The sequence below is a fragment of the Castor canadensis genome, chromosome 16 (assembly GCF_047511655.1).
Source record: "Castor canadensis chromosome 16, mCasCan1.hap1v2, whole genome shotgun sequence".
Lineage (NCBI taxonomy): Eukaryota > Metazoa > Chordata > Mammalia > Rodentia > Castoridae > Castor > Castor canadensis.
In genome coordinates, this window is record NC_133401.1 from 26,297,959 (window position 1) to 26,442,137 (window position 144,179).

At 41.6% G+C, this 144,179-nt stretch overlaps 5 pseudogenes; all 5 read right to left on the bottom strand.

Annotated features, from left to right (window-relative positions):
* Positions 1-7,886: 7,886 nt before the first annotated feature.
* LOC141410447 (leukocyte immunoglobulin-like receptor subfamily A member 5) lies at positions 7,887-71,847 on the bottom strand (annotated as a pseudogene).
* Positions 71,848-89,351: 17,504 nt separating this feature from the next.
* On the bottom strand, positions 89,352-95,346 carry LOC109703374 (leukocyte immunoglobulin-like receptor subfamily A member 5; annotated as a pseudogene).
* Positions 95,347-103,958: 8,612 nt separating this feature from the next.
* Positions 103,959-106,914, bottom strand: LOC109703375 (leukocyte immunoglobulin-like receptor subfamily A member 5; annotated as a pseudogene).
* A 30,132-nt stretch (positions 106,915-137,046) lies between these two features.
* LOC141418296 (U6 spliceosomal RNA) lies at positions 137,047-137,147 on the bottom strand (annotated as a pseudogene).
* Positions 137,148-143,253: 6,106 nt separating this feature from the next.
* LOC109703376 (leukocyte immunoglobulin-like receptor subfamily A member 6) overlaps positions 143,254-144,179 on the bottom strand; it is a 6,095-nt pseudogene continuing 5,169 nt past the window's right edge.

Genomic DNA, 144,179 nt, shown 5'->3' on the forward strand with positions numbered 1-144,179 from the left:
GCCACTGCTTGCTGGCCCACCAGACCTCTGCTCCATGGAAATGCCAGCCCACCACAGCAGGGCTCTGACACCACCAGACACCGGCTCCAAACCTGCCTTGGAGATGCATACAGACAGGACTGGATGCTAAAGGAGTAAGACCAGGACTACTAAGACTGAAATTCCACTATTCCTGAATCAGGAATTTTTCTTCTTTTTTCTTTTTTTTCTCTTTTATGTAAGTGTTTGTTTGTCTTGTTCACTGTCTGATTGTCTACCATATCTCCTTGTTGATTTCTTTGGTTCTCCACTCTTTTTTCTTTTTTTCCCTCCTTTTTTCTTGGTTTTTTTAGTTCTACTCTTGTATGTTAGCTAATACTAATTACACATAGACCAGGGACAGAAACAGTACCAAGCATAATCATGGGAACATGAAAAAGGGATGGAAACCATTCTCCCCCAAAAAATACATGAGTATAGGATTCAGAGGGAAATGAAGAAAATGGATACCTAGATACACACCCCAACAAACAAAGATAAACTATACCAAGGAATTCAACCAGGCCCACAGAAAAATCTGAAAGAAGAAATCCTGTAAATAATCAACAAGAATTTCATACAGATAATACTAGACATGGTCATCAAAACGCACTCAAGAAATTCAAAGACAGCAAAATTAAAGAATAAAAGAAGGTACAGAAACAAATGAAATCATAGGAGCCCTAAATAATTATCAAAGTGAAACAGAGAACACCATAAATAGAGAGATAAATTAATTAATTAATTAAGAGGAAGTGACCCATGATATGGAAGATCTCATAAAAAAGAATGAAACAGAAATAGAAAACACCACAGAAGGTCGCTCCAGCAGACTAGAACAAGAAGACAGAATCTCAGAACTTGAAGATAAAATGTTAATTAAAGGAAAAACTGAAAAACTCTTCGTCAGTCAACTCAACCTGTGAAAGGAATATGCAAGAAATCAGCGACTCCATAAAAAGACCAAACCTGAGAATCATAGACATTGAAGAACAAGAGGAGTTTGTAATAAATTCAACAAAATAATAACAGAAAATTTCTCCAATCTAGAGAAAACTATGCCCATTCAGGTAAAGGAAGTCTCCAGGACACCAATGAGGCTTGACCAAAATAGAACTATCCCACAACATATTATCATTAAAACAACAAGCACAGAAAATAAAGAATATTGAAGGCTGTAAGGAGAAAAAACAAATAACAAGCAAATGTAAATAGATCAAAATCAGCAGATTTCTCAACAGAAACCTTTAAGTAAGAAGAGAATGGACTGAGGTTTTCCAGGCACTAAATGAAAATAACTGCAACCCTAGGATACTCTACCCAGCAAAACTATCATTCAAAACAGGTGGAGTAATAAAAGTCTTCCATGGTAAGCAGAAACTAAAAAATATATGACCACCAAGCCACCACTACAAAAGATTCTTCAAGGGATCCTGCATACAGAAAGTGAAAGCAAACAAAACCATGAAAGGGTAGGTAATACCAAATCACAGGAGAAGAAAAGGCAAGGAAGTAGAGAGTAACACTGATTCAGCTGCACAGAATCAAACACTTAAACAACAAAGACAATAAAATGACATGAATCAGCACATACCTATCAATAATAACACTGAATGTTAATGGACTTAACTATCCCATCAAAAGACATTGTTTGGCAAACTGTATTAAAAAGAAAGATCCAACAATCTGCTGCCTACAGGAGACCAATCTTCTCAACAGAAACAAGTACTGACTGAGGGTGAAAGGCTGGAAGAAGATTTACTAAGCAAATGACCCACAAAAACAGGCAGGGGTAGCAATACTCACCTAGAATTCAAATGTACATTGATCAAATGAGATAAACAAGGACACTCCATACTAATAAAAGGGGAAATATATCAAAAGGAAATAACAGTTATCATATACAAGCTCCCAATGTCAATGCACGCAATTTTATCAAACATACTCTGAAGAACCTAAAAACATATATAGACTCCAGCACAGTGGTAGTGGGAGAATTTAATATCCACCTGTCACCAACATATAAGTCATCCAAACAAAAAATCAATAAAGAATTTCTAAAACAAAATCATACTGTAGATCAAATAGACCTAGCTGATATCTACAGAATATTTCATCCAACTTCTGCACAATACACATTCTTCTCAGCAGCTCATGGGACCTACTCCAAAACTGATCATATCTTAGAACACAAAGCAAAACTCAGAAAAGATATGAAAATAGAAATAATTCCATGCATTCTATCTAATCACAATGCATTGAAACTAGAAATCAACAACAAAAACAAGAGTAAAAAACCTGCAAACAATTGGAAGATGAACAACACATTGATCAATGATCAGTGGCTTATGGATGAAATAAAAGAGGAAATTAAAAGGTTCCCAGAAGTTAATGAAAATGAAAACACGATGTACTGGAACCTATGGGACACAGCAAAGGTAGTCCAGATAGGAAATTTTATAGCCATGAGTGCATGTATTATACGGTCAGAAAGATCTCAAATCAATGACCTAATGCTACATCTCAAACACTTAGAAAATCAAGAAGAAACAAATACCAAAACAAGCAGAAGGAGAGAAATAATAAAAATAAGGGCTAAAATCCATGAACCAGAAATAATAAAAAGCCATACAAAGAACCAATGATACAAAAACTGTTTCTTTGAAAAAATAAATAAGATCGGCAGACCCCTGGCAAACCTGACTAAAATGAATGGAGAAAAAACCCAAATCGGTAAAATCAGAAATTCAAAACAGGAGATAACAACAAACCCACGGAAATCCCAGAAATCATCAGAGACTACTTTGAGAATCTATATTCTAATAAATTTGAAAATCTTGAAGAAATTGACAGATTTCTAGACACTTATGACTAGATACTTGGTTTCAAAACTGAACCAAGAGAATATTAATCACCCTCAATAAATCTATAACATTAAATGAAATTGAAGCAACAATAGTCTCCCAATAAAGAAAATTCCAGAACCTGATAGATTCTGTGCTGAATTCTACAAGGGCTTTAAAAAAGAACTAATACCAACCCTCCTTAAACTGTTCTATGAAATTGAAAGGGAAGGAACACTGCCTAATTCACTTTATGAAGCCAATATTACTTTCATCCAAAACCCAGACAAAGACACTTCCAAATGGAGAACTATAGGTCAATTTCCTTAATGAACATCAATGTAAAAATACTCAACAAAATAGTGGCAAACCGAATCCAACAACACATCAGAAAGATCATACACCATGACCAAGTCGGCTTCATCCCAGGGATGCAGGGGTGGTTCAAAATACACGAATCAATAAATGTACTACAGCATATTAATAGAAGCAAAGACAAAAACCACTTGATCATCTCAATAGATGCAGAGAAAACCTTTGACAAGATCCAACAACACTTCATGATAAAAGCTCTAAGAAAACTAGGACTAGAAGGAATGTACCTCGACCTTGTAAGGGTATATTATGACAAACCTACAGCCAATATCATACTTAATGGTGAAAAACTGAAACCATTTCCCCTAATATCAGGAATGAGACAAGGGTGCCCCCTATCCCCACTCCTATTCAACATAGTGCTGGAATTCCTAACCAGTGCAATTAGGCAAGAAGAAGAAATAAAAGGAATACAAATAGATAAATAAACTGTCAAAATATCCCTATTTGCAGACGATATAATCCTATACCTTAAAGACCCAAAAAACTCTACCCTAAAACTCCTAGACACCATAAACAGCTACAGCAAGGTGCCAGGATACAAAATCAAGTTACAAAAATCATTAGCTTATCTATATGTCAATAATGAACAAACTGAGAAAGAATATATTAGAACAATTCCATTTACAATAGCTTCAAAGAAATCAAATATCTAGGAGTAAACAGAACAAAGGATGTGAATGACCTCTACAAGGAGAATTACAAACCCCTGAAGAAAGAGATGGAGGAAGACTACAAAAGATGGAAAGATCTCCCATGGTCATGGATTGTTAGACTCAATATAGTAAAAATGGCTACACTATCAAAAGCAATCTACATGTTTAGTGCAATGCCCATCAAAATCCCCATGACTTTCATCACAGAGATTGAAAAATCTACCCTAAAGTTCATTGGGAAACATGAGAGGCCACGAATAGCCAAGGCAATACTCAGCAAAAAGCAATGCTTAAGGTATCATAACACCTGGCTTCAAAATATATTACAAAGCAATAGCAATAAAAACAGCATGGTTCTGGCTCAAAATCAGACATGAAGAGCAGTGGAACAGAATAGAGAACCCAGATATGAGTCCACGTAACTATACCCACCTTATTTTTGAGAAAGGTGCCAAAAATATATGATGGAGAAAGACAGCTTCTTCAACAAATGTTGCTGGGAAAAGTGGTTACCTGTCTGCAAGAAATTGAATCTAGATCCATGTTTATCACCCTGTACTAGTATCAACTGAAAATGGATCAAACACCTTAATATCAGACTTGAAATTCTGAAGTTAGTACAAGAAGGAGTAGGAAACACTCTGGAACTAATAGGTATAGGCAAGGACTTCCTCAATAGAACCCCAGCAGCCAGCACATAAGAGAACGAATGGACAAATGGGACTTCATAAAATTAAAAGGCTTCTGCACAACAGAAGCAATTATCTCTAAACTGAAGAGAACACCCACAGAGTGGGAGAAAATATTTACCAGCTATACATCAGACAAAGGACTGATAACCAGAATATACAGAGAACTCAAAAAACTAAACTCTCCCAAAATCAATGGATGAATAAAGAAATGGGCCACTGAACTAAACAGAACATTCTCAAAACAAGAAATTCAAATGGCCTAAAAACACATGAAAAAATTCTCACCATCTCTGTCCATAAAGGAAATACAAATTAAAACCACACTAAGATTCCACCTCACCCTGTTAGAATAACCATCATCAAAAACACCACCACCACCAGCTGTTGGCTAGGATGTGGGGAAAAAGGAACCTTTGTATACTGCTGCTGGGAACACAAGCTAGTGCAGCCACTCTGTAAAAAATTTGGAGGCATCTTAAAAATCTCAACATAGATCTGCCATATGATCCAGCAATCCCATTCCTGGGTATACACCCAAAGAAGTGAAAAACAAGCTACTCCAAAGGCACCTACACAGTCATGTTTATTGCTGTAATATTCACAATAGCCAAGTTATGGAAACAGCCATGATGCCCCACTACTGATGAATGAATTAAGAAATGGTGGCATTTATACACAATGGAATTTTGCTCACCCATGAAGAAGAATGAAATCCTATCATTTGTAAGAAAATGGATGGAACTAGAGAACAGTATTCTGAGCAAGGACAGCCAGGCTAGAAGACAAAAAATTGTATGTATTCCCTCATATGTGGACTTTAGATCTAGGGCAAATGCAGTAATGTTTTTGTACTTGGGTCACATGACAAGGGGAGGTATGGGAATAGGGAAGTTCAAAACATGAAAGCATTTGATGTCCGCACTCCAGAGGAGCTATACAGAATCCTTAAAGTGACAGAGGTCAACACGAGAAGGGGATCAGGAACCAGTGCAAAGATCCGTTAGAAATGAATCAACTTGGGTTGTAACACATTTGTACATGGATGCAATGCTAGGAATCTCTCTGTATATCTACTCTTAACCATCAAACACTTTGTCCTTCTTATTATGCTTATGTCTTCTCTTCAACAAAATTAGAGATAAGGGCAGAACAGGTTCTGCCTGGAAGTGAGGGGGGTTGTGGAGGACAGGAAGGGGGTGGGGGACAGGGTGGAGAAATGACCCAAACAATGTATGCACATGTGAGTAAATGAACAAAAAAAGAACTAATATCCAGAATATACAAAGAGCTCAAAGAGTTAAACAGCAAAAGAACAAATAACCCAATTAATAAATGGGCAGATGAATTAAACATTGCTCAGATGAAGTACACATGGCTGACAAACACATGAAGTGATTTAACATCCTTAGCAATTAAGGAAATGCAAATCAAAACACATAGAGATTCCATGTCAGCCTAGGCGTAATGGCTGCCATCAAGACAACACACAGCAACAAAGCCTGGCAAGAATGCAGGGGAACAGGATCCCTCATGCTGTTGGTGGCATTGTGACCTACTGCAACCCCAATGGAATTAGTGTGAGATTCATCAGAGAACTATAAGTACACCTACCTTATGAACATGCTATATGAGTTTTGAGCATATTTATATGTAACGAGTGTAAATCAACATACAGGAGAGACACCTGCACACTTGTGTTCACCACAGTACTGTTGATGAATGGATACGGAAAATATGGGGCATATACACAATGGAGTATTATTCAGTCAGGAGGAAGTCCAAAACTGTATTATTATTTTCAGGAAAATGGAAGGAGCTGGTCTCATCATACTGAGAAAAATAAGCCAAGGTCAAAAAGTCAAATGTCACACATCTTTATTATATGCAGAATCTAGGTTTAAAATGATAATGATGATGTTGATAATGCTGAAAATAATAATTATTAAAATATTGGAACATGAATATAAAAGAGACTGTCTGGGGAAATCAGAGGTAAGAGGGAGAGGAAAGGAGAGGGTACTTGGGGGGTGAAGAGGTTCAATGTATAATCTCTCTCTCTCTCTCTCTGTATATATATGAATATACCATGGTGAATCTTAACAAATTTTGTTTGATAACAGGGGAGGAGGGAAGGAGTTATGGGAATATTAAAGAGGGGTGAATTTGTTCAATGAACACTGTTTGCATCAATGAAAATTTCAGGAGTTCCAATGTGTACATATACTAACAAACATTATTGTTGCTATGGTTAATGGATTTTGACCTTTGTCCTGTTGGTGATGTGAGCAACATTCCTATTGATGTTTCTGTGGTTGTTTCTCTGAGTGCAGATGTACACAATCTTCTCTAGGTTATGCAGTTAGGAGCAATACCATTGTTTCTCTTCCTTTAATCACATTGTTCCAATCCACTCCCCTAAGTATCAATCTGTACTCCTACAAATAGTGCAGGATCATTCTATGTGCTAAGTACTGTCTCCCAGCATGACTCTACTGATTTATTTTTTGTCTATCATCCATATGACAGGATTTTAAAATATCACTATTTCATTGAAATTGTTGCACCACACTGGGACATAAATTATGATCAAACAGAAGGAACACACACACACATTCAGAGGGAAATTGCTTGCCTGGGAAAGACAATTCTGCACCTCACTTCCCAACTCCACATCTAGTGACATCACACTCGGTCCTGGAATCAGGTGGACAGAGGACACACACCACATAAATCAGAAAATACCACAAACCTGTACATTTATAAAAACTGATTTTCTCAGATGTGGTTTGTGCCTCTTCATTGGGCTGTACCTATAAACACAAGTGTGTTGATCCTAAAGGGTTCCAGGAGAAACTACACAGGATCACATGAAGAGGGGAGGGTGGGCATCATTTTGGATGCAGCCATGTCAGGTTGGAGTCTGACTTAGGCTCATTTATTTTGTTCTTTTCACCAGATTCCGTGTTTGAGCTGAAGATGTAGAAAAGCAATAGCATACATCAGGGAATGTGGTTTGCTGGGAGCACTATGTGAAAGTGTGAGAGGAAAGTGGTGTCTGCACAGGCGCATAGGGTTGAGAAAAGAACAAACCAGTCAGTGAAAGTGATAAACTTGTGAAGGAAACTATCACAGTTTAATGGAGGAGATTTCTCCAAAGACATCCCAGACATTCTCTACACCCAGATCAGGTCACTCCCCTGATGATTCCAAGAGTACAGTTTAGCAGTTTATACCACAGATTTTCTTCCAGAACCATCTCCCAGGCTCCACATGTCTGAGCAGTACACTGCTTTCTCTCCTGTTCACCTGATGGCTGCTTCTTGGGTCCTTTTCTGGCTATGCTGAGCCTCAGATAGCAGAATCCCAAGGACCACGAGGAAAAGGCCAAACATGCCCAGGCGGATGAGATTCTCCACTGTGTAATCCTGGGAATGGGAGGCTGGGGATTGTGGATAAAGGGGTCACAGGGTTCAGGGAAGAAAAAAATTTTACCCCATATCCCTAGACATCCACACAGGGACCTGTCTCCTCTGGACAGGACTTCTCCCTGTGTGTCCAGGACCAGATCTCAGAATTCTCCTTACTGACTTCTGTTGGTGTCTGACTAGTTTTATTGTAGGATGAAAGCCTTAATATCTTCTTTGTTGGTAACAATGGGGTTTGCACTCAAGGCCTCATGCTTGCTAGTCAAGTGCTCTTATAAACTGGGCCACTTTGTCAGTAGACTTAGCATCTTATGAGAACCAAAAAGGAGGATTTTGATGAGACTTTGAAGGGGACTGAGGTTTTCTCTGGGTTCCAAATTATTATGTCTTATTCTCATGAAGTAACAGTGCTTGCTCGAAATGGTTCAGTGGCTCCTCCTCATCAATCAGCCTCAGGATCTTCCCTGTGTCCAAGTCTGGCCTGGATACCATGTTCTGTTGACTTGGGCTCTTCTACTGTCTCTATTCCTCACAGAGCCCCTGGGACAGAATGGGGGTGTGGGGATCATGTAGGTTTGTGTATAGTAGTGTGTATTAGCAGAAAACCTCAACAATCATGCATGACTCACAAAAGGGATGGACTCTAAACATGTGGGATTTTGTAAATCTCAGCAATTTCTATAATACCATGGCTTCTTATTAAGGTTATCACTCGCAAATACGGATGAAATCTTTGTGCCTAACCACCTCCCTCAGCTTTTTCTTCTTCACAAGTCACAGTTATTGAGAGAAGCAGAACAAGACAGAGAAGGCTGGAGACTGGAGTAGTCCTAGGATACTCCCATCCAGATGCCCCTGAGGTCAGAAATAAAAGGTCCCTATAGTTCAGGTCCAGAGAGCTCCCCTTGTTGAAAAGGGAAGCACAGAGTAGGAAGGAGAGCACTTTCTCAGAATGTCACCTTTCCAGGACAGGCTGAGCCAGAGCAGACTCAGAACACCTCTCAGGGTTCCCTGCCATGCCTGGTTCCTGAATTCATTGTCCTCCTGTTCTTCTACAGTCTGTCCTGGTCCTGACAATCCAGTGAGCAGAGGGGCTCCTGGAATACTGCTCAGGGAGGGCTGGACAGGTACAGCTCTCCCACCTTATCAACTCACATATCTCCTTCCTACCTGGATCTCAACACCCCCACTCCTGTGAAATACAGATGAGCACCTGCTCCAACCTAGGAGACCAAGAAAATCACCTGACACTCATTTAATGTGTACCTCTCACTGCTATTTGGGACATAGATATTGAACATTAGAAATAGGGTTGAGAGTAGTCTAGAAGATTCTTTTGAGAAGGTAAAGGTCTTTCTGCCACCCATGGGGTCAGGAGCTGTTGGTGAGATGTGGGATACCTGAAGAAGTTTATTCTGAGATAGAGATATGGTGAGGTAGGCGTTCAGACCACTGTCAGTCAACCTTTCACTAAGCCTGTTTCCTGTGAGCATCACCCCATCTCATTCCATCACTTCTACCATTTAACTCTGTCTGAGTATCAGGGGTCAGGAACCCAGATGAGGGAGGTTTTTTCTTTTCAACCCTTTCATGGAGAAGACCCTCCCTGTGTGTCCTCCCCTTCACCTCATGAGTTGTTATGTTACCACAGCTGTGCCTCGGTGGGAGGCACAAGGCCCTATGTGAAGCTTTGTGCTCAGAGTAGACAGTGTCAGGAGTTCCTCACCTGGGACCAAAAGCTCCATTGGGTCACCATGGAGTGACAACAGGTAAGGGGATGAACTTCAAAACCCATAGCACCTGTAGATCCCACCAAGGGCTAAGGTCACAGCAGTCATGGAGAATGCAGCCTGTGCTGCTGAGCTTGGGACTTTGATCTGAGACACAGGGTGGGGGGCTGGTTGCCCCCTCTTTGGACAGAAGGAAAGTATCTATCAGGCTCTGTGGCTGACAGAACAGGGTCACATCTTCTCCTGAGGACACTGTAGTGCCTGACAACACCAAGAGCAAAGGTCTGTCAGGAAGTGTCCTAGGGAGAAGAAGGATGATGAGGTGTTGCTCCATCTTGTTCTGATTGAGACTTTGTCAGATTTATGTCCGACAACCTCAGTTTCTCTGTATGTTGATGTTTTCTCTGACTATGCTTTCCACAACCCTCCCCTATTTCTCTTTCTGTCTCCTTTCCTGATATCTCACCCTTCATCCTGCCCATTAACCCCTGGGTTCCTCCTACAGGACCTGTGTAGAGGCTGGGTTCTTGACTGACACTGCTGGCTCCACACCTGCTATCAGGATGTCTAGCAGGGTTCCTGGGGGCCTACAACTTAGAGGAAAGACTGAGTTTTCCATAGTATGATGACCATGATACAGTTGGATGGGGGCTGATTTGTATTTCATGCCTGCTCTCCACACACTGCCTGGACCATCTTGAGGATGGACACCCCATCTGTGAGCCATACCTTCCTCCTTTGAATTCCGCACTTCTCTCCTCAGAGTGGTCATGGGTCAGTGGTGTCTGGGACATGGAGTGGCCTTGCCATCATTCAATTCTAAAGCAGGATGGAATGTGGGCTTTGAACATGACAGGTTCTTGGTGTTGTGGAATTTAGGTATCCACTAATGGGTGCTTATCTGATCTGAGCCCTTGAAATGTTCCATATAATATACCTAAAATCTGCATATCATAACAGTCATCAGCAGAAAAGGAGAAAGGAAAGTTCCCCAAATGGAGAAGAATCCACATCTAAGACAGAGGCCAGAGGTAAGAGCCACTTGATTCTAGGGTCAGCCAGGGGTAACTAAGGGCAGATGTCCTTCTCCACATGGAGGTGGAGTCAGGGCTTCAGGTGAGGGTTGCAGCTGTGTTTGCAGATGGCACTGGGCTTTCTCTCCTCACTGTTCAGGACCCATCTGTTTGTATAAATCAGATTCATTGCAGTGCTGTCATCCACACATGAGTGTGAGGGTCACATTGGACCCATCCCTACTTGCCACAACTCTGAGAAAGTGCTAAGATGATATGAGTGGACTACACAGAACAGATGAACAAACCACTTAATGAGGCCAGATTCCTGCATCAGCCCTGGAAGGAGTGCTCTGAGAGATCACGAGCAGGACTGTGATGGTAGGTTGTTTATTTTAAATTAAAAAAATTTTAATATTATAAGTATTTATTACTACAAACTTTCCTCTTCTAACTTCTTTTGCATCACTCATTAAGGGTTTATTTTACTCTTTTTCATTTTTGGTGCTGAGATTTGTACCCTGGACCTGTAGCATGCTAAGCATGTGCTCGGCCACCTAGCTCCAACCTCACCTTATCCATAACGTTCCATATATGCTGTTCTCAATTTAGTTTGACTTGCAATAGTTTCCAATTTCCCTATTGATTTCTTTGACCCTATGGTTGTTTAAAAATGTGTTTTTAAATTTCCATGCAGTTATGAGGTTTGCTACTTGTCTTTGTGGTCTGAAAAGATACTTGGTGTGATTTCAGTCTTCTGAAATTCATTCAGACTTGTCTTATGACCACCCCTGCTCTTTCCTGGAGAATGTACTGACCTGTGCAGGGGGACATGTGCTCTGCTGCTGCTGGCTGGGTGTTCTCACTTGTCTGTTAAGTCCATTGGGTCTGTAGTGTTGCTCGTGTCACTTGTTTCCTTATTGTTTCTCAGTATGGATACTGTATCTATATCAATGTTTGACACTGAAATAGAATAGAAGATTCAGAAATAAAAGGACACAGTTTTAGCCATCTGATATTTGACAAAGGGCAAAAAACATATACCACTGAAAAGACAGCCTGTTCTCAAAATGGTGTTGGGAAAATTGTATCTCCACATGCAGAAAGATAAACATAGGTCCCTATCTCTCACCCTGTAGAAAAATCAATTCAAGTAGATCAATGATCCACTGTAATTCCTACAATTTTGAAAGTACCACAGGAAAACAGGGAAGACACTAGAAGATACAAACACAGGCAACAACTTTGTGAATGGAATCCAGCTGTTCAGGATATAAGTAAGAATTGATAAATGGGATTCATCAAATTTAAAATCTTCTACATGGGAAAGAAATAATTGACAGAATGAAGATGGAACCTGAGACCTCAAGAACATCCATGCTATCTATTCACTGGACAATATCCAGAACAGATAAAGTGCTACAGGGCTGGCAGTGTGGCTCAAGTTGTGGACTGCCTGCCTAGCAAGCATGAGGCCCTGAGTTCAAACCCCAGTACCACCAAAAGAGAGAAATCTCTGTAAAGAGCCAAAAAATTATCCCTAACAAATAAAATGAATCCAATTAATGAGTGGCCAAATTCATTGAACAGACTGTTCTCAAAAAAGATGCAAAATGGCATGTGAATACATGAATAAATGGTCAACATCTTCTGTCATAAAGGAAATGCAAATCAAAATGACACTGTGATTCCAATTCACCCTTGTCAGGATATAGTTATCATTAAAGAAACATGAGAAAGGAGCCAGTGGCTCACACATGCAATCTTACCTACTCAGGAGGCAGAGATCAGGAGGATTGTGGTTTGAAGCCAGGCCAGGCAAATAGTTGTCAAGACCTTATCTCAAAAAAACCCATCACAAAGAAAGGGCTGGTGGAGTGGCTCTAGGTGTAGGCCCTGAATTCAAACTCCAGTACTGTGCAAACAACAAATAAAACAAAGAATATTGAATGTTGCTGAGGATGTGAATAAAAGAATCTGTTGGTTGGAATGTAAATTAGTACAGCAACTATGGAAATCAGTATAAAAGAAGTTCCTCAAAAACTTCAAATTAGAAGTTCCATATGCTCCTTCCACACCATTCTGGGCTATATATATGAATGAATCAAAGTCAATGTGCAATAGACATCTGCACATACATATTTACACAGCAGCACTATTCACAATAGCCAAGCTATGGAATCAGCCCAGGCACCTGCCAATTGATGAATCAATAAAGAAAATGTGAGGTAAATGATTCATATTCATCATATATCATGTAATATACTATATATATATATATATATATATATATATATATATATATATATTATTCATCCACAAAAAATGAAATTACATCTTTTGCAGGAAAATATGTGGAATTGGAGATCACTATATTAAGTGAAATAATTCAAACTCAGAGAGCCAAATAATGCATGCTTCCTTTCAGATTTCAGAATAAGTGACCTGAGTATAAAAGGGAAATATTTGAAGAAAATTAACCAGTGGGAGTGGGAGGGGAAGGTAAATGTGACTGAAGTCCTTTTACATGGATATGTGAAAATAGAATAGAGAGACTCACTAACAATTATTATTTTGAAAAACAGTGAGGGGATGAGGGATAAGAAAGAGCAAGAGGAGAGAATAAAGATCAAAGTACACTATATCCACATATGGAAATACAAGAATGAAACCTCTTTGTGCCTCAGATGCAGGACGTGGACCTCAGTGTGTAGTGTTTGCCCTGCTGGGTTTCGGTCTTGCTTAGGTCTGATCCTTCCTTGCTATTTTTCCAGTCTTCCTTTCAAATTTTCAATATATTCTGGTTGTATAAGGGGTATATTTTGATGTTTACATAAGTGCTTAGAATAAATACTAATTAGATGCATCCCTCAATGTTTCTCTTTCTCCTCCCCTTCATAGAACAATTTCTGCAGGTTTAATTGTTCTATTTTCATACATGAGTATAAAATATTTCCACCATATTTGCCCTTCTTAACGCTTTCCTTATACCCTCTTGATACACACCCACAGATGTGGGTTCCTGTTCTTCATTTTTAAAAAACACATTTTGTTAGTTGATAATAGTTATACTGAGAGTTTCATTGTGATATTTCCAAATAGCCATATATTATTTCCTGATTTAATTCATCTTGTCCCTTATTCTCCTGCTTACTCCATTCTCCTTATGGTGACCTGAACAGGTTACAATGCTCCATATACAGGAAGTATGTAATAATTCTTTTGAATTTTTTACAGGGACTCACAGCTGAGTTTCACTTAATTTTTGGAGGGGACATTGGAATTAGAATTTCTGCAGTGCTGGTGGCATTAAAACTTTGGGGACCCTTTTTTAATTATTGTACTGGGTGGGGGTACAATGTGGCATTTATAAAAGTCCTTACACCTCCAGAACACCAAACAGACCAGATCAAAATAGAACTATCCCATGATATATCAGTATTAAAACCATAAGTTCAGAAACTAGGGAAAGGATATTGAAGGCTGTAAGAGAGAAAAAACAAATAACACACAAAGGTAAACCCATCAAAATCACAGCAGAGTTCTCAACAGAAACATTAAAAGCAAGAAGAGCATGGGGTGAGATCTTCTGGACACTGAATGAAAATAACTTCAACCCCAGGATATTCTACCCAGCAAAATTATCAATCAAAATAGATGTAGCAATTAAAGTCTTCCATGATAATCAGAAACTAAAACAATATGTTACCACAAACCCACCACTACAAAAGATTCTTCAAGGGATTCTGCACACAGAAAGTGAAACCTAACATAACAATGAATGGGCAGGCAGCACCAATCCACAAGAAAAGAAAGTAGAGAGTAACCTCAACTTAGGTACACACAATCAAACCTCAAACAACTAAGACAACTAAATGACAGGAATCACTACATACCTATCAGTACTAACACTTAATTTTAATAGACTTAATTCACCCATCAAAAGGCATCATTTGATGAAATGGATTAAAAAGGAGGATCCAACAATTTGTTGCTTAGAGGAGACCCATCTCACCAACAGAAATAAGCATAGGCTTAGGATGAAAGGCTGGAAGAAGATTTACCAAGCCAATGGCCTCCCAAAACAATAGCAATAATAATAATAAGTAGCAATACTTATCTCTGACAAAGTAGACTTCAAACCTACATTGATCAAATGAGATAAAGAAGGACATTCCATACTAATAAAAGGGGAAATAGACCAAAAGGAAATAATAATTATCAACCTATATGCACTTAATGTTAATGCGCACAATTTCATCAAACATACCCTGAAAGACCTAAAAGCATATATTAACTCCAACACAGTGGTGTGGGAGACTTTACACCCCATTATCATCAGTAGATAGATCATCCAAACACAAAATCAATAAAGAAATCCTACATCTAAAATATACAGTAGATCAAATGGTCTTACTTGATGTCTACAGAACATTTCATCCAACTTCTACACAATATACATTCTTTGCAACAGCCCATGGAACCTTCTCCAAAACAGATCATATCCTAGGGCACAAAGCAAGCATCAGCAAATATAAGAAAATAGAAATTATACCATGCGTACTATCTGATCACAATGCAGTAAAAGTAGAACTCAACAACAAAAGTAAAGACAAAAAACATGCATACAAGTGGAAACTAAATAACTGATTACTTAATGAACAATGGGTCATTGATGAAATAAAAGAGGAAATTAAAAAGTTCCTGGAAGTCAATGAAAATGAAAACACAACCTACCAGAACCTATGGGACACAGCTAAGGCAGTCCTGAGAGGAAAGTTTATAGCCATGAGTGCATATATTAAAAAGACTGAAAGATCCCAAATCAATGACCTAATGATATATCTAAAACTCCTAGAAAAACAAGAACAAGCAAATCCCAAAACAAATAGAAGGAGAGAAATAATAAAAATAAGAGCCAAAATCAATGAAATAGAAATAAAAAAAGAAATACAAAGAATTAATGAAACAAAAAGTTGGTTCTTGGGAAAAGTAAACAAGATCGATAGACCCCTGGCAAACCTGACTAAAATCAGGACAGAAAAAATCCAAATTAGTAGAATCAGGAATGCAAAAGGGAAGCGATAACAACAAACACCATGGAAGTCCAGGAATTCATCAGAGACTACTTTGAGAACATATATTCAAATAAATTTGAAAATCTTACAGAAATGGACAGATTTCTAGATACATATGATCTTCCAAAACTGAACCAAGAGGAAATTAATCACCTGTATCAATCTATAACACAAAATGAAATTTGAGCATCAATGAAGAGTCTCCCCAAAAAGAAAAGTCCAGGACCTGATGTATTCTCTGCTGAATTCTATCAGACCTTTAAAGAAGAACTGATACCAGCACTCCTTAGACTGTTCCATGAAATAGAAAGGGAACGAAAACTGCCCAACACATTTTATGAAGCCAGTATTACACTTATCCCAAAACTAGGCAAAGACACCTCAAAAAAGGAGAACTATAGGCCAATCTCTTTAATGAACATTGATGCAAAAATCCTCAACAAAATAATCGCAAAGTGAATTCAACAACACATCAAAAAGATTATTTACCAAGACCAAGTAGGCTTCATCCCAGGAATGCAGGGGTTGTTCAACATACGAAAATCAATAAACGTAATAAACCACATTAACAGAAGCAAAGACAAAAACCACTAGATCATCTCAATAGATGCAGAAAAAGCCTTTGATAAGATCCAACACCATTTCATGATAAAAGCTTTAAGAAAACTAGGAATAAAAGGAAAGTATCTCAACATTATAAAAGCTATATATAACAAACCTACAGCCAGCATTACACTTAATGGAGAAAACCTGAAACTATTCCCTCTAAAATCAGAAACTAGACAAGAAAGCCCACTATCTCCACTCCTATTCAACATAGTAATGGAATTCCTAGCCAGAGCAATTAGGCAAGAAGAAGGAATAAAAGGAATGCAAATAGGTAAAGAAACTGTCAATATATCCCTATTTGCAGAAATATATATGATTATATACCTTAAAGACACAAAAACCTCTGCTCAAAAGCTCCTAGACACCATCAATAGCTACAGCAAGGTACCAGGATATAAAATCAACATAGAAAAGTCATTAGCATTTCTATACACTAATAATGAACAAACTGAAAAAGAATATATGAAAACAATTCCATTGACAATAGCTTCAAAAAAAATCAAATACCTAAGTGTAAAGCTAACAAAAGATGTGAACGACCTCTACAAGGAAAATTATAAACTTCTGAAGAAATAGATTGAGGAAGACTATAGAAAGTGGAGAGATTTCCCATGCTCATGGATTGGTAGAATCAACATAGTAAAAATGTCATACTCCCAAAAGTAATCTACATGTTTAATGCCATTCACATCAAAATTCTAATGATATTCATTAAAGAGATTGAAATATCTACTGTTAAATTTATATGGAAACACAAGAGGTCATGAATAGCCAAGGTAATACTCAGTCAAAAGAACAATGCTGGAGGTATCACAATACCTGACTTCAAACAATATTACAAAGCAATAACAATAAAAACAGCATGATACTGGCATAAAAACAGACATGAGGACCAGTGGAACAGAATAGAGGTCACAAATATGAAGCCACACAACTATAACCAACTTGTCTTTGACAAAGGCGCTAAAAATATACGATGGAGAAAAAGCAGCCTCTTCAACAAAAACTGCTGGGAAAACTGGTTAGCAGTCTGCAAAAAAATGAAACTAGATCCATGTATATCACCTTATACCAATATTAACTCAAAATGGATTACAGATCTTAATATCAGACTACAAACTCTAAAGTTGATACAGGAAAGAGTAGGAGATGCTCTGGAGTTAGTAGATATAGGTAAGAACTTTCTCAATGGAACCCCAGTAGCTAGCAACTAAGAAATAGCATAGATAAATGGGACTTCATAAAACTAAAAAGCTTCTGTCCATCAAAAGAAATGGTCTCTAAACTGAAGAGAACACAAACAGAGTGGGAGAAAATACTTGCCAGCAACACATCAGACAAAGGACTGATAACCAGAATATATAGGGAACTTAAAAAACTAAATTCTCCCAAAACTAATGAACCAATAAAGAAATGGGCAAGTGAACTAAACAGAACTTTCTCAATAGAAGAAATTCAAATGGCCAAAAAACACATGAAAAAATGCTCACCATCTCTAACAATAAAGGAAATGCAAATTAAAACCACACTAAGATTCCACCTCACCCCTGTTAGAATAGCCATCATCATCAAAACCACCAACAACAGGTGTTGGCCAGGATGCGGGGAAAAAGGAGTCCTCTTACACTGTTCGTGTCAATGTAAACTAGTACAACCACTCTAGAAAAATATTTGGAGGCTACTTAAAAAGCTAAACATTGGTGTACCATTTGATCCAGCAATACCACTCTTGGGGATATACCCAAAATTCTGTGACACAGGTTACTCCAGAGACACCTGCACACCCATGTTTATTGCAGCACTATTCACAATAGTCAAGTTACGGAAACAGCCAAGATGCCCCGCTACTGACGAATGGATCAAGAAAATGTGGTATTTATATACAATGGAATTTTATGCAGCCATGAAGAAGAACGAAATGTTATGATTCGCTGGTAAATGGATGGAATTGGAGAACATCATTCTGAGTGAGTTTAGCCTCTCCCAAAAGTCCAAAAATTGTATGTTTTCCCTCATATGCGGAAATTAAATCAAGAGCAAACACAAGAGGTTTGGACTTTGAGCACATGATAAAGCGAGAGCACACAAGGAAAGTGTGAGGATAGGTAAGACACCTCAAAAATTAGCTAGCATTTGTTGCTATCAACGCAGAGAAAGTAAAGCAGATACATTAAAAGTAACCGAGGCCAATAGGAGAAGGGGACCTGGAACTAGAGGAAAGATTAGATCAAAAAGAATTAACCTAGAAGGTAACACCCATGCACAGGAAATTAATGTGAGTCAACTCCCTGTATAACTATCCTTATCTCAACTAGCAAAAACCTTTGTTCCTTCCTATAATTGCTTATACACTCTCTTCAACAAAATTAGAGATAAGGGCAAAATAGTTTCTGCTGGGTATTGAGGGGGTGGAGGGGAGAGGGAGGGGGTGAAGTGGGTGGTTAAGGAGGGGGTGTGGTCAGGGGGGAGATGACCCAAGCATTTTATGCAAATATGAATAATAAAACAATAAAACTTTAAAAATTAAAATTAAAATAATTAAAAATAAATTAAATAAAAGTCCTTACAACATATGAAATATATCATACTTAAATTCACTTCTCCACCATTTTCCTTCATCCTCCCTTCCCTCCAATTCCTGGAATAATTTCAACAGATATCATTTTTTCATTTAAACGCATGTGTATCCAGTATTTGCACCATATTCACACTCCTTCACTGTTTCCCCTCTCCTACTGGTACCCTCTGCAGGCAGGACAAGTTCTGCCATATGTTCTCCAAATTTGTATAACAAAAGAAGAAGAAAAATATCACATTTTTGGTTGTTTAAGATAGCTATGCAGTGAAGCATCAGTGGCTCATGCCTGTAATCCTAGCTACTCAGGTGGAAGAGATCAGGAGGATCACAACTGAAAGCCAGCCTCGGGTAAATAGTTCTGTGAAAAACTATCTTGAAAAACCCTTCACAAAAGCAGGGCTGATGGAGTGGCTCAAGATGAAGGCTCTGAGTTCCAGTCCCAGTATCACACAAAAAGATAGCTACACAGGGAGTTTTATTGTGAAACTTCCATGTTTATATGTGTTATTGATTGATTTGGTTCATCTCCTCTATTTTTCGTCTTTCTACCTTAGTCCCTTCTTATGATGGTTTTAAGACAGTAAAAATTCTACATTCATATTTCTACAGAGAGTACATAAACCATAGTTACCTTCTCAACTTCCTTCATTTACCCTCCCCGCCTTATATGTAACCTCACTTAATGTGACCTGTTTTTCATAGAATTGCTGTACTTGTATTAGGTCTATATTCCACATGAGAGAAAACATGCAACTTTTCAACTTCTACAACCTAGCCAACTTCACTTAAGATGATGTTCTCCAGTTCCATCCATTTACTTGCAAATGACAAAAGTTCATTCTTTCTGGCTGAATAAAATTCCATTGTATATCAATACCACATTTTCTTGTTCTGTACATCTTGGCATCTTGGCTGTTTCCATAGCCTAGTTATTATGAATGATGCTGCAATTATTGTATATGTTACATTTTTTTGTAACCTGACTTACATTCTTTAGGGTATAGCCCTAGTGTGGAGAGTGAATTATGAGAAACCTATGAGAACTTGAAGAGAGCAAGAGGCGAGATGCAGCACAGCTTCTTTTCTTAAGTTGTTTAAGTTCAGAGAAGTAGAAATGCAGGTTTCTCTTGTAACAGTGTCAAACACCTCCTTGAGAACTTTTGCTCCACCTCCTTGTTTACCAGTGGATACAAAAGACTCCCTGAAGGAGTCTAAGATTTTTTTTGATGGGTTTTTTGATTGGCTGGCTGTGGGCTGCTTGGGAGGCTGCTGTGAGAATGACACTGCTGTTACTGCAGCTGACTAATAAAGATTAAAGTGAACATAGGACAGAGCACCTTTCTGCACCCAGAATTTTATACATAGGCTGTAGAGAAGCTAAGCTAAAGAACAGCTAAAGAGAACTTGAGTCTGCAAGTCTAAGGACCAAGACTTTAAGAGTTATGCTAATGCAGTTTTTAGATGTGGTTGCTGTTGTTTGTCTGCAAGTCTAAGGGCCAAGACTTAAAGAGAGATTATGCTAAGAAAAGCTAAGAGAAAACATGGGACATAGTGAGTCAAAGGAAAGAGACTTTAAAGAATAGAAAAAGAAGAATTCAGAAGTAAGGTTTTAAAGAATGGTAAAGGAGTAAGGACTTAAAGAATAGAGAAGAGAATAATAGAGAGAACAAGCAATGAGGCTGTTGTGCATCTCCATCTGTTCACCCAACAAACCCATCCACAGTTTTGTCATCTATTGTCTGTCATTTCTGCATCTCCCCTCACCCCTGATTTGGTTCAATAGTGACGGGAGCAAGAAAATGATTGCTCCACCCTAAGAGTGGAATTGCTGGGTCACATGGGAGTTATATTTTTATGTTTATACCACTTTCCATAGTGGAAAGCAGGGTGTGAAGGTTCTTTTTCCCCATATTCTTGCCAACATTTGTTGTGGGTGGTATTCTTGATGGTAGCCATTCTAATGGATTGAGGTGGACTCTTAATGTGGTTTTAATTTGCATTTCCTTTTTGGCCAGGAATATTGAGCATTTTTTCATGTGTGTGTTGGCCATTTGAAGTTCTTCCTTTGAGAAAGCTCTGTTCAGCTCATTTGTCAAATTTTTTATTTCATCATTAATTTTGGGAGAGTTTAGTTTTTTGAGCTCCCTCTATATTCTGATTATCAATCCCTTGTCTGATGTATAGCTGGCAAAACACTACAGAGGAACTAATGAAGATACCTTAAAGCTCCAGAGGTCAATATGAGAAGGGTATCAGGAACAAGTGAAAAGATAGAGATGAATCAACTTGGTTTGTAACACATTTGTATATGGAAGCAATGCTAAGAATCTCTCTGTATAGGAATCCTTAACTCAACTAACAAAACCTCTTTGTCTTTCTCATTATTGCTTATGTCTTGTCTTCCAAAAATTAGAGATAAGGGCAGAACAAGTTCTGTCTGGAAGCGAGGGGGCTTGGGGCAGGGAGAGAGAGGGTGTAAGGCAGGGGGCAGCAATGGCCCAAACAATGTATGCACATGTGAATAAATGAATGAAAAGAAGATGTTTTCCCATTTTTTGGGTGGTCTATTTAGATTACAGTCCATTTCTTTTGTTGTGGAGAAGTTTGTAATTTCATGTAGTCCCATTTGTCAATACTTTCCCTTGGTTGCTGACCTTCTGAGTTCTATTGAGGAAGTCATTGCCAATGCCTATTAATTCCAGTGTATTTACTGCTCTTTCTTGCACTAGCTTCAAAGTTTAGGATCTCATATTAAGGGCTGTAATCCACTTTGACTTGATACTTGTACACGGATCTAGTTTCAGTATTGTTCAGGCAGATAACCACTTTATCCCACCAAAATTTGTTGAAGAGGCTATTTTTTCTCCAATGTATGTTTTTTGGCACCTGTTTCAAAAGTCAGGAGGGTGCAGCTGCATGGATTCATATCTGAGTCTTCGTTCCACTAGTCTTCATACCTGTTTTTGTGCCACTAACATACTGTTTTATTGCTATTGCTCTGTAGTATTGTGATAGCTCCAATTTTTATCTTTTTCTCAGTATTGCCTTGGCTATTCACAGTCTTTTGTGTTTCCAATTGAACTTTAGGATTGATTTTCCCATCTCTGTGATGAATGTCATTGGAATTTTGATGGTGATTTCATTGAACATGTAGATTGCTTTTGGTAGTATAGCCATTTTCACTATGTTGATCCTACCAATCCATTTTCATGGGAGATCTTTCCACATTCCGTAGTCTTCTTTGATTTCTTTCTCCAATGGTTTATAATTTTTCTTGTAGACATTTTTCACATCCTTTTTTGAGTTTATTCTAAAGTATTTTGTTTTTTGTGGATATTATATATGGAATCATTTTCCTATATTCTTTTTCTATGTGTTTGTTGTTGGTGTATGGAAGGCTACTGGATTTTGTAAATTGATCTGGTATCCTACTTTGCCAAGGATATTTATGGTATCTAGGAGGTTTTTGCTGGAGATTTTGGGTCTTTTAGGCATAAGATCATGTCGTCTCCAAATAGGGATAATTTGACTACTTCCTTTCCTATCCTATTCCTTCCATTTCTTCTTCCTTTTTTATTGCTCTGGTTAGGAATTCCAAGACTATGGTTTAATAGAACTGGAGAGATTTTGCACCCTTTGGGGGTGCCTGACTTTGGGGGAATAGTTTCAGTTTTTCCCCATTTAGTATGATGTTGGCTGTAGGTTTGTCATACATACTGTTTATAATGTTGACATAAATTCCTTCTATTCTTAGTTTCATCTGAGCTTTATCATGAAGAGATGTTGAATTTTATCGCAGGCATTTTCTGCATCTATTGAGATCGTCAAGTGATTTTTGTCTTTGCTTCTGTTTATGTGCTGTATTAATGATTTGCATATATCAAACCATCCCTGCATCCTTGGGAAGAAATTCACTTCATCATGGTGCATGATCTTTTTGATATGCTGTTGATTTCACTTTGCCAGTATTTTATTGAGGGTTTTTGCATCGATGTTTGCTAAAGAGATTGGCCTACAATTCTCATTTTTTTTTGTTGTGTCCTTATACAGTTTTGGGATGACTGTAAGGCTGCTTCATAGAATGAGTTAGGCAATGTTCCTTCCTATTCTATTTTGTGGAAATGTTTGAAGTGTGTTGGTGTTAGTTCTTCTTTCAAAGTCTTGTAGTGGTGAATCCATCAGGTCTTGTACTTTTCTTTATTGGGAGACTTTCTTATTGCTTCAATTTCCCTGCATCTGTTTAGGTGACTAATATCTTCTTGGTTCAATTTTGGATGGTCATATGTGTCTAGAAATTTGTCCATTTCTTCTAGATTTTCCAATTTATTTGTATATAGGTTTGTGAAGTAGTCCCAGATGATTCCCTCGATTTCCTTGATGTTTGTTGTTATCTCCCCTTTTTCATTTTTAATTTTGTTATTTTGGGTCTTCCCCTTCTTATTTTAGTCAGATTTTCCAGGTGTTTATTGATCTTGTTTATCTTATCAAAGAACCAGCTATTTGTTTCATTGTTTTTCTACAGTCTTTTTGGTCTTTATTTCATTGATTTCAGCACTTATTTTTTATTATTTCTCAACTTCTGCTACTTTTGAGTTTAACTTGTTCTTATTTTTCTAGGAGTTTGTGATGCAGCATTCAGTCATTTATTTGAGATTTTTCTGTGGTTTTAACATTTGCACTCATGGCTATAAACTTTCCTCTTAGGACCTCTTTTGCTGTGTCCCTTAGGTTCTGATAAGTTATGCTTTCATTCTCAGTGAATTCTAAGAGCATTTTTCTTTCTTCCCTTGCTTCTTCAATGACCCACCGAAATGGAATAACATGTTGTTGATCTTCCAGTTGTTTAACTATTTTCTGCTGTTTATTTGTGTTGTTTAATTCTAGTTTTATTGCATTGTGGTCAGACAATAAGCAAGGGATAATTTCAATTCTCTTACATGTGTTAAGACTTGCTTTGTGACCTAAAATGTGATCTGTTTTGGAGAAAGTTCCATTGCCTGTTGAGAAGAATGCATATTGTCTGATGCAGGATGAAATGGAAATCTGTAGATGTCTGTCATTTCCATTAGATCTGTGATGTCATTCAATTGTAGAGTTTCTTTGTTTGGTTTTATTGTCTGGGTGACCCATCTATTGGTGATAGGGGAGTATTGACATCTCTCACCATCACTGTGTTTGGTCTGAGTTCTTACATCCAAAAGAGTATGTTTAATGAAGTTGGGTGTACAGACACTGAGTGCATATATGTTAACAATTGTTATTTCCATCCTGTATTGATCCTTTTATTAGTATGTAGTGACCTTTGTCTCTTCTAACTAATTTGGATATGAACTCTACTTTTTCTGATATAACTACTGCTATTCCTGCCTGTTTTGGGAGACTATTTAGCTCATTACATTTTCTTCCACTCTTTTACCCTAAGGCAAAGTTTGTTTTTGTCTATAAGGTGGATCTCTTGTAAACAAAAGTTGTTTCATCTTCTTTTTAATCTGGTTTGCCAGACAGTGTCTTTGGATGGGAGAGATGGGTCTGTTATCATTTGGTGTTAATATTGAGAGGTATTTGGTGATTTCCTGCCCTTTAGTTGTTTTTGTTGCTTAGGGGTTTATGTGCTTGCATTCTGTGCTTCTTTCTGATTACTTTCTGCTTTTCCCTTGAGGTTCAATAATTCCCATCCTATAATGGCTATGTTTGTTTTCATCTTCCCTGTGTACAACTCCTTTCAAAATCTTCTTTAGTGGTCGCTTAGTAGTTATGTATTTTTTTAGTTTCTGTTTATCCTGGAAGATTTTTATTCCTTCTTCAATTTTGAATGAGAACTTTGCTGGGTAAAGTATCCTAGTACTGAAATTGTTTTTGTTTTAGTGCTCATTAAAAGTATCTTACTCCGTGTCCTTTTGCTTTTTAAATTTCTGTTGAAAAATCTGCTGTTATTTGTTATATGTTATTTGATTTTTCTCTCTTACAGCCTTCAATACTCTTTCCTTGTTCTCTGTGCTATTTATTTAACTATATATGCCGTGGGGTGTATCTGTTTTGGTGAAGTCTGTTTGGTGTCCTTGAGGCTTCGTGTACCTGAATGGGCATCTTTTTCATGAGATTTGGGAAATTTTCCATTATTATTTTGCTGAATATATTACATACACATCTGGCTTACACCTGTCCTTCTTTGATGCCCATGACTCACAAGTTTGATCCTTTGATGGACTCACATATTTCTCATGTATTTGCTTCATAATGCTTGAGTCCTTTTTTCTAAGAATTCTTTTCTAAGATTCTTTCTAAGAATCCTTTAATATTTATTTTGTCTTTGATCCCTGAAATTCTGTCTTCCACTTGTTCCAGTCTGCTGGAGTGGTTATCATTTGTATTTTTTATTTGAATTAGAGACTTATTTGAATTAGAAACAGAAATCAATCAGATTCCTGTTTGATACTTTTTCATTAGACTTTCCATATCTTTGTTACACTACTCTTTCATATCTTGTGCTGACTTCTTTATTCATATATATTTTTTTATACTTTCCTTAGTTTCATTTTGGAGTTTGTTGAAATCCTCTAGAGTTAGTTTAGGTGTTTTTGTGTCTTCCTGAGTAGTTTTTTTTTTTTAATCTCTGTTCTCTTGCTATTCATTGAATTTTTTTGTGTGTTTTCTTGAACTCATTGAACATTCTTATCATCATTCTTCTGAGGTCAGATACTGGGGATTCATCATCTTGAATTTCAACCAAATCCTCTATTTTGTTATTGTTAGTCTTTTGAGGAGTCCATTCCTGTCTCCATGTTTCAATTTTTTGCTTTGTTTGTATGCTGTTGATTCATTCGTTGGGGTTTTAATCACCTTTTGTCTCTTCTTTGACTTACTCTCTATGTTCTTCCCAGCTTAGTTGTGAGCTAGGTTGTTGTAATATTTCTGTCACTTGACCTGAAGGTATCACTTAGCAATAATAAGTTCACAAACTCAATATAATATATATGTAGCAATATTATCTATGAACAGCAGGTATTGGGGAAAAAACGGTTGTTTGGATAGAAGTAGTTATTTAGTTAATTAAAAAGATGTCACTAGAACAGGGGGCAGGGAGGGAGGAATGGGCAAGGAGAGAAGAGGTGTGAGGTGGGGGGCTGTAGAGTAATAAGGCCCAAATGTGTGTAAAGGTGTAGTTCTGACATTGGGATGGAAGGTGCTATCATCAGGGATTGCAGAGAGATAGTAAGCATGGAGTTAACATGTAAACTTGGCACGATATACTATTTAGTGTGTGGTGAGTATGGAGGAGGTAGTGGCAAAGACAGGAAAGGGAAAGGGAGGGAAGAAAGGAAAGGAGTAGAGAGGAAGAGAAGAAAGAAGAAAAGGAAAGTAAAATAAAGTTTAAAATGAGGGAAAGAAAGGAAAGTGGAGCAAGGGAGGGATAACAAGTTGACATTTGTAAGAGGGAGATAGGTAACAATAAGTTGAAAAAGAAAAACAAAAAAATGAGAAGAATAAATTTTTTTTAAAAAGTAAAAATACTAAATTAAAAAAAGTACAATGAATATTCTGGAGTCTTTCTTCTGATTTCAAATTCAGGCTGGGCCTTTGTCTATGTCTCTGTCCCTTCTTAAGGCTGGTGTCCTGAGCTGTGTGACAGTGGATGTTGTCTCTCCCTGCCTGCTGACTTTGGAGGGGATCTTCTCAGGGTGTTTGTGCCCAGGATTTCCTTGGTGGGATGGGCCAACTCATGCAGGCAGGTTCTCCAAAGTGATCTCAAGAGGAGCTGGTATTTGAGCAGTCACCAGTTGCTACTGCCCGCAGGTCAAGACTAGGTGCTATAATTGAACTTTATGGTTCACCACTTTTTTCATGGAAGTTTGTGAGTTCGAGCTCCCTACCAGTTTCTCCAAGATGGTAGAATATTTTGTTTTCACCAAACAGCAGCCATGGTGCCCTAGCCCCACTCAGGCTGGGCACATCAGCATTCTGCCTCACCATCACCAGGTAGGGGTGAAATATTCCCTCCCTTTATCTGGCCACCACTTTTGTCCAGGGGAGGTGCCCTCGTCCCACCAGCTGTGTTGTCCTGTGTGGTTCTCTCCAGAGCAGTTGATGTGCCACACTCACGTGGCGGAGTTGCAGTCAAACTCAGATGGGGAGCAGCAGGGGCAGGTGCAGTAGGTAGGTTCCATGTCCATGAATTATGGCACAGCCAGGATGTCCCAGATGCTTGGAGGACTTGTTATGCAGTTCTCTGCATTGAGTTTATGTTTTACAGTTCCAAGACAGGAGAAAAGAAGCCAGAAAAGAAAAAAACAGAGAAGAGGGTTTCCAATAAGCAAACCAGCACCTGATGCTGGTCCCAGCCTGGGTTTCCCTGGTTACCATGTACTATGAAAAGGTAATTTAAACATCTGTTGTTGAACATTATGTGAACCATATCTGTTGGTGGAATCTTGTTTGTCAAAATAGCAGGGTTGCTCAATTCTTTCTACTATGAACCTGAAGTATTTTTCTGAAACTATGGAGCATAGAGTCCCATTGTACCTTAGCTATCTGTCGCCTTGCTTGCTTTCTCTTTGCAGATTTTTTTCTAGAGACAGTTTTGCTTTTGAAATGGTGATAAAATAACTTCTAGAAAATGTATGTAATCATATAAATTAACCACACAACCAAATAAATGTCAAAGAAATAGTATTAGAAAATGAAGAATATAAAATCAAATCTGAAGAAATGCAGAGAAACCACCATCTTGCAGAATGCTTCAATATTTTAAATAATTTTCTAACAAAATATGTGTGTATAAGCAGTGTATTTTATAATCAAATTGCAACATTCTGAAACCTTCTGCTCTGATATAAAAGAACTCAGAGAAATGAAAATGGTCATAATAGGACAAACAGCTTTACCCAGTATTTTAGAAACACAAATAGAACTTGGATACAGTGAAGGAAGAATGTAGAATAGACCATCAAGAAAAAAATGAGAAGTATTTGGTAAGAACATGGGTAGAACAATAGATACAGAAGTAGAAAATTTATTAGATTTGTGAATATATCAACACAGAGGTTGATATATATATGTGTGTGTGTGTGTGTGTGTGTGTGTGTGTGTGTGTGTGTGTGTGTGTATGGGAACCTCAGGATATGAGCGAAAATGAACAAAAAGTCACTTGAAAGAAAATTGACTAAATTTATGGCATTAAATATTTTTGAACTTAGTTTAAGATGATTGATTTCTTTTGGATGTCATTTGTGCAAATAAACATTTATACACAGGCAGACAAACACAGAAGGTAATATAAAGGCGATTAACACATAAGAACAATGTGTATTTTTTAAACAAGAGCTGAATGAGATACTTAATGAGTAAGGAAATTTTGAGCCACACAATGCTTAATATATTAAAGTGTTTATGATAATAAAACTTACATGAGATTACAGACAAAATAATATGAAACTCAGAATATTAGAATGTATTTCATGTAGCAAATAAAAAGTTTGGCTAACATTCAATACTCATTCTAAAGAGTTAAACAAGAGATCATGTATTATCCAAGCAAAAAATTATGTAATGAAGCATACCTTGCAAAGAAATTTCCACAAATTCTACTTCCTTAGGAATTATTCAGAAAATGCAAAAGTTAAGTATAAAAGACATTTGTTTTTATTTCAAATCAATTTATTTGCTATATGTTTAATTTAGGATCACAATTTTACTTTGCATAGTGATTCTTATTGAACAACTTATTTTCATTGTGTATGTGAAATAAAATGAATCAACATGGTTTGCCAGTTTTGAATTACATAAGGTAAGATGGGATTAGAAGCCTTCTCCATTACATGATGCTAACAGTTAAAAGATGAAGTTTCTTCTATTGAAACATAAGTTGATACAAACTTTTATTATCACCTGAAATTTACATATTTTCTATGGAATTCTTCAAAACTAGAACCATCCTTATGTTTGTAATACTACTTGACTTCTTTACTCTATTAATAACTTATTTAATTGCAATAAGCGATTTAAGTGGCACTAAAATTTAAGAAATGTTAGAATCTTGGTAATGTGCAGAAACAGTTAAGGAAAATGGTTGCTTTAGGAAATCAAATTCATTTCTGGAAGGATCTCCAAACATCAGTCACAGTGTGAGCCAGTGTCACGGAAGACGATAAAATTGAAAAGAGAGGAAAGAGAATACATTTCACACACATGCACCTGAATATGCTTGATCAACTATGAGAAGAAATTGTGTTAGGACAAACAAGGAAAAATATTCTCAAATTAACTAATATAAATATATATATATATATATATATATATATATATTTATGACCAGTACACATAAGAGGCAGGGAGCAGCTCATGCAAGCACAGCGGAATCACAAGAAAGAATTTAATTTATGATACTAAGTTGGTTCATTTATGTTACTAAGAACAGGACAGAGAGCCACAAAATTATGGTAAATGATGGACAACAGAAAAGACCAGTGAATCCCAGACCTGCTGTGATTCTGGGTTCCCTGTGCTCATTAAGAAATGCAATCATCAATGAAATAGTAAGACCTGTCTCCACTCTTCTATCACAATGATATTAGAGGTATAATTAGAGAATCAAAAGCCCTTGTTAATTCCTGAGTTGGAGACAAGGAACTGTCCACTTAAGCCCTTCTGCCTGGGAGCTCAACGTCAAAACACAGCAAATGATTGCTGACCAGGCTGAGTGAAGCAACTGCTTTAGAAATCTTTAGCTTAAATTCAAGTGGTTCTGAGCAGGTGAAAAGGTGTGGGAATCATGAAAGGACCTTTTATTGTAGTCAAGTGTCAGAGTTGCATTTAGACATCAATCCAAGTATAGTCCTGGTTATTCCTGCACCATGAGCCTTGATCCTGCTCGATTGGTTTTTGTAAAAAAGAAAAGGATTTGTATCTCTCTGAAAGGTAGGTAGGTCTTACCTTCTTCACACAGATCCCAGAAACCGTACATGGACATGAAATTATCAGTGTAATGCAGTGCCTCCTGCTCTCCAGAGCCCATAAGAATGATGTGCAGTGGAATGCTTTTGCAAACCTCATAGAAAGTTTGCAGAGACAGACTGCCATGATCACCCAATGTAGAACATGTCACCCTCACACTTTTCTCTTTGGGTCCTAAGTAGCCAGTACCACTAGATGACAGGTGTGCATGTAGGACCCAGGAGAAAATCAAACTCTTAAACCTATACAAGAAGGAGAGCCAAGTCTGCGAGATCAGTGTACTCATAGGAGCCACGACAGGGAAGGCAGACATAAAATGTCAGTTCAAATCCCCAGTTCAGAAATTGACCTGAGGCTTCTCTGTCTTCCCTGAAGAGACTCTCATATTCTGAATGCAGAGCCAAGTTTGCTGAAAACCAAACCCACTATCTCATCCTTCAAGTGCCAGAATTACATTGCAAATTGATCCCCGCTTTCATAGGGTGTCTGTGTTTAAGTGACGGCACTGACAGGGACAGAGTAGGATGTTGAATGTTGAATGGGAACATGCAGGAAGACCCTGATGAAGCTGAGGTCATTGAGTGCTTAAATTCTGAAGAGAATTTGTCACCAGTAGAATTAGCTTGTCCCTCCCCAGAGGAGAAGGTTAACCCTGCATATTCCAAGGAATCTATATTGAACTGCTACCTGACAGTTGCCATGCAAACTGTCCTGGTTCTCCAAAATCCCACCACACCACCTATCTTTGCTTCTAGACCCATAACTACATTTATGCTCTTTAATACCCCTAAAGGTGAGTTACAGAGTGAGACCCATCAGGCTGAGTGCTACACTCCAAAGTATTTACTTGATTTTACTAAGTTATTCCCACAGAAACTTGAGGACCCCATATATGTTGTAATTGATATAATAGTGAGACATAATGTTAGAAAGAATAAAAGTCAAATCATGGCAAAGTGTTTGATATGGACCCACTAAACAGAAGTACTGCTTGAGTCACACCTCCAGCAAATTTTTCTCTGTTTATTTTGGAGAAGGAGTCTTGCAAACTATTTGCAGGGGTTGGTTTTGAACTGAAATACTCCTACTCTCAGGCTCCTAAGTAGCTAGGATTACAGGCGTGAGCCACTGGCACCCTGAGAGATATCCCATTTTATGTTGCAGCTCATGAAAGCAAAAATGGTTCTGGCATCTTTTTTTTGTTGGTGGAGTAAATGGTGATCTCAGCAAATGAACTCAAAATCCAGATCTGCCTTGGTTTCTACAAAGGAATGGATTTATATAGTTAGAGGAGAGAGGAATGTTAGTGGGATTTATCATTAAGTTTACTCATCCACATTGAAACAGTTCAGTCCTGTGAGGAACTTGTGATGGCATCACTGATATTCTGCAAAGCTCTGTGACTGCTCTTCTCTGCAGGTCAGAACTTGCAGTAGGAATGGCTCTGCTGAATTGGGAACCTGAATGTAACAGGATTGTTTAGGTCATGGAGTGGAAGGTTCAAGTGATGGTATTCAGCCACCAAATGCAAGGTAGCTTTGGGTACCAGAGAGGACAGCAGATTCCTATCAGCATTAGGGGCTGAAGGTGTGCTCACATGGTAGAGCACTTGTCTAGCAAGCATAACGCCCTAGATTCAATCCCCTGGGCAAAAAGAAAAACTAAAAAGCAGCATCGGAATGTTCTGACCACAGAGAAACACAAGCGAAACAGAGAGCATGCCTGAAAATTTCTTACTTGATTTGTATCAGCACAAAATTTCAAGGTCAAGAGAACAAAAATATGACTCAAGTCATAAAAAATGAATCTTGGCCCTTCATTAATTCCCAGATTCAATGCACTTTTCAGGCACAGAACCCCTTGAGAGAAGGGGAGGCTGGGACTCCTTCAGGAAGGATCCTGGCATGATGCAAAATGAATATGCTTTCTCTCTGTCTGTCTCTGTGTCTGTCTCTCTCTCTCTCTCTCTCTCTCTCTCTCTCTCTCTCTCTCTCTCAGATATTGTAGTGCTTTTCCATAGTTACTGCACTGAGTAAAAGGAAATAAAAGGATTTTGAGGGACTACTGGACACTGGATTTGAATTGATGTTGATTCCAAGGAAGACACAATGTTGCAGTGGTCAGCAGGTCAGATGAGGGCATTGTGGATGTCAGGACGGCAGTGTAGTTTAACCCCAAGTCTCTCTAACTATCCCATTGCAACATCTCAGGATCCAGAATGTCTAAGTGCAATAGACAAATTTAGCAACTGCAGAATCACCTTATGGTACTCGTGGCCTGTGGAAGAAGACACAACAGAAGCGGACATCTTTGTATTTTGAAGGTTGCATATTTCACAGTTGTGTGCAGAACACCAGCATGTGTACCAAGAAACCTCAAAAACTGCTGGTGTTGAGAGGGGTCAAAAACAGCAGCAGGTTCTGCAACAGGTCCAGGGTACTGGGTGCTGGTCACCCTGGCCATGTGGTCCAACAGATCCAGTGGCATCAGAGGATGAACTGAGGCTATGAGTCTTTGGCAGGGCCCTGAAGTGAGTCCTGGCGCAGGACTCCAGGATATTGGATAAAGTCCTGTCCTCCTATGTGGACAAATGCTCTCCTCTTGAGAAATCACATTTTCTTGCTATTGGATCTTACATGGACAGAGCTGAGTGACCATGCAGCCTGGGCTACCTATCATGAACCAACCATTGCCATAACCTGGGATGTGAAAGCATCCCTTCATCATGACATGGAAGTGGTACACATGCAATGGAACCTGAGAAGACCCTGAAGGCACAGGCAAGTTAATGAAGTGGACAAATTGCCTGTGGTCCCCTCTCCTGCTGCAGAGCCCCCTCTCTCTCACCTGCACCTAGTGTCCCATGCAGAGCCCTCTAAATCAATGACAGTGTAAGAGAAAACTCAACCTTGGTTGGTGGATGGTTCTTCAGGACATGAAGTCAGCACTTGAGTGTGGACAGTTCCAGATCTACAACCCACTCAGGGGCATCCCAGCAAAATGGCAGTGAGGGGAAATTTTACCACAGTCAGAGCTTTGGGCAGTGCACAAGGTTGCCCACTTTCCCTGGTAAGATAAATGCTGGATATGTGATTACATACCTATCCATGTGCTAGGCCAATGGTGTGGCTGGATAGGCAGAGACTTGAAGGATTATAAGGGAAAATGATAAGAAGGAAATTGTGTAACATGGACATGGCCAACCACTCTGAGTGTGAAAGGAAGTGAAGAAATTTCCATCCTGTGTGATGCTCAACAAAGGGTGACCTGCAGAGGAGGAATTTGACAGGATGACAGTTCATGCTGTTCCACAGATGCTCATTTGTTTCTTTCTCCATCACCCCTGTCATCACTCAGTGGGCCAATGATGAAAGGGGCCATGGTGTAAGGGATGGAGATTATTCAAGGGCTCTGAAACATGGACTTCCACTCACCAATGCTGACTGCTTACAGTCACCACTGAGTGCCCAATCTGCCAACAGCAGAGAGACAGTGATGTGACACTGCTCCCTGAGGGGACCAGCCAGCACCCTGGTGGCAGGATGGTTACATCAGACCAGTTCCATCATGAAGGGACAGAATTTTGCTCTTACTGGAAGAGACACCCTGTATACAGATGTGCCTCTCTTCCCGGCACACATTGCTTCTGTCAGAACTACCATCCATGGACATACAGAATGCCTCACCAATTCTCATGGTGTTGTCACTCCAGGTATAAATTTTCCTCCTTACTGCTGGTGAATCCACTGGTCTTGCACATTCTCCATAATCCTGAAACAGCAGGCTTTGTGGAATGTTGGAAATCCCTTTTGAAAACCCAGTTCAGAGTCAACACAATAGAGAGGGGCTGAGGTGGGCATTGCTTCATTCTCCCCTCTTAACTGGGTCTCTTCCACTTCTCACAGCTTCTCCCAGTCAACACTACCATTGACTTCATTGCTGTTGGATACATGAGCCCCTCACTTTCCTCCACCTCCCTCTTCAGATCCTCTTTGTGGACGTTCAGAATGGAAAAGTGTAACATGAGGCAGCAAGATCTGATGGAGACTGTGACTCCTCTAGGCTGAGATGGAGGTGGGGGACTATGTGACTTAATAGGCAGGACACTTGTTCACATGGGTAAAGGACTGTGTGGCAAAATGCTTCTTATAATGTGGACAAAGGAGGTTGTGGGACTGTGGCTTCCTCTTCCTCCCTCTTTTGGTTTTCTCTTTTGCTCACAGGTTTGCCTGGTTTCTCACTTCAATCTCCTCCCTCCCCTCATTCAGCACTGTTTGTCACCTTAGGAAGGCACAGGAATGGAAAGGGGTGAGACTCTTCTCAGATGCTGCTGAGTGGCTCTAAGACAAATATCTTTAGCAGGATGCCCAGCCAAGGTATGTGAGGCCATCTCAGGACTTTCTTTGGATGCTGAAGCCACACAGTCTTGTTCTCACTGATGCAGATGTTCCTACACTTGAGACTTCTCATTTCATGACTTCTCTACACCCCACGTAGAGAGAAATGGTGCTGAGAATGTCTGATGGCTTCACTAGGGCTGCATCCTGAATTTGGATCAATTCTGCAGTGAGAGGACTTGGATTACACCAGATCCTTGACTTTGCTGCCTGAGTTTCTTAAGTCAGTCTGGGGATGTTCAGTGTATAGGGCATTGTAGTGCACAGTGACCAGCAGAGGGATGTCCACAGGTGCAGTACCCAAGCAGCCTGTAGTCCATGAAGCAGTTAGTTGGGTCTGCAGTTTCTCCTCCCTTTTGCCACTAACTACCACACAGCCAAGGTGATCCTAGTGGTGGGGAACAAGTGGGTCACTTGGGCACTGTTCCACCTGGATAGGGGACATACCACTCCCATGCCACTACTCTCTCTCTCTGCTGAGAGGGAACCATAGGACAGGAAGCTTCTCGTGTCACTAAGCTTTGACACCTGGAGAGGTGAGCTGTGTGATGTGGAATTGATCTTCTACTCTCCTTAATGTGGCCGTTTTGGGGGTTTTTTTCTGTTCATGATCTGGGTGTTCACCTGATCCCACAAAGTTTCTCTCATCCTTCTGTGTTTGTTCAAAACTATTATTCTGCAGGGTTTGTGTTGAGGTCTCCTATGGTGCCCCTTGCTGTGTCACTTTAAGATGAAAATTTGTGTTTTCTATTCTATTCTCACCTAGGCAGGACTCACGTAAGGCTGGATAAGTAGTTAGAGATCATGTTATTAGGAAACCATAATGTCAAACTAGATGTTCAATTCATACTTGGGCTGCAGAAATTCCCAGGTTACTTCAACCCCACCTGAGTATGTTGCATGCACACTCAAGGTAGCTTACAAAATAGAAATGCACTATGGTCTCTAGCAACAGGTGCACTAAGAGACATCAAAGGAAAGCCAGCAAGAACTTCACCTGCATTCTAGCAGCCCCTCTGGCTTCACCTTCAACACATCCTCCCCATATCACCTTGATGGTACCACTGTAATAAATTACATAGGATTCTTTCATTTCCTTAAAACATAGGGTTTATGTCGGGAATGCCTTCCTAAATAGTAAATGTTGTATGTTGTATCCTTATGTTGGTATTGGAATACCTATTCAGGCATTCACTTTATATTTCTTTTACTTACAGCCATTTTGAAAATTGTTCCTCATTCTTGTTTCCAGGTTTTGTTCATGTTTTCTCTTCTCTGTGTGTAATATTTCAATATACACATATAATACCACATTTTGTTTAGTTGTTGCTAGATAGAATTTTGTTTTGCAAGCTTTTGACAATATGAACAGCACTCCTATCTACATTCTTGTGATTGCATCCTGGTGCATATTTGTGTATTTTTATCTAGAGTGTATACCTCAGAACCATTGCTGGTGACTCTCTTCCTATTAACTGCATGATGCCAATCTACTCAGTTAATTGATTTTGCTAATTTCTATGAATATTTAATGCATGATGATTTTATGTGCTCATCATTGTCTCCAAATAGGATGTTCCTAATTGCATTTTCCTCTATATGGAAGGACGGGTTTTTGTACATTATTTCATTGAAATGATGGCCAAACATCAGGGCATAATTTTTCACAAACAGAAGGAATATATATACACATTGAGGATGCCAGAGAGACATGGTACCGCTGCCTCACACTCCCTTGGGAAAGACACGTCTGCAGCTCACTTCTCAACTCCCCATCTATTGACATCACACTAGCACTGGGATTTGATACAGGGAGGACCCCCACCACAGAAATTAGCAAATGCCACACAAAAGGACATTTTTCAAACATTGATTTTATCAGGGTGTAGTTTTCCTTGTAAACTAGGTGGTCCCATCAAACACAAATGTGTCCATCTGAAATGGGTACTGCAGAGACTACACAATGTCATCACAAATGGAGGATCTTTTTTTGTTAGGACTCTCTGAAGCTCCCTAGAATGGAGTTAAGGTGGAAAAGGTTCCTATCAGCAAGTCAACATACAGCATGTGCCACAGAACAAATTTGAACTGTGTGTAGGATGGTGGTCCTGTTAGATTGCAATGAAGCTGGAAACCTTTTATTCCCTTTTACTGAGTTTAGATACTTTTAGATACATGAATATTTATCACTGTGTTACAGTTGCTTTCAGTGTTCAAGACAGTGGCACCTGCATGGGTTTTCAGGCCAGGAGCTGTAGGCTACACCAGGTGGCCCTGTTGGACAATGAACTGTGCCTTCTGGTTCTTGTAAGTAATTTCATGACTTTCACACAATGACAAAATAGACTAAAGTCACAGGTTGTTGTGTCATATAAAACAATTCAAACATGTCCATTTTGTAAACTATATAGTGAAAAATTTTCCTTTGTTGATATTTTCAATCTGCACATGAAATATTCATAACACTCTGTTCTTCATGTGAATATGTGCTCTTTCCTGTGTGGTTCTATGTCGCTCCTCTGTGGAAATGTCACATGCTGTCTCTCTCTTTCTAGGTGGCTAAGATTTACAAATGTTACTAGTGTGTTAAGAATGAACTTTTTTGGGTGTTGTTTATATTTGTCCATTTTTGTGTTGTCCTTATTAGTAAATATGCTTATTATATTACTTCTTCCTTGTGCCACATTTGAAATATGTTTTAATTTTGCTGTCTATTTTCTCAATATGTTAATGATTGGTTTAGAAAACTTTTCCTCCATTTTGCAGCTGGCCTGCTAGCATAAAAAACATTCCTTTCTTCCAAACACCTGGGTTTAAGTCTTATTCTCGCTAGTCAGTCACCCTGTCTGTAATGTTTTCTGAAACATTTCATAGGCTGCACCCATACTAGACCACCATGGTCCATTGGGCAGCAGTTGCCCACTCAATAGCCCTGTATCCTGTGGAGGTTCCTGGAACCGGGAAGTGCACACCCGGATGTGTTTCCAGGGTCTCCTCCAGATGACTTAAGGAAGCTCTGGAGTCAAGGACCAGGCCCTCAGACTAGTGGAGTGAAATGGAGATTTGCAACAGATGTCTGGATCAGGAAGGAACCCCAGAGGTAGTCAGTATAGGTGCCTGTGTGGATTTATCCCCACAGGGGACAAGCTGAGCCCTGATGTGATTCCAGGATGATGCGTCCCCTATCTCTGGGACTGATGTGATTCTGGTCAACTGGATTTAACGATTGTTGTGATTCTGGTCATTTGGGTTTATGGTTAGCCAGGATTTTAGGGGAAATAAATAGGAACTGGTTGTTTTGAACTCTGAGTGCATGGTCTGGGACTGAGCAGCTTGATTCACTGACATTTCAAGCTCCAATTTGTGGCTCCATGGCTTGGCACGCTTAAGGTCCCCTGAAAACTATAGAGTCTGAGTGGGCTTGATCTGAGTGATAGTTATAGACATATGGTATATGATGGGATTGGACTGGTGGGCAATCGTAAATCATCCTGTTGCGCTGAACCCACTCTGGCTAAGTCACAGGGCTCCACTGTCTGAAGTTGCAGCCAGGCTAGCATTTTTCTGCCTCACTGAGAGGCACTCCCCATCTTTGTCAGTCTTGTGACATTGGCAATTATAAGGCACACATAAATGAATATCCTGAAGGAGGATTGAGGCTCAGCACTAACTGAGCTCTTACAAAAATTAACACTTATAGGATGACCTTTCATTAATGATATAAGATCTGGTGTGACTTAAAAGGAAAGGAATGTTACAGAAGGGTTATGAATGTGAAAAAAAGAGTAAAAAGAAAAAAAAAACCACATTTGACTGTTACTGGTTAAAAAAAAAAAAAGTTCCAAAAGGTTGGTGCTATAAGCTTGTTCTGCTATTGAGACAGTCATGAGATGCTTGTGTTTCCCTTGCTAATGGCTGATCAGAATATACATCCATCCTGGAGTACCTGCGCATTGGGGACCAGAGATGCTGCCAAGGCAAGGGCAAAACAGAAGGCTCTAAAAAGAAGACAACTGGGGGGTGGAGGGGAAAGAGGGAGCAGAAGCAAAGGTGGGAAAGCAACGAGAAGCAGTAGGAGATGACAGATGTGGCAAAGCTGCTGCTCACTGCACCTCTGACAAATGGACTATTCCCCTGATGGAGGAGCAGATTCATATTACGGACTTAAAGAGGAACCTAAAGGTGGTGTACCCATTCAAGGTGGACTTGGCTTCTGCCCCTCCCCATGTGACTATGGTTCACTGATGAGCCCAGCTATGCATCAGTTCCAAAATCTGTGTCAAACGAGCCATTGATGGTTTTTCAGGGCTCATGGATGATGATGCTAATTAATTCAGTACTTTTCAGCTTCATATTTTTGAGATGTCTTGGCTCTTTGTTCTGCCTTTCCAGGCTGTTGTTAGGTAATGCTGTGTTGCCATTACAACACTACCCTGATGTCACTGGTTTCCATAAAATTAAAAGATACACAGGTGTCTTAAAGAGAGCATCTGGCAAAACCAATTGATAATTATTAAATAGATCAGGACTCCAAAACAAAGGGGAGCACTCATCCTAAGGTAAATACAAGCCACACCTAGATACAAATTAAAGCAGTGGGGACTCTCAATCTTGCCACATATTTACCAGAAGAGGAGGGAGAGCTCTTCCACTCCTGTGAGGAAGTTTTAAGCAAGGTCTTCTCTTACAGTCCAACCTAGCAGACACTGCTATTCCCACTGCTGACCTGGAGCTCTTCACTGATGAAAGCCAGAGCCTACAAGAAGAATACCAGACTGGGTATGCAGTGACCACCATCACACAAATTGTGAAGCATGGACAGCTCCCAGACCATTGATTGTCTCAATGGGCAGTTATACGCCCTTACCTGGGAACTCACCATAGCAGACGGGAGGAGAGTCAATATCCACACTGACTTGTGTTATGCCTTTGCTACCTTACATATCCATGGGGCCATTTACAAAGAGAGGGGCCTACTGATGTCTGGAGGTAAAGAAATCAAAAACAGTAAAAAAAATCTTGCAACTGTCATAGGCAGTCTGAAAGCCCAAGCAATTACAGCCATCTACTGTCCAACCCATGCAAACCAGCCAGACAAGATCAACCAAGGAAATGGACTACTGGACAGGAGATCAAAGGAAGTAACCCTCTTAAAAGAAGTCCAAACAGAAGATGCTATTTCAGCCAAAATATGCTTCACCCTCTCTGTCCTCCTGGACCACTCAGAGTACAGCCCACAAGAAGAAAACAGGCACATAAAACAGGGGCTAAAGAAAACTCAGAAAGCTGGTTCATCACCCCAGAGGGAATGATCCTAATACCAGAAAAGGCAGCTGTGCAGGCCTCGTAAGGCTGGCACACGACACTACCCATTTGAGCAAATCTGCATTGTGCCCAACACAACCCAGGATAGGGGCCCACGGTCCCGCTACTCATCCCGAAGTGGGGAATCTACCCATTGCAACACTGGAAATGGTTTCACTGAGATTCAGCCAAATAAAATTTATGGGTACCTTCTGGTGGTGGTCTACACTTTTCCAGGCTGAGTTAAAGCATACTCCACCCACACAGAAAAGGTTGCAGGGGTATCAAGAACACCAGCCAAGAAAATCATTCCATGGTTTTGGGTACCTAGCAACATCAGGTCAGACAATGGGCCTGCTTTTGTCAGTCAGGTGATCAAATGGATATCTCATCACCTCCAGAGACTTTAAGTATGGAATCTTGAGACCTTGTTAATCTGCCTGAAACACTCCCTTGCTGCCATTTCACAAGCCAAACACCAATGATTACCACCCAATGCAGGATCTCCAGGCAGCCAGTCAAACAGCAGTGGCTCAACACCTTATGGTTCCTAACCCATACACCTTGCTGACATGATACCAGCTGAGACAATCTGCTTCTTGTGCTTGGACTTAAAAGATGTGATCTTCTGCATCCAGTGGGCACCTGTGAGCCAATCTATCTTTGCTTTCCAATGGGAAAATCCCCATTCAGGGGGACAACAACAGTTAACCTGGATCCATCTCCCACAGGTTTCAAGAACTACCCAACCATCTTTGCAACTACTCTGGCATCAGATTTATGAGCATACCGAGCAGAAAAAGCTGTCTGCACACAGGTACCTTCTCCTTGCAGTGGCTAACAACCGAGAATGTCTTAAAGGGATAGAGGGTCCACTCCACCTCTTATGGGAAGCTGCATACAAGGTATCTCAAAAGAAGGCTCAAGATCTATCAGGACCTCCCAAGGCCAGCGGCACCTTGGCACAATAAGAAAACAAGCTTTCTGTTCAATCTCAACTCCAACTTGAAGAAGACAAATCTGTGAGTTTTTGGGAGTGACTGGGTTCTGCCAAATTTGGATACCTATTTTCTCACTGCTAACAAAGCCTTTATATAAAACCACAAACGGTGGGGGACAAAAGAGAATCCCTAATCTGGAAATCTAAAGAGCAACGGGTTTTTCATGCCATCAAGGAGATATTAGTTAGTGCCCCTACTCTGGGACTCCCAGATGTAAAAGCCTTTCTTCCTCTGTGTACATGAGAGAAACGACATAACAATTGGAGTCCTGACCCAATTCTTAGGCTCACGGCCGGGGGGTTATCTCTCCAAAAAATTGGACTCAGTGGCAAAGGGATGACGTACCTGCTTGTGAGCTATCGCAGTCACAGCATTCCTGATATCAGAAAAAAAGAGTTAACACTGAGAGAGAAAATAACTGTTTGGGTCCCACATTCTGTAGTGACCATAATGAAATAAAAGGGACAATATTGGCTGACAAATGCCAGGATGGACAGATATCTGATTATGCTCTGTAAAAATCCACAAGTAAAGCAAAAGTTGTGTGGACTTTAAACCCATTGACTCTCCTCCTGTTGGCTATGGGGGCTTCCAGAGCATGACTGTGTTGAGATTATTAATGAAGTCTTCTTAAACTGCTCTGACCACTGCAACCAGGTGCCTCACCAGCCTAGCCAGCAATATTTGTAAACAATGTAAAACTGCCAAAAATAACCCCAAACCAGGATACCAGCATCTGCTTACATTGACCCTGAGGAGTGGACCTTCAGGCTTGGTCTCTTCACAAACCGGAAGCTGACTAGTCTACATATGGCAGAAGCCTGGGGAGTCAACTGGACAGACAGTTAATGGACTGTTGTTTCTCATAGGCAATTTTCTATGGTGATGTTTAAATTCTGCCATCCCTTGCTTATCTCACTTTTGGTATCATAACCTTGTTCTGGGCAGTAGCAATAACAGTAACTGCCCCAGCAGGACAGGGCTTAAATCAAGAGGCTCTCTCCGACAATCTTTCTCTCCTACTAACAGGGTGTGATATTGTTTGTGGATGTTTCTATTCTGAGTTCCCTTTGCAAATGGTAATGCCTCATGTGACTTTCCCAAAGTAACCTGGGTGATAAGTTGTGCCAGAAGAGGACAGAAAACTCCTCCACTCCTTTGAGGAGATTCTGGACAAAGTCTTTTACAGGATAAAAACAAGGCCCCATGGGTAGTCCCACTGGCAGGCCCACTTATTGTGCTTCTCCTACTACTGTTCCTATTACCTTGTGTGGTAAACCTCCTCACCAGGTTCATTTACAACCGGATGAATGCCATTAAATTACAGTTAGTCAGACATTACCAAACATTGCCCCTAGATGACTTCCCTGAAATGGCCATAAGGGATTATGATGGAAAAGAGGAGGGAATGATAAGGAAACCTGGAGAAAGATCAAGGACAGGAAGAAGATCAAAGAGTAAAGCCCTTTCCCCTTGCCAGGGCCCCACTTCCAGCTATCCAGTTAGAAATTATGGACACACTTCATCCACAGCTGTGCTGACATGATATATTTTAACCTTGAACAGCTACTTGCCAAGTCTGCTTCTGTACTCCCTGCTTGCTTGCTGCTGCTTTTCTCAGTATAAAAACCTCAACCACCCTGAGCTTGTGGCCTGCACCATTTTGGAGATATCCAGGTGCTGGCATGATATATAATAAACCTTCCTTTCCTTCAACCACCTGGGTTTGAGTATTATTCTTGCTGGTCAGTCATACTGTCTGTTATGTTTTCTGCAAGAGATTTATTTCCAAAATGTGAGGATATCAGTTATCTCGGACTCTAGAATCAGAATCAGGTGAGCTTCACAAGTTCCCAGAGGCTCCACGTGGTATGTGAGGTGTCCATGGAGGCTGGATCATCAGTCAGTGGCAAAAGGGTTGATCCCGTGTCCTCTGAGGGCCCAGTGTAGAGGGAGGGGTCAGGGTCTTCCTGGGCTGGTGGAGGGCAGAGCAGTGAGCTCATTGGTCTCAGCTGTGCTCCTCTGACTGGGAGGAAGGTAGTACAGTCCTCCCGTCTCAGTGTCACACTTCACAGCTGGGCATAGGTCACATATTGGAGACCCTCAGGTGCAGCAGCCTACAGTGCAGATGGTGAGAGGGAAGGTGCACACTTGGTGTTGAGGTGCACACTTGGTGGGGGCCTGGAGAGGAAAGGACTTACCTGACTGTACACCTGTCTGTCTGTCCCCTCCTGTGTGCATGTCCAAGAATTCCCTGGAGATGGGGAAGAATTAGTGACCCCTCCTGTCCCAAGTCTGGAGTGGTTCACCTGGGCATAGGTTGCTACCTGTGGGTCTTCCTCAGGTTGTCCCTGCAGCAGGGAGACAGAGAGACAGACACAGAGCCTCCTGGTTCCACTGCAGCCAGTTTTCCCCATGGGGACCACAGTGGTCCTTTCAAAACATTAATCAGATTATGTCATTTCAGTTAGAGTCTTCAGGGGCTTCCTATGGCCTTGGAAGTCTGGCATCTTCCATCCTGCAGTTCTGAGCTATCATACTAACGCTGTGACCTTTGATCACCTGATAACAGCCACAATATCCATCTCCTGATAGAGTTTGTGCTTACCTCAGGACCTTTGCATTTGCTGTACCATCTGCCTATAGCAGCTGGTCAACTAGATATGTGTGTGTGGCCTCTCCAGGCTCTTCTTAGAAGACACTTTGGCAGACTATCCCCTGTACTCACACTGGCCTTCTCTGCCCCCTGCCCTTCTTTCTTTTTTCTTTTCCCTGATAGAACTTACAGTACTGACTTGGTCAGGAAGGGGTCCTCTGTGTGTGGCTGCATGAACAAGTGAAGGGTGTTCATTTACTCATCCATGTTTCTGAGATCAAGGATCACAGTATCAGGAAGACAGAGGCCCAGAAGTAGGCAGGAGAAAAAAAGGGACGGGCATGCAAACTCACAGAAAAACCAGGGGAAAGGGAGAACTCAGTATGGGAGGCATGAGAAGGAGAGGTCAACTATGAACATTGCTGAGAATTCAGACAAGGTCAAGGTTGGTCCCTTGGATGCAATTGGGAAACAGAAATCCATAGTGCCCTTTATGATGTGGGGCTGTTACCTGCATGTCCATCTACACCCTGTCCTAAGGTTGTAGGTTCTTTGAAGCAGCATCTCTGGGGACAGAACACAGGGATCACTTCCGGACAAAGTCCTGAGGTCTTTGGTCCCAAAGGTCCCTGACCTCTCCCAGATGGAGAGAAAGATACACAGAGCATTTTGAACTCCCAGGTGCACAGTGTGGGGTTCAATCTGACTCAGCCCACGTCCAGCTCCTCCCTGCCTCTGTCTGTGGTGTTGAGGCTTTTGGCATCTCTACTCATGGTTCCCTCATCTTCTCATATATGTTTCTTTCCTGGACAGCAGCAGCTGAGCTGGAACTAAGGAGACAAGATGTGGTCAGGTGTCAGTGAGGTAAAGCAGGTGGTTGGGGGTATGGGTCCTCAGATAGAAATTACCTCTTTTGTCAGCCTCTGTCTCAGGACGCTGGCTCTGTGACCCCTGCAGCACATTGGAAGTTGGCCTATCTGTGGGCTGCTTGAAAGTGAAGAATCTCAGGCCAGGAGGGTTAGAGCCCACTACACAGGGCCTGAGGTGAGGATGGGATTTTAAACACACTGCACACGTGTCTACATGTTTCTGAGATGGAAAAGCTGAGAGAATGCCTGAAATTTTCCCAGATTCTAAAATCATGTTTCCCATTCTGATTTGACCTTTTGCAGAAGTGTTTCACAGTGCTGTCCTGTCCACATCTGAATGATTTCTCTGGGGCTTGGAGCCTGATCCCAAAGTCAGTTAGTCCTTAGGGGAATCCATAGATTCCTTAGGCCCCTGTAACTCACTCCCTATTTGCCTGAGCTCCTGCCTTTGCCATGATCACAGTGTCTGAGGAGGAAAAGGAGGAGCAAGAGGAAGAGCATCAGGTGGAAGGCCACTGAGATCCCGATCAGAACCTTCAGGAAGCTGTCCAGTTCTTGGGCATAAGTGACATAGTGAATGAGGAGCAATGCCCTTATTTCAGCACCTACTGTTTGCCAGGCCCATGTTGGGTATTTGGACCAATCACCAACAACCCCCACACTCCTGCAACATGGGATTGCCACCCCCACCCAGCAGTTTACAGAGGAGGAAACTGAGGCTCATAGACGTGAATCATCTGCCTCAGTTCACCCTGCATGAAGCAGCAGAGCTTGGATTGGATCTGGGGTGTCTTACTTCCAGCTTCAATGCCTCCAACAGGGCTAGCTCTCTGAGCTGGAAGGAAAGAGCCTGAACTCTCTTCTGTTACAGGTCTACACCACTCCCTGACAAATAACACATTACCCTCCACCTCTCCATATACAATGTCACCATCACTGTGGCATAGGGGATAGGCCCAAGCAGAAGCATTCCTGCAGGCTCCTCTAGGATGCCTACTTATCCCAAAGGTCATAGTAAAGGCGAGCACTGGAAGGAAGTTGGAGGTCTAGGCCAGGTCTTTCATTCCATTTGGAGATAGTGAAGCCCCAAAGGGTTAGGGCTTGTCCAAGTCAATGTCTCCAGAGGAGACTGAACCACCCCTATTGCTCAGCTCCTGGGACTCCCCCTCCCAACACAGCCTCTCCTTTACCTCTCTGGGGTCCTGACACCATGGGGGAGAGAGCTGATGCTCAGGACCTGTGGGGGTGGATAGCAGGTGAGGGGCTGTGCCTGCTCCACATCTCTGTCTGGATACTCCTCTCAGAGCCTGGACTCAACATCATTGATGCCTTGATCCTACACTCAAGCATCTCATCCTCTGAGCCTCTCAGGTTCTGGGGTACCCACCCACATCTCCACCTGATTTCCAGCTGGTTAGACACAGGTGGGGCCGAGATAGGAACTTGGACAGGCTGAGATGTTTCCAAGCACCCTGGAGATCCAAGAAACTCCCAGGACAGAGGCCACTGAGACTCACCTGCTATTGGGATAGTCCTTGAATATGGAGTGCTGGAGCTGCCAGAGGATCCTGTGAATAAGGACAAGAGCACAATGAGTGTTAGGGGCTCCCTCTGGGGATCATAATTCTGCTCACTCTCCTCCATCAGCTACAGGGTGTCACTGCACTCTGTCCACACAGTATGACTCCAATAGAAACAGTGATATTGTTCTGCATGGTGGTCTGTTGTGGTTGGTATGAACAACATGGCCTTGTTCCCATACTGCCTTGGTATCTTGCTGTCCCAGGGTTCTGGGGTTCTGTCTTTGTACAGATGGTACTCCTGGACTTCTGGAGTCCCTGGCCCCAGATAGTCAAAGGTCTACCCCAGCTGATCACAGAATCTGGCTCTGCCAAGATGTTAGGTTTGGGGAGGGTCCCTGCAAGAAAATTAGAGGTTTTATGCCTGGACATTCCCCCTCAGATCCCACCTTTCAGACACAGTGTCAACCAGGCACAACATTCCTCAGACTTTGGTCTTCCATTGTTACTTTCCAGGGTTGCCCCCTGTCCCAATCAGGGAGGAGGGACCTGAGAAAAACAGAGACACTCATTTGCCTGTGCTGGAGACCAGGTACTCAGAATCATCCCTGGAAGAGAGTTCCCTGTGAGACCATTGACCCTGAACATAGAGCAGGTAAATCCCTCTCCAGAGTCTGCTAAGAACCTTGGTTGTACTGATGATCCTGAGTCTGACTGTGGAGTGGGCTCCTTACAGACTAGGAGATTCCCTTACCCACTTCCCATCTTACCAAAGCAGATCAGGACTGTGAGAGTCCCAGTCATGGTGTCTGCTCCAAATGACCACAGCTGTGCAACTGATGAGGCCTCAGTATCCAGCAGCACAGACAGATACCCAGGGTGTAGCCATAAGGGACTGAATCCTCCCATGTATGTGGCTGTCACATCAGCAGCTCCACTCAAAGGGCACTTGTCCAGCCCAGGAGTTTGGCTTCCATTTTCTATTGCTATGGCTGGGTGGAGTTTTTCAGATAGAAATGATGTCTCTTGTGACTCTTGGCTGCTTTGAGCTAGCCTGAACCCCTTCATGGCCAAGAATTGCCAACTATTGGTTGAGTATTTCCATAGTAATACTGAGTGAAGAAGATCCAAAGAGTTAACTGCACATGTCAGATTAGTAAGAAATCCATAAATGTCTTGTATATTAGATTGCTATTTCTGCTGAAAAAGTGTCTTAAACAACTCATATTCTTTATCTCATAGTTCTGTAGGGTTGAAGTGTAAGGTGACTGCTGGGGTTGAATCAGGTTTCCCTCAGAGTTGTTTCAACTGCAGACCCAGGGCAGACTCTGCTCACTCACTTCTTCAAACTCCTGCAGGCTGTGCATCCTCCCAACTCAGAGTAAGCATGCTGCTTCCATCTCTGATCTACTTTCTCACCTCCTTCTCTGATGCTGATCCCCTGCCTCCCTCTTTCACTTCCAAGGACACTGTTATTCCGTTGACACCCCATGAGCAATCTCCCTTCCAAATCCTTAACTTAAGCTCATTTGCAAAGGCCTTTTCTGACAAGTAAGGCAACATGGTCACAGGATCTGGCATGAGCATGTGAACATGGTTATGCTTGACACTAGTGAAGTCTTTCTGTCCCATAGTGCTAGGATTTCCTCTTCATTTACAAGTTACTCTGGGCATCCTAGTCCCCCTGACAACATAAGCTGACAGGTCTCTCACAGATACTCACATAGCCAGAGATTGAGTTTGCTATTTTGCATACTACACATCTGTGGGGACTATTTTGGCCAAAATTCATGAGTCTCTTCTAGGAAACTACATAGGGGATGAGTCCAATTTAGGGGTGGGTGGGTCATTCAAAACCTGCTCATTGTGGTCACCTCTCATTGCATGATGGATCACTTCATCACTCATGGCCATGCATTCCCACTCACGTGGAATCATTTCCAGAAAGCGTTTTGTAAAAGATTACTTTTATAAAAAAATGGAAACGTGTGGTTCTAATATCTAAAAGTCCTAAAGGTCTGTGCTGTGACTCTACACATCCTCTTACCGTAGACATTTGACCACATGGCCTCTTCTGGGTCCTGTGGTTCAGGTTTCCTACAGCCTGGATCTGTTGCATAGACTTCTCTTATTCATCCATCACACCACCTGAACCAGATGTCTTTCAAGGTAGTTAATTAATGGACTGAGATCACACACCCAAGGAGCCACATGTTGTCCTTGTTCTCCAGAAGAGACTCACAAGGCTTTGGATTTTTACTTATTATGCAAGTGTACCAGTACCATGTCTCCCATCACCACAAAGACTTGACACACCTTCCTACAAGGAAGTATTTTGGCTGACAATCGTTTCTTTATTCTTGTTCAGGATAGGGTACATTGTGGCATTTACAAAAGTTCTTACAATATATCAAATATATCATACTCGAATTCACCCCCTCTCACCTGTCCTTTTTGCCCCTCCCCCCATTCCTAGAATAGTTTCAACAGGTATCATTTTTACCTCTACATACATGTGTACACATTTTTTGCACTGTATTCACCCACCTACTTAATTTCCCTGTGATCCCCACTCTCACGTCCACAGGTACTAACCCCCCACACCCCAGGCATGACTCATTCTACCATTCTGTTCTCCAATTTTGTAGAAGAAAAGAGAAAAAAATTGAATAAGAGATTTATCCTATATTTTGGTCATGCAAAATTATTTGCTAAAGCAAGTCAACTTAGTTGAAGTAGATGGCAGAATCAATGTGAAAGAAATAATGTTAATTGAAGAGTGATGTCAGAAAGAGGGTGCAATAGGACTTCTCTGTCTTCATAATATCCTCCTCCCAAAATCCTACAAATCACACACAAGAATATGATGGTGGTGAATATCCTAGAAGTTGGAGGCAAAGCTTAGAGAGCCTTAGACCACAGAATGAGAAAAACCACAACAAAAGAAGAACTTGGCCTTGTTTCCAGTCTCCACTTCCTGGTCTGGATGACCTAGTTCATGGAGCTTTCATCTTTAAGCAGATGGTATCCCTGAGCATCCAATGTCCCCTGACACCAGCTAGTCACAGTGCTCCCCCACACAAAGGATGGGTTTAGAGAGGTTCTCTTCAAGGACGCAAGTGAAAATGAGGTGGGTCAGCTCTGAAAAGAGCAACAGAGATGTGTAACATTTAAGATGACCCCTGAATAGCAGAAAGACCAGAGGAGTGTGGAGATATCACACCTCATTTCTAACCTCTTGCTTTGGCATTCACTGTCTCTTTTGGCCTCTATTTAACTGTTCCCATGTCTCCCACACCCTGTGTCAATGATCTCAAGGCTCTGGCTCCTCTAAACCCACCACATACCAGGGCCTGTCCTGGAACCTATTATCCAGTCCTAGGTTTTTAAGTGAATGGCTAGGGCTTCCTTAATTCACAACTGGAGCTGTAAGAGGTCACTATGTACAGACTACACTTGATGATTGCTCCTGAAATCTCCATAACATTTGAATATCCACCTGTAGCTGAGGATCAATGGCCCACAGAGAACAGGGCCTGGAACTGCCCATTGGGGTGGCAGTGTGAGTACAGGGTCCAGGAAAGCTCAGGTGCACCTTCCTTATTCAGAAAGAAGCTGTCAAATCCCTTCCATTAGCCACACTGGAGGATCAGGTTCCTTTCTGAGGTCACCACAGGGCTGGGCATGGCTGAGTTGCTTGGTTTGTCATAGAGTTCTAGGGGATAAATAGGCAGTTTGTTAAATGTACTCACAGCTCCCATATTATCCCCAGGCCTGGGCTGTGAGAAGGGCACCCCTGAGATCTGATCCTCTTTTAAAGGCAGAGCCTGAGCTGGGACCTCTGAGTGGCCTCTCAGCTGTCACCACCACCCCCAGGGTTTCACTGCTCTTTGACAACACAGCATGATTCCAAGAGTAACAGTGATATTGTCCTGCATGGTGGCCTTTTGCGTATGCTATGGACAACATGGTCTTTTTCCAGGGTTCCAATGAGGTCTGTGTATTCCAGGGCTTTGTTTTCCTCTTTATATAGAAGGTACTACTGGGCCTCCAAAGTCTCTTGACACCACATGGTAACAGGTGTCCCCACTGTGATCTCAGAACCTGCTGGCGGATTTGCAGAGAGCTTCTGTTAAAAAACCAGAGGCCAGGTCACAGGCTACTAGAACCTGGTTCCTCCCACCTATGTGGTTGTCACATCTTTAGTCCCACAGTAAGTTGAGCTGCCATGCCCATGGTCATGGCTTTCATTTCCCAGTGCTGTAGTTGGGTTGAACACCAGAGTGTTCAGATAGGAATGGTGTTTCTTCTGACTCTTGGCTGCTTGGAGTTAGCCTGAACTTCTTCTTGTCCAAAAATCATCACACATTTTTTGAGTATTTGCATTGTACATCTGTGAATGAAGTAGATCCAAACAATTAACTAAAGATCTCAAATAAGTAAGAAAACCACAGATACCCTGTATATAGCTTCTGATGTTTGCTGTAACAAATAGTGTCTTAGAACAACTCAAGTATGTGACAGATCTGCAGGTGTTACCTGCAAGGCAGTTTCTGGGCCCAGTCAAGTTCTGCACAGAGCTGAGTCCTCTGCAGACCATGGTCAAACTCTGCTCACTCACCTCTTCAAGCTCTTGCAGACTAAGCATCATGTGCCTCCTCATCCCTCCCATCTCACAGACAAGCACGCTGTTCCCACATCTGCTCCACCTTCTCACATCCTCTAATTATGAATCCCTGCCTTCCTCTTTACATATATGGGGCTTGCTATTCCTTTGAGACCTGGTGGGTAATCTGTAATCAGGATTCTTAACTAACACATTTGTAAATCTTATAGCAAGATAACACAATAACAGATTCTGGGGATGAACATGTGGATATCATTGTGCTTGAGGCCAGTGATATCTCTCTGTCCTACGTCATTGGGCTTCCTGCTTTGTCCACACATTACTTCTAGTCATTCAGGTTACCCCAACACCATGTGATGACAAGTTTCCACCTGTTCATCAAAAGCCTGGCTCAGCCTAGAGGTTGGGTTCTTATTTTGCACACCACATGTCTTTGGGAACTTCTTCAGCAAAATACCCTATGAACCACTTTGTGATAATGTACAGTGTATGAGACCAATTTCAGGTTGGTTGGGTCATGATGGAACCTCTGGTTCCACGATGACTTGGTTACACATGTCCAGATTTTCACACTCAGGTGGAGCTCAATAAAAAAATAGAAGTCATTTCCCCAAAGATTAGCTCTATGTACAAATGGTGCAGAGTGGCTCTAAAATATTAGGGTAGTGCTGTGACTCTTCATGTTCTCCTGCCACAGACACTTCACACCATGGCTGGGTCCTGTGAATCAGCTTTTCTTCATTTTGGATATGTTGCAAAGACTGCTCTTATTAGTTATCCCACCTGAGCCAGCTGCTTTTCAAGGTTCTCAAAGAATGGACTGAGTTCACGCACCCAAAGAGGCACATGCTGTCCTTGAACTCCAGAGGAGGCCCACTAGGCATCGAACTTTTACTTGTTATACAAGTGTCCAACTGAACACTTCTTCACTTTATATGGAGAATGTTTTTATTGTTATACATTTATTCATAAGTGTATATGTTGTCTGGTCCACCTCTCCCACATGCCCCTCTCCACCTCCCTCCTCACCATCCTTGCTCCCAGGCTCTCTGGAGAATCTTAACATGCCTCAGGAACCTGGACACCTAGGACTTGTACCAAGGCAGCAAGAATGTGAATTTTGATAGATTTCTATCCCTCATTCAGGAACTCATTCTTTCCACCAGTTCCTCTGGTAGCTGCTAACTTTGAGGCCCATGTCATACATCATCACTGACAGACATGAGGCATCCTTCACACGGGATGGATTTTTAGTCTGCCAAGCAGCAGGCAGCGGCTGAGTTGACACAAACCTACATAGGACAATGGAGACCCTCAGTCCTTAGGCACAGACTTGTGGAAAACAGGTTTCTGCCAGAAACTTAGCTGCACCCAGAGCCAGGAACAAGTGGATTTTCCCTAATAATGGAAGCTCATTTGGAGAAGAAACTGGAGTTGGATTTAACATTGGACTCTCACACCCACTGGAGCCTGCTTGGTCTTATGTTTTCTTTTTTTTTTCTTTTTCTTTTATTATTCATATATGCATACAAGGCTTGGGTCATTTCTCCCCCCTGCCCCCACCCCTTCCCTTACCACCCACTCCGCCCTCTTCCTCTCCCCCCCACCCCCTCAATACCCAGCAGAAACTATTTTGCCCTTACTTCTAATTTTGTTGTAGAGAGAGTATAAGCAATAACAGGAAGGAACAAGGGTTTTTTCTGGTTGAGATAAGGATAGCTACACAGGGCATTGACTCACATTGATGCTAACATGGTGTCCTTGATGGGATGCTGACCTTCATGGTCATGGTCATCACTGGAATGACTACTGTCTCACTGTTCTATCAGAAGAGGTGTCTCAAGCCTGCCCCAGTCCTTTCCTTCCATGGGTAAGTCAACAATACACATTTGAGTACAAAAACGCCACAGAGGACATGTGGCCACTAAGGAAGCTTATTGTCCTTCCCATCATGAGGGAAGTGCTGCATGGTGCATTTCAGAACCACAATGATGATTTTCCAGTCTGCCCCACTATGTAGAGGGGATGAGAGGGGAGAGATTGGGTTCTCACTGCATGAGAGGATGCCAAGGGTGAGAACTCACCACCTAGTCTGTATTTCAACAACTGAAAGTTTCACAGGAAGCAAAGCTGCTATTTCCCAACTCACTGGCCTTTTTAGTGTCCCAAATAAGATATACAACTTCTCCTTTTTCAGTAATTGATTTCCACCTGTAGTGAAGCACATGTTCCATACTTGAAACATTTTCCAAATATGCCATGGAATGAAGAGAGTCCAACTTGGGAAGGTCAGAGCAACCTGCTTCTGTTCAAGGTCCCAGTTCTCCCTTCATCAATGGTTGTGTTCATCTCTAAGTCTTCCCAGGTTAGGTAATCGTGGGTGGATTTTTCACACAACAATAGTGTGGATGGGAGGTTGAGGAACATTTTTGTATGGCATTGTCACTTATCTTGGGTCAAACTGAGCTAGAAAGTGGAAGGCAAGGGACCCACACCTGAACTGCACCAGGAAACACCTCCTCTGCCTTTTGAGGATGCAAGGAGAGATTAGTGCTTGATGATGTCCATTCACCCACCTTGAGAACCAGGCACACATGATGCTGTCCTTTGGGTCTCACATCCTGGCATTCCATGATCTGTCTAAAGGGTGAGGAGCTGGACTCTCATTGGGACTGGGTTGCCTCTGCTCTTCCCATCTAGCCTTTGTGTCCAAGTTCAGTTTTAGGTTCTATCTCTTTCCTTCATAGCTTCAAACATCAGTATCTGAGACCTTGGGAAAAGTGAGAGTGATGGATGAAGGTAGTATGACCCATCTGTTTCCTTCTCTGGGACAGGAAGGATGAGTTCTGCTCACCCCTGCCTTGTCACCTGTACTGCACTCCAGTATCTGCAGTTCACCTGGGGCTATGTGCTGGTTGTATAGTGAGAAAGACCTATGGTCAAGTGGGTAGGACCTATGTGAGATGCTGGGTCCTGAGACATCCCTGGTTGCTGATATCGCATGGTGGTAATTAAGCGCTCCATGATCTGTGAGTCCTGCTGACCTCAAGGAAGAAGACCATGAGATGACCCTTTCTCCATGGGATCAGAGCATGAACCGTGCTGATGAGCCATGACAGGAACAAGCAGTCGATTTGTATGGGTTCAGGGTTGGGGAGGACAGTGAGTTTCAACGAAGACTCTCCTCCTGCAAGGTTCACATCAAATACTAGATGGAGAAGGTGAGACCAGAACCCACCCAAACACCTGCACACAGGTCCAGTAAGTGAGGTCACTGAACCTGAACTTAACTCATTCTACTTGGCATTATCCTAACATGAAAATCAGACAAAACCTTACAGACAGCAAAGTACAGACCAACATTTCTCACAAATGTAAAAACACTCAAAAATGCATTCACACTCTACATAATGACATTTTCCTCAATGGCAGATCTCATATGGGATGGTGGTCCCACAAGATTAGAGAACCTTGTGATATTAGATCCATGTGACATTGTTTATGTATGCTCCATGATCACATAATGGCAAAATTGTCTGTGGATCATTTCTGAAAACACATTTTTAAATAAATTCGTGAATAAATATATTGTAAATTAAATCCAATAATGTGTGGAAGGAATTATATTCCATGAGTGGGATTTACTCAAAGAATGTATGTCAGTTTAACGTTGAAAAACCAAGAAATGTAATCAGTCACAGCCACAGAGTTAAGAAGAAAAATTACATGACAACAGAATTTCTATGTAGATGCAGAAAAGGCATTTGTCATGATCCCAAACGCATTCCTCCTACAGCGTTAGCAAATTAGGAATTGACAAGTTCCTCAAACTATTAAACTCATATACAAAGAACCCTGATGTTTACTTCAAATATAATAACCTGAAAACTAAAATTTCCCAGTAAATAAAGAAGAAGGCGAGGGCGTCCCCCTGTCCACTCCTTTTCAGCATTGCACTGGAAGCCCTGGCTAATGCAGGAAGAGCAACAAAGGAAATGGAGGTGCACAGGTGAGAAGGAGAAATAGAACCATCTTTCTGTTCAGATGACATGATTGTTTATGTTAAAAATTTGAATGAGCTGACAAAAAGGAAAGAAAAATGTTCAGGAAATAATCACGATTACAGGAAGATGATTCAGGCCTAACACACAATTTAATTTATTCTGTACATGCCATCAACAAACAGAGGACTTCAACTGTTCCTTCATGCACCAGGGTACTGATCTCAAGTTGTTATGTTTCTGGAGAAACCATACAAGCAGCATGTCAGGAGGACTGAGCATATGGGGGTCCACAAAGTGTTAGAACATTTTACACTTAGGCTCTTTTTCATCCTGGAATCTATTTTTTCTGTTAATTCAGCAAAGATACATGTTAGTGTCAATAACATCCAATGGGAGTACATTAATTAATAGTGAAAATAGCAAAATATTACTTGAAAATAAAGCAAAGTAACAGGTGCACAAAGTCATGGACCCTTCAAACCTGGCCTGTGGGATTCACCTTCCCATCATGCAGGTGAGAGGAGAGGAGGGACAGTCAAAAAAGTCCCCAGCAAGATATAGGATTGATCCACAGTGTCATTGGAAAGAGCTCTCTACACCTGGAAATATGTGTTTCTTTTTCACCCAAACCATGGGTATGCACATTCTCAGAAACAGTTTTCCATCTTGTGCCCATATTTTCTTCCAGAATCTCCAGGGATGGCCAGATTCATCCCCCATTCTCCATTACTTAGCACTGTCCTCCCTTCTCTTCACCTTCTTTCTGCATGTCATATTTTCTCTGTCTATTCAGAGCTTCAGTAGCAGAATCCATAGGGCTATGAGGACCACACCAGTCAAGCCCATGTGGATGAGATGCTCCACTCTGTAATTCTGACACTGTGAGGCTGGGGATTGTAGAGCAAGAAGACAGAGAAGTCAGGGAAGACCAAAATTACCCTGAGATCCCTGTATGTCCATCCATAGTTCAATCTTAACCTGAACAGGGCTTGACCTTTTGTGTCCAGGCCCAAAACTAACAATTTTCCCGTCTCATTTATCTGGGGGAATGAATTTTTGTGATGGGCTATGGTCTCAGCAACTGCTGAGAACCAATGAGGAGCAGGTTGTGTGAAGTATTTTAGAGACTGAGCCTTTCCCCTGGGCTTCATATTCCTACATGTTATTTTGATGACATAACTTTGTGAGAATCCTGAATCACTCTTTCCTGCTGTATCAGAGGTATCTCTCATTTCCTCATTGAATTCTTCAGCCTCACTGTATTCGGGGAGAATAGACCTTGTGTCTGAATCACTTTATAACAAAGTTTATCTGAGTCCCAAGGGCCCAGGATGAGTGAGAAAAATGGTCTCCCAATTTAGAAATCATGGAGCCTTCATGTGCTCTGTGTTCAGTCTGGGACATAGGACCACAGAAGGTAATTCTGCCAGACAGGAGTTTCCACTTAAACACCAAATGAGGGCCCAGAGTCCAGGGGTCATGTTTGGTTTTTGGGGATCCTAAAGGTCAGGAACACAAGGGGTGACAGTCCTGGGCTGGTCCCCTGCATCCACCCAGACAATTCCCCTGAGCTTCATCATCTGTTTAACTTTCATTAAGCAACCCTCACGTAACTAGAAACACCTGCAGAGAACCACGCACAGACACAAAGATACACACAAATGTATATATACTCTAAATGTGTACATTATGTATTATGTGTTGTCAGTCATTTACAAAATGTGTATTTCTGTTTCTTACAAGCATGAATCTGCAGAGGAGACCAAGAATTAATGTATAAAAACATATCAGTTAACAGATATTTATATGGCTGACTATTTGCAAATATCAATTAAGTAAATCTATAATGCATCTGTCCTGTTGCCTCCACAAAACCCTCATTTTCTCATCTGCAAGTCTTGGATTTCAGTAATGGAAGCAGGGTTGTGCATACATTGGAGAACCATGTCAGTCTCCTCCTCTCTGAAGGATGAATTCTCTTGTGGCTGACCCTCCCTGTATCCACTAACTCCCATTCTAGACAAGAGCCATTCTGCAGACAGGGCCTTATGTAACCTTTTGAGCTCAGAGTGGACAGGATCAGTGGCTCCTCACCTGAGACCATAAGCACTGAGGGAGTCACTTGGCTGTGATGACAGGTAGGGGGATGAGCTCTGAGAACTATACCACAAATAGGCTCACCTAAGACTGAGTACACAAGAGTCATGGAGAATTCTGCCTGGTGCTGCTCAGCAGCAAACAAACAGCTGCTCCCTCCTTGGACAGAAAGAAAGTGCCCATATAGCTCCAGGACTGACCCATCAGGGTCATATTTTCCCGAGGACATTGTGGAACTTAGCTATGCTGAGATTGAAGGTTTGTCACAGAGATGTCCTAGAGAGAAGAAAGAGGGTGAAGGGCTACCCCACTGGTTCTGAACTGTTTTACCAGGGCCTGTGCCTAAGGACTTAAGTCTCTCTGTCTGTATCTGTCTTCTCTGACTTTGTGTGTACCCCGTCTCTGTGTCCCTCTCCTCCATGACACTGCTACCCTTCATCTTGCCAATTACCTTGTGTGGCTCACCTGCTTGACTTCTGCATACTTTGGTCCCTGACAGGTGCTGCTGTTTTTCTTACCTAAAACCAGGATGTCCAGGGTTCACTGGAGGATGACCACTCAGAGAAGAGGCTGTGCATACCATACATATCATTTGTACCTACCCCAAGCATCTGGTCACAGGGCCCAGGTGGAAATTTCCCTGAGAAAGCTCAACCAGGGACTGCCTGCCAGGTAGCTGGGGGAGGTCAAAACCAATCATCTTTGCACAGAAAAAAATCTCTCCAAGTGACACTGGAGAGTCTGTTCCTCTCAAGGTGCCAGGACATGGCTCTGCTGGGTCCTCAAGGATGGCTTTCTGGACAGCCTCAGAGACAAGAAAACCAGGGACTGGGTGCCATATCCTAAAAAACATTTTCCCCACTCCTCCTGTCCTGCAGGTCTCACTGTCTCTCACACTCTGGATCTCTGTTTCAAGGTTGCTAAGGCCCCATGGCAACATAATTAATGGCAATCTTTTTTAGGCCTCAAGTAGTAATTAGGAAAAGATGGGACTTCCTCATGTGAGACCTGGAGCTCCAGGAGGTCACTTAGCTCTGACCTTCCAGCAGGATTGTAATAGTAACTCAGATATCATCATACATGTTGCTCAGTCATGGATGAGCTTTGCTGCCAGGCTCCAGTTAGGTCTGTGTGCCCATGTTCAAAGATTCCTGGTTTAATAAAATGGTATTTCTGGGCCTCAGGGTTCCCTGACACCAGATGGTTACAGAATCTGGCTCAGCCCAGACAGCAGATTTGGAGAGAGCCACTGCTAAAAAACCAGAGGCTGGGTCACAGGCCATCTCTCACTCAGATCCCAGTCTTACACCCAGGGTCATCAGAAACTTCCAGTTTCACCCTATTTTTATCCATTGTAACTTTCCAAACTGAGGAGGAGAGATTTGGGACAGTCTACTCATCTGCCTGAACTCGGGTTCTGGAGCCCAGAATCAGCCCTGGAAGAGTGTTCCTGTGAGACCTTTGACCCTGAAGCTTGAGCATATCTTCTGCTCCCCAGATCCTCCTGAGAACCTTGGGTATAATGATGGCCCAGGGTCTGGCAATGGGGTGGGCTCCTTCCAGACTAGGCTACCCCTTCACCCACATCACAGCAGAGCAGGGCTGTGAGAGAACGGGTCATGGTGTCTGCTTCAACTGACCACAGCCGTGCATCTGATGAGGCCTCAGCATCCAGCAGCACAGATAGACACCTAGGGTCTGACCACTAGAACCTGGTTCCTCTCAGCTATATGGTTGTCACATCTGCAGTTTCACAATAAGTTGAGCTGACCTGCCCATGGTCCTGGCTCTCATTTTCCAGTACTGTGGCTGGGTTGAACACAAGAGTTCATTCTCAGAAAAGAATGGCATCTCCTCAGACTCTTGGCAGCTCTATGTTGATCTGAAAACCTTCTCATCCAAGAATCATCACATATTTGTGGAGTATTCGCATTGCACATCCTTGAATGAAGTAGAATGAAACAGTTAACTGCAGATTGCAAATAAGTAAGGAAAAAACAGATATCCTTTATATTAGCTTTCTATGTCTGCTGTAACAAATAGTGTCTTAGAATAACTGATTATGTGACTGTTCTCTAGGTGTTAACTGCAAAATGCTTTCTGGGCCCAGTCAAGTTTCTCTCAGGGCTGTGTCCTTTGCAGGCTCAGGGCAGACTCTGCTCACTCACCTCTTCACGTTCCTGCAGGCTGTGCAACCTGTGCCTCCTCATCCCTCCCATCTCACAAAGTGAACATGCTGTTTCCACCTCAGCTCCACCTTCTCACCTGGTTCTCTGATTATGAATCCCTTCCTCCCTCTTTGACTTACAAGGACCTTGCTATTATGTTGAGACCCATGGTAATCTCTACTTCCAAGATTCTTAGCCAGCACATTTGGAAAACACCTTTCTGCCGAGTAAGTTAACACAATGTAGGTTCTAGGATGAGCATGTGAATATCATTGTGATTGACAGCAATCAGGTCTCTTTGTCCATGGTGTTGAGGTTCCTTCTTTATCCTAATTTTGCTTTTGGGCATAAGGTTCCCTGGCTACCATGGGTCACAGGTCTTTCCAGGTCATCCCAGAGCTTGGCTCATCCCAGAGGTTGGATTTGCTCTTTTTCACACCACACATCTTTGGGAATTTCTTCAGTCAAATCTCATATGAGCCACTTGTCTGAGCATGGGCAGAAAATGAATGCAATTTAAGGTTGGGTGTCAGTCAAAACGTTTTCATCCTCTGGTGGCATGGTGACTCAGAGGCATATGTCTAGGCATGCACTCTCAGGTGAAGCTCCGTAGAAATATAGATGTCATTTCCACAAAGAAGACTGGATCTCTGTAGAAATGTCACAGTGTGGCTGTAAAACCTAAAGGTCTGTGGTATGAATCTTCACATCCTCCTGACACAGATGCTCCACATCATGGCCTCTACTGCATCCTGTGGACCAGGCTTTGTGCAGCCTGGACCTGTTCCAAAGACTTCTCCTGTTTGTGGACCACCTGAGCCAGCTGCCTTTCAAGGTTCTTAATCAGTGGGTTGATGTCTCACACCCAGGGAGGCACATGTTGTCCTTGAACATCAGACTGAGTCAAACACAGGACCTTGTAAGCTAATTCGCATAGGGATGAGCTTCCACTGACTCACTACCAACATTCCAAGGTCCAGGGATGAAGGGCTGGGGCTCAGGGACCCTGACTATCAGAAGCACAAAGGGGTAGCAGTCTGGGGCTGCCTCCTGTGAACCCCATCCCAGCCAGTTCCTCTTAATTTAATAATGCACTAGTCTTCTTACTAAACACCATATAGCAAGAAACACTTGAAATGTAATGCACTCACTCCTCCCCCCAACCCACAAAATCTATGCACACACACATTCTAAAGAGTGGTGATGTCAATTATTCAAAAAAACAATATTGCTTATTGAGGTCCCTCAAAAATAAAGATAGAACTACCATAGGATCTGGTGATACAACTCCTCAGAGTACTTCCAAGGAATGTGCTCAGGATATGATAGAGCCAGTTGCACACCCATGATTATAGCAATAGTGTTCACAGTTACCAAGCTTTGGAAACAGCCCAGATGCTCCACAAGTGATAAATGGGTTAAGAAAATGCATTACATATATACAATGGAGTTTTATTCAATCATAGAGATTAATGAAATCATGTTGTTTGTAAGTAAATGAATGGAACTGGAGAACATCATGCTAAGCGAAGTAAGTCTCACTCAAAAAGTCATAGGACACATGTTTTCCCTCATGTGCAGAAGTTACAATTATAAGATAAATGTAATTAAATAAGTATATGATCATGCCTCTCTCTGTCTCTATCAATTTATCTCTCTATATTTAGAGAAGAAAATTGTGTTAGTAAATCTGTGGGGGGGGACTATGGGAGTTGGGAAATGGAATGAAAATGTTAGAGAATGAAAAATATTGAAACAACCCATGTGCATATGAATATATTTTACTTATTATAAATTGTTGAATATTAGGGGAGGAGGGTGATAGAGAAAGAGGAAGTAAGGGGGGCATAAGTTGAATAAAGCTCAATATATACAGGCCTGAAGTAAAAGTTGAAACCCTCTCTGACAATCAGTATACACTTAAAAATAAATGAAAGGCGGGGAAATAGGTGATTTCCAGGGATGGGTACTAGTGGGAGGGGGTGGGCATTAGGAAAGGGTGAAGGAGGGTGGATGTTTTTGTATGCACATATGAAAATAGAAGAAAGAAAACTTGAAATTCCTCTGGGAAGGAATAGGAAGAATAATGGAGGTGGTAAATCTAAGATACATTATACGTACATACATAATATCACAATGTATTCCCCTGTACAACTATTATTGATAATAAATGTATTAAAAAGAAAAAAGCCATATTTATAATTTTACACGTATAAATCTATGTAGCCACCAATAACAAACATGTAAAAACATACCAGTTGAGCAACATTAATATGGATGGGAATTTGAAACTATTAAAGGAATGTAAACTAATATATGATGTGTGTAATTATGTGCACATATATGCAATATGCAGATACATACTTTATAGGGTATATATATGTACTTATATATACAAATTAAAGGCAAGAATAATAAATCTGTACTTTAGAAATTAAGAAGTAAAATTCCATCTTACTGTGGTTGATATAAATTTTATCAGTAAATAAAAGGACATTTATTACAATTAGAGGGAGAGAATCCAAAGTCAATATGAAAGAAAATTCATAGTCACAAACCCATAGCTTTTTCATGTATACTTAATCATAATTTACAAAGTGTACATTAATAAAAGACTTGACTTACAAATGATTAGAATAGCCTTACAGTTCAGAAAATTTCCTCTGAACATAAATTTTATGAATAAAAGTGTAAATTATTATTTTGTTTTGTAGGGAACTGAGGTTGAACACAGTACTTTACACTTGCAAAGCAAGCACTCTACTGCTTCAGCCACACCTCCAGTCCATTTTGCCCTGTTTATTTTGGAGATTGGAGTCTCACAAACTGTTTGAGTGTGTTGGGCTCAAACTGTGATTCTTCCAATCTCAGCCTCTGGTGTAGCTAGGAATACAGGTGTGAGCCACATGCCCTGGTGAAAAATACTTTTAAAGTCCAAAATAATCCTCAATTATAACTAGAATAAGAAGACTTGATATTAAGAGGAAGCTATTTCTCATGGTTAATGTATGATGTGTCCTAAACCTCTGTAAATAGAATCACTTCCTTTTAAACTACACAACCATATATCTTGGTGTACATTTTCACATGAAAAAATTGTTTTGAAAGTTTGCAAAAATCGAAGAAGTACAAGCAGAAAATGCGAAGTAGGAGTACATTGAATTACATACCGACAAGCTGTGTAGAGATCCCCAGTCACTCTATTGAGCAGGTTAATGTCCCCTCCTTAGTCTCAAGTGTGGACATAGTGTGCAGGTCCCCAGGTGAGTTCAAGAGGGGCCATGCCAGCCGTACCCACACCTGGGATACATGTCTCTAATGGAGGAAGTCTGGTGTGGTCTCCAGCCTCACTCACAATCAGACCCACCATAGGCTGAGCAGACTCTTGACATGTTCTGCGAGGACTCCAGGACCAGGCAGGTGTGGGTAATTGGCCGTGTCCTCATAAATGAAAAATAAGTGCTCCCAAGGAAGTGTCCATGTGTCTTGTCCTCAACTTGCCCAACTGTTCCTCCTCCCCCCATCAGCCTCAACATCTTCCCTGTTTACAACTTAGGTTTGGAAATCTCATTATGCTAGCCCATCCAGTTGTCCCTCCTTTTCCCACTCATCCACTAGGACAGATGCTGGGAACTCAATACAGAGCTGTGTGCTATGGCTGCTCTCATCAGAAAATATGAATGATTTGAAATTTGGAAGGAGACAAAGCTGTCCACTCTCACCACTTTTAATGAAGATCGTAATGGCACTAGATATGGTGGTGCACACCTGTATTCCTAGCATTCAGGAGGCAGAGGCTGGGCCATTGCAAGTTCAAGGCCATCGAGGGAACATAGTGAGACTGTCTCAACCACCAGTAGCTGGGAGTTAAACTCAGCAGGATAGCACATGCCTGGAAGGCACAAGTTTCTTGTTCAATCCTTAGCAGCAAAAATGAAAGAATTAAAAATAATGATGAAACCCAAATTCAGAGCATCTGAACTGGAAAGGAAGAATCAAATTGTCCTGGGTGCAGGATCATGTTTGTACCCCTCCCTTGCACAGTGTCACTGTCACTGTGGCACAGGGGACAAGTCCACTGCATAATAGTGTCCTAGAGGCTGCCCTGGAAGTCCTTCTCTCCTGGAGGTCACAGTCAAGTTTAGCACTTCAAGGAGCTTAAAGGTCAGGGTCAGGCTTCTCTTTACACCTGGAGAAACTGAGGTCCATGTGAGGGAGGGGCTTGTCCAAGTCAGTGACACCAGAGGAGGCTGCACCAATCCCATAGCCCAGCCTATGACCTCCTGCACCCCAATTCCCAACAGAGGCCATTGCTTACCTGTCTGGAGTCCTGATTACATAGGAGTGAGGGACTGATCCTCACTGCTTATGGGGGTGGATAGGCGGTAAGGTGCTGGACGCCATGCTCCTCACCTCAGCCTGGCTACTTTTCCCTCAGGCTAGACCTCGATGTTTCCATCAATCTCGGCTTCACCCTCGTGCACTCCAGCCTCTGAGTCCCTTTAGCACATGGGACCCAACACACTTCTCAGTTTGACCCACAGCCCCCTGGACACAAGCAGAGCTGGCACAGGAAGGAGGTCTTTGGTGTTCTGATATGTTTCCAGGCAGTCTGTGGACTCAGAACATTCTCTGAACAGAGACCTCCCCCTTGAGGACCCCATTTATGCTCCTTCTGCTACATCTGCCTTGTGGCTAGTTCAAAGAACTCCCACTGCCCAATGGCACTTTAGGTTCCAATGAAGGAGACAGGGTCACATGCCTGGGAAGACCCTGCTGTTCTGTTCCTCTCTGCCTCACTCCCAATCAAGTTCAGAGCTACGATAGGGGCAGGGCTGAGGGGTCTTACCTGAGAATAGAAGCTTCAGAGGGTCACTGTGATTTGACCACAGGTTAGATGTTGTGTTATGGGAACTTTAATACCTGTAGTGTTCTCTAAGATCACAGCAGTCATGGAGAATTCTGCCTGGTGCTCCTGAGCTCAGGATTTGGGGATGTGGGCAGAAGGAAAGTGTCCATTTGGCAGTAGGGTCACATTCTCTCTTAGGGACACTATGAAGACATTTTGCACTGAGAAGGAGGGTCTGCCCTAGAGAGAAGATGGGGTGTGAGGGGCTGCACCAACTTACCCTCAGCTGAGATCCACAGAGCATGTCTCTGAGGATGTACATCTTTCTGTTTCTCTTTTCTATGACTCTTCTCTCCCCACCTCTACCCAGTTTGTATGTCTCCTTCCTGATGCCCACAGACCTCATCCTTGCCATAACCTCTGGTTCTGCCAGTACACCTGTGCAGAGACAGGTCTCTGAATGAACCTGCTGGACTGTTAATATGTGAAGAAGATATCCAGAGTGACAGGCTGTGTGTTCCATAACATCTATATGGGTCACTATACAGGGTCCAGGGGGAAGTAAGCCTGAGAGAGCCCTGCCTAGGGCTGCTGGCCATGATGCTTGGAGAAATCATGCCCTACTCCTCCTTGGACAGAAAATCTGTCACAGTCTGAAGCAGAGTGATTTTGGAGGGTCAGGTCTCTTCAGGGGTGAAGATAGGGAAGGGTTTATTCATGAGGGATTGCTTTCTGGACATCCCTGGAATGAAGACAGGTCAGGGGCTAAACAGTAGATCCTGCCACACTGTCTCCCAAGTCTGGGTCTTTGACTCAGGGTGACACAGCTTCCATACTACTGGGTATAGGGCTCATAACAACGTGTTAAGGATTCAAAAGTAATTGTCTCAAAATTAACCTGCCTTACTTAAGACCACGAGCTCCAGGGGATCTCTGGGTGTGGACCACAATTGAGGTTAGTTCCTGTAATGGCCAAAGCATTTGACCATCCACCTGTCCAGGGCCCACAGGGAACATGGCCTGTAATTGCCCACTGAGATGTCTCTGAGAATCCTGTGTCCAGGAGACCTTGGGTCCTTCCTTAGTCAGAATGAACCTGGCAAATCCCAGCAATGAGCCACACTGGAGGGTAACTCTCTCTCCCGAGGTCACCACAAGGCTGGGCAGGGCTGAGAGACTGGGTTTGCTGTAGGCTCCTAGGAGAGAAGGGGGCAACGTGTCAAATTGGCTCACATCTCCCATATTGACCCAGGTCTGGGCTGTGAGCAGGGACAACCCTCATAGTAGACCCTCTTCCTGAGGCAGAGCCAGATGTTGGAACCCCTGTGTGTCCTCTCACCTGTTATTATCAGCTCCAGGGGTTTGCTGTCCTTGACCAGCCAGCAGGGCTGTGATAGTTGCAGTGATATCGTCCTTCATATTGGTCTGTCATGTGTGTGATGGAGAACTTGGCCTTCTTACTGTACTGCAGTGGGCACTGTGTGTCTCAGGATGCTGAGCTCACCTGTTTATTAAGATGGTACTACTGGGCCTCGAGGTTCCCCTCACAGGAATACCCTGTGGTTGCAGGCATACCCCAGGTGTTCAAAGCATCTGGCTTCACCCAGAGGGTAGGTTTGGGGAGGGTATCTGCAAGGAAATCAGAGACTGGATCTCAGGAAATCCCCCCAATTCCAGCTCTCAACCCAGGACACCCAGCATCAGCCACACATGTGGTTCTTCATCCTCAATGTCCAGGGTGTCCTCTTGTCACCAGTGAATGGGAGGGAACTGTGACAGTTGGACACAAACTCACCTGCAAGCACCTGGCTCCTGTAGTCAAAGCTCAGCCCTGGATGATAGTACCTTTTGAAACCTTTGTATCTGAAGCCTGAGCAGATCCATTCCTCCCTAGAGTCTCCTGAAACCCTGGGGTTTCTTGATGTCCAAGAACTGTCTTTGGGATGGCATCCTTTCCAAACTAGGGGCCCCCCTTCCTCATTCACATCTCAACCAGGCAGAGCAGAAACATTAGTTTGGGGTTCATGGTGTGTTCTCCTACTGAGCAAGGATGCACAATTCATAAGACTAAGGTGTAGAGTACGACAAACAGAGAGATAGGTCAAGTGTGACCACTCAGAGGGCAGATAGTGTCGGTAACATGGTTGTGACATCAGCAGCCCCACAGGAAATGGAAAGACATTGTATATGAACCTGTTTCTCATTTTTGGGCTGCTGGTGTGTTCGAACACCATGCTCTTGGCAGATAAATGAGACAATAATGGTGATGTCCGTGACCTCTGGGTACCTACATGTGACTTTATCTTCTCTTTTGCCCCCAAATAATCATCATATATTTTGAGAATTTTCATTATACATCACTAAATGACATGCACAAAAATCACTCACTTTCAGAACTTATTTTTTACATAGCATTTTCTCTCTAAAGTCCAGAAACCAATAAAGACAGTTACCTGCAATATGTGTGTGTGGAGGGTGATGTATATGGTCTCTGATGTGCCACTGTGTATAGCCATAACTTGGAAAAAGTCTATGTATTCCAAAGTACATAGTACAATGGTAAAATATGAAAAATAAGACCCTAAGACAAATATAAATAAATGAAAATAAACAAGAGCTTATATCAAGTTGACAACACAAACACGGGTTGGAGCAAAAGTGAATACAGTAACTTATGAGGAACTAGGGTTTTAACCATAAGACATCATCATACCATAAAAGGTGATAGAACTCTGTAATGTCACATCAGGGTTGGAAACATCTGGGTGAATTCACTCTTTGCATCACCCCTGAAAATTAAGGGGCCCATAAAGAACACAATCCCAGTGGCCATGAGTACAGAGACAGCACCTCATTCTCTAGACTTTGCTCAAGGAATCAAGGACTCTCATGAGGGACACAGGAGAAGCTGGGTTGCATTTTAACCTGGAAAACACGACAGTGCTCAAACAGGACTCCTGTGTCCTGAGAAGAGGGACAGGGACAAAAGGGAATCCACCTCCTTGCCCCTGCCTCAGACAGAACATGTGGGAAGTGGGGACACCATCCTCCATTCTCCACCAGGGTGTGCTGTACTCTGCACACTGCATGTGACCCAGCCATCCACAGGCTCAAGCCAGGTCCTAAAGCCAAATGATGATGAGTGACAGACAATGGGACCTCCGACTTGTCACTGCCTCATGTGTTCCAAGGATACAATTCAATGACCTGGATCGAAGGAAGGCGTTGAGACTCCAGAGAGGCTGTGGCTGTCGCTGCCCAGCACACACCACCCTTTGTTCCCTGTTTCACTTTTGGGTACTCCCATCCCTCCTCTCATGGCTTCAAACCTCAGCATCTGGGATCCTGGAAGCAGTCAGAGATGGATGAAGTTGGATGACTCTGTGTTTCTATTTCTGACATAGGCAGGATGAATTCTGCTCTCCCTTCCCTCAGTGACCCTCTTCTACCCCAACATCTGTGGGTCTCTTGGGGCCGTGTACTGACCATAAAGTTAGGAAGACCCTGGAGTTTATGGGCTTGGTGGGTCCATGTGTTGTCCCATTCCCAGTGCTTCCCCTGGTGCCAACATCCCATGATCGTGACTGTCATTGTTCCAGGATCTGCAGGTTTTTCCTGAGACCTTAGGACCTATGACCATGAGATGTTCCCTGCCACATAGAGTTGGGTAAGCTATAGAGACACTGACGATGCCTTGAAATTACCAGAGTGTACAGGTGCATGTGGACAGGGAGAGGTAGGACAGGGAGGAACCACAGAAGAATCTCCTCTGTGCACTCTTCAAAGTTCTGCACAAGTGCCGTTAACTGGCATTTTGAAGTGCCCCATAAAGGAAATGTAATCAACAAACACATGAATCAGGGTTTTGTCTTTATTTCAGAATGACTTTAAGCAAACAAAAATATATTGATTTCCAGTCATTATATTTCAGGAGACACCTCACAAAGGGCCTCTAATGAAAACTGAATGGTTTGGGGTTCCAGAGAGAGTATTAGAACATCATTTTGGACTTATGATGAATTAGATATTGCTACATTTTTTCTGTCATATGACCTAGTTTCATCTTCTCGGTTGAAAAGATTGGGTCTCATTAGTTCATGAGAGGAAATGGGGTGATTAAATTTAAAGGAAATATTAGATGGATGTGGAATAAACGTGAGGTTCACAAAGATGAGGACACCACACTGGCATGTGGAATTTGATCTCTCATCATGGAGGTGAGAGGCGAGGAAGGCCAGTCAGCAAAGTTCTTTGACTAGGTGAAGGAAGGCACATTTATCAAGGAAATAGCTCCACTCACCAACACCATCCATTGCTGCACCCAAACCATGTGTGCTACATGGACATTCTCAGAACACACTTCCCAATTTTTACCCCAGACATTCTTCCAGTGCCTCCTGGGATCCTCAGATTTCTTTCCAAAGATCCATCACCTGCATGGTGCACTGTTCCTTGTCTCCTTTTCATTCGTTATATCTTAGGTCACTTCAAGGACCACCAGAACCAAGTCACCTCCATCCATAAGGATGGATTCTCTTGGGTTTGTGAGGCTGTGAGTTGTGAACAAGGAGGACACAGATGCCAGGCAAAAACCACCTCAGAATCCTTGATGTCCTCACAATTTCCTGCCTCCCCTGGAGAAGACTGGCTCTCTATGTTCAGCCTCAGAACGAAGAATTGACATAGTGTGTGATGGGTGGGTGGTCTCAGCTGCTCCTGAGAACCAAAGAAAAGAAGTAGGATGCCTGAAGCCTGAATAGATGGAGCATTTCCTCTGGTCTCCACATCCCTATGTTTTATCCTCATGACATAACATCATGTTATGAAACCTCTTCTCTGCTGTAGCACGGCTCTCTCTCTGGGACCCTTGTTGGATTTTTCAGCCTCATATGAGAATAGTATAATGTACTGCATGGTAAGCTTTTGAATATTAGGGAACATGGTAATGGAGAATAAGTAAGTAACAGGGAGGAGTTTAATTTGATTAAAGCATGATATATACAGGCTTGCAATACCTACGTGTACCCTCCTTGGACTATCAATATACACTTAAAAGATCAAGGGCAGGTAGGAAAATAGGTCTTTTCTAGAAGTGGGCACAGTGGCAGCACAAGGGAGCATAAGGAAAAGGTGAATGAGGATGAATGTGGTGGATATGTTTTGTATCCATATATGAAAATAGAAGAATGAAAACTGTTGAAACTGTTCTAAGAAGGATGGAGGGGAGAAGAAGGATAATGTTGGAGGGGGTAAATCTAACTAAGATATTGTAAGCACATATGCATCTATCACCGTGTATCACCCTGTGCAACAATTACATGCTAATAAAAGTTTTATTTTTTGTTTATTCACATGTGCATACATTGTTTCAGCCATTTCTCCCCCAAACCCCACTTCCTCCCTCTCACTTCCACCTTCCTCGTTTCCAGGCAGGATCTGTTCTGCCCTTATCTTTAATTTTGTTTAAGAGAAAACATAGGCAATAATAAGAAAGCAAAGGGTTTATGCTAGTTGAGATAAGGATAGCTATACAGAGAGTTTCCTAGCATAGTTTCCACATACAAATGTGTTCCATCCCAAGTTTCTTCATCTCTAACTCACCTATTCTGACTTAATTAAGTTGTTGAAAGGATGTTTTTCTTTTCTGTAATCCACAGTCACCTCTGAGGTCCAGGTAATGATCTTGGAAAGACAGACCTGGGAGTAGGTAAATCCATACCTGGGATAATTTCCTCTAAAGGGAGAATTTGAGATTAGCCCCCACAATATCTGCAATGAGAGTTGACTTTGAGCGCAGATTAAACCAGTGGCCAGTCCTCAAGGTGTGTGAGTGTGCTAGTGTGAAAACTGTACCAAACCAAGGCCTCTTGTTTCCAAAACTGTTTGGAAAAGATTGTCTCTTGTTTATCTTTCTTCCTTGAGCAGGTTTGACAAAATCCCCCTGTAAAAAAAAAAAACCCACAAGTATATTTTCTCTTCCATTTTCCTTTTCACATCCCTAAAATCTGATTCTGAGTTGAGTTATAATTGATTCGAGGGAAGTGGCAGTGACTGCTGAAGAGAGTGGTAAAGCCAAATTGAAACTCAGAGGTGAATATTCACACCCTCCTTGTCATGGTGCCCTAAACAGGGATAGAGTCAAGTGCTTACACTTTACCTTTGCTCTTTCCTCTCTCTGTAACCACACTTATTGGTGGAGACAAAATATGTCCAGGGAAGACTGAATGAAGCCCAAGGACCAGTGATTTCTGACCCTTATTTTCTATGGAAGACCCTATGACCAAAGTTACTGACCAACTTTTTCAAACACGAAAATGAATTTTACATTGATAGGTGGGCCCCAGTTTTAGATAAATTTTGCCAAGTCTCCATTCCAAGAGTGGAGGAGTAAACTTAACTTCCAAGCAATGACTTCCTCTGAGCCCCCAGGTAGCCTGTGCTATAAATGAGACATTCCCTTCACTCTACAAAGTGGGCACTGATTACATGGGATGTTTTTTTAGTGACCCATATAAACCAGCCCCATGGGGATAAGCCAAGGTGAATCTGGTATTTTCTGCTCCATCTGGGCAGTTCCTCCCACATTGACCACCCTTCATCACCTATGACCTCAGTGCTGTTAGATGCCTGAGCTCCTTCCTTCCTCCCACCCAGTCCCTCTTTGGACATTCAAAATGGAAAAGTGTAACCTGAAGTCAGCAAGGACCTTGAGGAAGACTGTGACTCATATATGCTGATGGTACTTTGTGAGTCAACAGTGTTCACATGGGTGAGAGGATACACACTGTACTTGCTGCTTGAAAAGTAGGCAGAGGAGGTTGTGGGACTGTTGTTTGCTCTTCCTCCCACTTCAGCTCAGAGGTTGGCCTGGATTCTCTCTTTAATCTCTTCCCTCTTTTCACCTGTCAGCCTCATGTAGGGATAGGAATGGAAAGGGTGGGGAGTATCAGCTGACTGGCTTTGGGAGGGAAATACTTTCACCAGGAATCCCATGTGAGTTTGTGAGGCTGCCACACCTTGTTCTGTCTGGAAATGGGGTTCCTACAATTATGACTATTAACAACATGCCTTCTGTTCATCACACATAGGTAACACAGATGTTGAGAATGTCCCAACAGGTTTTGCTAGGGCTAGATCCTGACAAGGTCAACCCTGCAGTGAGCTGATTGTCTGAGACGCTTGTTCTTGCTGTCCGTCCTTGGGAAGCCAAGTGGGGGTGAGACCAACATTTGGTGAATCTGAGTGCCCGTCAACAAACAGAGGGATGACAGCAAGAAATGTTTGCCAAACAACTTATAGGTGGCCTTCCCATAGTTGCCTAAAGGAGCAGTTATTTTGCTTGTTACTTCTCTTATTTGTGCCCAACCTCTCCTACCACTCAGCCAAGAAGACTCTGGTCTTCACACAGTGAGGGATCCTTCACTCACTTCTCATCTCTCTCCTCTTCAGGAGGAATCATGAGTAAGATGTTTCTGTTGGCACTCAGCTTCTCCCCATGGAGAGGATGAGGAAGGTGATGTGGAACCATTCTTCTTACACTCCTTGGTGTGTCCACTCTTGGACAGTTTTGCTCAAGTTGTGAATTAATTCTTCACTGGACTTTCTCAAATGTGATATCATCTTTGAGCAAAATCAATCCTGTCAAAACCAGTGATTGCTGGGGGAAGTGATAGAGAGCTCCTATTCTCCCACTTGCTAATGCCACATGCATTTGTAGTGGATTTCCTTGGTATATTTATTATTTTTATCCATTGAGTAGCTGGCAAAGATTTTCTCTCATTCTGTGGGTTGTCTCTTGATTCTTCTAATTGTGGACTTTGATGAACAGAAACTCAAATTATACTTCAGAGCCATCATAACAAAAGCACCATGGTACTGGCACAAAAACAGACACTAATACCAAAGGAATAGAATAGAAGATCCAGAAATAACTCACACAGCTACAGCCATCTGACCTGTGACAAAGGAACCAAAAACACACACTGGAGATACAATAGCCTCTCCCACCTCCAACAAATGGTACTAGGAAAACTTGTTATCTATATGGAGAAGACTGAAACTAGGCCTCTGTCTCTCATCCTGTAAAAAAAATCAACCTCAAATGATCAAAGATTTTAACGTAAGCCCTCTAAGTTTGAGACACTATAGGAAAAACTAGGGAAAATTCTGGAAGATAGCAGCCTAATTCTTATCTGAACAGGACTTCAATTGCCCAGGAAATAAGAGAAAGAAATCACTTGTGATCTTTAAATGTGTTGCTGAGTTTTGTTTGCATGAGATTTAAATACTCTTGCTTCCATTTTCATAAATCATATGCACACAGAAATTTACCTGTTTCTTCCAGTTTTTCAGTTTATTGGAATACTGGTTTTCAAAGTATTCACCAATGATGCTTGGAATTTCACTGGTGTTTGAGCATTGCTTGTTCTTGTTTTCAAGTTCCCACATCCCATCTTAGTCTCAGTTGGCTATTCTCAAGATGGTATCAAGCTATAGCTCTGCAACATGAGGGGATTGACAAAATGTGCTTTTCCTCTCTCTAAGCCTAGCCTTCTGCACTGAAGCAGTCACAGTCTCACCAAATCCCACACGGTGTTTAAGCACTGCAGGGAATGTGGGCTTACCCCACCTCTAGAGTGGCCAGTTGGCCTAAAGCCATCTGGATTCCTTTGTGGTTGCATCTTTAGCTTCTTCCCTTCCCTGGAGATCTGAGGATGCTTCTTGAAGCTGTTTGCCTTTCTCTTCTGCTTTTCTGTTTCTCCCTGTCTTTCAGCTGTCTTGTCTCCTTCATGATTCTCAATGATGTTCCTCTCTGTCTCTGTTGAGATAATACTCTGTCCTTTGTTACCTGTCTTTTCTCATTCATGGGATCACAATGGGGGGCACATCCAATCTGCCATTATGGCCTGCCCTTCTCACAAGCATTGTTTGTATTGTTGTGCTGGGTGGGGGTACATTGTGGCATTTACAAAAGTTCTTACAATATAACAAATACATCACACTTGAATTCTCCCCTTCCACCATTCTCCTCCATCTCCCCTCCCCCCATTCCTGGAATAGTTTCAACAAATACCATATTTCGAATTACACATACGTGTACACAGTATTTGCACCATATTCACCCTCCTTCACAATTTTCCTACATCCCCCTCCATTCCACTGGTACAAACTCCTCCATGCAGATTCTGTTTTTCTCCTGTTCTTCAATACTGTATAAGAACAAAAGAAGAAAAGAAATGATATTTTTACTTATATTAGATAGCTACACAGGGAGTTTTCTTGTGCATAAAAATTTTATAGCCCAATTTTGTTTATCTCCTCTATTTTTCTTGTTTCTACCTTAGTCATGTTCTTGTGGTAGTTTCAGCTGGCATAAAATTTCTATATTCATTCTTGTATAGAGCGTACATCAACCATCTTGTCTGTAACTTCCCTCTTTTACCCTCCCACTCTCTTTTGTGACCTCCCCTTATCGTGACCTATTTCTCATAGTATTTCTCTATTTATATTAGGTTTATATTCCACATATGAGAGAAAACTCTATTTTTATTAGGTTTATATTCCACATATGAGAGAAAACCTATGACAATTGCCTTCTGAATGCTACTGAGATCACTTATGGCAAAATTTCATTCTTCTTTGTGGCTGAATGAAATTCCATGATATATAAATACCACATTTTCTTAATTCATCCAATAGTGGGGGCATCTTGGTCATTTCCATAACTTAGTTATTACCTCACAACCATTACTGAAGATTGAACCCACAGCATTTTGCAGTTTTATCTAATACATCTTTCCTTTTTGTAATATTCCAACATGTACATATACCCTCAAATTTTCCTTTCTTGGAGGGGATTGAATAGAATCTCTTGTTCTTTATAGATTTTGGCCATATGAGCAACATTCTTCTTGAAGTTGTTGGGATTACATCCTTAGCACACATGTACATATTTTTTCTAGGGTATATACAGACTAGCCATAGCTCTGTGTTTCTTCGTTTTAAGAAAGATCCTAGTATACTCTCCAAATTGATTAATCCAGTTTGTATTCATTCCCTTAGTGAATGATAAACCTATGTGTCTAATATTCTATTTCACATGATGTTACTAAGTTGTTTTGCCACTAACAGGGACATGGTAGGATTTTCGCACCAGTATTTCATTGAATGGTGGTATCATATTGGGGTGTAAGTAATCACCAGGATCCACATAAAGGGGCCTATGTATGCACTGGCAGAAGATGTGTTGTGGCTGCCTTGCTGTCACTTGTGAGACAATTCTGCACCTCACATCCTGTCTCCACATGGAGGGACATGATGCTAGTACCTGAAATGGTGGAGGGAGGACTCATACTACAGCAAGTGGAAAATACCAGAGCCAAGTCACTTTTATTAGCATATATTCATTGTATGGCGGGATTTGATGTGACACTTCCATTTCTTCTTATTCTTTTTTTAAATTGACACAGACTCTTATTTAAAATTTTTTCTTGTGACCTTCCTGAATGGCCTTACATTACATCACCCCCTTCCATCTTTGTCCCCCCTCACGTTGTCCTGGTCCCATTTAAAGCAATTACAAGATTTTCCATTGTTCTATTATATACAGAAAGTCCATCGATCCTGACCCTATTCCTTTATCATCTCTTTCATTCACCTCAACCATCCCACAAGCATCCCTGAAACTGTACCTATTTTACATCCCTGTCTTTCATTATCAATTCCATAGTCAATGTTCAGAGGCGTTTCTAGATGCATGCCAGCTGTGAATACACTCTAGTTTGGTCAGTTCAACCCCTTCTGTTACTCTTCCTTACCCCTTCTCTCCTACACCCCATCATTTTATGGCTTTCAGTAGATATCATTATGTCCTTTACCTGCCCAGATGTGAAGTATTTTGATTTTGTTGTATCTCTGTCTTGCTCTTTTCCTTTCCCTCCTCCTCCACGTTCCATAGTGTCCTTCTACTGTTACAACATGTTCTACGTGTACACATCTGTATGTTCATGCTTGTTTTTGAGTACACATTTACCTTTTGCCACTATCTTCCACATATGAGAGAAAACATGTGGCTTTTGTATTTGTGAAAACAGGTCATTTAAGAAAAATCATTGTCTTACAGTGTGGTTTTCAGGCTCTCCACTGTTCAGTCTCATCAAACATCATTGTGTTGATCCCAAATGGATCCTAGAGAAATGACACAGAACCACATATTAAGAGTGGGGGTCTTAGGGGAAGTGTCAATTTAGCTGTCTTGGTTTTCCAATCTGAGTTTAGACCACTTGTTCTAGTATTCTCTCCAAATTTTGTGTTTGAGCTGAAGAAATAGAAAGGCAATAGCATACACCAGATAATGTGGAAACTGCACCAAGGTGGGAAAGGTTACCTGGAGTGCAGTGGAGAGGTGGGGATGTGAGAAATCTTAGAGTTGAGAAAAGAAGTGCCCAAGCAATTAAAGTGAATAATGTTTTGAGGAAAGCATCACAATTTAATACAGGATGTTTCCTTTGCAACTTGCACAGATATTCTCTTTACTCAAACCAAATATGTCACCTCACTCAACATCCCCAGCAGACAGTTCACTGAACTTAATCCCCAGATGCTATTCCAGAATCCCCTCAGCATGTAGAGTTCACTGGTCAGGGTCTACCACTCTCAGGCGTCCATGCCTCACCCTCCTGTTTTCCTCCTGTTGAATGCTGGGGCTTTCTGTGACTCTACCAAGCCTGAAATAGCAGAATCCCAGGAATCGCCAGGACGAAGGCAGCCATGCCAATCCCCACTGTGTAAACCTGGGCATGTGAGGCTGGAAATTAAGCACCAAGAGGTCACAGAGGTCAGTGCAGTCCCAAATCATCACAGTATCCCTTCATGGCCACCACTGAGGGCACTGACCTCCCTGGACAGAAGTTTACATCTTGTCTTGCCCTGTAATTGTGAATTCTCCTTACTCACCTGTCTCTGGGTCTGACCTGTTCTGTGATGGGCTGATGGTCTCCATTGCTCTTCAGAATCAAAGAATTGGAGCAAAATATTTGAAGCCTTGAAGAGAGCCCAGCCTTTGTCCTAGACGCTCCATTCTTGTGTGTTATTCTTAGACATAGGATTATGTAGTCACTAAATAAAGCCTTTCCCTGCTGTAGCAGGGCCTCCTTTTATCTTCTCATTGGATTAATCAGGCTCACTCTGCTACATGAGTACAGAACCTGTGTCACAGTGATGATGCAACAAAGTTTATCTGAACCCCAAAACATCAGGATGAGTGAGGAAACTGATCTCCCACTTTGTAAATAATCATTCCCTCTGTGCCCTGATAAATATGGAACACAGAACCACGTAAAGTAGTTCCCCTGGAGAAGAGTTTCCACTTACTCACAAGGTGGGAACCCAGGGAACATGGGTGTGTGTTTGGACTCAAGGATCCTGTATGTCAGGAGCAATAAAGGGTGAATGTCTGGGGCTGCCTCCCCTACACAAACCTTAGCCAGTTCACCTGGGAATTCATGATCCATTTATCCTCTCTTTAACTGACACTCACATAGTTAAGAACACCTGCAATGTGCCATGCACAGACACAGATACACAAACAAATGTATGAATAATCTAATTGGTGGATGTGGTTCATAAAGACAAGTGTTTATCCATTTTAGATATGTAAATGTGTGTAGAATTACTGATAATAAGTTAATAAAAATATATCAGTTGAACAATATTAATATTGATAAATATTTGTAGATGAATTATTTGTCAACATAAAGATATTTAATGACATAAGTATAAATATGTTCATATATCAATATTAATATTAATATATAATAGACCTACATGTACATATTTACATAATAGTAGATATATGCATGAATACATAAATATTCGTATCAGAAACAAGAAAAATGGTGTGGAATTCAAAATTAATAGGTGAAATTTATGTCTTGTACCATTGATTTACATTTTACTAATAAATTAGAACAGGTTAATTGCAAAGCAATTGTAAGTCAAGAATTCTAACTTAATATAAGATGAATTAATGAGTTAATGTGTCCCAAACCAACCACTGTACTCTGTCTACTCTATTATTCAAAGATCTGCTGCCCACGCCTTGGATGGAAAGTGTCCTTTGGGCTCTTGGTCACATCCTCCCCTAAGGACACTAGGCCCCAGAATGTCCCTCTCAGTGCAGCTAGAGGGTCTGTCAGGGAGCTGTGCTAAAGAGAAAGAAGAGGGTGAGGAGGTGCCCTACCTTATTCTCATCTGAGACCTCACCAGGGCCTGTATCTGAGGATTTTGTTCTCTCTGTCTGTCTCTGTTTTCTCAGACTCTGCCTATCCCCACACACTTCTTCTTTCTGTCTTTCTCCTCCTCTGTCATTCCCACCACTCATCTTGTCCATCACCTCCTGGGACTCCAACAACAGGGCCTCTGCAGAGTCTGGTCTCTGACTGAACCTGCTTGCTCCTCACCTGGGATCAGGTTGTCCAGTGGGTTATTGGGGCTAAGAGGAGAGGCTGTGTGTAGAGTATATCTGTACTTTCCCACATGGGAGCCACTCAGAGGACACAGGGCTTGAGAGAACCCAATATGGTGCTGTGGCCCAAGATACTTGTTTATGTCACATTCCCCCTCCCTGGACAGAATGAATCTGTCATATTTGATATCAGAGAAAAACCAGAGGGTCAAGTTTTCTCCAGGGTGTGATTACAGGGCCATTGTGGGTCAGGTAGGGTCACTCTAGGGCTTCCTGGACACCCCTGGAGTGAAGATGAATCAGGGACTGAGTGACTGGTTCCTGGGAAACACCTGCCTTCTCACATTTTGCTCAGCAGTTCTCAGTGTCTCTTATACTCTGGATTTCTGTGACAGGAGACCGAAATCCCCTTTTGCTCCCATAGTGTTGTGGAAGCTCCTTGGGAACAGTGCTTAAAGCATTGTGTTTGAGGGCTAAGAATGACTGTGTTAAATGAGACCTACAGCTACAGGGCAGGGGGTCACTGAGTATTGACCACACCTGAGCTTTGCTGCTGTTACAGCCATAGCATTGAACATTCACCTGTGGCTTGGTGACATATGATGCATAGAGAACAGGGCTTGGAACAGCCCTCTGGGGTGTCTTGGCCTGGGTCCAAGAGACTTTGTTTCTCCTTCCTTAGTCAGCAGGAAACTATCAAATCCTAGCCCCAAGCCACAATGGAGGGTCCCATCCCTTGCTGAGGTCACCATAGTGCTGGGCAGGGCTGAGAGGCTGGGTTCGCTGGAGATTCCTAGGGGAGATGGTGTCAGTGTGCTAAATTGATTCAAATCTCCCACATTATCCACAGGGTAGGGAATGCAAGGGGGTACCTGTGAGAGAAGACCCCCTTCCTGAAGGAGGATACTTGTCTTTGTCCCTCTGAGTGTCCTCTCACCTGTCACCACGGGATCACTGTACAGTGAAGAGTCAGGAAGTCTCTGACAGTAACAGTGATACTGCCCTGCATGCTGCTCTTCTATGGATAGGGTGAAGTACTTGTCCTTGTTGCTGGGCTCCAGTGACGTCTGTGTGTCCCAGGGCTCTGGGGTTCCCTCTCAAAGCAGATAGTACTTTTGGGCCTTCAGCATCCCCTTACACCAGATGGTCACTGGTCTACCCCAGTTGATTATGGAGTCTGACTCAATCCAGAGAGTTTATAGAAAACAAAATCTAGGAAATAAGAGTCTTGGTTCCAAGTCATCTCCCTTCAGATCTCTCAACAACAGGAACCTCCAGGAATCCTACCATTAGCCCATATCTGCAATTCTCCCATCTTCACTTTTCAGGGGTGGCCCCTGTTGCCAGTGAGGAAGAGGACCTGGAACAGGTAGAGACACAGTCACTTATGTGCTGTTGTGTTGTGGAGTCTAGATAGTCCTTGAAGGGAGTTCCCTGTGATAGGATTGTACCAGAGCAATTCCTCTCCTCCCCTAAACCTCGTGATCTATTGGGGTCTGCTGATAGACCAGCACTTGGCTGTAGGTTTTGGTCGCTCACATGCTACAGCTTCCCTTCCTCTCTTCACAGTTCACTAAGGAAGAGTAGGGCCAAGAGGGGGGAGTCACAGTCTTCTCCCCTGGCTGTGTGATTCTGCAGATTAATGAGACTAGTGACCATGGCAGGACTAACAAAAGCACAGGATTTGGTTAGTTGTAGAACATCTCTCCAACAGGGATTTTCACATCAGGAGGACACAGAAATTGGAACTGTCCGAACTAGGAGCCAGGCTTTCATTTCTCCTGTTCTGTAGCTGGGGTGTGCACCAGATTCCCTACAGCCACTTCCAACAGAAGTGTGGTTTCCCTTGAGCACATCTGCTGTCCACCTCTTCTGTCATCTCACCAAGAGCCTGGGTGGAGTAGCAAATACATATTCTGCTTTCCTGAACTGGCCCCTTCCAGGTGAGCTGTCCTTTCCCAATGGAGCCTTCTCATGGGGTTTCCTCTCCTTCAGCCTATCCATCCACACATCATTGCGGGGGGGGGGTCCTTCTTGGGAAGGTCCAGTAGCCTACACATCCATGGAGATTGATTGGAGCAGCAGAGACACAGAGGAATCCTGACTGTGCAACACATATGGAGCTTCATGACAAGGAAGAGCACAGAGGAGAACACTGAAATTTATGAGTCTTTTCATGACATTGGTTGTTTTTTTCTATAAAGAGGTCACTTTATGTCTTTCCTTTTTATCTACTCCTGTGTCCTGGGAAACAAACCTTTGAGTTGTTCATGTTTCCAGGGCACCATGAGGCATCTTCATCTGCTGCTGTCCATTCAAGTCTTGTGGAACAACACTTAGGTTTGAGCTCTGGTTTCATGGATTTGAACCTGATTTGAAAATAAATATTCCTGGTAATTATCATCCTTGAGCATTGGCACCACTTCTCTAAACCTTGGGTTCCCTATCCTGGAGTTAAATCACCATGAACCCCAATCCACATGTGTTGGGCTCCGTGTTTCTTATGATGTGTTAGAGGATCCATTGTTGTTAAGACAAAGAGAAGTGGTTCAGACATAAAGTAACCTGACATGTGACTTTAGAGTCAAGGAGGACAAGTGATGTGTTCACTGAAGACCATCCATCTACTATTAAAACTATGAATTTATACACAGTACTGCTTCAATACGAACTAGAATATTTGTGAGCAGAAACAGTGAAATGAAATTTCCCCAAGTGACATAGAAAGCTTAGCAAGGAATGAGGGCAAATTGAAGAGAATACCAAGGCCTGGGGTCAACATGAGGTCACTAGGTCAGAAGATCCATCCTTCATCCAGATAACAGAGAAACCAGGCGCAACACTAAATAGAACAATGCAAGTGTACTCAGTGAAAATGAGGGTAATGATCAATTTGAATTTTTGTGGTACTGAGCTTTGAACTCAGGGATTCATGCTTGCTAGGCAGGCACTTTACCACTTGAGCCACTCTGCAGCAATGGTAATGATAAAAAAGGCATAGAAATGCCACATATTGGAAACATTTAAAAAGAGTGGGCACATTGTCTCAAGCCTATAATCTATCAAAGAGGAAGAGATTGGGGATTGGGTGGATCTTGGTTCAAGGCCAGCTTGGGCAAATAGTTCTCCAGGTCCCTTGTTAAGCAGTGCCTGGGCATAGTCACACAAATTTGTCATTCCAGGTATGCTGGGAAGCACACAGAGGAGGATGTTGGTCCAGGTCACCCAGGTATGAGATGAAGTCCACTCTCAATGGAACCATGAACAAAAGGGCTGTTAGTGTGTTCAAGTGGTAGAGCAACTGCCCAGAATGCATGAGGCCTTAAGTTCAACTCAGTAGCATCAGAAAAAAAGAAAAAGAAGGATGACATATCATTTCCAAATTGGTGTTATATTTAAATGAGAGAAATAAATTCCAGTTCATCTAAGAGATATCAGGAAAGTAGAAAAGAAGAAGCAAATCCCTCATACCTGAAGGAGTCCCACACTTCCAGACGTAGTACTTGGGTGGGTTTCCACAGTTGACCCCCCTGAAGCTGTGGTTGCTGTTCTTGCAGTTGCCCCAGGCCCCAGAGCTGCTGCACCCATAGCAGACTTGTGCCCCTGTGCTCCTGCTGTGGCCACAAGCAATTTTCACTCCATACCCAAGCCTTAGCTAACCACCATGCTTGTATCAGCCCAAGTCACCTGAGAGGGGAATTGCAGGCAGGCCTATGCCTAGAAGGGAAACAGCACAGTACATCAGGGGAGCCACACACAATTTTGAGGGCCAGAGATTAGGGAAAAGCACCTATTTTACAGACAGGACCAAGCCTGTTTCCACTCTTTCTCAGCACAAAGAAATATTGGATGGTTCCTCTCCCCGATTCACTTTGTTTTGCCTTTCTCTTCTGTAGTTATATTGTTATCTATTACCTTATTTCTTGTACCTTCATCCCATTTTCTTTTCTTTCTTTTACTTTTCTTCCTTCTCATTCATTCCTTTGAAATACCCCTTCATTATTTTTAAATTTTAAACTTAATGAATTTAAATTTACTCTCAATTTTAAATGCATACCCCTTTAATAATTTGCAAACCTCTAGTTTTCCCTATAAACGTCCTAGCTTCCCTATCCTACAGTCTTATTGGGTGTATAGTGATGTTTCTAATAGTTTTTAAAATAAATTGTTTCTCAATTTTAGGCCAGGCATGGTGTAAGAACTTGAAATCAAACTGTGCATGGGGAAGTTCAAGGTTGCCCAAGCCAAAAGTTGGCAAGAACCAATTTCAAAAGAAAACAATGCCAGCCAGGTGGTGCACATTTATAATCCCTGCTACTCAAGAAGCAGAGACAGGAGAATCATATTGAGTTTGGCTCTGGGTATGAGAATGAGCCTCCACTGAAAAATGAAAACTAAATCAATAAGGGTGGGAGGACAGGGCTCAAGCGCTCAAGCACTTGCCAAGCAAGCACAAGACTCTCAATTTAAAGCATTTCTAAACTGGACTCCAGTCACTCAGGAAAATTGCCAGCAAATTCAACCAATGGGGTTTCATCAAGCTAAGAAGCTTCTGAACATCAGAGGATACAGTTACCAGAATGAAGAGAAAATTCATAGAATGGGGAAAATTTTGCCAGTTACTCATTGTGTAAAGAATTAATATCAGAGGATCCAAAATGGCAACTGGGACACAGATGCAGACTGCTCCGTGAATCAGGGACCTTGCTGAGATGCTGGAGATACACATGCTTGAAGTAAAGCACAAGGGAAAATTGAAACTTTAGCACCCTGAACACTTAGCTCCTGGAAGGATTCTCCATGTCACTATACACTGAAAGAACAAGCAGACTTCCACAATACCACCCTAGGCCAGGCCTCTTCCCTGCATGCCCACCAGACCGCTGCTCACTGGTCCACCAGGCTTCTGCCCCACAGAAAGCCAGGCCACTTCTTGCCGGCCCACTAAACCTCTGCCCCACAGAAATGCCAGGCTTCCGCCCTGCCAGCCTGCCACAGCAGGGCTCTGACACCACCAGACACTGGCTCCAAACCTGCCTCGGAGATGCAGACAAACAGGACTGGATGCTAAAGGAGTAAGACTGGGACTACTAAGACTGAAATTCCACTATTGCTGAATCAGGAATTTTTCGTTTTTTCTCTTTTAAGTAAGTGTTTGTTTGTCTTGTTCACTGTCTGATTGTCCACCATATCTCCTTGTTGATTTTTTTAGTTCTCCATTCTTTTTTCTTTTTTCCCCCTCCTTTCTTGGTTTTGTTAGTTTTACTATTGTAAGTTAGCTAATACTAAATTACACATAGACCAGGGACATAAACAGCACCAAGCAGAATCATGGGAAGATGAAAAAAGAATGGAAACCATTCTCCCCCCAAAAATAAATTAGTAAGATTTCAGGATTCAGAGGGAAATGAAGAAAACAGATATCCAGATCCAGTCCTAACAAACAAAAATAAACTATACCAAAGAACCCAATGAAGACCACAGAACTCTCTGAAAGAAAAAATTCTGTAAGTAATCAATGAGAATTTCATAGAGATGGTACTAGACATGGTCATGACAGCAAAAATAAAGAATACAAGAAGACACAGAAACAAATAAATGAAATCATAGGAGCCCTAAATAAATATCAAAGTGAAACAGAGAACACCATAAATAGAGAGCTAAATTAATTAATTCAGAGGAAGTGACCGGTGATATGGAAGATCTCAAAAAAAAGAATGAAACAGAAATAGAAAACACCACAGAAGGTCACTCCAGCAGACTAGAACAAGAAGATAGACTCTCAGAACTTGAAGATGAAATGTTAATTAAAGGAAAAACTGAAGAACTATTTGTCATCAACTCAACCTGTGAAAGGAATATGCAAGAACTCAGTGACTCCATAAAAAGATTGAACCTGAGGATCATAGACATTGAAGAAGATGTGCAAGCAAAAGGAATTCATAATAAATTCAACAAAATAATAACAGAAAATTTCTCAAATCTAGAGAAAACTATGCTCACTCAGGTACAGGAATTCTCCAGGACACCAAACAGTTTTGACCAACATAGGACTATCCCACAACATATTATCATTAAAACAACAAGCACAGAAAATAAAGAATATTGAAGAATGTAAGAGAGAAAAAACAAATAACATGCAAAGGTAAACCCATCAAAATCACAGCAGATTTCTCAATAGAAACCTTAAAAGTAAGAAGAGAATGGAGTGAGGTTTTCCAGGCAAAAATGAAAATAACTGCAACCCTAAGATACTCTACCCAGCAAAGCTATCATTCAAAACAGGTGGAGCAATAAAATTCTTCCATGATAAGCAGAAACTAAAACAATATATGACCACCAAGCCACCACTACAAAAGATTCTTCAAGTGATCCTGCCTACAGAAAGTGAAAGCAAACAAAACAATGAAAGGGCAGGTAGTACCAAACCACAGGAGAAGAAAAGGCAAGAAAGTAGAGAGTAAAACTGACTCAGCTGCACACAATCAAACCCTTAAACAACAAAGACAGCTAAATGACAGGAATCAACACATACCTATCAATACTAACACTGAATGTTAATGGGCTTAACTCTCCCATCAAAAGACACTGTTTGGCAAACTGGATTAAAAAGAAAGATCCAACAATCTGCTGCCTACAGGACACCCATCTCATTGACAGAAACAAGCAATGGCTGAGGTTAAAAGTCTGACAAAAGATTTACTAAGCCAATGGCCCCCCAAAACAGGCAGCGATAGCAATACTTACCTCAGACAAAGTAGACTTCAAACGTACATTGATCAAATGAGATAAAGAAGGATACTCCATACTAATAAAAGGGGAAATACATAAAAAGGAAATAATAATTGTCAACTTATAAGCACCCAACATCAATGCAGGCAATTTCATCAAACATACTCTGAAGGACCTAAAAACATATATACACTCCAACACAGTGGTACTTTGAGACTTTAATACCAACCTGTCACCAACAGATAAATCATCCAAACAAAAAATCAATAAAGAATTTCTAGAAATAAATCATACCATAGATCAAATAGACCTAGCTGATATCTACAGAATATTTCATCCAACTTCTGCACAATATACATTCTTCTCAGCAGCTCATGGGAACTTCTCCAAAATTGATCATATCTTAGTCACAAAGCAAGTCTCAGAAATTTACAAAAATAGAAATAATCCCATGCATTCTATCTAATCACAATGCATTAAAACTAGAAATCAACAACAAAAACAAGAGTAAAAAACATGCAAACAATTGGCAGCTGAAAAACACATTGCTCAGTAATCAGTGGGTCATTGATTAAATAAAAGAGGCAATTAAAATGTTCCTGGAAGTTAATGAAAATGAAAACACAACCTACTGGAACCTATCGGACACAGCAAAGGTAGTCTTGAGAGAGAATTTTATAGCCATGAGTGAATTTATTAAAAGGTCAGAAATACCTCAAATCAATGATCTAATGTTACATCTCAAACTCTTAGAAAAACAAGATCAAATAAATCCCAAAATAAGCAGAAGGAGAGAAATAATGAAAATAAGGGCTTAAATCAATGAAACAGAAACAAAAGAACCATACAAAGAATGAATGAAACAAAAAGCTGGTTCTTTGAAAAAATAAATGAGATTGACCCCTAGCAACCCTGACTAAAATGAGGAGAGAAAAAACCGAAATCTGTAAAATCAGAAATGCAAAAGGCAAGATAACAAAAAACACATGGAAATCCCAGAAATCATCAGAGACTACTTTGAGAAACTATATTCTAATAAATTTGAAAATTTTGACGAAATGGACAGATTTCTCGATACTTACTACCATCCAAAACTCAACCAAGAGGATATTAATCACCTTAATACATCTATAACACAAAATGAAATTGAAGCAACAATTATCTCAAAAAAAAGAAAAGTGTAGGACCGGATGGATTATCTGCTGAATTCTACAAGAGCTTTAAAAAAGAACTAATACCAACCCTCCTTAAACTGTTCTATGAAATTGAAAGGGAAGGAACACAGCCTTACTCATTTTATGAAGCCAATATTACTCTCATCCAAAAACCAGACAAAGACACCTCCAAAATGGAGAATTATAGGCCTATTTCCTTAATAAACATCAATGCAAAAATCCTCAATAAAATAATGACAAACCGAATCCAACAACACATCAGAAAGATCATACATCATAACCAAGTCAGCTTCATCTCAGGGATGCAGGGGTGGTTCAACATACACAAATCAATAAATGTAGTACAGCATATTAGTAGAAGCAAAGACAAAAACCACTTGATCTTCTCAATAGATGCAGAAAAAACCTTTGATAAGTTGCAACACCACTTCATGATAAAAGCTCTAAGAAAACTAGGAAAAAAAGGAATGTACCTCAACATTGTAAAGGTATATATGACAAACCTACAGCCAACATCATACTTAATGGTGAAAAACTGAAACCATTTCCCCTAAAATCAGGAAAGAGACAAGGGTGCTCCTTATCTCCACTCCTATTCAGCATAGTGCTGGAATAGCTGTGGGACTCTGTGTCAAGGTCCCTAGAGCTCGCTGGCAGTGTGGTTCATGGTAACATGCATGAGGCCTCATGAAGTAATTGGAACAAGATGGGGCTTCCTCACATGAGATCACAAGGCACAGAGAGAACAGGGCCTGTAACGGCAGTTGGGGTGTCATTGTGTGTCCACAGTTTAGGAGAGCTTCTATTTCCCTTCCTTAGTCAAAATGAATCTCTCAAATTGTTTTCTAGCTCTGTTGAGCATCAAATAACAGAATCCTGAGGACAATTATGACCAGCCCAGCCATGCCCAGGCAGATGAGATTCTCCACTGTTAATCATGGGACTGTGAGGCTGAGGATTGTGGACAAAGGGGACACAGAGTTCAGAGTAGGACAAAATTACCGAGGATCACTGCATGTTCACCCAGGTCTCCTGATCCCTTGGACAACACTGTCCCTTTGTGCCCAGCCCTGTATGTGACAATTCTCATTACTCAGTCATCTTGTGGTCTGATGTGTTCTGGGATGGGATGAAGATCTCTGCTGCTCCTGAGAACAAAGAGCAGTAGAACGTGTGAAGTGTTAAAGAGACCTGAGTCTTTGCCTTGGGCTCCATGTTCCATTCCAGTGTAATAGTCTCATGACATAATGTCACATAGATCATGAACACACGCTCACTCTACCATATCAAGGTTCCCTCTGGCCACCTCATTGCATTCTTCAGGCTTACTGTGCTGTGTGAGTTCAGAAATTGTGAACTGAGTCCTTGGGTAGACAGATTTTATCTGATCACCAAGAGTTTAGAATGAGGGGAGAAATGGTCTCCCAGCTGAGAAATAATGGATCCTTGTTTTCTGTCTTTTCATACTAGATCACAGGACGATGTAAGTTAAATCCCCTGAAGATGAGTTTCCATTAACTCGTCACTGAAAATCCAGGATCTTGGTGAGGGGTTGGAGCTCAAGGATCCTGAACACCACAAGCACAAAGGAGTGGCAGTCTGTGGCTACCTGCCCTGTACCCCACCCCTTCCTGTTTCTCTGAATCTCATCATGCACTTAATCTCCTCTTAATTAACCATGATATATCAAGAAACACCTGAAATGTCACAGGCACACCTCTCCCCACAGAAATGTATGCACACATATTATAGAGACTGGTGATGTCAGTGGATCATAAAAAACATATCGCTTATGGAAGTCCCTCACAAAAGTATAAATAGAACTACTGATACCACTCCTGAGTACATATCTAAAGGAATTTGTTCCAGGATTTGATAAAGCCATTTGCACACCCATGTTTACTGTAGCACTATTCACCACAGCCAATTTTTGGAAACAGCTCAGATGTCCTATGATTGCTGAATGGATTTAGAAAATGTGGTGAGGGTATATCATTGAAGGACTTCTTATACGTACATGAAATATAACAAAGGTAACTCTTGCAATTGCCTTAAGTGGGGTGGTGAGCAGGTTGATGGGATGATGGGGGTGATGTCACTAACATAGAATATAAACCTAATTGAAATTGTCACTATGAATCCCCCCAGTGTAATGAAGGTTTCCTAATAATTTTTTTTTCTTTCACTCATACGTGCATACAATGTTTGGGTCATTTCTCTCCCCTTCCCCCCTAATAAAAATTTATAAAAATTTAAAAAGAAATTAACTGAAAACCTTAAAAGGGGAAACATGGTATATATGCACAATGGAGCTTTATTCAGTCATAAAGAAGTTTGAAATTACCTTGTTTGCAGGTAAATGGATGGAACTGGAGAACTTCATTTTAAGTGAAGTAAGCCAGCCTCAAAATGTCAAAGGTCACATGTTTTCCCACACATGTGAAAGATAGAACTGTAAGTTAAATGCATATGTAAATATATATGATCATGTATGTATATGTTCATATATATATATGTATATAGTGAGAGAGGAAAAAATTGTATCAGTGAGTCTGCCTGAGGGGCTTTGTGAGTTGGGAAAGGAAAGGAAAATGTTAGAGAATGAAAAATATTGAAACAACCAGTCTACATGTGAATATATTACACTTACTGTAAGTAATACTCATTGTTGATATTAGGTGATCATGGTAATAGAAAGAGTAAGTAATGGGGGGTTAATTTGATTAAAGCATGATGTATACAGGCCTGAAGTGCCAAGGTGAAACCTTCTTAGACTATCAATATACACTTAAAAGATAAATGAAGGGAAGGAAGGTAACATAGGCCTTTCCAGGGGTGGGTTTAAGTGGGAGTGGTGGGTATAAGGAAAGGTGGATAAGGGTGAGTAGGTGCATGTATTTATATTCATACATGAAAATAGAAGAATAAACCTTCTTGAAAATGTTCTGGAAATGTTCTGGGAATGATGGAGGAGGTGAATCTAACTAAGATACATTGAAAGCACATATGTAAATATCACAATGTATTTCCCTCTACTACTACTATATGCTTATAAAATTTTTATAAAAGGAAAAACACATATTGCTAATTTTACAGGTGTATATCTACTTTGTACCAATAACACCTAAAAATATACCATATGAGCAGTATTGATATGGATAAATATTTGAAAATATGAAACAAATGTAAAGTAGATATACAATGTGTGTAATTATAGATGTGTATACATATGTATGATAACACATACATATATGTATATATATATGCACATATGCATAAGGGTCAGAGATGTCTCAAGACTGTGTGGGGACCCAGAAAACTCCTGAACAGAGGCCCCCAATACTCACCGCCTGTTGAGATGTGCCCTGAGCAGGTGGTCCTGCAAATAAAGAACTAGAGAAGAGTGAAGGGGTTGGGGCTGCCCCTAATGACGCCAGCTCTGCTCACTCCCCTACATCTGTCCTTTGGCTTGTTCAAGGAACACTCACTGCTCATATAGCACTTTAGGTTGCAATAAAGGGAAGGGAGTTCACATGCCTGGGTGGATCCTGCCATCCTACTCACTCCCAACCACGTTCAGAGCTGTCCTGGGAGCAGGGCCCTAAGTGACCTTTTGAGCTCAGAGTGGACAGGCTCAAGGGCCTCACATGAAACCAGGTGCATCAGAGAGTCACTGGGGGATGAGCTATGAGAACCAGACCACCTGTAAGTGACCCTGAGGGATGAGGTCACAGTAGTCATGGAGAATATCTGCCTACTGCTGCTGAGCTCAGGACTTTGACATGACATGAGGGGGGATTATTGACTGCCCCTTCCTTGGACAGAAGGAAAGTATACATCAGCTCCATGACTGACATGGCATGGTCACGTTTTGTCCTGAGGACACTGTGGGGTCAAGGTGCCCTGAGAGGGAGGTTCTGACAGAGAGCTGTCTTAGATAGAAGAAGGTTATCCCCAACTTGTCCTCAGCTGAGACCTCATGTGGCATGTCCCAGAGTATCTACATCTCTCTGTCTCTCTTTTCTCTGACTCTTTCCCTCTCCACCCCTACACAGTCTCCCTGTCTCCCTCCTGAGGCCCACATCACCTTTGAGTCTCCTCCAGCAGGACCTGGTTAGAATCTCTCAATGACACTGTTCACTCTTCACAGGTGATCAGGATATCCAAGGCGTCACTGGGGGCCAACCACATGGAGCAGAGGCAGTGTGCACCAGAGCATCTGTACTTGTCCCCATAGGATCCTCTCACAGGTCCCAGAGGGAAGATGGCCTCAGAGAGCCCAGCCTAGGGCTGCCAGCCAGGATGATGGGTGAGGTCAAGTTCCCCTTTCTTGGACAGAGAGAATCTGTCACAGCTGGTGACAAAGTGTCACTGGAGGATCAAATTTTCTCCATGAGTAAATTCAGGACCCTTCTGGGTCGGGAAGGATGGCTTCCTGGGGGGAGATGGGCAGAGGGATGAGAGTCCATTTCTTGTCTCAGTTTTTCTTTATTCTGGGTCTCTGACTCAGTGTCCCTGATGGACTTCAACATCAGCTAGTGGCAAAGTATGAGGGATTCAAAAAATAAATATATCAATAATTAAGCTACTTCACCTGAGACCAGGAGCTCCAGGAGGTCGCTGTGTCCCGACCACACTTGGGATTTGTTCTTATAATAACTATAACACCTAAACATCCGCCTATGGCTGGGGTACAAAGGGATCACAGGGTATAAGGCCTGGAACTGTGCACTGGAGTGTCACTGTGAGTCCAGGGACCAGGAGAACTTGGGTTCTCCTTCATGAGTCAGAATGAGCCTGCCAAATCCCTGCCAAGAGCTACACTGGAGGGTCGCTATTTTTCCTGATGTCACCACAGGGCATGGCAGAGCTGAGAGGCTGGTTTGCTGTAGATTCCTAGGAAAGAAGGAAGCAGTGTGTTAAGTGGGTTTGTACTTCCCTCATTATCCTCAGGGAGGGAGACCCCTAACAGCAGACCCCCTTCTTGGGGTTAGAGCCTGGGGCTGGGAACCTAAGTGTCCTCTCACCTGTCACAACCAGCTTCAGTGGATCACTGTGTTCTGACCAACCTGCTGGGCTGTGATAGCTACAGTAATATTACCCTGCATAGTTCTCTGATATGGATGACATGGAGAACTTGGCTTCGTTTCTGGGATGCAGTGGCTTCTGTCTATCCCAGGATGCTGAGCTTCCCTCTTCACACAGATGGTACTCCTGAGCCCCCAGGTTCCCCTCACACCATATGATCACAGCACTTCCCCTGGTGATCACAGACCCTGGCTTAGCCCTGAGGCCCTGAGGATTAGTTTGAGAAGGATCCCTGAATGGAAATTAGTGGCTACACCACAGGACATCCCCCTTCTTATTCCAGCTCTCAGTCCAGTACCCTCCAGACACCCCAGCATCAGTCACAACTACCATTCTCCATCCCCACTACCCTTGTCCCCAGTGATGAGGAAAGACAGCCTGGGAACACACTCACCTGTCTGCACTTGAGTCTTTGGTTTCATGCTCAGCCCTGGAAGAGAGTTCCTTGTGAGAGATTTGCCCCTGAAGCCTGAGCAGGTTCTCTGCTCCCTGGAGCCTTCTCAGGCCATGGAGTGTCCTGATTGACCTCATGGATGGCTGTGGTTTGAGATTACTCCCAGACTAGGATACCCTTGTCCCTAATGTCTCACTGAGGCAGAACAAGGCTGTGAGGATGAGGGTCATGCCATCTCCATGCATGACTCTAGCTGTGCAGATGGATGAGGCCACATTGCCCAGAAGGACAGACAGACATAGAGGATGTGGCATTGAAATCTGGGTTTTGCCTGTCAGAGAATTTTACACCAGCAGCCCTACAGGAAGAGGAACTGCCTTTTTCAGAAGACTAGTTTTTATGGCCCTATGGATGGGACCAGGGCTGGCACTAGACTCTATGCAGACACTTTCAACAGAAATGGGTTCTCCCTATCACCATCCACATTTATCAATTTGTTCTCATCTCACATGCAGAGAGGTAGGATACAGCAACAAATACACCTAGTTCCTTCAGAGTGATTTAAGTCTGGTCAATCTCTCTCAAGCCCTGCTGTAGTCATGTTCACTCCTTCAGCTCATCCACCTACACTGCATTGTGGGGGTCCTTACCATGGCCAGTCACCTCCGTAGCCCTGTGGATGCTGCTGGGAAGTTGCAGGTCTCTGCTATAGGGCAGACACAGAGCAGAAGAGACACAGAGAGCACCTGACCATGCAGCTCACGTGGAGCTTCATCATGGGGATGAGCACAGAGGAGAGGCAGGGACCTGTGGAAGGAAACACGGCTCTTCTCTGGGCTCTGGTTGTGGGTTTCCTTTGCTAAACTATCCCCTCCATGGACTTTCTTTTTTCTAGCAAACAGCATCCCCACCTCCATCTCACTAAAATAGATTCTAAGGCATTCTCACCTACTCTGTGACGCTGTTTCCCAGGGAAGAATTCTTCTGCTTGGGTGGGGGCTAATTTTTATTTTCTACCTGCTCACCACTCACTATCTGGGCCATCTTGAGGATGGACACCCCATCCCTGAGCCCCAGTTTCCTCCTTTTCATCCTGCACTTCTCTCCTCAGAGTGGTCATTGGTCAGTGGTGTCTGGGACATGGAGAGGCTCAGCTATCAATAATTTCCAGAGCAGGATGGAACATGGGTTTGGGACATGAGAGGTTCATGGTGTTGTACAATGTCTGTACCCTCGAGCACTAGAAATGGTCCATGTAGTATGTGTGAAATCTATAAATCATCACAGTCATGAAAAGAGGAGAAACAAAACTTCCCCAAATGGAGAAGAATCCACATCAAAGACAGAAACCAGAGGTGGTGCCACTGGATTCTAGGATCATCCTGAAGATCTTAGTGAGAAACCTCATTAATAGCAGGTTTCCTCCACTGTGTGGGGTGGAATTAAGGACAGGGCTCCAGGTGAGGGCTTATAGCTCAGTGTCCCCTCCCCTGAGTTTGCAGATGGCACTGGGCTTTCTCAGCTCACTGTCCAGGGCCTATGGTCAGCACTGAGCCTCCTCCCTATGTGTGTAAATAAGATTCACTCAGGTGCTGTCACCCATGGTGTCTTTCTCATGTGTGAGTGTGAGGGTCACGTTGGACCCATCCCTGCCAGGCACAACCATGAGAAGGTGCTAAGTTGGGAAGAGGGAAGAGGGGATGCCACAGGGCAGGTGAACCATCACCCATCAGGCTGGAAGATGAGGTGCAGGGCAGAAAAGACACCCAACAGGAATGGAAAGCATACAGCAGACTCCAGGTGAAACAGGCATCAGAAGTGATTAGGGAGGTGTGATAGTGGAGGAAAGAAGTGAGTTGAAATGATGGAGTAAAAACAATTCTAATCAGTGTGGCACTACTTTTAGCTTTTTACTCTATTCTATTTTATTTTTGTGCTGGGGAATTATTTTCCTTATGTTCTTTTGTAAGTTGTCATTGGATATGATTTAAAAAATACTGGATTGCCTTCTTAAGATACATGTTGTTTAATTTCCCTGTGTTTGTGCTCTTTCCTGCTTCTCTTTTATTATTGATCTCTGGTTTCATTCTTTTGTGGTCTGCAAAGGTACTTGATATGATTTGAATCTTAAATTCACTCAGAAGGTTTTGTGACCCCTGTGCTCTGTCCTGGAGAGTGCTCTGGTGTCTGTGAGGGAACGTGTGCTCTGCCTATGTGGGCTGGGTGTTCTTACATGTCTGTCAGGTCCATCAGCTCTGCAGGTCTTTTCACGTGCCCTGCTTCCTTACTGATTTTCTCTCTGTGTGACAGACGTTGAAGTGGGATTTCAAATTCTCTTATTATCATCTTTCTCCATGTTTCTCCCTTTACATCATCAATGTTTGCCTTTTATACTTGTGGGCTTTGATTTTGGATGGATATATATATATATATTAATAATTGATATATTTTCTGAAAGATTGATCCTTATGTCATTATTTATTGACTTTGTCTCTGGTGAGAAGTGTTGACTTAAAGTCTATTTTGTCTGTCATAAATATACCAACTCCTTCTCCTTTGTTGCCATTTGTGTAGGATATCCTTTTCTACTCTTCTCCTTCAGCCCATATATGTCCCCATGTCTACAAGGAGTCTTAGGAGACAGGTGTGGTGGCACCTGCAGTCCCAGATATTCAGAAGGCTGAGTTAGGAGCATCACTGAAATCCAGGAGTTCAACACCAGCCTGTGCAGCATAATGAGACCTCATCTCAAAAACTGATATAAAGTAAAATTAAGAAACAAACAATGTCCTCCAATTTAAAGGGAGTCTATTGTGAACAGTACATAGCTGCAACTTGTGTTTGGATGTGTTCAACTCCTTGTGTCTTTGATTGGACAGTTGGATCTGTCTATGTCTAGAACAACTACTGGTAGGTGAGGACTTCCTGCTGCCATATTTAAAGTTATTTTCTGTCTCATAGCATTTTGTCTGTCTTTTCTTTCTTGCTGTCTTCCTTTGCTATATTTTTGTAGTGACATGGTGTGATTCTTTTCTCTTTTTTCTCTTGTGCATCTTCTGTAGATATTTTCTCTGTGTAACTAAAGATTTACATTACACATCAGTCTTTCCTGTGCTGATGACATCTTGACTTCAAGGCATATAAAAACTATATTTCATTTCTCCTTCACATACTTATGTCACTGCTGCCACAATTCAAACATTTTTGTATCATTCATTCATTAGCACACTCTTGTGGTTAGATATGTTAATTTGTTTGTTCTATATTAGCATTAAAGTGATTTACATATCCCATTACACCCTATGATATTCTGAATTTGCCTACCTACCTTTGACCATTACTAGAGAGCTTTATACTTCCACTTGTTTTTTTTTTTTTTTTTGCCTAGGTGTTTTGTGGTTGGCACAGGGCCTGGGATTGACTCAGGGCATCACCATGCAGGGCAAGACTCAACAGAGCCTGGACCCAGCTCTCATGGTGCTAGCAAGCTTCCTTTGGTTTAAAGATGAAGATCTCCATTCATTGTTTGTTTTAATGCAAGTACAGTAATTATGAACTCCCTCAGAATGTGTTTGTCTTCCATTTTTGAAGGAACACATTTCCATATTTCAAACCTTCTAGTTTTTGCTATGTATAGAAAGAAATAAAATCAGGTCCTTACAAGATGTCTGACTTCTGTGACACAGAGGCATTACTCACAGTAGCCAGAATGTGAAAGCAAACTAAAATCCCATTGGTGGACCACTGGGTGAATACAATGTGGTTTAGACTCACAACAGAATGTGATTACACTTCCAGAAAGAAAGAGATCCTGCCATATTTGACAATAAGGATGACACAGTGGAGTAGCCCTGTCACATAAGGACATAAATTGCATGGTGTCACGTAAGTAAGAGATCTGAAGCAGTCAAACTCATAAAAACAGCCCGCACTTGGTGGTTTGGGGTCTTTGCTGGTGGAGTTAGGAGTTTATGTTCAATATGGATAAAGTCACAGTTAGATACTGTGAATAAGTTCTAGAGATCTGCTTCAGAAAAGGATTCCTGTAATTCACAATAATGTATGAAAAATTAAAGAATTTAACTTTTCCAAAGAGGGAAGCTTTCTTGTTAAGTTTACATAACACAATAAAAATTGGGTAAAAATTCACCTGAAGCCAGGTGCTGTGGCTCATGCCTATAAAGAATCCTAGAGACTCAGGAGGCAGAGATTATGAGGATCAAGGATCGAAGTAGCATGGGCAAATAGTTAGTGAGACCCTATCTCAAAAAATACCTTCATACGAAAAGGACTGATTGAGTGTCTCAAGGTGTAAGCTCTGAATTCAAGCCCAAGTACCAAAAAATATTGACCTGAGGCTGGGCATGGTATTCCATTTCTACAATCTCAGCACTCAGGGGTCTTAGGCAAGAGGATCACAAGCTTGAAGACTGGGAATGTAGCATGATGCTGCCTAGAAATTTATTTGTGATCAACGCATAGCTGAAATAGTGAACATTAAATTGGAATAAAATATTGACTAAAGTTTATGGAATGCGCCACACAGAGAACATAAGTGGAAAAATAGAACAGATGACTAATATGCACAAGAAAGGAATGAAAGGAGGAAATGGGCACCTGTCATTCCAAGTGGAAACAAATAGATGCATTAGGCAATATTTGCAGAGGTAATGGCTATTTTATAGAAATGAAGACAGAACTACTTCCTGGTTACCTCCCCATAGTGGCCTCTGTCAGTTTATGATTACTTTATTCACTAGGACAGGGGTTTTTTGAAGGCCCAGGATACAAACACCCAGATAGCTCTGAGGTGGTGGCTGATTCTTTCCTTGGACCAGATGAACCTCAGAACAGGGTTCAGTGACTGGGAAGGGTGATCTTGTAGGCCTCTACTGACAACTTGGAGTCACCCTCCTTCCTCCTTCTTTGCATTCACAGATGGGTCATTTGTTGTCCCCTACTGGTCCTTGGATCTGAGCTGAGCTGACTGGAGTTTCTCGGTGCTCACCAGGTGGTGGGGGCTTCTGCTGGGTCTGTGCCTGATGCTCTGGTTGGTGTCCTTCTTGTCTCTGCTCCTTCAGAGGTAGGGTCATTTATTGCTAACTGAATATCCCCTTAGTTCCAGTGCATCTGCATAACCATGAGTACCTGCTCCTCAAACATATGGATTTGGGTAAGGTGTGGGGTTTTGATATGCACTTTTGGCAGCCCTTCTGCCCAATGAGGTCTTGCTAGGGCCACTGTCTGATTTTTTAAGCCATGTACACTCAAAAGGATTTCTGGTTTCATGGTGGATTATTTATGGTTCTTGTTCTGAAGACAGGCACACAATCAAGATGAGACTCTCTCTCTCCCCCTCGTGATTGTCTGCATAATTCTTCCTTTTTATTTCTGTTTTATTATTTATTTAAATATTCTTATATTATTGTCATACTGGGGTTACATTGTGACATTTATAAAAGTGCTTACAATATATCATAGTCAAATTCACCCCCCATCATTCTTTATATCCACTCCCACCTTGTTAGAACAGTTTCAGCAGGTCTCATTTTTTCCATTTTCGTACATAAATACATATTACTTCCACTATATTCACTCTCCTTCACCTCTTCCCTAATCCTGTGCTCTCCCATTGGTACCAACACCAAGTAGGAACATTTTTACCTTCCTTAATTCCTTCATTTTTGAAAAACAGCCATTTATGTGCAAGATAGCCTCATAAAGAATTAATTGCTCCCTTTTAATTTGAGATAAGAGCGCATATGACCTTTCCTGAGGGCAGGGATACTGGTAATTTCCATCTCACAAGAGGCTCATGGTTCTCTCCTGGTGCCTGTGTGTGTCTGTGAGGGTACACACGTGTGTAGATGTGAGTAGGTGAAGCCATTCTGCCCTCACTGTCTTAATCCTTGATCCACACACTCCATCAGCAATCATGAACCCCAACTTCACTAGTCAGATGAACAGATTCAGGGTTCCTACATGTAGCATTGAGATAGCGAATGTGATGTGTGTTTGATTGCAGCCATGGGTGCAAAAAACACATGAACATCAGCTCCTCACAGGGTACACCTTGAACATGTGCAATGTTGGCCAATTAGACAGCTTTGTGGCTCTTCTGTTCCCTTTCCATCATCTGTGAAGGCAGCAAAGAGATCCACATGTCTGTGTGCCCAGGACCACCACAGGGCTGTGGATGTTCATTGCATAAAAATGCCCACTGATGCACCAAGAGCTGCCTAATGGGGAGAATGGGCTCAGCTCTCAGCTTCTGAGCACAGCCCAGACTCAGGGTCATTGCTGGGGTTTAGAGAGGATTTTGATTCCACCAAGCAGCTCATGAAAACAAAGTGGATTTTCTCAGGAGATTCAAAAATCAGCTGAGCAACTGAGACCTGGTAATGAAAACAGCTGAGCAGCTGTGGAAACAGCCAAGAGGTTGCAGCTGGGTCTCTGGAAACAGCCAGGAAACTGTTCTTGTGTCTGTGAAGTGGACTTGGAGCTCCCTGTGGAGAACTTCCCAGGTCATCAGAGGGGAAGGCATTTTTTTCCAGGGAAGAGAGTAGTGAAAGTCACATACGAAAGAGAGAATAAGGAATCTGGTGTCCATGGCTTACACCTGAAATCCTAGTTACTCAGGAGGCAGAGCTCAGGAGGGACATGGCTCAAGGCCAGCTAGGGCAACTTGTTCCCAAGAGCCTGTCTTGAAAATATCCAGCACACACACACACACACACACAGACAGACAGACACACACAGACAGACACACACACACACACACACACACACACACACACACACACACACGGTTTGTGTGGATCTCACTCACAGTTCTGTACAAACATTATCACCATCAACTCTAGAGCTTGTCATTTTCTAGACTGAAACTCTGCCATATGAGACATCAACCACCTGCTTTCCTCCCCAAACCCTGCTCCACCTTCTGTCTCTAGGAGATGAACTTCTTTATCTGCCTCATTTCATAGGACTCACACAGGGTTTGTCACAGTGTGGCTGAAGGATGTCACTCAGTACACTGTCTTCAAGGCTCTTTTGTGCCCCATTTAATTTCTATTTAAGATGGGGTGCAGCCAGACTGAGGATGTAGCTCACTGGAGGATTGACTGCCTTGTGCACACAAAGCACTGAGCTTGGTTCTGGGAGCCCCACAAAGGTGGAAAAATACCCATTGCATGTCTACAATATTAACTCTCTGTGGTCACTGGATCCTTTTATTTTTATTATTGTGAATAGGAAGATGGATGTACGACAATCTTTCCTTGTATTTCTTTGATTATATATTGAGAACAGGAATTGCTGAGTAAAGGCAATGCTTTATTTAAGTTGTTATAGTCTGATTTCATTTGTGTCTGAGGAAGCCAAAGACTGAAGAGAAAAGTGGATTATTATTATTGCAATCCCACAATGACACCTGTGACCAGAGCAGGAGGACTATTATGAAGATTTCCAAAACAAAGGGAGGGATGTATGAGCAACAAGTAATGTCTGCAATGGATTGTTATTTTTTTGGGGTGGGGGGGAGAACTGGGTTTTAACTGAGGGATTCACACTTGCTAGGCAAGCGCTCTACCACTTAAGTCACTCAGAAAGCCCATCAAATAAGGTCTGCAATAGATTTAAACATGGAGTTTTATATTTAATACTGCTATAACCAAAATAAAGCAAAAACCATCTCACGTTTGATGAACCTGAAGAATCCAATCACTACATTGGAAAGGTGGAAACAGAGGGAAAGAGGCAACATCTCCCTTTTCTATCTGAGCAAATCCACAAGATTCTCCGTTCTGCGGAAGTTTTCTGCTTAATAATGGCAATGGGCGGACCAGATGTGTGCTTTCTGTACTCTGAGTGTTCAAGCAACAAACATCAATGGTGGTGATGGATGTTGATTATAACCAGTAATTCGTCTCTCTGATGTATATACAACCACAGGAGGAATTGACAAGTAGAGAACAATAGACACAGAGAACTTTGATCTCAGGGGTGAGTTTTTAAAATTTTGCCATATAATATTTTCAAATCTAGGTTCTTTTCAAAATATCTTTAACTTCAAATAAACAGTAAATAAATATCTTTAAATAAACACCAAATTTACAATGAAACCCAAGCCTAAGTGATGTCATCAAGGTGTCAGAGGAGGCAATTCTGGCCTGCACACACCCACAAATCATCAGTTTTCACCACGGTCCATACCCACAAGTCTGCTGTGGGACTTCAGGTGTCCACAGGTAAGATTATAGCATCTGACATGAGTAAAATTTGGAGAATAAATGCATTCAAGACGGTCAGTTACCTGCATCCCTCTCCCTCAATGTGGCAGTTATTAGGAGGTGGAATGAGGAAAGAGGAGATATAGTCAAAGGATACAAAGTTCCTATGTTTTCTAAGATGAATAAATTCTGGAAATCTGACATAGAGCATGGGAACTACCAGTAGCAACCCTTTGCACTTGCTGAGAACAAGTGACTGTGTGGGTTGGTGGATGACAATTTTCTTAATTGCAGTAATTATTTCACAGTGTGCACATATATATAAACATCAAGCCATGCATTTTTAATGAATTCATTTAAAACATGCCCAAAGCCAAAGAACAAGATGTGTCTGTTTCTCATTCAAGACTCATTGGTCCCACTCCTGAACCTGGTAAAGGATAAAGCTGTGACATATTAAGAGGGCACTACTACTTGTAATATTTTATTATTCCTCAGTAGTGAAGACTAAATTTCTTATTGTTACAGTGATTATAATCCTCAACACATGGAAGCTCTACAGAAATGAGAACACAGCTTTTGAATCCACCATTTTTAAAGATTCAATACATCTCCAGCAAACATAAAGGAGAAGGCAAGAAAAAGTCTACCACTGAATGTATGCCTTCCAACAACCAAATTACCATTTTACCCTTTGGAAGTGAAAAAGTTGTATAGTTACTAAACATTATAATTTTCCACTAACTTGAATAAAATTAAGTAATTTTGTTAATATTTATGAGTTAAAAATGTATGTAAGTTCTTTGTAAGACAATCATTTGCAGACTTTCACAAACCACACAACTAAATAAATGTAGAAGAGGTAGTATAAGAAAATCAAGAATGTAAAATGAAATCTGAAGAAATGCAGAGAGTCCACCATTCTGCAGAGTGCCTCAATATTTTAAATAATTTGTCTAACAAAATACTTGTGCATAAGCAGTGTATTTTATAACCAAATGCCAACATTCTGAAATCTTCATTACTGACATAAAAGAACTCAGTGAAATGAAATTGGTCATAATAGGACAAAGACCTTTACCAGTATTTTAGAAACACAAAACTTAGTTACAGTGAGGGAAGAATGTAGAATAGACCATTAAGAAATTAATGAGAAGTATTTGGTAAGAATATGGGTAGAGCAACAGATACAGAAGTAGAAAATTTGTTAGATCTGTGTATGTAAAGAATACAGTGATTGAATTATATATATATATATATATATCCTTATAATTCAGAATGTATATAATTTTTATGAGAACAGTTGCAAAATGTGATTTTGTTTGTTGGGACTGGGGTTTGAACACATGACTTTGCACTTACAAAGCAGGTGCTCTACTGCTTCAGCAATACTTCTAGTCCATTTTCATCTAGTTATTTTGGACAGTGGAAAAGGGAGGCAATCAACAAAAGTCCATGGCAACATGGAGGAAATCACAGTTTAGTAGATAAAAAGCCACACCAACCCCAGGGAATCCATCCACCCAAACCATGCTTGCTTCCTGAACATTCTCAGAACACAACTCATGTCCCAGATGTTTTTCTTCCAGATCCACTTCTCTGCATGGTATCCTGTTTCTCACTCATCTTCAGAGTGCATCTTGGGTCCTTCTCTGGCTGTGTTGAGCTTCAAATAACAGAATCCCAAGGAACATGAGGACCAGGTTAGCCATGCCCAGGTGGATGAGATCATCCATTGTATAATCATGGGATTGTGGACAAAGAGGACATGGAGATCAGGGCTGGACAAAATAACCAGGATCACCTCATGTCCTCCCAGTGTACCTGATCCCTTGGATAAAATTGTCCCTTTGTGCCCAGCCCTGTTTCTGAGAATTCTCATTACCCACTTATCTTTGGATCTGACAGGTTCAGTGATTGACTGAGGTTCTCAGCTGCTCCTGAGAACAAAAAGCAGTAGGATGTGTGAAGTGTTGAAGAGACCCGAGCCTTTGCCCTGGACTTCACATTCTTGTCTTATTGTTATGACATAACGTCATGTACATTCTGAACAAACAGTAGTACTTTTGTGGCAGGGTTCCCTCTGACCACCTCATTTCATTCTTCAACCTCACTACGCTCTGTGAGCTCAGCAGTTGAGGTCTGAGTCTTCTTGGGACAGACTTTCCTTGATAAGCAAGAGGTCAGGATGAATGGGAGAAATGGTCTTTCCTTTCAGAAATAGTGGAACGCTTGTCTTCTCTCAGGACTATGTAAGCTAATTCCCCTGGAGATGAGTTTCCACTGACTCACCAAGAAACTCCAGGGTCCAAGGGTGAGGGGTTGGGGATCAAGGATCCTGAATATCAGAAGTGCAAAGGGGTGACAGTCTGGGGCTGCTTCTCTTGTACCTCAACACACAGAGTTCCTCTGAAGTGCATCATGCACTTAACCTCCTCTTAACTAATCATTGTATAACAAGAAACAACTGAAATATAACACACACACCTCCCCCCACAAAAGTGCATGCACACATATTCTAAAGAGTGGTGATGTTAGTGGTTTAAAAAAACAATATTGCTTATTGAGGTCCTTCATAAAATAAAAATAAGTGCAGCTATGTATATGATTATATATCTATGTGTACACAAATATATGCAGTAAGAGGAAGAACAAAATTGTATTAGTGAGTCTGTCTGAGGGAACTATTGGAGGTCAAAAATGAAAAGAAAAAGATAATGAAAAATATTGAAACAACCCATCTACATGTGAATATTTTATACTTACTGTAAGCTGTCAAATATTAGTGGAGCATGGTGATAGAGAACGAGTAAGTAACTGGGGAGTGAGATAATTTGATTAAAGCATGACATATACAGGCCTAAAGTACCAAGGCAAAAAACCTTAGGCTATCAATATACTTAAAAAAATAAATGAAGGGCAATAGGGTAAAACAGGTCTTTTCCATTGACAGAAGTGGGAGAAGATGGACATAAGCAAAGGGTGAGTGAGGGTGTATATGGTAGATGTATTTTGTATTCATTTATGAAAATAGAAGAATGAAACCTTTTGAAATTTTTCTAAGAGATGGGGAAGGGGAAGAGGGAGAATGTGTAGGGGATACATCTAACTAAGATACATTGTAAGCACATACATAAACATCACAATGTATCTCCCTGCACAAGGCTTGGTTCATTTCTCCCCCCTGCCCCCACCCCCTCCCTTACCACCCCCTCCACCCCCTCCCTCTCCCCCCCCAATACCCAGCAGAAACTATTGCCCTTATTTCTAATTTTGTTGTAGAGAGAGTATAAGCAATAATAGGAAGGAACAAGGGTTTTTGCTGGTTGAGATAAGGATAGCTATACAGGGCATTGACTCACATTTATTTCCTGTGCATGGGTGTTACCTTCTAGGTTAATTCTTTTTGATCTAACCTTTTCTCTAGTACCTGTTCCCCTTTTCCTATTGGCCTCAGTTGCTTTAAGGTATCTGCTTTAGTTTCTCTGCATTAAGGGCAACAAATGCTAGCTAGTTTTTTAGATTTCTGCTGGGTATTGTGGGGGGGAGAGGGAGGGGGGGAGTGGGTGGTAAGGGAGGAGGTCGGGGCAAGGGGGAGAAATGAACCAAGCCTTGTATGCATGTATGAATAATAAAAGAAAAATGAAAAAAAAACTTATTTTGAAAGTCTCAGAAAAATAGAAAAAGTGTAAGCAAAAAATGAAGAGTAGAAACAAATTGAAATGCACATAGACAAGTGGGGTAGGGATCCTGAGTCACCTCAGTGAGCAAGTGCATTGCCCCTCCTTAGTCTCAGATACACGCTTAGTATGGAGGCCACAAGGTGAGTTCAGGAGGGGCCATGTTAACAGTACCCCAAACTGGGATGTATTTCTCTAATGGAGTCAGTGTGGTGGGGCCTCCAGTGTCATCCACAATCAGACCCCACCAGAGCAGATTTTTTCCCAGGTCTAAGAGGACCAAGGGACCCAGCAGGTTTGGATTAAGGACTGTTTTCTCAGGGTCCCTATGGACGTGGCCCTGTGCCCTGTCCTTAACTTGCCCAGCTGCTCCTCCTCCCCCATCAGCTTCAGCATCTTCCCTGTTTCCAAGTCAGGTCTGGAAACCACATCTTGTTGGCCCATCCAGTTCTCCCTCTTCTTCTCACACATCCACAGGGACGGGTGCTGGGAACTCAATACAGAGTTGTGTGCCATGGCAGCTCTCATGAGAAAATATGAATGACTTGAAATTTAAAATGAAACAAACTGTCCACTCTCACTTCTTTTAACCAAGATCATAACAGAAGCTAGACATGGTGGAACACACCTGTATTCCTAGCATTCAGGAGGCAGAGGCTGGCCACTGCAAATTCAAGGCCAGTTAGTGAATATAGTGAAACTGTCTCAAAACACCAAGAGCTGGGAGTTTAAATCAGTGGAATAGCACATGCATGCAATGCCAAGATTCTGGTGCAACCTTTAGCTCCAAAAAAGAAAGAATTAAAAGATAGTAGTGGAAGCCCTATCCAGAGAATTACAGAAGAAAAAGGAATCCTAACTGGAAAGAAAAAATTCAAATTGTCCAGCATATGGGACCATCATTGTGCCTGTCCCTTGCACAATGTCACTGTCACTGTGCAGAGGGGACAGGCCCACTGAATAATTGTCCTGGAAGCTGCCCTGGGAGGCTTCCTGTGCCAGGTGGTCACCGACAAGTTAGGCATTGGAAGAAGATTGAAGGTCTGGGTCAGGCCACTCCTTTACACTGGAGAAACTGAGCCCAACATGAGGGAGGGGCTTGTCCAAGTCAGTGTCCCCAAGGAGGCTGCACCAATCCCAGAGCTCAGACTCTGTTCCCCTGCACCCAACCTCCTACCAGAGCCCTTCCCTTTCCTGTCTGGGGTCCTGACTCCATGGGGGTGAGGGAATGATGCTCAGGGCCTGTGGGGGTGGATGGGAGGTGAGTGACTGGGCATCTTGCTCCCTGTGTTAACCTGTCGACTTTTCCCTCAGCCTGAGTCCCAAATTTCCCTGTCTTGACTTCACCCTCATGGCATCCAAGTTGTGAATTCCTGTACCTCATGGATTCTGACACACTGATATATGACCAACAGCGCCCTGGACACAATCAGAGCTGGCACAGGAATGAGGGTTAGGTGGCCTAAAATGCCTCCAGGCAGCTTGGGGACCCAGAGAATTCCCTGAACAGAAGCCCCAAAGACTCACCAGCTGTTGAGATGGGCCCTGAGTATGGGGGTGTTGGTACCCCAGAGTGTCCTGTGAATAAGGAGAATAGGGTGAGGCACTGGGTCTGCCCCTGAGCATCCCAGATCTTCTCACTCCCCTACATCTGCCCTGTAGCTTTTTCAAGCAGCTCCCAAAGCCCGTTTGGCACTTAGTAGGTTTCCATGAAGGGGAGTTGGTCACATGCCTGGGGGGACACTGCTGCCCTACTCCTCTCTGAGGAGTGCTCCCCCTATGTCTGCCTCACTCTCAACCAAGTTCAGTGCCATCCTGGGTCAGGGCCCGGAGTGGCCTGTTGAGCTCAGAATGGACAGGCCCAGGGGCCTCAACTGAGACCAGGAGCTTCAGAGGGTCACTGGTATCTGACAAAATTTAAGAGGATGAGCTATGTGAGAATCATTGCACACCTGAAGACTGAGGTCACAGCTTTCATGGAGAATTCTGCCCAGTGTTGCTGAGCTTGGAACTTTGATAAGAGATGGGGGCAGGCACTCAGCTGTCCCATCCTTAGACAGAAGAAAAGTGTCCATTCAGCTCCATGACTGACACAGCAGGGTCACGTCTTCTCCTGAGGACACTGTGGCACCCATCTGCACCAGAGGATGGGTTTTTCAGGGACCTGTCCTAGATATAAGGAGGGTGATGGGTGTTCCCACCTTGTCCACAGCTGAGACTTCACAGGGCGTGACTCTGAGGATCTACATGTCTCTGTCTCTCTTTTCTCTGACTCTTCCCCTCCCCACTCCTGTTCAGTTTCTATGACTTCATCCTGAGGTCCATATCACCTCTTAAGGCTCCTCCAGCAGGACATGTGCAGAGTCTGGTCTCTGATTGACACTGATGGCCTCTTTACCTGTGATTAGGATGCCCAATATGTGCTGGAGGTCAACAAATTGGAGGAGAGGCTGTGTGCAACATAGCATTTCTACTGGACCCTAAGAGAGCCATTCACAGAACCCAGGAGGAAGTTGGCCTCAGAGATCCCAGCCTGGAGCTGGCAGCTAGGATGCTGTCTGATGTCAAGTTCCCCATCCTTGGACAGAGAGAATCTGTCATAGAGGATCACAGAATGTCCCTGGAGGATCAGGTTTTCTCCATGAGTGAAGACCCATGGTCCTCATGGGTCAGGAGGAATGGCTTCCTGGATCCCAGTGGATCGAAGATAAGCCAATGGATGAGGACCCATTGCCTATTTTAGTTATTCTCCACTCTGGGTCTCTTACTCAGCTTATCTGCACTCCCTCAGCCTCAGCTAATGGCAAAGTGTTAGGGATTCAAAAATAATTGTGTCAAAAATTAAGCTACCCCACCTGAGACCAGGAACTCCAGGGGATCACTGGTTCCTGACCACACCTGGGATTTGTTTGTGTAATAACTATAGCATCTGACCATTCCCCTGAGGCTGGGGGTCACAGGGACAACAAGGAAGAAGGCCTGAAACTGCCCACTGTGGTGTTACTGGGAGTCCAGGGTCAAATAGGGCTTGTGCTCTCCTTCCTTAGTCAGAATGAACCTGTCAAATCCCAGCCATGAGCCACACTTGGAGTGTCACATTCCCTCCTGAGGTCATCACAGGACTGGGCAGGGCTGAGAGGCTCGGTTTGCTGAAGTAGACTCCTAGGAGAGAAGGAGGCAGTGTGTTAAATGGGCTCACACCTCACACACTGTACTTAAGACAGGGCTGTGAGAGGGAGACACACCTAAGTCTAGAACCCTTTCCTGGAGGCAGATTCTGGAGCTGGTGACACCTGTCTCCATCAGCTCCAGGGGGTCACTGAACTTTGAAGAGCCAGCAGGGCTGACATAATAACAGAGATAACATCCTGCATACTGCTCTGTCATGGATGAAATGAACAACTTGGCTTTTTTTGGGGGCTGCAGTGGAATCTGTCTAATCCAGGTCTCTGGATTCAAGTGGTACTCCTGGGCTTCCAGTGTCCCCTCACACCAGATGGTCACAGGACTTTACAGGGTGATCACAGATCCTGGCTCAGCCCAGAGGGTAGGTTTGGGGAGTGTCCTTGCAAGGAAATGAGAGGCTGGGTCTGAGGATCTCCCACCTCCTATCCCAACTCTCAGCCCAGTACCTTTCAGTTACTCCCAGCATCAGCCACACTTGCTGTTCTACATCCCGACTACCCTTGTCCCCAGTGATGAAGAAGGATAGCTGGGGACACACTCAACTGCCAGGACATGGGTCTTTGTTTTCACACTCAGCCCTGGAAGACAGGTCCCTGTGAGAGTTTTGCCACAGAAGCCTGAGCAGGTCCTCTCCTCCCTGGAGTCTCCTGAGCCCCTGTAGTCTCCTAAAGAATCAGGTGAGGCTGTGGTTTTAGATTCATCCCAGATAAAGGTACCCGTTCTCCCTCATGTCTCACTGAGGCAGAATAAGGCTGTGAGAGTGAGGGTCATGCCATCTCCACCCATGGCTGTAGCTGAGCAGATGGATGAGGCCACATAACACAGCAGGTCAGGTTGTGACTTTGGGATTCATGTTGTGCCTGTCATGGGATTGTCACGTCAGCAGCCCCACAGAAAGAGGATCTACCCTTCTCAGGAGCCTGGTTCTTCTGGTCGTGTAACTGGGACCAGGGCTTACAGTATGCTCTTTGCAGACACCTCCAACAGAAATGGGGTTTCCTCCACCCCCTTCTACATCCACCTGATTTGTCCTCATCTCACTGAGGGCTAGTATATAGCATCAAATACAACTGGCTCTTTCAGAGCTGGCATCTTACAGGTGAAAGTAACTGAAGTTCAGTCCTTCCATCTCAAGCCTTCCTTAGAGTTCCCTTTACACTTTCAGCCCATCCAACTTCACTGCATTGTTGGGTGCTTACCAAGGCCCGTCACCTCCCCAGTGCTGTGGATGCTGCTGGGAAATTGCAGGTCTCTGCTGCAGGGCAGATGCTGAGCAGAAGAGACACAAAGAACACATGACTGTGCAGCTCATGTGGAGCTTCATCATGGGAATGACCATAGAGGAGATAGAGGGACATGTGGAAGGAAACATGGCTCTTCTCTGGGATCTGATTGTGGATTTCCCCTGCTAAACCATCCAATCCATGGTCTACCTCTTTTCTTAGAAACAAAATCCCCACACCCATCTCCCCAGAATAGATTCCAAGGCATTCTTACCTCTTCTGTTCCCCTGTTTCTCAGGGCTAAATTCTTCCAGTTGGGTGGGGGCTGACTTGTATTTCATGCCTACTCACCACACACTGCCTAAGCCATCTTGAGGATGGACACCCCCATCTTTGAGTCCCATCTTCCTCCTTTGCATCCTGCACTTCTCTCCTCAGAGTGGTCATGGGTCAGTGGTGTCTGGGACATGGAACAGCTCAGTCATCATTAATTTCTAGAGCAGGATGGAATGTGGGCTTTGAACATGAGAGGTTCTTGGTGTTGTAGAATGTAGGCACCCACCAATGGATCCTTATCTGATCTCAGCCCTAGAAATGGTACATATAATATACCTAAAATCTGCATATCATCACAGTCATCAGCAGAAAAGGATAAAGGAAAGTTCTCCAAGTGGAGAAGAATCCACATCAAAGACAGAGGCCAGAGGGAGGGGCCACTGGATTCTAGGATCAGCCAGAGGTAACTAAGAGCAGGTGTCCCCCTCCACATGGAGGTGGAGTCAGGGCTCCAGGTGTGTGTCACTTTCCCTGTGTTTGCACATGGACCTGGGCTTTCTCTGATCACTGTTCAGGACCCATCTGTTTGTATAAATCAGATTCATTCCAGTGCTGTCATCCATGGTGTCTGTCTGACACATGAGGGTGAGGGTCACATTGGACCCAAACCTACCTGCCACAACTCTGAAAAAGTGCTAAGTTGATAGAGGTGGATTACACAGGACAGAGGAACAAACCACTTACTGAGGCCAGATTCCTGCATCAGCCCTGGAAGGAGTGCTCTCTAGGAGATCACGAACAGAACTGTGAAGTTAGGTTGTTTATTTGAAATTTAAAAATTTTTAATATTATATGTATTTATTACTATAAACTTTACTCTTGGAACTCCTTTTGCATCACTCATTAAGGTTTTATTTTACTCTTTCATTTTTGGTGCTGGGATTTGTACCCTGGGACTGTAGCATGCTAAGCATGTGCTTGGCCGCCTAGCTCTAAACCCACCTTATCCATAACATTCCATATATGCTGTTCTCAATTTAGTTTGACTTGACATAGTTTCCAATTTCCCTATTGATTTCTTTGAACCTATGGTAGTTCAATAATGTGTTTTTAAATTTCCATGCATTTGTGATGTTTCCTGCTTCACTTTGTGGTCTGAAAAGATACTTGGTGTGATTTCAGTCTTCTGAAATTCATTCAGACTTTCTTATATCACCTCTGGTCTTTCCTGGAGAATGTTCTGATGCATGCAAGGGAACATGTGCTATGCTGCTGCTGGCTGGGTGTTCTCACTTGTCTGTTAGGTCCACTGGGTCTGTAGTGATGCTCGCGTCCCCTGTTTCCTTATTGTATCTCAGTCTGGATACTGTATCCATATTACTGTTTGACACGGAAATAGAATAGAAGTTTCAGAAATAAAAGGACACAGTTTTGGCCTTCTGATATTTGACAAAGGGCAAAAAACAAATACCAGTGAAAAAACAGCCTGGATCTCCACATGCAGAAAGCTAAACATAGATCCCTATCTCTCACCCAGTAGAAAAGTCAATTCAAGTAGATCGATGATCCAATGTAATTCCTACAATTTTGAAAGTACCACAGGAAAACAGGGAAGACACTAAAAGATACAGAAGCAGACAACAACTTTGTGAATGGAAACCAGCTGTTCAGGATATAAGTAAGAACTGAGAAATGGGATGCACCAAATTTAAAATCTTCTACACAAGAAAGAAATAATTGATAGAATGAAGAGAGAACCTGCAGACCTCAAGAACATCCTTACTAGCTATTCCCTGGACAATATCCAGAACAAATAAAGTGCTACAGGGCTGGCAGAGTGGCTCAAGTTCTAGAGTGCCTGCCTAGCAAGCACGAGGCCCTGAGTTAAAACCCCAGTACCACCAAAAGAAAGAAAGAAATCTTTATAAAGCACCCAAAAACTTATCCCTAACAGATGAAATAAATCCAATTAATGAGTGGGCAAATTCATTGAACAGACAGTTCTCAAAAAAAGATGCTAAAATGGCATGTAAATACATGAAGAAATGGTCAACATCTTTTGTCATAAAGGAAATGCAAATCAAAATCACACTGTGATTCCAAGTCACCCTTGTCAGGATGTAGTTATCATTAAAAAGCCATGAGGAAGGAGCCAGTGGCTCACACCTGCAATCTTAGCTACTCAGGAGACAGAGATCAGGAGGATTGTGATTCAAAGCCAGCCCAGGCAAACAGTTGTCAAGACCCTATCTCAAAAAAACCCATCACAAAGAAAAGGCTGGTGGAGTGGCTCTAGGTGTAGGCCCAGAATTGAAACCCCAGTACTGCACAAACAACAAAGAAAACAAGCAATAATGAATGTGGCTGAGGATGTGAAAAAAAGAAACTGTCGGTTGGAATGTAAATTAGTACAGCACCTATGGAAATCCGTATAAAGTTTCCTCAAAAAATTAAAATTAGAAGCACCATATGATCCTTCTACACCATTCTGGGCTATATATGTGAAGGAATCAAAGTGAATGTACAATGGACACCTGCATATCCATGTTTACACAGCAGCACTATTCACGATAACCAACCTATGGAATCAGCCACCTATCAATTGATGAATCAATAAAGAAAATGTGAGATAAATCATTCATATTAATCATATATCATGAAATATATTATAGATATATATACATATTTTATTCATCCACAAAAATGAAATTATGTCTTTTGCAGGAAAATGTATGGAATTTGAGATTGCCATATTAAGTGAAATGATTCAAACTTAGTAAGCTAAATATTGCATGCTTCCTTTCATATTTCAAAGGTAGACATGAATAAGTGACCTGAATAAAAAGGGAACTATTTGGGGAAGATTAACCAGTGGGAGTGAGAAGGTAAATGTGATTGAAGTCCTTTTATATGGATATGTGAAAATAGAATAGAGAGACTCATTAACAATTATTTTTGGGAAAACAGCTAGGGGATGAGCGATAAGAAAGAGTACGTAGGGAGAAAAACGATCAAAGCACACTGTATCTACATGTGGAAATACAAGAATAAAACCCCTTTGTTCAATTAATACATGCTAATAAAAAAGAAACAAAATAAGCCATAGTGGGGAAGAAAAGTATTGTATGTTTTTTTTCCTCTTATATGGAATCTAGATTTAAAAAGAAACAAGCAAAAAGACATTATTTGGGGATGGAGGAACAGTGGGAGATGGGGAACAAATGAGGCTGATTAAAGTACATTGCATACATATATTGAAATATCATAATGAAACCCACTATTTTGTAATGAAACAAAAATGCCAGCCATGGTGGTTTGCTCTTGTAATCCCAGCTACTCAGGAGACTGGAGGATTGTTCTTTGAGACAGCCCATACAAAGCTAACAAGTGAACAAATATATAAAAAATTGAAGAAAGCAAAAGGGCTGGTGATATGGTTGAATTGTAGAACACCAACTACAATGTCCATACTAAAAAAAGAGAGAGTAAGTGAGAGAGAACATTGTGGTAAAAAAAAATTATATTATATTTTTAAATGAAGGCAAGTAATTTGCATTGGGACATCAGGAAGATCCCTTGAGGACATCTCTGTAGTCAGAAAGACCTCATCCAAGTGCAAGGTCAAATGATATAGCAGGACAAACTTATGTGTAAGACCTGGGCTTGAGAATAGAGCATTAGGTGCCCTGCTCACACCAGCCTGTCTTTGAAATGTTTGCCCAGGGTTTGCTTCCCCTGCTCAGCCATCCAGGTACCCAGAGGCTACTGAAACCACATTCCAAGGGGGTCCAGTTACCACTTGAGCTGGTGGCTGTGCTTGACATCATCGAACTTGTTGTTCTGTTTGTAAGTTTCAAAATGCAGGCGCTGTGGGATCATGGAGGCTTCCATTCAGATTACAAAGGAAAGCCTGAGAGCTCAGACAAAGTGTGGAAGGACAGGATTCCCTGTGAAGAACTCCTGAGAGGGCAATGGATGAAATTGTTTGGGTGAAGCTGGAGCTGCACTGGAGACCTCAGTAAGGAAGAGGTGCCAGGAATGTGAAAAGTCTGCAAGGGAAGATTCAGGTGGCGAGCTGAACCAGCACAAGAGAGAGGCTGTGTGGGTTGCAAACAGCAAGGTCATGGGGAGCTGCCCAAGCCACTTGAGCTCACATAATGCCTCTGTGTACCTCAGATCCAGGACATGGACCTCAGTGTTTAGTGTTTGCCCTGTTGGGTTTCAGTCTTGCTTAGATCACATCCTTCCTTGCTATTTTTCCATTCTTCCTTTTAGGTTGCAACTGTTTACACAATGCCATTGTATGTTGGAAACATGTAATGACTTTTTAAATTATTAGCATATTCTGGTTGTATAGGGGGTACATTGTGATGTTTACATAAGTGCTTAGAATATATCTTAATTAGATGCATCCCTCAATGTTTCTCCTTCTTCCCCCCTTCTTAGAACAATTTCAGCAGGTTAATTGTTCTATTATCCTACATGAGTACAAAATATTTCCACCATATTTGCCCTTCTTCATGGTTTCCTTATACCCTCTTGATATACACCCACAGATAGGAACTTTTTTTATCTTCCTGTTCTTCATTTTTTAAAAAAGACATTTTGTTAGTTGGTTATACTTAAATAGGAAGTTTCATTGTGATATTTCCAAATATTCATGTATTATTTCCTGAATTAGTTCATCTTGTCCCTTGTTTTCCCTCTTACTCCATTCTCCTTCTTATGGTGACCTCAACAGGTTTCAATGTTCCATATACAGGAAGAATGTAATAATTCTTTTGAATTTTTCACGAGGTCTCACAGCTGTTCCACTTGATTTTTAGAGGGGATGTCAGACTTGGAAATTTCTGCGGTGCTGGTGGCATTAAGACTTTGGGGACTCTTTTAACTATCATGTTGGGTGGGGGTACAGTGTGGCATTTATAAAAGTCCTTACAATATATAAAATATATTGTACTTAAATTCTCTCCTCCACCATTTTCCTTCATCCTCCCTTCCCTTCAATTCCTGGAATAGTTTCAACAGATACCCTTTTTTTTCATTTAAACAAATGTGTACACAGTATTTGCACCATATTCACCCTCCTTCACTGTTTCCTCTCTCCTACTTGTACCCTCTGCATGCAGAACTAGTTCTGCCCTCTGATTTCCAATTTTGTATAAGAAAAGAAGAAGAATCAAAATCACATTCTTGGTTGGTTAAGATAGCTATGCAGCCAAGCACCAGTGGTTCATGCCTGTAATCCTAGCTACTCAGGAGGAAGAGATCAGGAGGATCATGACTGAAAGCCAGCCCCCGGAAAATAGTTCTGTGAAAATCTATCTTGAAAAACCCTTCATAAAAACAGAGCTGGTGGAGTGGCTAAGATGAAGGCTCTGAGTTCAAGTCCCAGTATCACAAAAAAAGATAGCTACACAGAGAGTTTTCTTGTGGAACTTACATGTTTATATGTGTTATAGATTGATTTGGCTCATCTCCTTTATTTTTCTTCTTTCTACCTTAGTCCCTTTCTCATGGTGGTTTTAACCACAGTAAAAATTCTATATTCATTTTTCTATAGAGTATTTAAGCCATAGCTACCTTCTCAACTTCCTGTTTTAACCTCCTCCCCTTATATGTAACCTTACTTACTGTGACTTGTTTTTCATAGAATTGCTGTACTTGTATTAGGTCTATATTCCACATGAGAGAAAACATGCAAGTTTTCCACTTCTGCAACTTAGACACCTTCACTTAAGATGAAGTCCTTCAGTTTCATCCATTTAATTGCAAATGACAAAATTTCATTCTTTCTGGCTGAATAAAATTCCATTTAATTGCAAATGACAAAATTTCATTCTTTCTGGCTGAATAAAATTCCTTTGTATATCAATATCACATTTTCTTGATCTGTACATCTTGGCATCTTGGCTGTTTCCATAGCTTAGATATTGTGAATGATGCTGCAATTATTGTATATGTTACATTTTCTTGTAGTCTGACTTACATTCTTTTGTGTATAGCCCTAGTGTGGGGAGTGAATTATTAGAATCCTATGAGAACTTGAAGAGAGCAAGAGGCGAGATGCAGCATAGCTGCTTTTCTTAAGTTATTTAAGTTCAGAGAAGGAGGAATGCAGGTTTCTCTTGTAACAGTGTCACACCCCTCCCTGAGAACTGTTGCTCCACCTCCTTGTTTACCATTGGATATAAAAGACTCACTGAAGGAGACTAATTTTTTTTGATGGGGTTTTTTGATTGGCTGGCTGTGGGCTTCTTGGTAGGCTGCTGTGAGAATGACATTGCTGTTGCTGCAGCTGAGTTATAGAGATTAAATGGATCATGGGACAGAGCAGCTTTCTGCACCCAGAATTTTATACATAGGCTGTAGAAAAGCTAAGCTAAAGAAAAGCTAAAGAGAACATGAGACTGCAAGTCTAAGGACCAAGACTTTAAGAGTTATGCTAATGCAGTTTTTAGATGTGGCTGCTGTTGTTTGTCTGCAAGTCTAAGGGCCAAGACTTAAAGAGAGATTATGCTAAAAAAAAACCTGAGAGAAAACATGGGAGAGAGTGAGTCAAAGGAAAGAGACTTTAAAGAATAGAAAAAGAAGACTTCAGAAGCAAGGTTTTAAAGAATTGTAAAGGAGCAAGGCCTTGAAGAATAGAGAAGAGAAAAATAAAAGAAGCAATGAAGCTGTTGTGCTTCTCCAAGCACCCAACACACCTGGCCACAGTTTTGTCGTCTATCGTCTGTCATTTCTGCATCTCCCCTCACCCCTGGATTGGTTCAGTAGTGACAGGAGCAAGAAAAAGCTTGATCCACCCTAGGAGTGGAATTGCTGGATCACATGGGAGTTCTATTTTTAGTTTTATGCCTCTTTCCATAGTGGAAAGCAGTGTATGAGAATTCCTTTCTCACCATAGTCTTGATAACATTTGTTGAGGGTGGTATTCTTGATGGTAGCCATTCTAAAGGATTGAGGTGGACTCTTAACATGGTTTTGATTTGCATTTCCTTTATGGCCAGGAATATTGAGCATTTCTTCATGTGTGTTTTGGCCATTTGAACTTCTTCCTTTGCGAAAGCTCTATTCAGCTTATTTGTCCATTTTTTATTGGGTCATTAATTTTTGGAGAGTTTTGTTTTTTGAGCTCCCTGAATATTCTGGTTATCAATCTCTTCTCTGATGTATTGCTGGCAAAACACTGCAGAGGAACTATTGCAGAAACCTTAAACCTGCAGAGGTCAATATGAAAAGGGGATCAGGAACTAGTGAAAGGGTCAGATAGAGATGAACACCTTGGGTTGTAAAATATTTGTACATGGAAGCAATGCTAAGAATCTCTCTGTATAGCTATCCTTAACTCATCTAGCAAAAACACTTTGTCTTCCTTATTATTGCTTATGTATTCTCTTTAACAAAATTAGAGATAAGGGCAGAACAGGTTCTGCCTGGAAGCGAGGGGGCATGGGGCGGGGAGAGAGAGGGAGGAGGGCACGGGGGAGAAATGGCCCAATCAATGTATGCACATGTGAATGAATAAAAAAAAGGTTTTTTCCCATTTTGTGGGTGATCTATTCAGTTTACAGTCCATTTCTTTTGTTGTGGAGAAGTTTGTAATTTCATGTAGTCCCATTTGTCAATACTTTCTCTTGGTTGCTGACCATTTGAGTTCTATTGAGGAAGTCATTGCCAATGCCTATTAATTCCAGTGTATTTGCTGCTCTTTCCTGCACTAGCTTCAAGGTTTAGGGTCTCATATTAAGGGCTGTAATCCACTTTGAGTTGATACTTGTACATGGATCTAGTTTCAGTATTGTTCAGGCAGATAACCACTTTATTCCACCAACATTTGTTGAAGAGGCTATCTTTTCTCCAATGTATGTTTTTGGCACCTGGTGCGTGCAGCTGCATGGATTCATATCTGGGTCTTCATTCCACAAGTCTTCATACCTGTTTTTGTTTCACTACCATACTGTTTTATTGCTATGACTCTGTGGTATAGTTTAAACTCCGGTATTGTGATAGGTCCAATTTTTATCTTTTTGCTCAGTATTGCCCTGGCTATTCACAGTCTTTTGTGTTTCCAAATGAACTTTAGGATTGATTTTCCCATTTCTGTGATGAATGTCATTGGAATTTTGATGGGGATTTCATTGAACATGTAGATTGCTTTTGGTAGTATAGTCATTTTCACTATGTTGATCCTACCAATCCGTTTGCATGGGAGATCTTTCCACCTTTGGTAGTCTTCATTGATTTCTTTCTTCAATGGTTTATAATTTTTCTTGTAGACATTTTTCACATCCTTTATTGAGTTTATTCTACTGTATTTTGTTTTTTGAGGATATTGTATATGGAAATATTTTCCTATATTCTTTTTCCACCTGTTCATTGTTGCTTTATAGAAGGCTACTGGTTTTTGTAAAAGGATTTGGTATCTTGTTACTTTGCCAAAGATATTAACGGTGTCTAGGAGGTTTTTGGTGGAGATTTTGGGTCTTTTAGGAATAAGATCATGTCGTCTGCAAATAGGGACAATTTGACTACTTCTGTTCCTATTCTATTCCTTCCATTTCTTCTTCCTTTCTTATTGCTCTGGTTAGGAATTCCAAGAGTATGGTTGAATAGGAATGGAGAGAGTTGACACCCTTGTTTCATTCCAGACTTTGGGGGAATAGTTTCAGTTTTTCCCCATTTAGTATGGTGTTGGCTGTAGGTTTGTCATATATATTCTTTATAATGTTGATGTAAATTCCTTCTCTTCCTAGTTTCATCCAAGCTTTATCATGAAGGGATGTTGAATTTTGTCGAAGGCCTTTTCTTCATCTATTGAGATCATCAAGTGAGTTTTGTCTTTTCTTCTGTTTATGTGCTGTATTAATGATTTGCATATGTCAAACCGTACATGCATCCCTGGGATGAAACTCACTTCCTCATGTTGTATGATCTTTTTGATATGCTGTTGATTTCAGTTTGCCAATATTTTATTGAGGGTTTTTGCATCTATGTTCATTAAATAGATTGGCTTGTAATTCTCATTGTTTTTCTTGTGTCCTTACCCAGTTTGGGATGAGTGTAAGGTGGCTACATAGAATGAATTTGACTATGTTCCTTCCCATTCTATTTTGTGGAAAAGTTTCAGGTGTGTTGGTGTTGGTTGCTCTTTCAACGTCTTGTAGAATTATGGGGTGAATCCATTGGGTCCTGGACTTTTCTTTATTGGGAGATTCTATAGTTTTTTTAATTTCCTTGCATCTGTTTAGGTGATTAATATCTTCTGGGTTCAATTTTGGATGGTCATATGTGTCTAGAAGTTTGTCCATTTCTTCTAGATTTTCCAATTTATTTGTACATATGTTTTTGAAGTATTCCCAGATGATTCCCTGGATTTCCTTGATGTTTGTTGTTATCTCCCCTTTTTCATTTCTAATTTTGTTAAATTGGGTCTTTCCCTCCTTATTTCAGTCACATTTTCCAGTGGTTTGTTTATCTTGTTTATCTTTTCAAAGAACCAGCTTTTTGTTTCATTGTTTTTTCTACAGACTTTTTGTCTCTATTTCATTGATTTCAGCCCTTATTTTTATTATTTCTCAATTTCTGCTACTTTTGAGTTTAACTTGTTCTTGTTTGCCTAGGAGTTTGTGATGCAGCACTCAGTCATTTATTTGAATTTTTTTGTGATTTTAATATTTGCACTCATGGCTATAAACTTAGGACCTGTTTTGCTCTGTCCCTTAGGTTCTGATAGGTTGTGCTTTCATTCTCAGTGAATTCTAGGAAGTTTTTTACTTCTTCCCTTAATTCTTCAATGATCTACTGATCATGGAGTAGCATGTTCATCTTCCAATTGTTTTACTATTTTCTGCTGTTTCTTAGTGTTGTTTAATTCTAGTTTTATTGCATTGTGGTCAGACAAGAAATAAGGGATAATTTCAATTTTCTTATATATGTTAAGACTTGCTTTGTGCATAAAATGTGATCTATTTTGGAGAAAGTTCCACAGGCTGTTGAGAAGAATGCATACTGTCTGATGCTGGATGAAACGGACATCTGTAGATGTCTGTCATATCCATTAGATCTGTGATGTAATTCAATTCTGGAGTTTCTCTGTTCAGTTTTTTGTCTGGATGACCCATGCATTGGTAATAGAGGAGTATTAATGTCTCTCATCATCACTGTGTCTGGTCTGTGTTCTTAAGTCCAAAAGAGTGTGTTTAATGAAGTTGGGTATATGGATACTGGGTGCATATATGTTAACAATTGTTATTTCCATCTTCTATTGCTCCTTTTATTAGTATTCAGTGACCTTCTTTGTCTCTTCTAACTAATTTAGATTTGAAGTCTACTTTGTCTTTTATAACTATTGCTACTCCTGCCTGTTTTGGGAGACTGTTTAGCTCATTAAATCTTCTTTCACCCTTTCACCCTAAGGCAATGTTTGTTTCTGTTATAAGCTGGATCTCTTGAAAACAAAAGTTGTTTCATCTTCTTTTTAATCTGGTTTGCCAGACAGTGTCTTTGGATGGGAGAGATGAGTCCCTTAACATTTGGTGTTAATATTGAGATGTGTGTGGTGATTTCCTGCCACTTAGTTGCTTGCATTCTGTGCTTCTCTCTGGTTACTTGTCTGCTTTTCCCTTGAGGTTCAATAATTCCGATCCTATAATGGCTATGTTTGTTATCATCTTCTCTGTGTAGGATTCCTTTCAAAATCTTCTTTCGTGGCAGCTTTCTTGGTATGTATTGTTTTAGTTTCTGTTTACCCTGGAAGATTTTTATTTTTTCTTCAATTTTGAATGATAGCTTTGCTGGGTAAAGTGTCCTAGGACTGAAATTGTTTTCTTTTAGTTCTCATTCACATTGTCTTACCTCATGCCCTTTTTGCTTTTAAAGTTTCTGTTGAAAATTTTGCTATTATATGTCATTTGATTTCTCTTTCTTACAGTCTTCAATATTCATTCCTTGTTCTCTGTGCTAATTATTTTAACTGTAATATGCTGTGGGGTGGTTCTGTTTTGGTGAAGTCTGCTTGGTGTCCTTGAGACTTCCTGTATCTGAATGGGTGTCCCTTTCATGAGATTTGTGAAATTTTTTGTTTTTATTTTGCTGAATATATTATGTACACATCTGGCTTCCACCTCTCCTTTGATGCCCATGATTCACAGGTTTGATCCTTTGATGGACTCACATATTTCTCATGTATTTGTTTCATAATGCTTGAGTCCTTTTGTCTAAGAGTTCTTGTTTCATTTTCTTTAATATTTGTTTTGTCTTTGAGCCCTGAAATTCTGTCTTCTACTTGTTCCAGTCTGCTAGAGTGGTTTGTATTTTTTATTTAAATTACAGACTAACTTGAATTAGAAACAAAAATCAAATAAATTTCTGTTTGATTCTTTTTCCTCAGACTTTCCAAATCTTTGTCACACTGCTCTTTCATGTCTTGTGCTGTCTTCTTTATTTCATATATCTTTTTTTATACTCTCCTTTTTTTCATTTTGGAATTTGTTGAAATCCTTTAGAGTTTATTTAGATTTTTTTGTGTCTTCCTGAGTTTTTCTTTTAAATCTCTGTTCTCTTGCTATTCATAGGATTGTTTTTGTGTGTTTTCTTAAGCTCATTGAACATTCTTATCATCATTCTTCTGAGGTCAGATATTGGGGATTCATCCTCTTCACTTTCTACCAAATCCTGTATTTTGTTATTGTTAGTCTTTTGAGGAGTCCTATTCCCCTGTCTTCTTTTTCTCTCCATGTTTCAATTCTGTGCTTTGCTTGTATGCTGTTGATTCAGTAGTTGGGGTTTTAATCACATGTTCTCTCTTCCTTGACATAATCTCTATGTTCTGCCCAGCTTAGTTGTGAGCTAGGTTGTTGTAATATTTCTGTCACTTGACCTGCAGGTATAACTTAGCAATAACAAATTCACCAATCCAATATAGTATATAAGGTAGCCCTTGACAATATTATGTATGAACAGCAGGTATTAGGGAGAAAAATGTTGTTTGGATAGAAGTAGTTATTTAGGTAATTTAAAAAGATGTCACTAAAAGAGGGAAAAGGGAGGGGGGAATGGGCAAGGGCAGAAGAGGTGTGAGGTGGGGGGCTGTAGAGTAATAAGGCCCTAATGTGTGTAAAGTATTGTTCTGATATTGGGATGGAAGGTGTTTTCATCAGGGATTGCAGAGAGATAGTAAGGATGGAGGTAATGTGTAAACTTGGCATAATATACTATTCAGTGTGTGGTGAGTATGGAGGAGGTAGTGGCAGTGAGGGGAAAGGGAAGGGGAGGGAAGAAAGGAAAGAAAGTGGAAGAGAAGAAAGAAGAAAGGAAAAGTAAAATAAAATTTAAAATGAGGGAAAGAAAGGAAAGTGGAGAAAGGGAGGGCTAACAAATTGATATTTGTAAGAGGGAGATAGGTAACAATAAGTTGAAAAAGAAAAACAGAAAAATTAAATCAATAAAATTTTTTTTTAAAGTATAAATACTAAATTAAAAAACAGTGCAATGAATGTTCTGGAGTGTTTCCAATGATTTCAAATCCAGCCTGGGCCTCTGTCTATGTCTCTGTCCCTTCTTGAGGCTGGTATCCTGAGCTGTGTGACAGTGGATGTTGTCTCTCCCCACCTGCTGACTTTGGAGGGGATCTTCACAGGGTGTTTATGTTGATGATTTCCTAAGTGGGATGGGCCAACTCATGCAGGCAGGTGCTCCAAAGTGATCTCAAGAGGGGCTGGTATTTGAGCAGTCACCAGTTGCCATTGCCCACAGGGCAAGACTGGGCGCTAGAATTGAACTTTATGGTTCACCACTTTTCTCTTGGAAGTTTGTGAGTTTGAGCTCATACTGGTTTCTCCAAGATGTTAGAATATTTTGTTTTCACCAAAGAGCAGACATGCTGCCCTGACCCCACTCATGTGGGCCACCTCAGTGTTATGCCTCACCATCACCAGGTAGGGGTAAAATAATCCCTCCCTTTTCCTGGCCACTAGTTTTGTCCAGGGGAAGGTCACTCTGCCCTCCACCTGTGTTGTCCTGTGTGGTTCTCTCCAGAGCAGTTGATGTGCCACACTCACATGGCAGAGTTGCAGTTAAACTCAGATCGGGAGCAGCAGGGGCAGGTGCAGTAGGCACGTACCATGTCCATGAATTATGGCACAGCCAGGATGTCCCAGATGCTTGGAGGACTTGTTATGCAGTTCTCTGCATTGAGTTTATGCTTTTGAAGTTCCAAGACAGGAGAAAAGAAGCCAGAAAAGAAAAAGAAAAAAGCAGAGAAGTGGCTTTCCACTAGGCAGACCAGCACCTGATGCTCCAGGCTTGGGCTTCCCTGGTTATTATGTACTATGAAAAGTTAATTAAACATCTGTTGTTGAACATTATGTGAACCCTATGTGTTGCTGGAATCATGGTTGGCAAAATAGCAAGTTTGCTCAGTTCTTGCTACTATTAATCTGAAGTATTTTTCTGAAACTGTAGAGCACAGACTCCCATTGTACCTCAGCTATCTGCCACCTTGTTTTCTTTCTCTCCGTAGATTTTTTCCTAGAGACAGTTTGCTTTTAAAATTGTGATAAAATATAGAAAGTGTCTATAATTGTATAAATTAGCCACACATCTAAATAAATGCAGAGGAACTACCATGAGAAAATGAAGAATGTAAAAGTAAATCTGAAGAAATGCAGAGAAACCACCATCTTGCAGAATGCCTCAATATTTTAAATAATTTGTCTAACAAAATATGTGTACATAAGCAGTGCATTTTATAACCAAATTCCAACATTCTGAAATCTTCTGTTCTGGTATAAAAGAACTCAGAGAAATGAAATTCATAATAGCAGGACAAACACCTTACCCAGTATTTTATAAACTCAAATAGAATTTGGTTACAGTGAATGAAGAATGTAGAATAGACCGTCAATAGACTTTGAGCTCATGATAAAACGAGAACACACAAGGGAGGGGTGAGGATAGGTAAGACACCTAAAAAATTAGCTAACATTTGTTGCCCTTAACACAGAGAAACTAAAGCAGATACCTTAAAAGCAACTGAGGCCAATAGGAAAAGGGGACCAGGAACTAGAGAAAAGGTTAAATAAAAAAGAATTAACCTAGAAGGCAACAGACACACACAGGAAATTAATGTAAGTCAATGCCCTGTATAGCTATCCTTATCTCAACCAGCGAAAACCCTTGTTCCTTCCTATTATTGCTTATACTCTCTCTACAACAAAATTAGAAATAAGGGCAAAATAGTTTCTGCTGGGTATTGAGGGGGTGGGGGAGAGGGAGGGGGCAGAGTGGGTGGTAAAGGAGGGGGTGGGGCAGGGAGGGGAAATGACCCAAGCCTTGTACGCACATATGAATAATAAAATAAAATAAATAAAAAAAGAAAATAATGAGAAGTATTTGGTAAGAACATGGGTAGAACAATAGATACAGAAGTAGAAAATTTGTTATAATTGTGAATTTAAACAACACAGAGGTTTTTATATGTTAGAAACTCAGAATATGAGTGATAATGAGCCAAAAATCACTTGAAAGAAAATTCGCTAAATTTATGTCATTAAATATTTTTGAATTTAGTTTAAAATGACTGATTTCTATTGGAAGTCATTTGTGCAAATAAACATTAATACACAGGCAGACAAACACAGAAAGTAATATATGTGGGATTAACACAAAAGAACAATGTGCATATTTTAAACATGAGCTGGATGAAATACTTAAAGACTAATGAAATATTGAGCCACACAATGCTTTAATATATTAAAGTGTTAAGGATAATAAAATTTACATGAGATTACAGACACAATAATATGAAACTCAGAATATTAGAATGTATATCATGCTCAAAGAAAGAGTTTGGGTCGCATTCAATACTCATTCTAAACAGTTAAAACACAAAAAAATACGTAATGAAGCATACCTTGCAAAGAAATTTCCACAAATTCTACTTCCTTAGGAATTATTCAGAAAATGCAAAAGTTAAATTTAAAAGGCATTTGTTTTTTTTTTTAAATCAATTTATTTGCTACATGTTTAATTTAGGATCCTAATTTCACTTTGCATAGTAATTCTTATTAAACAACTTATTTTCATTGTGTATGTGAAATAAAATGAATCAGAGTGGTTGCCAGTTTTGAATTATGTAAGTAAGATGGTAATAGAAACCTTCTCAATTACAGGATGCTAACAATTAAAAGATGAATTTTCTTCTATTGAAACATAAGTTGATACAAACTTTTATAATCACCTGAACTTTACATGTTTCCTGTGAAATTCTTCAAAACTAGAACCATCCTTATCTTTGTAATACAACTTCACTTCTTTACTCTATTAATAACTTATAAAATTGCAGTAAGTGATTTAAGTGGCACTAAAATTTCAGAAATGTTAGAATCTTGGTAATGTGCAGAAACAGTGTAGGAAAACGGTTGCTTTAGGAAATCAACTTCATTTCTGGAAGGATCTCCAAACATCAGTCACAGTGTGAGCCAGTGTCATGGAAGACGATAGATTTGAAAAGAGAGGAAAGAGAATGCATTTCACACACATGCACCTGAATATGCTTGATCAACCATGAGAAGAAATTGTGTTAGGACAAACAAGGAAAAATATTCTCAAATTAACTGATAAATGTATATATATGACCAATACAAATAAGAGGCAGGGAGCAGCTCATGCAAGCACAGCAGAATCACAAGAATGAGTTTAATTTATGTTACTAAGTTGTTAACTTATGTTACTAGGAACAGGACAGAGTCACAAAATTATGGTAAATGATGAAGACAGAAAAGACCAGTGAATCCCAGACCTGCTGTGATTCTGGGTTAACTGTGCTCATTAAGAAATGCAATCATACCTGAAAAAGGCTGTCTCCACTCTTCTATCAAAATGATAGTAGAGGTGTAATTAGAGATCAAAAGCCCTTGTTAATTCCTGGGTTGGAGACAGGAAGTGTCCACTTGAGCCCTTCTGCCTGGGAGCTCAGCACCAAAACACAGCAAATGATTGCTGACCAGGCTGAGTGGAGCAACAGCTTTAGAAACGTTTAGCTTAGATCCCAGTGGATTGGTGCAGGTGCAAAAGTATGGGAATCATGAAAGCACCTTATGTTGTGGTCAAGTGTCAGAGTTGCATTTAGACATCAATCCAGGTATAGTCCTGGTTATTCCTGCACCCTGAGCCTTGATCCTGCTCAATTGGTTTTTGTAAAAAAAAGAGATTTCTATCTCTTTGAAAGGTAGGTAGGTCTTACCTTCTTCACACAGATCCCAGAAACTGTCTATAAACATGAAATTATCAGTGTAATGAAATGCCTCCTGCTCCCCAGAGCCCATAAGAAGAAGATGTAGAGGAATGCTTTTGCAAAACTCACATGAAGTTTGCAGAGATGGACTGCCATGCTCACCCAATGTAGAACATATCACCATCACACTTTTCTCTTTGGGTGCTAAGTAGCCAGTACCACTAGATGACAGGTATGCATGTAGGACCCAGGAGGCAATCAAACTCTTAAACCTATACAAGCAGGTGAGCCAAGCCTGTGAGGTCAGTGTACTCACTCAGAGGAGCCATGACAAGGAAGGCAGACAAAATATGTCAGGTAGCCTGGGGCAGGAAGATCAGGGTGAATCCACATTTCAGGAACAGTGAGAAAATATCTCTGATGCATGCTTTTTGATGTTTAGAGTTGATTCTAGAAAGGAAAAAGAATTGAATGTCCCTACTTTTTTTTTGGGGGGGGGGACAGAATTTTACTGTGTAGCCTGATCTGCCCTGAAACTCAAGATCCTTCTGTTTCATTCTCTCAAATGCTGTGATTACATGTTTACAAAATCCCCACCATAGCACATTTATTTATGAAAAGCATTCTTTCCTTAGGAAAGCTCTCTACTTAGAAAACAAATGTACATACTGAATATTTTTTTCTGCTGGGGCAGAGGCTCCCATGGTAGTAGTTAGAGAGAAGTTGTGCTCAAGGAAGTTTCTAGTTCCTGAGATAAAGGATTTGGGTGCCATGAGGTCATCTCTTTGCTGGGAGGTGATTATTATTTCAGTTCTAAGTACACTGACTGTGTTTGTGTGGGGCCTTGAGATGATGTTAGAAAAACATTTTTGAAATGTTCAAAGTACTGAAAGCTATTATAACTATTAGTCATGTTTATAGACTTACAATGCTTTATGTTTTGAACTTCTGAATTTGGCCTGGTGCCAAAACGACATATCTTCAGTACACACTATTGTGTGATGTTCTCTAGGCTAAGTGTACTAAGCATTGTTTGTGTGCAATGTTTCCAATTTACAATGGTTTTACTAGGACTCAATCTTATCACAACTCAAAGAAGAGAAAATGAGGTTGAGCTGAGTATCCTGTCCACCTGAGGGTTTTGATTCCATTACATTTAAATTCTGAAAACTTTGCAAAAGAGTCTAGAAGGGCTCAGAAAAGAAGCAATGAAGATGGATTGAATCACCCTGTTATCAATGAAAACCAGAGGTGTGGAAAAATCTTTACTCATTGCTGCATTGTGGAGCAAGCTTTTTCTCTCATTTCCTTGTTGGAGCAAGCTTACTCTCACTCCTGGTTATTACTGAACCTAACTGGGCCTAACGGGGGTTGACTGGAGATGCAGAAAAGACACAGGATAGACAGAAAGACAGAAAGTGGGATCAGGTGTGTTGGGGGCTCCAGTGGAGACACTCAAACTTCATTGCTTTTCTCTATTATTCTCTTCATTTACTGTGCTTCTTTTCTCTATCTTTATTCTTTAAGACCATACTCCTTTACAGTTCTTTACAACCTTGCTTCTAAAGTCTTTCCTTAAAACTTTGCTTTTAAAGTGTTCTTTTCTGTTCTTTAAAGCCTCTTTTCTTAGACTCACTCTCTCCCATATTTTCTCTTAGCTTTTCTTTAGCACAATCTCTCTTAAAGTATTTGCCCCCAGGCTTACATTGTCCCATGTTCTCTATTCAAATTTTTTAAAGCCTTAGTGCTCAGACTAGCACTGTCCAATATTCTCTGTAGCTTTTCTTTAGCTTAGTTTTTCTAAAAACCTGTGTATAAAATTTTCAGTGCAGGCTTGCACTATACCATGTTCTCCTTGTCTTTCTTAAAATCTCAGACCTCAGACTTGCTAGCAATTCCCCTTTTGTAATTCTCCTTCAGCAATTCTTTTTGCTTCAGCAATCTCCTTTCAGCCATTCATTTTCCCCCTTCAGCAATGTCTATACAGCATCTTCCCTTCCAAAAGCCTCCCATATCCAAAAAGGCTTCCCCATCAGAAAGCCAAAAGCCTGAAGCAAAGGCCTCAAAGCAATGACAAAAATGCCTTATATCCTCCTTCAATGAGTCTTTTATATCAGGTAGAAACAGGGTGGAGCAGCAGATCTCTGGAGGGGCATGACACAGTAAGAGAAGTAATCTGTGTTCCTACCTCTCTGAACATAAACAACTTAGGAGATGCAGAAGTTCTGCATTTTCCCCTTCTGTGGCTGGGGGCTATGCCAGTCTCGACCTACAGATGAACAACTTAGGAAAAAGCAGTTGAGCTGCATCTTGCCTTACTTATGTCTGTTTCTCATAGGCTTCTCATAATCTGCTCTCCACAGCCTTGAAGTCAGGTAAAGCATCTGCTTTCTGTCAGACATGACTCCTCGTATACTAGCTACATGAGAAAAAGATAGGATGTTAAGGAAACTGCCTGTCTCGAGTCTGAATTATAGTCAAGAATGATGGACATTCTGCAAGAAATAATAAATGTGCAATTGTTATAATGATCACCTTGTGAAAAAAATGAGGCTTTCAATCTCTCCTGAAGAAGAAGGATTTCTAGAGAAGATTGCATTTGGATTTGAAATAAAGCTTTTCCCCAGATCTTCAGATTACCAGCCTGATTTAACCAAACCCCAATGTTCAAAAGAACCAATTCATAATCAGAGAGATATATAGATAGATAAAGATATAAATATAGATAGAAGGATGATAGATAGATAGATAGGTGTATGGATAGACAGATAGATAAATAGATAGATAGATAGATAGATAGATAGATAGATGTCAGTCATATCATGTTGGTTCTGTTTTCTGGAAAACCATCACTAATATAGATATTGTTCCTAAGAATGATTCTAGAGGAATAGCATTGTACATATGTAGACTGTTTTGAGTTAGTTCTTGAGTTTCTGAATTTTGTTACAATTAAAGATACCTATGACTGTATTACAGGGAGTTAAGAGTGAGGTAATAATCTATGGTGTGATATGGCAGAAAATTATTAAAAATAACAAAAATAGACATTCCTAATCAAACATGTATAAGACACAAGGATCTGAGTAACCATGCACATAAGAACTTTGAACATTTTGTCAAATTGGTCAGTAAAATGAGATTGACTGATATGTCTCAAGACAAAATAGGGAGAAAATGAAATTCTTAACCTTGGGAATACAGAGATTCAAATCCCCAGTTCAGAAATTGACCTGAGGCTTCTCTCTCTTCCCTGAAAAGACTCTCGTATTCTGACTGCAGAGCTGAGCTTGCTGAAAACCAAACCCAGTATCTCATCCTTCAAGTGCCAGAATTACATTGCAAATTGATTTCCAGATTCATGAGGTGTCTGTGTTCAAGTGAGGGCACTGACAGGGACAGAGTGGGATGTTGAGTGTTGAATGGGGACATGCGGGAAGACCCTGATGAGGATGAGGTCATTTAGTGCCTAAATTCTGAAGAGAATTTGTCACCAGTAGAAGTAGCTTCTCCTTCCCCAGATAAGAAGGTTAACCCTGCATATTCCAAGGAATCTATATTGAACTGCTCCCTGACAGTTGCCATGCAAACAGTCCTGGTTCTCCAAGGTCCCACCACATCACCTATCTTTGCTTCTAGACCCATAACTACATTTAGGCTCCATAATGCCCCTAAAGGTGAGTTACAGAGTGAGACCCATCAGGCTGAGTGCTACACTCCAAAGTCTTTACTTGATTTTGCTAAGTTATTCCCACAGACGTGTGGACCCATATATGTGGTAATTGATATAGTAGTGAGAGATAATGATAGAAAGAATAAAAGTCAAATCATGGCAAAGTGTTTGATATGGACCCACTAAACAGAAGTACTGCTTGAGTCACACTTCCAGCCCATTTTGCTCTGTTTATTTTGGAGATGGAGTCTTGCAAACTATTTGCAGGGTTTAGTTTGAACTGTAAACCTCCTGTTCTCAGGCTCTCAAGTACCTAGAATTAAAGGCGTGAGCCACTGGCACCCTGTGAGATACCCCATTTTATGTTGCAGCTCATGAAAGCAAGAACAGTTCTGGCATCTTTTTCTTGTTGGTGGAGTGAATGTTGACCCTCAGCGAATGAACTCAAAATCCACATCTGTCTTGGTTACCATAGAGGAATGGATTTAAATAGTTAAAGGAGAGAGGAATGTTAGTGGGATTTATCATTAAAGTTTACTCATCCACACTGAAAGAGTCTGAAAAATATCCCTCTCACCTTTCCTGTGAGGAAATTGTGACGGCATCACTGACATTCTGCAAGTCTTTGTGACTGCTCTTATCTGCAGGTCAGAACTTGCAATAAGAATGGCTGCTTCTGAGTTGGGAACCTGAATGTAGTAGCATTGTGTAGGTCCTGTAGTGGAAGGTTGAAGTGATGGCATCCAGCCACCAAAGCCAAGGTAGCTTTGGCTACCATAGAGGACAGCAAATTCAAAGCAGCATCAGGGGCTGAGGGTCTTCTCACATAGTAGAGTGCTTGTCTAGCAAGCACAAGGCCCTAGATTCCATCCCTAGTGCAAAAAGAAAAACTGAAAAGCAGCATTGGAATGTTCTGACCACAGAGATTCACAAGCAAAACAGACAGGATGCCTGAAAACTTCTCACTTGATTTCTATCAGCAAAAAAGTTGAAGGTCAAGAGAACAAAAATATGACACAAGTCATAAAAAGTGAATCATGGCCCTTTTTCAATTCCCAGACTCAACTCGCTTTTCAGGCACAGAACCACTTGAGAGAAAGATAGGCTGGGACTCCTTCAGGAAGGATCCTGGCATGATGCAAAATGCATATGCTTTCTCTCTCTTTCTGTCTCTCTTTGTCTCTCTCTCTCTCTCTCTCTCTCTCTCTCTCTCTCTCTCTCTCTCTCTTTCAGATGATATGGCCTTTCTCCATAGTACTGAACTGAATAAAAGGAAATAAAACGATTTTGAGGGACTACTGGACACTGGATTTGAATTGATATTGATTCCAAGGAAGACAGAATGTTGCAGTGTTCAACCAGTCAGATGAGGGCCTTGTGGATGTCAAGAGGGCAGTGGAGTTTAACCCATGTCTGTCCAACTATTCCATTGCTGTTTCTCAAGAACCAGAATGCCTAAGTGCAGTAAACAAACTTAGCAACAGCAGAATCCCCATATGGGACTCCTGGCCTGAGGAAGAAGGCACAACAGAAGTGGACATCTTTGTATTTTGAAGGTTGCATATTTCTCATTTGTGTGCAGAACTCAAGCCTGTGTACTAAGAAACCTCAAAAACTGCTGGTGTTCAGAGGGGTCAAAAACAGCAGCAGGTTCTGCAGCAGGTCCAGGATGCTGGATGCTGGTCACTCTGGCCATACGATCAAGCAGATCCAGTGATATCAGTGGATGAAATGAGGCTGTGAGCCTTTGACAGGGTCCTGTAGTGAGTCATGGCTCAGGACTCCACGATATTGGGTAAAGTCTTGTCCTCCTATGTGGACAAATCCTCTCCTCTTTAGAAATCACATTTGCCTGCTACTGGATCTTCATAGGCACTGAACTTGGACAGAGCTGAGTGCCCATGCATCCTGGGCTACATATCATGAACCAGCCATTGCCATAACCTGGGGTGTGAAAGCATCCCTCCATCATGTAATGGAAGTGGTACACTTGCAATTTAAACTGAGAAGACACTGAAGGCCCAAGTTAATGAAGCAGCCCAATTGCCTGTGTTGCCTTCTCCTGCTGCAGACACCCCTCTTTCCCACCTGCTCTTAGTGTCTCATTCAGAGCCCTCTAAATCAATGACAGTGGAAGAGAAGGCTCAAGCTTGGATGATGGATGGTTCTTCAGGACATGAAGTCAGCACTTGAGTGTGGACAGCTCCAGACCTACAACCCACTCTGGGGAATCCTAGCAAAATGGGAGTGAGGGGAAATATGACCACAGTCAGTGCTTTGGGCAGTGCACCATGTTGTCCACTTTCCCTGTTAAGATAAATGCCGGATATGTGATTACATACCTATCCATGTGCTAGGACAGTGGTGTGGCTGGATAGTCAGAGTCTTGAAGGATTATAAGGGAAAATGACAAGAAGGAAATTGTGTAACAGGGACATGGCCAGACCACTCTGATTGTTAAAGGAAGTGAAGAAATTTCCATCCTGTATTATGCTCAACAAAGGGTGACCTGCCGAGGCAGAATTTGACACAATGACAGTTGATCCTGTTCAACAGATGCTCATTTGTTTCTTTATGCATCACCCCTGTCATCACTCAGTGGGCCAATGTTGAAAAGGGCCATGGTGTAAGGGATGGAGATTATTCAAGGGCTCTACAACACTGACTTCCCACTCACCAATGCTGACCTGCTTACAGTCACTATGAGTGCCAATCTGCCAGCAGCAGAGAGACACTGATCTGATACTGATCCTTGAGGTGACCAGCCAGCACCCTGGTGGCAGGATGGCTACATTGGACCACTTCCATCAATAAGGAACAGAATTTTGCTCTTACTGGAAGAGACACCCTGTATACAGATGTGCCTCTCTCCCTGGCACACATTGCTTCTGACAGAACTACAACCCATGGCCATACAGAATGCCTAACCAATTCTTATGGTCTTGTCACTCCAGGTATGAATTTACCTCCTTACAGTTGGTGAATCCACTGGTATTGCACATTCTCCATTTTCCTGAAACAGCAGGCTTTGTGGAATTTTGGAAATCCCTTTTGAAAACCCAGTTCAGAGTCAGCACAATGGAGAGGGGCTGAGGTGGGCATTTGTTTATTCTCCCCTCTTAACTGGGTCTCTTCCTCTTCTCACAGTTCCTCCCACTCAACACTACCAGTGACCTAATTGCTGCTTGATACATGAGCCCCTCACTTTCCTCCACCTCCCTCCTCAGATCCTCCTTGTGGACATTCAGAATTGAAAAGTTTAGCCTGAGACAGCAAGATCTGATGGAAACTGTGACGACTCCTCTAGACTAAGGTGGTGGTGGGGAGACTCTGTGAATCAACAGGCAGGACTCTTGTTCTCATGGGTAAAGAACTGTGGCCAAATGCTGCTTATAATGCTGCTTATAATGTGGACAGAGGAGCTTATGGGACTGTGACTTCATCTTCCTCCTTCTCTTGGTCATCTCTTTTGCACACAGGTTTGCCTAGTTTCTCACTTCAATCTCCTCCCTCCCCTCATCCAGCACTGTTTGTCACCTTAGGCAGGCACAGGAATGGAAAGGGGTGAGACTCTTTTCAGATGCTGCTGAGTGGCTGTAAGACAAATATCTTTGGCAGGATGCCCAGCCAGGATTTGTGAGGCCTTCTCAGGACTTTTCTGTGGATGCTGAAGCCCCACAGTCTTGTTCTCCCTGGTGCGGAATTTCCTACACTTGTGACTTCTCATATCATGCCTTCTCTACACCCCATGTAGAGGGAAATTGTGCTGAGAATGTCTGATGGTTTCACTAGGGCTGGATCCTGAATTAGTATCAACTCTGCAGTGAGAGAACTCTGATTACACGAGACCCTAGACCTCGCTGCCTGAGTTTCTTAAGTCAATCTGGGGATGGTCAGTACATAGGACATCGTAGCGTCCAGTGACCACCTGGACCACAGGTGAAGTACCCAAGCAGCCTGTATCCATGAAGCAGTTACTGGGGTCTGCAGTTTCTCTTCCCTGTTGCCAACTAAATACCACACAACCAAGATGATCCTAGTTGTGGGAAAGAAGTGGGTTCTTAGGCAGCATTCCACCTGGATAGGGGACATACCACTCCCATGCCACTACTCTCTTTCTGTTGAGAGGGAACCATAGGACAGGGAGACTCACATGTCACTAAGCTGTAACACCTGGAGAAATGAGTTGGGTGATCTGGAATTGACCTTCTACTCTCCTTAATGTGGTCACTTTTGGGGTTTTTCTCCATTCATGATCTGGGTGTTTACCTGATCCCACAAAGTTTCTCTTATCCTTCTGTGTTTGTTCAAAACAATTATTCTGCAGGATTTGTGTTGAGGGCTCCTTTGGTGACCCTTGCTGATGTCAGTTTGAGTTGAAAATTTGTGTTTTCTATTCTATTCTCAACTAGGCAGGACTCAAGTAGGGCTGCAGAAATTCCCAGCTTACTTCAACCCCACCTGAGTATGTTGTATGCATACTCAGATTAGCTTACAAAATAGAAATGCACTATGGCCTCTAGCAACAGGTGCACTAAGAGACATCAAAGAAAAGCCAGCAAGAGCTTCACTTGCATTCTAGCAGCCCCTGTGGCTTCACCTTCAACACAACCTCCCCATACCACTTTGATGTTACCACTGTAATAAACTGCAAAGGATTTGTTCATTTCCTTTAAACATAGAGTTTATTTTGGGAATGCCTTCCTAAATAGTAAATGTATCCTTCTGTTCATATTTGAATACCTATTCAGGCATTAAGTTTATATTTCGTTTACTCACAACCATTTTGAAAATTGATCCTCATTCTTGTTCTCAGTTTTTGTTCATGTTTTCTCTTCTCTGTGTGTAATATTTCAATATACACATATAATACCACATTTTCTTTGGTTGTTGCTAGGTAGAATTTTATGCTGCAAAGCTTTTAGCAATATGAACATCACTTCTATCAATATTCTTGTGATTGCATCCTGGTGCATATGTGTGTATTTTTATCTACAGTGTATACCTCAGAAGCATTGATGGTGACTCTCTTCCTATTAACTACATGATGCCAATCTACTTCGCTAATTAATTTACCAATTTCTATGATTTTTAATGCATGATGATTTTATGTACTCATCATTGTCTCCAAATACGATGTTCCCAATTTCATTTTTCCTCTATATGGGAAGGACGGATTTTTTGAATATTATTTCATTGAAATGATGGCCAAATATAGGGCATAATTTATCACAAATAGAAGGAATATATGCACACATTGAGGATGCCAGAGAGACATGGTGCCACTACCTTACACTCACTTGGGAAAGAAAATTTCGCACCTCACTTCTCAACACCACAACTATTGACATCACACAGGCACCTTGGATTTGGTAGAGGGAGGATCCACACCCCAGATATCAGCAAATGCCACACAAAAGGACATTTTTCAAACATTTATTTTACCAGACTGTGGTTTTCCTTGTTCACTAGGTGGTCCCATAAAACACAAATGTGTCCATCTGAAATGGGTACTGAAGAGACAACACAATGTCATCACAAATGGAGGATGTTTTTTTTTGTTAGGACTCTGATTTAAACTCAGAACTTCATGCTTTGCAAAGCCTTTGCACTACTGTTTGAGCTACAACTCTGATCCACTTTGTTCTGGTAATTTTGGAGACAGAACCTCATCCACTATTTGCTCAAGATGGCCTTGATCCATAATCCTCCACATCTCAATTTCCCAAATATCTAGGGTTACAGGCATGACTCGCTGGTGCCTGAAAAAATGGAGGGTCTTATGGTATCATTCTGCATTTATCTATCTCATGTTGAAATCTGAGTTTGTCCCATTTAATCTGTTATTTTCAGCAGATTCTGATTTGAGCTGAAGAAATGGAGACTCAAGAGCATACATTAGGGAATATGGTAATTCCCCAAAATAAGATATTACCTGAAGTGCAATAGAGAGGTGAGGACTGTATAAAAGGTTGGGAAAAGAATGAACCAGCATTTAGGGGTAAATGTCACATTTTAGTAGAGTTAGGGTTCTCTACACTGAAAACCCAGAAATTCCCTTATCCCAGCCATGTCATCCCAAATGATTTGGAGCAGACAGTTCACCCAATTTATGTCCCACATTTTCTCCCAGAACCACCTTCTCCTGTAGGATTCATCTCCAGGACTCCACCAGTCTGTGTGCCCTGCTGTCTTTCCTGTTTACTTCCTCCTTGTACCTTGTGTCCTTCTCTGACTGTGCTAAGCCTCAAATAACAGAATCCCAAGGACCATGAGGACCAGCCCAGCCATGCCCACCTCTGTGAGATTCTCCACTGTGTAATCCTGGAACTCTGAGTCTGGGGATTGTGGACAAAGAGGACATGGAGGCCAGGGAAGTCCAAATGACCCCAGGATCCCTGCACATCCACTTGGTGCATCTGCCTCCTGGAAAGGAGGTGACCCTCTGACTTCCATAACTGAAAATTCTCCTTAATCTCCCATCATGAAGTCTGACTTTCTGCATGTTGGGCTGAGGACTGAGCTGCACCTGAGAACCAAAGCAGAGAAGTAGGACGTGTGAATTGTTTAAGGAACCGAGACTTTCCCCTGGACTTCACAACCTTGTGTCTTCTCCTCATAACATAACTTCATGTAGATCCTGAATGAACCCTTTCCCTGATGTAGCAGGGTCCTCTAAGTTCTCCTCATTGGGCTCTTCTAGGATCATATATTATATGTACTCAATTCACCTTTCTTTCATTTATTTATTTATTCATTTTTTTAAATTTTTTATTGTTCATTTATTCACATGTGTGTACATTGTTTGGGACACTTCTCCCCCCCTCCCCCACACGCTTTCCCCCAGCTCTCCTTTCTGAGTCACTGAGGCGCAATTAATCTGTGTCTGGAGAGTAGAAAAAATTTCTCTCACCCAGAAATAACAAGCAGTCGTGTGCTCTCTGTTCACTTCATGACACAGGACCATAAGCTAATTCTCCTGCAGATGAGTTTCCACTTTACCACCAACTGAGAACTCAGGGTCCAGGAGTCAGGGATTGGTACTCACAGATGCTAGAAGTCAGGAGCAAAACGGGTGACAATCAGGATAGTCTCCCCTAAGCCCCACTCCAGCCAATTCCCTGGATCTTCAACATCCATGTAACCTCTCATTAACCAATAGTCATGGAGGTAGTAATAGAATAGAATGTATGTGTGGGCTTATTATGTGTGCATGCACTTTACATACCAACACTCAATGCATACATTTTTATCAAATAGTATTTTTAAGTCAAGTTCATTAGCATATTTCTGATTTCCTGGATTGTGAATGCATTTGGGTAGAATACATGCATATATGGAAATGTCACAATGAAACAACCTGTATAACTGTCATAAACTAACAAGATGTCTTTTTTTAAAAAAAATGAAGGACAGGAAGGTAAAACAGGTCTTGTCCAATGGTGGGTACGAGTGGGAGGGGAGGGCATAAGGAAAGCATAAAGAGAGGTGAATATCGTGGAAGTATTTTGTATTTGTGTATGCAAATAAAACAATGAAACCTATCAAAGTTATTCTAAGGAGTAGGGAAGAGTGAATAAAGAAAGGTGGAGGGGTGAAACTAATTAAGATATATTGTGAGCAGTTATGTAAATGTCACCATGTACCCCCCATGCCCTACAACTATAATATACTAATAAATAAAAAAAAGCAAAAAATTGACAGCCAGGCATCAGTGACTCATGCCTATAATTCAAGCTTCTTGGTAGGGTAAGAAAGGGAAGATCATGGTTTGAGGTCAGTACAGGCAAATTGTTCATGTGACCTCATCTCCAAAACACCCAGAGTAAAACGGAGTCAAGCAGTAGAGTGCCTTCTTTGCAATTGTTGAAGCCTGATTATAAACTCCAGTCCCACAAAAAATAAACAAACAAAAAACCCAAAGAATAAACCTGGCACAACATGCCAGTGAAATATTAGTTAGGTTGCTGAATATTTCTAACTACCGATTCTGCATTCTATGGTTTGAATATTTGTGTTCTCTTTAAAATTCACATGAAAACTCAGTCCTGAGAGGAACAGTAGAAAGAGGCAATGTTTGTAGGTGGCAACACCACAAAATTCTCCACTTTATGCACAGTTCAGTGCTCCTGTGAAGGAGCCAGGGGGCACTGGCAGGGCCCCATCTGCCTCTCTGTTCTTCCTGCCAGGTGAGGAATCCCCTGTCTGGAAAGCACAGTGTTCAGGAAAACAGACTGGGCCTTTGTAGGCACCCAGCTACCTGTGGAGACCTTACACTTCCTTACTCCACAAGCAGGAGCAATGTCCAGGCTGCTTATCTGCCACCCACTCTGAACTGCAGGAAAGCAGATTCACTCCTAGAATCTCAGCAAGGAGTGAGTCTCCATCGATGACTTGATTTTATTCCCCTGACACCGTTTCTGAATTCCAAGCTTAAGAGTAGTCAAAGTCTTTGAAACTGCATAGTTTTAATTCACTGAATTTGCAGAAATTTGTTATATCAGAACTAGCCGATAAACATTTCAAACCCAGCTCAAGGAACAGCAGTGGAATGAGGTTAATGAAAGTGTGTGTGTGCATGCGTGTGTGTGTGTGTTTGTGTGTGTGTGTTTACCTGGTTCTGTCTTACTGCAAGACTCTCACTCAACTGACTGGATCACAGTTCCATCCTGGCAGACAGAAGCTTATCCCCTGGTCAATGGGATTTCTCTAAGAACTCCTCCAGCAGTTTCTTCTTCCTTTTTCATTCATCTTGTTTTCAGTTAATATCAGAGCTAGAACCAATGCTGAATTTTTCCTGGGCAGGGGATCTTGTTTATTCTCCTGTTCCTCTTTGAGGAAGTTAGGAATTCTTGGCTGTAGGAAACTAGAGCTTAGAGTGTTTTCTGAGCCCCTTCTGCTGTTGTAGAGTTTGGGGATCAGTGAGGGAGGATGACAAGGCCAAGACAACAGAGCAGGAAAGTGGCTGAGTCAACACTCAAACTCAAGGCTTCTGCTTCCTAGGTTTCCACAACAGGGAGAAGAGAGTGCTTGGCTCACAAGTTTTGGAGTCTGATTCTGTGGGTGAAGGGCACCTGCTTGTGGTGTTTGCTAGAAAAGAAGACAGGAGAGGAAAGAGAGTTGGGCAATCAGGCAGCCTGTCTTCCACCCTATGGAGGCTTCTTCGAGGTTGTTCAGGACCCATAACTCACTTTTCCCTCTAATTCTGAGTCTTTAGAGTCACAGGATGCCCTTCTTAGAGTCTTTAGTGGAGATGACTCCCTCCCTGAGACTTCATCTGTGAGGAGAGGACAGCAGATGCTGGTAGAGAGATCTCTGTGGGTGAGAGTTTAGGAGGAGATCCTGGAAAATGCACTAAGGTGAAGGGGCTGATGCCACATCTGACCTCCACAAACTGAGCCCAGCCTCACCTCCCCCTTGGTCTGTTCTGACCTCTTCTTTTATCTGCCTGGCTGCATAGTCACCCCAGTGTTGGCCTCCAGGCAAGATGAGGAGGGATTAGAAGAGTCCTGTCTGACATTCTGCACCCTGATGTCTCTGTCATACTGTCTCTGTTTTCCTCTTTCTGCTTCTCTATGTTTGTTTATTTCCATCATCAGCAGAATGTTCCTCAGATACATCTTCAGGTTTCAGTTAGTTTGAGTCACAAGACATAGGACAGGTATGAGCCTCACTCACCTGTGATAGAAATGTGCAGGGTGTCACTAGGGGATGACCAGGCATAGGGAGTGCCATTGAAAGAGCCATAGCATCTCTAGATTCCTCTGTAGGTCACAGGACCCACAGGGAAGTCAGCCTGGGATGTACCACTGTGGCTCTGCACTGCAGGGAGCCAGTTTCCCTGTGGCTCCACCTCCCTGGACTAATGATACATGCCAATGAAACTGTCAGAATTGTTAGACAAGGTCACATTCTCTCCTGGCCTTACCACAGGGCATGGCTGGGCTGAGAGAGAAGGATTTTTTAATTGATCTGGAAGAAAAAGGGGCTGTTTAGTTAGGGAGGCTATTCATTATCACTGTGCCCTTCATTCCTGTGCTAATTCTCTCTTCTTTCTCCCAAGACTTATTCACCATGTCCACTTATCTAGTTCTACTTTATCTGTCTCTCTGGGTCTCTGACCTCACCCTTGTACCCCAGGCTTTCCTTTTTGATGTATTTTACACTCTGCTTCTACTAGCATTTGTTGGTTTCATCTTTCTTTCTTTATCTTTCAATTGAAGTCTCATTTTTCCTAATGTCCTGTCTTTATGCATTGTTTTTTTATGTCAACCCATGTGTTTTTTTAAAAAAATGGAATGTTTCTTGAATGTATGTGTCTTCCTTACACAGGGTCTATGCTTTCTGCATGGTTTCAATTGTAGCATATGTGCTGCTGATTTGAGCACTATATATCCATGTATCTATCCATGCATCTCTCTCTCTCTCTCTCTCTCTCTGTCTCTCTCTCTCTATCATCTATCTGTCATCTATTTATTTATCAATCATCTATTATATATTTATCAATTTATCTATCATCTATCTCTTCATATGTAACTACTGTCATCTATCAAAATGTATTTCTCTGCTCCTCTGTCTGTGTAGCTGTCTTTTAGAATTTCTATCGCCACATCTTTGTCTTTTATCTTTGTGTCTTTCATTCAGGCCCTGAATTTTAGGACTGTTCTTTTCCACTACATGTCAGTCTCTCCACTTCCTACGCCCTATACTCCCTTTCTTGCTCTGAGTCATTCCCTCAGCTCCCAATTCCTGGCTCATTCTGTGTGTGCATGCATGTGTGTTTCTATGTCTTTGCTTTTCATTGAGTATGCTTCTCATTGATTGGGTATCTTTGTCCTCAGTCAACCTATAGCATCTGGGACCACTTTGGAACATGGATCTGAGAAAACAGGAGACACAAAAAACATAACACACAGGCACTGGTGTTCTGCTCCTTCACCCAAAACCATGCTATTCTGGGACAAATTATGATTCAACCTCATGGAAGGAAGATGTGGTACAATGAACCCACATCTGTGTGTGACACCTGGGTGAGGGTCTCAGGATCCATGGGGAATCAGCCTGAGGGTTCAGTTCAGGCCTAAACTCATGTCAGATCTGTAACATGTCTGGTTCTTCTGGTAGAGAAGAGATGATGAGGATAAAATGAAAACCCATCTTCTGAACTGTCCCAGAACTCTGAACAACATCACTGTAGAAGACCCTGCTCTGTGGTGCATAGTTATCTGTTAATATATTCCATTTATGACTCCTCTGCATTGTTCATGCATACCTTGTTCATTGTCTCTGCTGATAACACCTTCATGAAGTCTGTCTCTATCCACAAGAACTCCACACTCTTCTTCCTCAGTCTTCTCTACCCCCAATTTTAACAGTTTTAGTGGGTTTCATTTTGCTGTTTTCACACATCTATAATGAGTGGTGCCTATATCTACAAGAAGACTTTCCCTTCATCACATAAACATGATACTTCTACCTACAACAAAATATGTCATCTGAGAATATTTTTATTATTGTGCTTGGTTGGGGTACATTGTGGCATTTACAAAAGTTCTTACAATTTATCAAATATATCATACCTGAATTCACTACCTCCACCCCTCTCCTTTATACCCCCTTCACCCTGTTCTTGGAATAGTTTCAACAGATATCATTTTTACATTTATACACATGTGTACGCATTTTTGCAACATATTCACTGTCCTATGTCATTTTCCAACCACCACCGCCTCCCACTTGTACCACGCCCCCAGGTCAGGACCTATTTCACCCTCCTGTTATCCAATTTTGTAGAAGAAAACAGTAAAAAAATAAATAAGAGATGCTTCCTAGCAAAGATATACTTTTGGTCATGCAAATTTAGTTGCTAAAACAAGTCAAATAAGATGGCATAGTGGTCAGGATGCCTAGGAATGAAGTAATCTAATGTGGGAAGTGATGTTAGCAAGAGGGTACAATGGGACTTCTTTGTTTTCACAATAACTCCCATCAGAAATCCAGGTAAACACAGGCAAAAATACCATAGAGAATATCCTAGAAATTGGAGGGAAGTCCTAGACAGCCTTAGATCACAGAATTGGGAAAATCCACAACAGAACAGGAAGCAAAGTGATACTCTTGCAATACACTGCCCATCTTTCTTATCCTGTGCCCATGGTTTCCACATTGGGAAGGGTGAGTTAGAGGCAGATGTTTGTCTTCCCCACAACTTTGGAACCTTTTACAGGAAGCTTGCATGGGAAACTCTGTGGATATTGGCATGGCAGGCTGACCCAGGCCATTTGGAGATGGGGGTGGGGATCAAAATGGCCAGTGCACAAATTTTGGAATATGGCTTACATTAAGCCAATGTAGATACTTCATATTAGAAAAGAGCCAACAACATGAAACTCCAACCAAGAGTGACTCTGAGCATGGGAGGTCATTCTGTCAACCCTCCTCAGTCAGAGACAATCACAGCCCATCCAGAAACCACACCTGGTGTCAGAGAGCAGTCAGTCATCTCTCTGGAGCTCAGAGCACAGCCAGCAATGACATTTGTCATTAGACAACAGGGATAAAACCAGTCCAGCTAGAGAACTGAACACCAAGGCATGCCTGTCCAAGGTTTCAGATATCTGGCCCATCTAGAATCTCAGGCTAGACTAGATGATAAAGGTCTATATCCACCAAAATATTTCTGAAAAAGCCAGAAGAAGTGGGCCACCTCCTGAAGTGTTCAGGTGTCAATGTAAGGATACAGGACTATGAATAATCAGGGAAATATGAGCAGAGAAAAGAAACTAATAAGCTCCAGTAAGAGAACCAGAAATAACTCAGAGTAATTCTCTTAATGAAGGTCAAGGAGCTAGGGGAGAGTACAGATAGAAAGCTCATTGCCATTTGCAAATAAATTATTGAAGAGCACAAGTAGTTTGACAATGAACTAGAAACAAAAGAAGAAAGAGTATAGATACATTTTAAATTTAAAAGGAACATAGAAAAGTTCAGCAATAGACTTGGTCAGACAGAAGCATTAGTGAGCTCAGACCTGACATTTGAAATTACCCAATCAGATGATCAGCCACAGCAACCAAACAAACAAATGAAAAGGAAATGAACAAAAATTACACAATTTACTAGATAGCATCAAACAAGGAAAATTTCTGTCATTAGAATTCAAGTGAGAGTTGAGAAAACGGAGGAGAAGAAACATTATTAAGAACAATTTTCAGAGAAATATTTCCAGACCTCAAGAGAGATACAACCATCCAGTGACAAGAACATCAAAAGACACAGATGAAAATAAATCCAAAGAACGTGGCTCCAATTAATGTTATCAACCAGCCATCAGAGTCAAAGTCAAAGAGAGCATCCTGGAATCTAAGAAAAGCTCAGTGCACATAAAGGAATTTTAACATGGCTATTGTCAGACATCTGAGAAAAACCTTAGGTGCCAAGACAGAAAGGAATTATGTATCCTAAGGACTGTAAGGGAAATGTTTACCAGGAATTATGACCCCAACAAAGCTGTCCTTCAGAAATGAAGGCATGATAAAGACTTTCTCAGAAAAACACACTGAGGGACTTCATCACCACCAGACCTGTCTAACAGGAAATGCTAAAGAGAATTATTCAAGCTCAAAGGAGGGGATGTCAATAAAACACAAGACTCTCTGAAAGCATAACCCCCCTTGGAAAAGTATAAAAAGTAAATAGAGTGCATATTAGAATCGTTAATAATGTAATGGTGGAGCCAGTTCATATGTGCAGCATGAAAGTTAAAACAAGAAAACAATAACTTCAGTCATTTGTTAAATTATGCACAATCTAAAAAGTCATCCTTGTGAAATAAAGACCTAAAAATATATGGCAGATGGGTAAGAAGTGAATACAATTACCGGCTTTCTTTTCATTTGTTTGTTTTAGAATGAAAGTTGGAAACTATCTTATTTATCTGCTGAGTGGCTGGATGGATCTGGGACAGAGTTGGGGCCCAGGTTTCCAGGACCCCTTTTTCCATTTCACAAGACATTCATTTACAAGGGTTTCCATCATCAACCCACCATACCTGACCCTGTGCTGTATGCCTTCATGTACAGGAGTATGTTTCCATTTGGGGTGGATCTTGACCTAAGGTTTGGGGACAGAGTCACCCACTTGTGCCCAGATCCTCTAGATGAGGAAAAACCCTGTAAAGAGTCATGATGGATGATGCATGTACTTACAAAACCCAAAGCCTGTATCCCCTGTGTTCCTTCTTGGTGTGAACTCTGGCAGTGCACCGTGCTCTAAAGGTCAGCTCTGCCTTCAATGTCCACCCACACTGTGGAAGCAGTGCTCTCTTCTGAGCCAGGGCCAGCTTCCCAGGATAACATTTCCACTCCAATGCTCCCTATCCCTCATTCCCAGCAGGACTCACCAGGACACAGCACAGTGATGAGTGTGGGCAACATGGTGCTGACCCTCATGATAGGGGGTGGCAGGCCAGCAGAAGTGAATGGGATGTTTTGAGGGGCCCAGCTCCTCTGGTTCGCCAGTTGACCACATTACAGAAAGATGACACACAGAGGATATTGTTGCCTTGCATATGGCTGAGTGAGGAAGATGGCTTCCAGGAAATTGTTCAGATTCAGCCATCTCTTATTCAGCATGTACCATGGATAGAACTGGAGCACATCTTAGAACCAATCTCTTTTGTTGAGAATGATCAAATTTTGTAATTGAATCAAAAGATTTTCTTGTATTTTTATTTAGGTTGTTTATTGGTTTTATTTGTATATATTAATTGTACAAAATATTGGGTCTCATCATCACATTTTTATATAAACTACTCTGATTATTTTTACCTTATTATCCTCTCTTGCTACTCCTCCTCATTTAAAAATCATCCCCCTTCTTCTTTCATGTCTTAAAAATATAGATTCTGCATTTGAGAAAAACTAATTGGTATTTGACTTCCTGGGTCTGGCTTATTTCATTTACTATAACATTGTCCAGTTCATCCATTTTCCAAAAAGGTGACATGATTTCTTATTTGTGAATGAAACTCAATTCTGTTTATATACCACATTTTCTTCATTCATTCATCTGTTGATGGGCATCTAGGCTGATCCCATAGCTTGGCTACTATGAACAACAATAAACATGGGTTGCTTATACTCTCTCTACAACAAAATTAGAAATAAAGGCAAAATAGTTTCTGCTGGGTATTGGGGGGGAGAGGGAGGGGGCGGAGTGGGTGGTAAGGGAGGGGGTGGGAGCAGGGGGGAGAAATGAACCAAGCCTTGTATGCACATATGAATAATAAAAGAAAAAATAAATAAATAAACATGGGTGCCCATGTCATTAGTAACCGTTAGTCCCCAAGGTTTTCTCTTAAACACAACTTTTAAATTCATCACTTATGTCAGCACCATTTAGTATCACTTGGGATTTCCTCTTTTTTTTATTTAGGGTCAAACATAGTTATGCCTTCCTAAGTGATAAGTATTGTCTTTGTTTGAATTTATGGAAACAGGATATTCTCTCACACACTTTTAAACCATCCTGTGTTAATTCAACATCATGCTTTAAGACTGGTCTCCATTTTTGCTGTAGAGTTAGTGTGTTAACTTTTCATGTAATATTTCACCATGGATATAAAGGACTAGCATTCATTTTTAGGAGACTGATTGGTTTTGGAAGATTTTTTTCCAATATGAAAGGCACTGCTATGTTTTTTCCTGTGAGTGTATCCTAGTTCACAGTCAGACTCATTTATCCACGTATGTGAATAAACATCATAGAAGAGCATCCCCTCCTTTAAAGTAGATCATTTTAATGAATTCCCACAAGTGAGAATCAATTAGGTATCACCTTAGAACAATTGGTTATTGTAATGCATAGGAATTGACTGGAATTGTTTGTGATCAACTTTCTCCCAAAGTTGATGTTGCTCTTTTTTTCTTTCCCATTTACTGTTGATATCCTAGGATTCTGGTATCCTAATTCTTCAGAAACTGTGCTGAAATGGTGCAGCATGGTGTTGTCATATCTTTAAATAAGAGAAGGCATAGGCACACAGGAGACTGACAATGAGATGGCTGTCACTGTCCCATACAAGATTGAGAAATCAATTTTATGCATCACTTCAATTCTCCATGAATTGATGGAACACTGTCACCTGGAATTAGTGAAGGAAGGGAGTTGTGTACATCATAGACATGGACAAAAGCACCAAGCACTGATTTTATTGAGAGCTGGTTTGCCAGCAGCTGTTGTTTAAGACACAGTGTGTTTAACCCACGTGATGACATTGGGACTGGGGCTTGAAATCAGGATTTCAGGCTTGCAATGCAGGTGCTCTACGCTTCAGCCACACCACCAATTTTGCTCTGGTTATTTTGGTGATGTGGTTTCACAAAATTTTTCCCTGGACTGTCTTTGTACTGAGATCTTCCTGATCTCAGCCTCCCAAGTCTGTCCACCAGGGTAGATTCAATGTCCTCTGAGGACCCTTCATGGAGTGAGGATTCATGGTCTCCCTGGGGTGGTGGACACCAGAGCAGTGAGCTCGCTGGTCTCAGCTGGGTTCCTCTGACTGAGAGGAAGGAGGTACAGTTTTCCCTGTCTGAGTGCCAGCTGGGCATAGATAACTTCCTGAGGACCCTTAGGAGCAGCAGCCTGGAAGAGAGAGTATGAGAGGGAAGGTACACACTTGGTGTTGGGGAGCCAGGGCCTGGGGAAATGAAGACCCATTTGAGTGTCTACCTGCCTGCCCCTATCTACCAGTGTGTCCTTTGTAAGCAGGAATTCCCCTTACATCAGGGAATGACAAGCAGCCCTTCCCCTCCTAGTCTGGAGTGCTTCACCTCGATGCAGGTCACCACCTGGATGTCTTCCTCAGGTGTTCCCTGCAGCAAGGAGACAGTGAGACAGAGAAAGAGTCTCCTGATGCCATCTGGATCTCCTCAGCCAGTTTTCCCCATGCTGGCCCAAGTGATACCTTCAAAATTTAAATCAGATTATGTCATTCATGACGGGCTATTCAGGAGCATCTGAAGACCTCTGAACTTTGGACAGATTCCTTCCTATAGTTCTGAGCTCTCATCCTTTCACTCTGACCCTTGTTTACATGGCTCCAGCCACAGAAGCCTGTGTGAAAAAGTGTGTTCCTCCCCCAGGACCTTTGTACTTGCTGTGTCCCCTGCAGGCAGGCACTGCTGTAGTCAATGTTTGTGGTTTCTCTCCATCCATGCTTCTCAGAAGACAACTTATCAGAGTCCCCTTGCAAATCACACTGGCCTCTCTGCCCAAAGCTCTCCATTCTCTGCTTCATTTTCCATAACAGACATGCACTCCCAATATGTGGCATTTATTTGATGTTGTCTCCCAATCTCAATGTAAACTTAGGGCAGAAGGGTTGTGCAGTCACTGCTGCATCTGCAGTCCCTGCAGGG